The 121,896-nt window shown below is 46.2% G+C and overlaps 1 protein-coding gene across 3 annotated transcripts; it reads right to left on the bottom strand.

Annotated features, from left to right (window-relative positions):
* Nucleotides 1–664: 664 nt before the first annotated feature.
* On the bottom strand, nt 665–60,049 carry LOC141165557 (E3 ubiquitin-protein ligase RNF14-like). 3 transcript variants are annotated; one of them, XM_073651253.1, is made up of 8 exons: nt 59,829–60,043; nt 54,059–54,219; nt 48,637–48,788; nt 47,282–47,785; nt 34,254–34,482; nt 27,864–28,030; nt 18,806–18,933; nt 665–7,730 (listed from the first exon to the last, which is right to left on the bottom strand). In XM_073651253.1, coding segments are annotated over exons 2-8 (1,335 nt in total). In that variant the 5' UTR covers nt 54,213–54,219; nt 59,829–60,043; the 3' UTR covers nt 665–7,729. The 3 variants fall into 3 exon arrangements, with proteins under 3 accessions (XP_073507354.1, XP_073507355.1, XP_073507353.1); XM_073651254.1 differs by lacking the exon at nt 665–7,730 and adding an exon at nt 18,442–18,686 and having other exon boundaries at nt 34,347–34,482; nt 59,829–60,049; XM_073651252.1 differs by lacking the exon at nt 665–7,730 and adding an exon at nt 18,442–18,686 and having other exon boundaries at nt 59,829–60,042.
* Between the last annotated feature and the right edge of the window lie 61,847 nt (nt 60,050–121,896).

Raw genomic sequence — 121,896 nt, 5'->3', positions numbered from 1 at the left:
TGCGGTCTCCCGCTGTGTAAAGGTGGCGCCGTGCGGCCTCCCGCTGTGTATAGGTGGCGTCGTGCGGCCTCCTGCTGTGTATAGATGGCACCGTGCGGCCTCCCGCTGTGTATAGGTGGCGCCGTGCGGCCTCCTGCTGTGTATAGATGGCGCCGTGCGGCCTCCTGCTGTGTATAGATAGTGCCGTGCGGCCTCCTGCTGTGTATAGGTGGCGCCGTGCGGCCTCCCGCTGTGTCTAAGTGGCGCCGTGCGGCCTCCCACTGTGTATAGGTGGCGCCGTGCGGCCTCCTGCTGTGTATAGATGGCGCCATGCAGCCTTCCGCTGTGTATAGGTGGCGCCATGCGGCCTCCTGCTGTGTATAGATGGCGCCGTGCGGCCTCCTGCTGTGTATAGATGGCGCCGTGCGGGCTCCTGTTGTGTATAGATGGCATCGTGCGGTCTCCCGCTGTGTAAAGGTGGCGCCGTGCGGCCTCCCGCTGTGTATAGGTGGCGTCGTGCGGCCTCCTGCTGTGTATAGATGGCACCGTGCGGCCTCCCGCTGTGTATAAGTGGCACCGTGCGGCCTCCCGCATTTTTTTAGCGACCACATCATATTTGAAGTGACTTTATATGTCAGAAAATACCAAAAAGTGACACCATTCTCAAAACTGCACCCCTCAAAACCACATTCAAGAAATTTATTAACCCTTCAGATGCTTCACAGGAGTTAATGTAATGTGGAAGGAAAAAATTAACATTTTACTTTTTTTCACAAAAATTTTAGTTTAGCCAGATTTTTTTTTATTTTCACAAGGGTAACAGGAGAAAATGGACCATAACATTTGCTGTGCAATTTCTCCTGAGTATGCCAATACCCCATATGTGGGAGAAAACTACTGTTTGGACGCATGACACAGCTTGGAAGGGAAGGAGCACCGTTTGACTTTTTCAACTCAAAAATAGCTGGAATCAAGAGTGGACGCCATGTCGTGTTTTGGAGAGCCCATGATGTGCTAAAACAGTGAAAAACCCCCACAAATAACCCTATTTTGGAAATGTATCTAGATGTTTAGTGAGCACCATGAACCCCCAGGTGCTTCACGTGAAAATAAAAAATCACATTTTTCCCACAAAAATTTTCTTTTAGCCCCAAATATTGCATTTTCACAAGGGTAACAGGAGAAAATTACTGTACAATTTGTTGTGCAATTTCTCCTGAATACACCGATACCCTATATGTTCCACGTGTTGTAAAATTGATAACGGAGCTTTATTCTTTGGGTCAGTATAATTACAGTGATACCACATTTATAGAATTTTTTTTATGATTTGATGATTTTACACAATAAAAACTATTTTATAGTAAAAATAATTATTTTTGCATGGCTTTATTCTGAGAGCTATAACTTTAGTTTTCCTCTGATGGAGCTGTATGGTGGCTTGTTTTTTGTGAGACAAGATGTCATTTTCAGTGATACCATGTTTACTTACATTTGTCTTCTTAATTGTGTTTTATTACTTTTTGTCCTGTTTTTTTTTTCTGGTGTTCACTGAAGGGGCTAACTAACGTGACAGTTTTATGGGGTTGTTCCAGATGCCTCGATACAAAATATGTGTACATATTTTTTTTTCATAAAAATATTTATTTATGGGTACTATATATTTTTATTATTTTGTGATTTTTTTTAAAAAAAAAACAAAACATTTTACAATTTATTTATTTATTTTTTACTTTTGTTTACTTAGTCCCACTATGGGACTATCAGAGGCCAGCAGCTGACCTCTGCGCATGTCAGTGACGTCATACGCCGCTGCGCTGGGACGCAGATATCATCTGCAGGCCTCTGATAGGCCGGCGGCTGACACGGGTATTGCTGTGCAGAGAGCCGGTCTCTGCCCGGCAATACACTGCACTACAACGCTGATGTCGGCGGCTGCTGGAGAGAGCTGCGATCATTACGGGGTCTGTGCCTGCGGGCCGCAAGAAGCAGCCGGAGGAGCCGCATGCGGCCCGCGCTCCGCGTGTTTGAGACCCCTCGTCTAGGGTCAACTCAGAGCCATATTACACAGGAGGGCCAAGATTACAGTCTGAGGAGGGAGAGATTGGGTCAGGTCTTACTCCGGGCCAAGTTATGCTAGAGGACCAAGATTACAATCTGGCAAGGAGGTACTGAATACATTGGCATTGAATGCATTTACTACAATTACATCAATATTTTCTTAAAATGAAGTCCATCTGCTTCGGGTTTAATGCTGGACTGTCAAAATGGACTCAAGGAGTGCTAACAATCCATGGGTTATGGGTAACAAAGTACTTGATTTTCCCCAGGCACTGGCAATCCACATTATGCCACTGTATGGCTCCCAAGAATCCTAGACAAATAAACAACTGTGTGCCTATATATGAAATCAAAAGCAGGTAGAGGTACAATAGAGAACACATGCTCTTCTATGAGTGCCCTATTATGGCTCAGTATAAAACAATCATAATATGGCTGCGTGCTAATGTAATGCCCCAAAGTTATTGTGTACGTGCCTTTAAGATGCAGCAGAGCTGGTAGATACCTCATTATGTTTGCACTATGTTAATATTATCCTCAGATAATGTACCGTATATTCCGGCGTATAAGACGACCTGGTGTATAAGACGACCCCCCTACTTTCCTGTTAAAATATAGAGTTTAGGATATATTCACCGTATAAGACTACTCCTTTTCCAACGCATACCAAACACCGGTAAAAATTTAAAAAAAACAGATTTGAATTTAACATGGTCCTTTTTTAATTTAAATTCTTATGACATGCAGGTATATAGCAGGAAAACTGTCACTCATAAACATAAGGCATATAACAACAACATTACTATCATCCATTTTCATCAGCGGCATACACCGGTACCCGACAATTTACAACAGAAAGAATAGAGCTTCACACATAGATTAGATAGATAGAAATATGTCAGTCACATATATATGAAGTACAGTGACATTGTTGCTTACTGTACTTGTCATTTAGTGTAAAGGATTTATTAAAAAATATAATAGTGTTTTCGTGCACCGTCTCTTTAAAAAAGCCGGCCGGCAATTCAGCATCTGTACCCGACAATTTAGAATAGAAGGAATAGAGAATCATACATAGATTAGATTGACATGTTTCTATCTGTCACATATATATGAAGTACAGTGACAGTGTTGCTTACTGTACTTCTCATTTAGTGTAAAGGATTTATTTAAAAAAATAATAGTGTTTTCATGCACCGTCTCTTTAAAAAAGCCGGCCGGCAATTCAGCATCTGTACCCGACAATTTAGAATAGAGAATCATACATAGATTAGATAGATAGAAACATGTCAGTCACATATATATGAAGTACAGTGACAGTGTTGATTACTGTACTTGTCATTTAGTGTTAAAATAAAGGATTTATTTTACAAAAAATTGGCGTGGGGTTCCCCTTAATTTTAGTCTCTAGCGGAGGTTAAGCAGACAGCTGGGGCAGATGTTTGAAGCCTGGGAAGGGGGTAATACCCACGGAGCTTCCCAGACTACTAATATCAGCCCCCAGCTGAATACCTAGCCTTTACTAGCTATTAAAATGGGGGACCCCCCCCAAAAAAATGACGTGGGGTCCCCCCTATTTTAATAGCTAGCAAAGGCTAGGCAGACAGCTGGGGGCTGATATTAATAGCCCAGGAAGGGTGCCATGAATATTGGCCCCCTCCCAGGCTAGAAACACCAGCCGTCAGCCGCCCCAGAAATGGCGCATCCATAGGATGCGCCAATTCTGGCACTTAGCCTCGCTCTTCCACGCTGCCCTGGTGCGGTGGCAGGGGGTAATAGGGCTGGGGTTCATGTCAGCGCCAGCTGCCATGAAGCCCAGGTTAGTAATGATGGGCGTCTATAAGACACCCCCATTACTAACCTACAAAGTGTTAAAAAGAAAAAACACACACTACACCAAGAAAAAAATAATTTATTTGAAATAAAACACACCATTTTATTTAATTCTTAGTTTACAAAAAAAAAAATAGTTACCTGTCCACGTTCCTGCGCTGATCTCCCATGCACAGCTGTCACATCTGGAGATGGTGACAGCTGTGCATGGCTGCTGTAAGCTCACGCTGCCGGGAACACGTCCTATCCCGGCAGCGGGAGCCACTGACTGAGGTCACCGGAGTGCATTCAGTCAGCGCAGCTCCGGAGACCTCGTTTACGGCACTGCTGTACCGTGGGAATTTCTCACGATACAGCAGGGCCGTAAAGCAGCTAACCGGAGCAGCGCTGCCTGAACTCCGGCGAACCCGCTTATGCAATGACGGGGCTGCTTTACGGCCCCGTCACTCTAGCGGCGGCAGCGGTTCAGAGCAGTCACATTCTATGTGGCTGCTCTGAACTGGAGATCTTCGTGGGACACTCGTGGACTACTACGGAGGGGTAAGGATAAGGTTGTGGTTTATTATTTTATATTTTATTACAGGAGATCGATGGCTTCGGGGAATTAGGTGTCTAGGTGAGTATAGGTGTAGTTTTTTATTTTTTACTTTATTTTAGGTGGCAATCGGCGGTGACAGGTAATGTATGAACTAATTTATTGTAGGTAACCACTGGCCACCAATGACATGTATTTAACATTTATTGGGGACACAGTAGGGCAATTTATATCGCAGGATCAGGCTGATGGGAACTACTGCTCCCATCGAGCTGATCCTGCTGGCAGGAGTGGACGGGGGACAGACATAGGCCGATGGGAGTAGTAGTGTCACATCGGCCTATGTCTGCCTGCACGCACACACCCGCACACATCGCACAGACACCGCGCACACCCGCAGACATCGCACAGACACCGCACACATCGCACAGACACCGCACACACCCCCAGACATCGCACAGACACCGCGCACACCCGCACACACTCGCAGACATCGCACAGACACATCGCACAGACACCGCGCACACCCGCACACACTCGCAGACATCTCACAGACACCGCACACACCCGCAGACATCGCACAGACACCCCACACACACTCGCAGACACACGCACAGACACCCGCACACACCAATCATGACGGGTCTGGGAGGTGAGGCTGACCTGTGAGACCGTGGGAAAGTTCATGTGAGTTCATGCAATGCAGTCAAGCATGAACTCACATAAACCCTCTGAGGGCACCGCGGCGACTTCAAATGAACAGCTGATCTGCATCACCTGATACCTCAGCTGTTCATTTGAAATAACCGGCGGGAAAGCGCAGCACAGAACGGGAAAGCCGGCGGTGAAGTCTTTTCACTGCCGGCTTCCCCGCCCGGGTCCTTCGCTCCCCGCTCCTTTGTGCTGCACTCCCCGCCCGGTCCTAACTTACGATCGGGATGGGAGGTGGCGAGGGGAGCGGAGGATCGGGGTGGGAGGCTGCGGGGAAGCAGTATGGGGCTGTGTGATTGTTTAAAAACCGGCGGCTTTTTACCGCCCGCCGGCTTTTAAACAATCAGGAGAATTCTCCCACGCTGGGATGGCATTCTGATGACAGGCTGGATCTCAGCTGAGCTCTGCCATCCAGCTTGTCATCCTTCAGAGACACTGCAGAGCGCAGGCATTATGGGAACTTCCGATTCCGGTATTCGATATTGTAAAAGTATCGGAATTAAGTATCGGAATTCCGATACCGCGAATATCGGCCGATACCCGATATTACAGTATCGGAATGCTCAACACTACTTGTCACAGAAGCGATGCGAACTTCCCAGCTCCGGACACAGCGCAGCGCTTCTGTGACAAGTGAAAGCTGTCGGCACAGAAGCCCTGCGCTGTGTCCGGAGCTGGGAAGACACTGCGATGTGTCAGAAAAGTTCGCTAGGTTCTGTCTGTCTCCGCTGCTGGGAATACGCTGCGCTGTGTCCCAGGCCTGAGAAGACACAGCGCAGCGATGTGTCAGTTTCAGCACAGAAGCGCTGACTGTCTGGACCTACCGCCGCCGTATTGTAACTCCCTCCACCTTATATTAACTCCCACATGGCAGGGATACGGCCACGGCAGCTTATTAACACCCCCAGAGTATCCCCGCATGTAAATTTCTGAAAGTTCAAAAACATTACCGGCGTATAAGACGACCCCAGACTAGACAGAAGATTTTTCAGTCTTCAAAAGTCGTCTTATACGCCGGAATATACGGTACATGAAAATTCAGTACATAGAAGAGGTTTATATATGAACAAAGTGATGTACTTATGTTCTGCCATTAGGAAGTTGTACAGAGTTAACAAAGCAGCCCTGCTTTACATATATGGCCATAAGGTCACATGGTTAAAACACATGATCAGGTCTTAAGCTTAGCAGTGAAGGAGAAGGAAACATTTTCTGGACTTGACATTGGCCTAGGGAAGCTGAAGGAGCAGGTAAGGGAACAGCCATGGCTCCTGTATATGAGAAGCCACAGCCTCTGCTTCAGACAGTTGTTTGATCAGGACTATGCATATAAGCAGAGGTTGTAGCTCGGAAGTCTGCACCATTTATATGTCTGCATTACTATACTGGAAAGTAACTGTGATTGCTGCATAGGAATCGAATCTCTGTTCAATCATCGTTAGTCTGGATGTACCTGTGTATTCGTGAAACAAGTAAAAGTAATCAACAGCCCCTCTGGCATCCCTGTGTTCTGGACTGTTTGGAGTACACCACATTACATCACACTACCAGGAAGCAGAGGTTAATTAAGTGCACCCTAGAATCAAAAACTTTATTTTCTTTTATTTTTGTCACTGCCATAGTGAAGTGGTAACGTCCGCACACCACATGGTGTGTCACCCATGGCATTACATTGCACATTTTTGGCATCCACTAACAGGATCCTACTAAATTAAAGGTGCGCTTGGAGCCCCAGCCTATTGTAACTGCAGAGCTTGATTATTGAACTGTATATGTGTTTATTGCCACAGTGAAGACAAGCGCAGCACCAGAAGGAAGCCCTGCCCTCTTCTTCATGCCTCAGTCAATTGCAGCACAGCATGCCAAGGAAGAGGAAGTCCCGCCTCCTATGTAGCCCCTCGAAAAACAGAACTACGCATAGCAAGTACCACTGTTATCCACAGCTACAGGATTGCAGTGTTAGAGTCAGTGATTCCTGCAGCAGAAGAGAACCGTGTTACGGATCCGGGTGGTGGAACCTCTGTGCTGCGGTGCAAGGAGCGACCAGAGGGGTGTAACTAAGTATCAACTCAGACCAACCAAGGTCGTACGGCGGCTCAATCGACTCCGTGACCAGCGAAGGACCGAGCAGAGGGACCAGGTGCTACTCTGGGGACCAACCTTGTATGAGAGCAGGTGACTCCCATGGGTCAGAAGGCAGGGACTGACCGGTACAGCAGAGGAGCACGGCAGGCAGGCTGACAGGTGATCCGGGCAGACAGACAGGCAGGCACGGCAGGTAACAAGCAGGAGCCTCCAGGTAGGCTGGCTGGTAGGCACGACAGGTAACAAGCAGGAACCTCCAGGTAGACTGGCTAGTAGGCATGGCAGGTAACAGGCAGATGCTTCCAGGTAAGCAGGCAGGTTGGGCCCATAGACAGACTGGCGGACTGGACCGTAGGCAGACTGTCGGGCTGGAGAGTAGACAAGCTGGTGGACAGGACTGGTAGTCTGGCTGGCGGACAGGACTGGTAGTCAAGCTGGCGGACAGGACTGGTAGTCAAGCTGGCGGACAGGACTGGTAGTCAGGCTGGCGGGCAGGCAGGACTTGTAGTCAGGCTAGCAGCGGGACCTGAGGATTGAAGCAGAGTTTAACATACAAAGCTACAACCTTGCACGGGCACCTCCATATTGGAGGATGTGCCTTTTATAGGGGAAGTCCTCCGGCCATTGGCCGGGGACTTTTTAGGATGGCGCTCGCAGCCCCTTTAAGAGGGAGGGAGCGCGTGGGCGCCCTAAGCACAGAGCCGGGGAAGCAGCGTGCACCAGCAGCAGCTGCAGGGAGGCCAGAAGACGCCGGAGCAGGACCGCGGCGGTAAGGGGGACGGCGTCTCTGCTGGGCAGGAGGCAGAGACGCCGATGCTACAAACCGGATCGTAGCCACAATTAAAGGAACAGCACCCCATAAGATGGTAAGCAAACTGTACCAGCACCTGATTATAACAGACTGTATGAAATGTCTGAGGATAAAGAGTGTGATCTGCCCAGCAGTAGTGGATAGTGTTGAGCATTCCGATACTGAAATATCGGGTATCGACCGATATTCGCAGTATCGGAGTTCCGATACTGAGTTACGATACTTTTAGAATATTAAATACCGGAATCGGAAGTTCCCATAATGCCTGCGCTCTGCAGTGTCTCTGAAGGATGACAAGCTGGATGGCAGCGCTCAGCTTACTGTACTTGTCATTTAGTGTTAAAGGATTTATTTAAAAAAATAATAGTGTTTTCATGCACCGTCTCTTTTAAAAAGCCAGCCGGCAATTCAGCAGCGGCATACACCGGTACCCGACAATTTACAGCAGAAAGAATAGAGCATCACACATAGATTAGATAGATAGAAACATGTCAGTCACATATATAAGAAGTACAGTGACAGTGTTGCTTACTGTACTTGTCATTTAGTGTAAAGGATTTATTAAAAAAAATAATAATGTTTTCATGCACCGTCTCTTTAAAAAAGCCGGCCGGCAATTCAGCATCGGTACCTGACAATTTAGAATAGAAAGAATAGAGCATCACACATAGATTAGATAGATAGAAACATGTCAGTCACATATATAAGAAGTACAGTGATAGTGTTGATTACTGTACTTGTCATTTAGTGTTAAAATAAAGGATTTATTAAAAAAAAAATTGGCGTGGGGTTCCCCATAATTTTAGGCTCTAGCGGAGGTTAAGCAGACGGCTGGGGCAGATGTTTGAAGCCTGGGAAGGGGGTAATACCCACGGAGCTTCCCAGGCTACTAATATCAGCCCCCAGCTGAATACCTAGCCTTTACTAGCTATTAAAATGGGGGACCCCCTATTTTAATAGCTAGCAAAGGCTAGGCAGACAGCTGGGGGCTGGTATTAATAGCCCAGGAAGGGTGCCATGAATATTGGCCCCCTCCCAGGCTAGAAACACCAGCCTCCCCAGAAATGGCGCATCCAATTCTGGCACTTAGCCTCGCTCTTCCCACTGCCCTGTAGTGGTGGCAGTGGGGTAAGAGGGCTGGGGTTGATGTCAGCTTATAATGCCAGCTGACATCAAGCCCAGGTTAGTAATGGAGAGGCGTCTATAAGACACCCCCATTACTAACCCCATAGTCAAAGTTAAAAAAAAAACACAAACACCCAGAATAAAGTCCTTTAATTGAAATAAAGACACAATTCTTTATTGTTCTAAATTAAACCATACTTACCATCACGCCCATTCCAGCTGAAGCCAATGTCTTCTGCAATAAAAGTAAAATAATAAAGCAACATCATCCTTACCTTTCCATGGTTCCCACGACAGCTTCAGCTCTGCTACATTGACATGACAGGCTTTAAGATGCAGCAGAGCTGGCAGTTATCTTATTATGTTTTCACTATGTTAATATTATCCTTTGCATATAATTTACATGAGAATTCAGTGCATAGAAGTGGTTTATATATGCACAAAGCTATTATGCCATTAGGAGGTTGTACAGAGTCAACAAAACAGCACTGCTTTCCATAAATGACCATAATCCCACATGGTTAAACTACATGAGCAGGTTTTGGGATTAGTAGTAAAGGAGAAGGAGACAATTTGTGGACTTGTTGTCAGCCTAGGGAAGCTGAAGGAGCAGGTAAGGGAGCAGCCATAGCTCCAGTCCATCCTCAATGCTGCAGCCAGGGTCATCTATCTGGCTAATCGTTACTCAGACGCTTCCGCTCTGTGCCAGTCATTGCACTGGCTGTCCATACATATATATTGTAGAGTTTTGGTACTCACTCAGCTGTGTTAGAGGTAGGCACAGGAAACGGTTTCTTTAAAAATGACCAAGGCAGGTTTATTGTACCTTCATAAACCGCACTTTTAGAAGTAATTAAAAGACAGCCTTGTCTGGCACAAAGTAACAAAAACCGAAAATAAACAGTCCATACAATATGGCGGATTTGCCCTCTCACGGTCAGTGTCCTTTAGCACAAAACACTCTGGAGGTCTCCACACCTCCAGCCACAGACCCTGAATGAGACACTCTGTCTCCATTTTATTTACACGCCCTGGGGTGGGGATATGTGAGCAGTCAATCCCTCCCAACTCTTATGACTGCTCATAAAAACCGGCCCAGATATGCCCAATTAACCCTCTCAGCACTACGTGTGCTTGAGCATGCTTTTCTGGGTTTACGTCACCGAAGCTACCAACCTCGGTGATACATATCTACCCTCAAGGACCTGTCCGGCATCCATCTTACATACCCCCCCCCTCTGCCCAAAGCCGGGAGACCTGGCACGTTCCGCTAACAAACAGTGGACTCTTGACAATGCGTCAGCATTGCCATGCAGTTTCCCCGGCCTATGCTCTACATGGAAGCTAAAATGTTGAAGGGCTAGGAACCACCTGGTTACTTGGAATTGTTCCCCTTCTTCTTGCTCATCCACCTTAGTGGGGCATGGTCTGATGCCAGTCTGAACTTCCTGCCTAAGAGGTAGTATTTTAGAGTGTCGAAAGCCCACTTGATGGCCAAACATTCCTTCTTCACTATGGAGTAATTCTTTTCACAAGATATCAGCTTTTTGCTTAAATACATTATGGGATGCTCTTCCCCGTTCATCTCTTGTGATAGGACAGCACCCAACCCGGTATCTGACGCATCTGTTTGGACCACAAACTCTTTAGAGAAATCTGGTGCCACCAACACTGTCTGTTTATACAGGGCTTGCTTTAGTTCCTGGAACGCCGTCTCAGCTTCTGGAGACCACTTAGCCATAGCCGATTTTGTCCCTTTAAGGAGGTCTGTCAAAGGGTCGGCTATCATGGCGAAGTTAGGGATGAACCGGCGGTATTAGCCCATGATGCCCAGGAACGCTCTGACCTTCTTTTTTGAGAGAGGTTGTGGCCAACCCTGGATTGCTTGACTTTGTTTGGGGCTTTATCACACCTCTGCCTATGACATATCCCAAATATTTGGTTTCCTCCATGCCCATGCACATGGTCACCTTCTCCTTGACATCCTGAGACATGGGTATTTGCCAATATCCTTTTGTCAGGTCAAGGGAGTTAATGTACCTGGCCGGTCCTAACGTTTCAATCAGTTTGTCTACCCTGGGCATTTGGTAGGTGTCGAATCTCAAGACCTCATTGAGTTTCCTGTAGTCATTGCAGAACCGCCATTCTCCATCTGATTTTGGCACCAAGACTATGGGACTGGACCAGCCACTCTTGGACTCTTCAATGACTCCTAGACCCAGCATGTGCTTCACCTTTTTCGAGATTATCTCTCGGCGGGCTTCAGGAATCCAGTATGGCTTCAAGTTTTCTCGGACATGAGGCTCTGTAAGCACCTAATGCTCTATGATCTGAGTACACGCTGGTAGATCCGAGAACAGGTCCCTGTTCCACTGCAGCAACTTGTGGCAGTGTTGTTTTTGGGCACGTGACAGCGACTCTGCCACCTTAACCTCTCCCACATCGGCTTCCAACCTCGCCACCAAACACGGAGCTTCCACAGGCTCCCTATCTTGCCATAGCTTAATCAGGTTGATGTGGTACGCCTGGTAGGGCTTCCTTCTCCCTTGTTGGTGGACTTTACAGTTGACATCACAAACCTTTTCCACTACTTCATAGGGGTCCTGCCACTTAGCCAGGAATTTTCTCTCCATCGTAGGTACTAGCACCAGTTCCCGATCCCCAGGGTTGAAGTGTTTCACCCTCGCCGACAAATTGTACACCATCGACTGTGCCTCTTATGCTTTGAGGAGGTGTTCTTTCATAATGGGCATCACATCTGCAATCCACTCTTGCATCTGGGCCACATGTTCAATCACACTCCTGGAAGGTGTAGACTCCTTTGCTATGTCCAGGAGATCACAGGGGTGTCAGCCATATAACAGCTCAAATCCAGTAGATCCAGCTCAAATCCAGGGGAGAATTCAGTAGAGGCCTGTGGAACTTCTCTAATGGAGAACAAAGGTACGGCAGTAGACAGTCCCAGTCCCGGCCGTTTTTCCTATGACATTCTTTAACATGGCCTTCAAAGTTTTATTAAACCTCTCCACTAAGCCATCTGTCTGGGGGTGGTAGACTGAGGTCCTGAGTTGTGTGATCTGCAGGGTCCTGCACAACTCCCTCATCACCCTTGATATAAATGGAGTCCCTGGTCCGTTAGGATCTCGTTAGGCAACCCTGTTCTAGAGAGGATGTGGACCAACTCCCGGGCTATACATTTGGCAGAGGAGTTACGAAGTGGCACGGCCTCTGGATACCGTGTAGCATAATCCAGTACCACCAGGATATACTGATGTCCTCTGGTGGACTTGACCAGGGGTCCCACTAGATCCATGGCTATGCGATCAAATGGCACTTCAATGATCGGCAATGGCACTAAGGGGCTGCGGAAGTGAGCCACAGGGGAGGTCAGCTGGCAGGTGGGACATGACCTACAATAATTTACAATTTCTCGGGCCAATAGAGCCTCTTGGGGAGCCTTTCTTGGGTTTTCTCTACCCCCAGATGACCACCCAACACATGTGTATGGGCCATATCTAACACACTGCGCCTGTAGGGCCCTGGCACTGCTCGATTACCTCCCCTCTGAGCTTGGTGACCCGATATAGTGACTCCCCATTTACGGCAAAGTACGGATATCGGGTGTCAGCCCCCAGATCTTGAGCAACACCATTAAGAACAGTTACATTATCAAACGCCCCTTTTAGAGATAAGTCCCTGAGCTGGATGGTTCCAAAGTTACCTCCGGACACCTCTAGTTCAGGGATGTTGGCTTCCGGGGATGCTGCCTCATCCTCATGCCCAACTAAAACACCCAACTAACACACAAAAGGGAAACCCATCGGCTGCGGCCTGCAATGAGGTTTCTTTTGGTGCGAACTGGTTGTTGTCCAGACAACCCGGCTTCTTCCAATTCTCCCACAAGTCCTAAAACAAGGCAAAGTCGTGCCCTATTATGACAGGGTGCAACAGGTCCTTGACTACGCCCACCTCATGGGATTCGGCACCACAGTTGGTGTCTATGACTACTCGGGCCACAGGGTAGTCCTTAGCGTCACCATGAATACAACGGACGCCGACTTTTTTCCCAGGAACCAGCCGATGAAGAATTGTGGCCCTTACTAGGGTTACCAAACTTCCCGAGTCTAACCGAGCAGTTACTTGCACTCCATTCACTGACACAAGGCATGCCTGTGGTCCCTCGCCTGGTTGAGAGACAGCACTGCAGGCAGGATATGCAAAGTATGAACAGATATGCCCAATTAACTCTCTCAGCACTACGTGTGCTGGAGCATGCTTTTCCCCGGTTTACATCACCGAAGCTACCAACCTTGGTGATAGATATCTCCCCTCAAGGACCTGTCCGGCGGCCATCTTACAATATACAAAGGATCCAATTTAAATTGCTTGTTCTCACCCACAAAGCTCTCCACAGCGTGACACCCCCCTACATCTCCTCCCTCATTTCTGTTTATTGGCCTACCCGTTCTCTACTCTCCGCAAGTGACTTTTGACTAACATCTGCATTAATCTGTACCTCTCACTCCCGGCTCCATGGCTTCTCCCAAGTTGCACTTATTCTTTGAAATGCTCTACCCCAAGAAATTAGGACTAATCACAACTTACACAGTTTTAGGCGCTCCCTAAAAACATGTCTGTTTACAGTGGTCTATCACGTTCCCTTTATATATATATATATATATATATATAGCCCATTCACTATTTCTCTGAACATAATTCTCCATCAAACCCCCAAAGCACTACAAATATTGGCTGGTGACTAGCTCATGCAGCCTTTATCTATCCCCCATTCCCTCAAGATGGCTGGACTGTCATTGTAAAAAAGCACCTGTACTTTGTGTCACCCCCACCTTACTGTAGATTGTAAGCTTTTGCAAGCAGGGTCATCATTATTTTTCCTTTAATTATTGTATTATCTTTAACCCCTTACCGACATGTGCTGTACATGTATGGCACATGTCTTGTCTCTCCCTTTGGCGCGAGCTCCGGCGATGAGCCTGCACCTTTGCTGGGATATGACAGCTGATCTGATCTGCTGTCGTGTGACCCTAACATCCGCGGGTGGAATCACGATCCACCCGTGGCTGCTAACTAGTTAAATGCCGCTGTCAATCTCTGACAGCAGCATTTAACATGACCGTGGTGGAAGGACGTCATAGGTCCCACCTATCAGCGACCGTGTCACATGACCAAGGGTTGCCGATGGGTTGGCATGACAACCCGGGGTCTGCAGGAGACCCCTGCAGTTGTCACTGCCAGGATGCTATGAGCTCCGCCCAGCGGTCGGCGATCATGGCAAGTGAGCAATTCTGCTATACACAGGCGGTCTGATGATCGCCTGTGTGTAGCACAAATTATCAGATGATCGCAGCTTCTAGTCTCCCATGGAGACTATTGAGGCATGTAAAAAGTAAAAAAAAAAATGTTTAAAAAATATTAAAAAAATATAAAACTTTAAATTACCCCCCTTTCACCCCATTTAAAATAAAACAATAAAAAAATCAAATATACACATATTTGGGATCGCCGCATTCAGAAGCGATCCCATTAATTAAGAATTGATTAAGAATTAATCTGATCGGTAAACGGCGTAACGAGAAAAAAAATCTAAGTGCCAGAATTACGTTTTTTTGGTTGCCGCAACATTGCAATAAAATGCAATAACGAGCGATCAAAACATCGTATCTACTCCAATATGGTATCAATAAAAAACGTCAGATCGGCGCACAAAGAATAAGCCCTCACCCTGCCCCCGATTCCAAAAAATGGAGAGGCTATGGGTCTCAGAAAATGGCAACTTTTTTTCTTTTAAGAAAATTTGGATTTTTTTTTACCACTTAAATAAAAAAGAACCTATACATGTTTGGTATCTACAAACTTGTAATGACCTGGAGAATCATACTGCCAGGTTAGTTTTAGCATTTAGTGAACATGGTAAAAAAAACAAAATAAACAACTGTGGAATTGCACTTTTTTGCGATTTCACCGCACTTGGAATTTTTTTTCCCGTTTTCCAATACATGATATGGTAAAACCAATGGTGTTGTTTAAAAGTACAACTTGCCCTGCAAAAAACAAAGCCTTAACATGGCCATATTGACTGAAAAATAAAAAAGTTATGAATCTGGGAAGAAAGGGAGCAAAAAACAAAAGCGCAAAAATGGAAAATGGCCCTGGGTAAAGGGGTTAACTATGTTACTTATGACTGTTGTATATGAACCTCTGACTTGTAAAACCCTGCGGAATATGTTGGCGCTATATAAATAAAGATTATTATTATTATTGTCATTAGCTCCTGTATATGAGAAACCACAGCCTCCGCTTCAGACAGCTGTGCGATCGGGACTGTGCATATAAGCAGAAGTTGAAGCTCAGAAGTCTCTGCACTATCTAATATGTATAATCATCTTATCCCGTCTGTCTGTCTGTCTTTCTGTCCAGGAAATCCTGCCTCGCTGATTGGTCCGGCCGCGGCCAATCAGCGACGCGGGATTTCAGAAAAAGATGGTGGCCGTTAGCGGCTCATCTGCCGCACGGAGGTCAGCGCCCATGCAGCCGGGAGATGACCCCCGGCTGCTCGCAGCAGAAGTACCCTGACCGGCGGCGCCGCTGATCTCCATGCGGCTACCGTCGGGAGATCAACGGCTAGGGCTGCTGATCTCCCGACGGCAAGTGTGAAGGGAGGACCGGGGAGCGGCGCCGCCGGTCGAGATACTTCTGCTGCGAGCAGCCGGTCATCTCCCAGCTGCTCACAGCGGAAGTACCCGCACAGGCAGCGCCGCTCCCTGGTCCTCACTAACACTATTCGCTGATTGGTCGCGGCCACCGGCCGCGACCAATCAACGATTTTGGCGCCAAATTTAAACACGCTCTCAGGTCTTCAGTAACAGGGTTCGCTGATTGGTCGCGGCCACCGGCCGCGCCTAATCAGCAATATTGGCGCCAAATTTAAACACCACTCTGCACAGAGGTCAGCGGCGATGCAGCCGGGAGATGACCGGTGCTAGCCGGTCATCTCCCGGCTGCTTGCAGCAGAAATACCCAGACCGGCGGCGCCGCTGATCTCCATGCGGCTACCGTCGGGAGATCAGCGGCTAGGGCCGCTGATCTCCCGACGGCAAGTGTGAAGGGAGGACCGGGGAGCGGCGCCGCCAGTCGGGATACTTCTGCTGCGAGCAGCCGGGAGATGACTGCACAGGCTGCGCCGCTCCCCGGTCCTCACTAATACGATTCGCTGATTGGTCGTGGCCGCCGGCCGCGACCTATCAGCGATTTTGATGCCAAATTTAAACACCGCTCTGCTGATTGCGCCCGGTCGGCCGCATACATATTCTAGAATACCCGATGTGTTAGAATCGGGCCATCATCTAGTTTATATACAGTACAGACCAAAAGTTTGGACACACCTTCTCATTTAAAGATTTTTCTGTATTTTCATGACTATGAAAATTGTACATTCACATTGAAGGCAACAAAACTATGAATTAACACATGTGGAATTATATACTTAACAAAAAAGTGTGAAACAACTGAAAATATGTCTTATATTCTAGGTTCTTCAAAGTAGCCACCTTTTGCTTTCATGACTGCTATGCACACTCTTGGCATTCTCTTGATGAGCTTCAAGAGGTAGTCACCAGAAATGGTTTTCACTTCACAGGTGTGCCCTGTCAGGTTTAATAAGTGGGATTTCTTGCCTTATAAATTGGGTTGGGACCATCAGTTGTGTTGTGCAGAAGTCTGGTGGATTCACAGCTGATGGTCCTACTGAATAGACTGTTAGAATTTGGTAAGAAAAAAGCAGCTAAGTAAAGAAAAACAAGTGGCCATCATTACTTTAAGAAATGAAGGTCAGTCAGTGCGAAAAATTGGGAAAACTTTGAAAGTGTCCCCAAGTGCAGTTGCAAAAACCATCAAGTGCTACAAAGAAACTGGCTCACATGAGGACCGCCCCAGGAAAGGAAGACCAAGAGTCACCTCTGCTTCTGAGGATAAGTTTATCCGAGTCACCAGCCTCAGAAATCGCAGGTTAACAGCAGATCAGATTAGAGACCAGGTCAATGCCACACAGAGTTCTAGCAGCAGACCCATCTCTTCAACAACTGTTAAGAGGAGACTTTGTGCAGCAGGCCTTCATGGTAAAATAGCTGCTAGGAAACCACTGCTAAGGACAGGCAACAAGCAGAAGAGACTTGTTTGGGCTAAAGAACACACGGAATAGACATTAGACCAGTGGAAATCTTTGCTTTGGTCTGATGAGTCCAAATTTGAGATCTTTGGTTTCAACCACCGTGTCTTTGTGCGACGCAGAAAAGGTGAACAGATGGACTCTACATGCCTGGTTCCCGCCGTGAAGCATGGAGGAGGAGGTGTGATGGTGTGGGGATGCTTTGCTGGTGACACTGTTGGGGATTTATTCAAAATTGAAGGCATACTGAACCAGCATGGCTACCACAGCATCTTGCAGCGGCATGCTATTCCATCCGGTTTGCATTTAGTTGGACCGTCATTTATTTTTCAACAGGACAATGACCCCAAACACACCTCCAGGCTGTGTAAGGGCTATTTGACCAAGAGGAAGAGTGATGGGGTGCTACGCCAGATGACCTGGCCTCCACAGTCACCAGACCTGAACCCAATCGAGATGGTTTGGGGTGAGAGAGACCATAGAGTGAAGGCAAAAGGGCCAACAAGTGCTAAGCATCTCTGGGAACTCCTTCAAGATTGTTGGAAGACCACTTCCGGTGACTACCTCTTGAAGCTCATTAAGAGAATGCCAAGAGTGTGCAAAGCAGTCATCAAAGCAAAAGGTGGCTATTTTGAAGAACATAGAATATAAGACATATTTTCAGTTGTTTCACACTTTTTTGTTAAGTATATAATTCCACATGTGTTAATTCATAGTTTTGATGCCTTCAGTGTGAATGTACAATTTTCATAGTCATGAAAATACAGAAAAATCATTAAATGAGAAGGTGTGTCCAAACTTTTGGTCTGTACTGTATATCTGCCTTATTATACTGGAATGTAACTGTGTTTGCTGCATAGGAATTGAATCTCTGTTGAATCATCATCTGTCTGGATACACCTGTGTATTCGTGCAACAAGCCCCTCTGGCATCCTTGTTTTCTGGACTATTTGGAGTGCACCACATTAAATCACACTACCATGATGCAGAGGTTAATTAAGTGCACCCTGGCGTCACAAACTTTATTTTCTTTTCTTTTTGTCACTGTCATAGCAGTATCGTCCGCAAAACACATGGTGCATGACCTATGGCATTACATTACACTAGATCCCACAAAGTAGATGACATTTTATTTATCTTACAAGGCTTTCATTTGAATGGCTTTTATTCATAATTGATACTTCCAGTTGACTTTAATGATATGTTGATATATGCATAATATAGTATGCTTTGCCATGGTAAAAATTATTCTAATGGTATGGTTCCATTTAAAAATAATTTTACATCTTCCACCAGGTATATCATATTTTCGTAAACTTGGTAAACATTATAGCAAAAACTGTGGTTTCCTTCATCTACTGCAAATGATAAAAAGAAAGAAAATTATTTACAGACGTTAGTATGGCTGATTATATAATGATTATAAGCGCTGAAGAACTTGACATTCCATTTCTTTAAAACTATACTGGATACTTACTAAACACGGCATCGTGTATTGCCATTAAAATGATCATATGGGTTATCTTGACTCAGTATGCTCAAACAGGTCCAGCAGAAGTTTTGCTTACACCCGGAACAGGTCATTCTGTTACAGCCATCAATTTTCTGTTAAAAACAAAAAGAACAATACATCCTCAATTGATCTTCTAAAAGGTAAAATATATGGTTTAGAAGATAACATTATTTCAGTTCAAAACTCAAATTGCAATAGATTTCCTGAATTAAGGGGCCCCAGTAGACCTTATGTCCACTAAACCTATTGTATTCAGCATCACACAGAGATTATAGTCCAGCAGGTCCGGACAACATTGTGTGTACTCGTGTTTCACGGACATCTGAATTTGGCCTTAGACTGGCAGTGCTTATCAATCACATTTTATATTTCTTTTTTTTCCGTTGAAGGGGATTTCCGGGCAGGGCTAGTCATTGTCCTGCATTGTAGCATGTGGATCCTAAGGCTACATTCAGATGTCTATTTTTCACGTATGTGTTCTATCTGTGATTATCATGGATATAACACATGCCTATTTTAGTCTATGGGAATTTTCCCAAGTCTGTGTTATTTTGCAATTGTACACAAAAAATAACGAAAATATGTCTGTTTTTGATCCAAGTCAAGGATCAAACTTGCCAATGCAAGTTTATGGGTCCATGAAAAACATGGACAGCACACGGATGCCATCCATGTGTCAGCCAAGTGCTGTCCCTTTTTGTTTACTGTTTAATGGTTAAAAGAAGTGTAACATACCTGGCGGCGTCCTTGCATAGTGGTCCATCTCCCACTGTGCAAGAGCGCACACTTGATCTCCAGTCCAGAATGTCTCTCTGGCTTCCCTCCATGCTGTCTGTTTGTGTCTGTTGCTGCTGCTTAAGGGCGGCGCCCGATCACTTCCTGCTTTTTGTACCTGCTGTGGGTCACACCCCTTGTGCGTCCTCAGCCTATTGCTGTCTGTCACCTGGTATTTAACCCAGCTGCCTCAATCAATCCCTGCCTGAGCATTGTGTTTCATTCAGTGTGTGCTTTCACTCTGAAGGTGCCAGGTCCCGTTCTGTGTTCTCTTGTCTGCCTATCCTGGAGGCTGTATTTCCAGGCCTGTCTGAACACGCTCCCGCCTTCTAGGGGCCGATTACCTAGACCCGCTCCTGTATCTTGTCTGTCCTGTCTGAACACGCTCCTAGCCTGTTCCTCCCGCCTTTTAGGGGCCGATTACCTAGACCCGCTCCTGTATCTTGTCTGTCCTGTCTGAACACGCTCCTTGCCTGTTCGTCCCGCCTCTCTGGGGGCCGTATTCCCAGACCCGCTCCTGTATCCCGCTGCAGTGTCGGTCTCCTCCGTACACTCAGTTCCAGTCTGTACTCTCTCCTATCTTTTACCTGTTTTTTCTCTATGTCCGTTCCTTTCCTTTTTCTGCAGAGTCTGAACTCGTACCTAACTCCTGCTTGTTGTCTCTGTACTCCCGTTTGTGAGTTTGTGGTCCACTCGCTACTTCACTGCAAGTACCCTGTGGGTATCTGGCTCTGCCTTTCCCTTCCTGTCTGTTCCGTGTGAACAGAGCCCTGTCCGTCCTGCTCTGACTCCTTGCTCACTGCTCCGGCAGCCTTGCTCCGCTCTGACCCTTTTGCTCACTGCTCCGGCAGCATTGCTCCGCTCTGACCCTTTTGCTCACTGCTCCGGCAGCCTTGCTCCGCTCTGACCCTTTTGCTCACTGCTCCGGCAGTCTCGCTCTGCTCTTATCCCTTTTCTCACTGCTCCGGCAGTCTTGCTCTACTCTTGCTCACTGCTCCAGACGGCCTCGTCCTGCTCTGACTCCTTGCTCACTGCTCTGGCAGTCTCGCTCAGCTCTGACCCTTTGCTCACCGCTCCTGGCGGTCTCGTCCTGCTCTGCCCTTGCTCACCACTCCAGGCGATCTCGTCCTGCTCTGCCCTTGCTCACCGCTGCAGGCGGTCTCGTCCTGCTCTGCCCTTGCTCACCGCTCCAGGCGGTCTTGTCCTGCTCTGCTCTTGTTCACCGCTCCAGGTGGTCTCGTCTTGCTCTGCTCTTGCTCACCGCTCCAGGCGGTCTCGTCCTGCTCTGCTCTTGCTCACCGCTCCAGGCGGTCTCGTCTTGCTCTGCTCTTGCTCACCGCTCCAGGCGGTCTCGTCCTGCTCTGCTCTTGCTCACCGCTCCAGGCGGTCTCGTCCTGCTCTGCTCTTGCTCACCGCTCCAGGCGGTCTCGTCCTGCTCTGCTCTTGCTCACCGCTCCAGGCGGTCTCGTCCTGCTCTGCTCTTGCTCACCGCTCCAGGCGGTCTCGTCCTGCCCTGCTCTTGCTCACTGCTCCAGGCGGTCTCGTCCTGCCCTGCTCTTGCTCACCGCTCCAGGCGGTCTCGTCCTGCCCTGCTCTTGCTCACCGCTCCGGGCGGTCTCGTCCTGCCCTGCTCTTGCTCACCGCTCCGGGCGGTCTCGTCCTGCCCTGCTCTCGCTCACCTCTCTGGGCGGCCTCACTCTGCTGTGTTTGTCCGCCACATCTGTGGTTCTGTTCCAGAGTCCCAGTGTGTACTAGGTCTTATCCCGCCTGTGTTCCTACCTGCTAGTGCCTTCCTGTCTGCACTCTAGCCGTGCTTGCCTGTACCCCCCTGCCTGCATACCCGCCTGCCTGCATACCAGTCGTGCCTGCCTATTCCCACCAGTCTGTGTGCCAGCCTAACCAGTCTGTTCCTGTATTCCCCTGTGTGGGTCAACAGCCGTGTCCGGGGTCTGTCCTGGAGTAGCACCTGGTCCCTCTGCTCGGTTCCTCCTTGGTGCACTGGCGTCGTATGCCGTCGTGCGACCCTGGTCGGATCGGGTGAATACCTAGTTACGCCCCTCCAGGCATTCACTCTCCGGCACGGTCCAGTGGAATCACACACACACGCCGCTCAGCCCGGGCGTGTGCATTACAGCATGCTCAGGCCATGGTTCCCGTTGAGCCCCACGGCCTTCGCTCTCTGAGATGTTTTCCAGCGAATACGTGCATTTAAAATAAATAAATACATTTTTTTTTCCTTAGCTGAGTTCCAGGCGAATTACGCACCCGTCCAGATGGATCTATCAGCTCTCGTTCCTGCGGATCCGCCACGTTACTATGGGGATCCAAGACAGAGTCGTTTATTTGTGGAGCAATGCATGCTACACTTCAAGTTCTACCCTCTATGTTTTCCCACAGATCGGGTTAAGGTGGGATTCATGATGTCTTACCTAGCGGGTGATGTCTTGAATTGGATCATTCCCCTATGGGACGCACAGGATCCTATCGTCCTAGACATAATGGCCTTCCTGGTGGCCTTTCTAATGGTCTTCGATGATCCTAACCCGGAGGCTCCTGCTGAAGCTTCACTTCCCAGTATCCCAGAGCAGCCCCGATGGGTAATGTGTGTGGGTAGCGCAATAGTCCTCAAGCCCAATGAGACTACTGCCCACCCAGAATCCTCACAGGGTGACTACACTCTCCGGAATACTTCTCCCAACCTCAAGAGGCAGTCCAGACGTGCTAGACGTAGAGGCAAGCCGTCACGCCAGGGTCTGTCCTCCCTGAGACCTCCTGACCCCAACCTTGAAGTCCCTACTGAAGCTTCATCTCCCTGTATCCCGGAGAAGCCCCAACGGATAATGTGCATGGGTAGTGCACCAGTTCTCCTGCCCGAAGAGACTGCTGCCCACCCAGAATTCACACCGGAGGACCCCCTGTTGCCTCCTGAATCCCCCGGGATACCACTTGAGGACAATTGGAGAGAGACTTCCCTATACCCTGCACCTGATACTTCGCCCGCTTCGTCTAGTGAGTCCGACCTAGTGTTCTCCGAAGCAGAGGTTACCCCTGAGTCTCTACACCCCTCCGATCAGGCGGAGGATCTCCAGTTGTCTCCTGAACCCTTCGGGGTGCTACCTGGTAGCGAATGGACAGAGACTTTCCTATACTCGGTACCTGATACCTCGGCTGCTTCATCCAGTGAGTCCGACCTAGTGTACTCTGAAGCAGAGGTTACCCATGAGTCTCTTCACCCCTCCGACCTGGCGGAGGACCTCCAGTTGTCTCCTGAGCCCTTCGGGGTGCTACCTGGTAGCGAAAGGACAGAGACGCTCCTATACTCTGTACCTGATACCTTGCTCGCTTCGTCCAGTGAGTCCCACCTGGTGTACTCTGAAGCAGAGGTTACTCCCGAGCCTCTACACCCCTCCGACCAGGCGGAGGACCTCCAGTTGTCTCCAAAAACCTTCGGGGTGCCACCTGGTGGTGAATGGACAGAGACTTTCCAATACTTGGTACCCGATACCTCGCCTGCTTCATCCAGTGAGTCCGACCTAGTGTACTCTGAAGCAGATGTTTTCCCCGAGCCTCTGCACTCTTCTGACCCGGCAGAGGACCTCCAGTTGTTTCCTGACTCCTCCGGGGTACCACCAGATAACAAAGAGACAGTGACTTTTTCTCACCCTGTACCTGATAACCCATCTATTTCTTCCTGTGAATTTGACAAGATGTACCTCGAAGCAGAGATTACCCCCAAGTCTCTGCTCCCCTCCAACCCGGTGGAGAACTTCCAGTTGTCTCCTGTACCCTCTGGGGTGCCACCTGAAAATATGTGGAGAGAGACTTCCTTGTGTGCTGTTCCTGGTACTCCACCCGTTTCGTCTGTTGCTGAGGATGGCTGGATAGGAGGTAGCATCCTAGCTAACCAGATGAGACCAGTTTTTCCTGTGGACAGTGGAAGTGATCTCCTTGAAGTGAAGGATTGGCCCTCGAATTCCCTGCGGAAGATTCTGGCAGGCCTGAAGAAGAGGGGGCGTAAGGGGGGGGGGGGGTACTGTAACATACCTGGCGGCGTCCTTGCATAGTGGTCCATCTCCCACTGTGCAAGAGCGTGCACTTGATCTCCAGTCCAGAATGTCTCTCTGGCTTCCCTCCATGCTGTCTGTTTGTGTCTGTTTCTGCTGCTTAAGGGCGGCGCCCGATCACTTCCTGCTTTTTGTACCTGCTGTGGGTCACACCCCTTGTGCGTCCTCAGCCTATTGCTGTCTGTCACCTGGTATTTAACCCAGCTGCCCCAATCAATCCCTGCCTGTGCATTGTGTTTCATTCAGTGTGTGCTTTCACTCTGAAGGTGCCAGGTCCCGTTCTGTGTTCTCTTGTCTGCCTATCCTGGAGGCTGTATTTCCAGGCCTGTCTGAACACGCTCCTAGCCTGTTCCTCCCGCCTTCTAGGGGCCGATTACCTAGACCCGCTCCTGTATCTTGTCTGTCCTGTCTGAACACGCTCCTAGCCTGTTCCTCCCGCCTTCTAGGGGCCGATTACCTAGACCCGCTCCTGTATCTTGTCTGTCCTGTCTGAACACGCTCCTTGCCTGTTCGTCCCGCCTCTCTGGGGGCCGTATTCCCAGACCCGCTCCTGTATCCCGCTGCAGTGTCGGTCTCCTCCGTACACTCAGTTCCAGTCTGTACTCTCTCCTATCTTTTACCTGTTTTTTCTCTATGTCCGTTCCTTTCCTTTTTCTGCAGAGTCTGAACTCGTACCTAACTCCTGCTTGTTGTCTCTGTACTCCCGTTTGTGAGTTTGTGGTCCACTCGCTACTTCACTGCAAGTACCCTGTGGGTATCTGGCTCTGCCTTTCCCTTCCTGTCTGTTCCGTGTGAACAGAGCCCTGTCCGTCCTGCTCTGACTCCTTGCTCACTGCTCCGGCAGCCTTGCTCTACTCTTGCTCACTGCTCCAGGCGGCCTCATCCTGCTCTGACTCCTTGCTCACTGCTCCGGCAGTCTCGCTCAGCTCTGACCCTTTGCTCACCGCTCCTGGCGGTCTCGTCCTGCTCTGCTCTTGCTCACTGCTCCAGGCGGTCTCGTCCTGCTCTGCCCTTGCTCACCGCTGCAGGCGGTCTCGTCCTGCTCTGCCCTTGCTCACCGCTCCAGGCGGTCTCGTCCTGCTCTGCTCTTGCTCACCGCTCCAGGAGGTCTCGTCCTGCTCTGCTCTTGCTCACCGCTCCAGGCGGTCTCGTCCTGCTCTGCTCTTGCTCACCGCTCCAGGCGGTCTCGTCCTGCTCTGCTCTTGCTCACCGCTCCAGGCGGTCTCGTCCTGCTCTGCTCTTGCTCACCGCTCCAGGCGGTCTCGTCCTGCTCTGCTCTTGCTCACCACTCCAGGCGGTCTCGTCCTGCCCTGCTCTTGCTCACCGCTCCAGGCGGTCTCGTCCTGCCCTGCTCTTGCTCACCGCTCCAGGCGGTCTCGTCCTGCCCTGCTCTTGCTCACCGCTCCAGGCGGTCTCGTCCTGCCCTGCTCTTGCTCACCGCTCCAGGCGGTCTCGTCCTGCCCTGCTCTTGCTCACCGCTCTGGGCGGTCTCGTCCTGCCCTGCTCTCGCTCACCTCTCTGGGCGGCCTCACTCTGCTGTGTTTGTCCGCCACATCTGTGGTTCTGTTCCAGAGTCCCAGTGTGCACTGGGTCCTATCCCGCCTGTGTTCCTACCTGCTAGTGCCTTCCTGTCTGCACTCTAGCCGTGCTTGCCTGTACCCCCCTGCCTGCATACCCGCCTGCCTGCATACCAGTCGTGCCTGCCTATTCCCACCAGTCTGTGTGCCAGCCTAACCAGTCTGTTCCTGTATTCCCCTGTGTGGGTCAACAGCCGTGTCCGGGGTCTGTCCTGGAGTAGCACCTGGTCCCTCTGCTCGGTTCCTCCTTGGTGCACTGGCGTCGTATGCCGTCGTGCGACCCTGGTCGGATTGGGTGAATACCTAGTTACGCCCCTCCAGGCATTCACTCTCTGGCACGGTCCAGTGGAATCACACGCACACGCCGCTCAGCCCGGGCGTGTGCATTACAAGAAGGTTGGAAAAATTTTTTTCAAAGAGACAAATGGTTGCCACATTGATGGTAAAAACTGACACACATACTAAATCGGTATGTTTTCTTTTCACGTATGAGAAAAAAAATGTCTGAATGATGCCAAACAGTGTGTAATATACACAGTTACAATTCTGGTCTGATTGCCAGTTTAAGTGGCCATCACATGACTTCTTATATCCTATTTGTATACTTGCTGTCACTTGCCAACTAGCTTATTTTCCTGATTGTTTCAGTGTTCAATGAGAGAAGCAGGAAAAGAAGCTCATAGAAAAATGACCTCAAGTATACAAATCTCATGAAAGCTCAAACCAGCAAACAGAGCAAAATCCTACCAGTTTGTGTAGGATTTGGCATGGTACACAAAAGTAACCCTTATCTGGAACAAATCCTTTAAGTACTGTAGATGGAAAGTGCATGTTACAAGGCACATGCAATTTTAACAGAAATTGCAGTGGTTTTCTGATGTTTCTTTGCGAATGCAGTTTTTCAGGTGAAATGTGTGACGCTGAGTCACTTCTCGCGGACAAGCTAAGAGTCAGGGTAGCCAAGGCGTCCGAGGTGAAAAGCTAGCAGGGTAGGTCATAAACAAAGGGAAGAGACAAAGGAGTAGTCAGATAACAGTCTGAGGTCAGAATACTAGGAGGAAAGCAGATCAGAGCACAGGGAGCAGGCAAAAAGGATGGTCAGAACAAGGTCCAAGATCAGGCAGCAAAAGGATCCAAAAGCAGAACACAAGGCACAGAGAGACAAACCGCACAGAGCTGAATGTACATCTTGCAGAGATCTAGGGATGACAGCCCAGCTAAGTAGCTGGGCAATCACCTGGGACAGGGAACACCTGAATTCAGCCCAAAACATTGCAGTCTCAGATTGGCCAGCCCAACTGTCAATCAAAATACCGACAGCTTAGCATGCCCCTGCACCAGATGGTACAGCTGAACTATCAAAGTACTGACAGCTTTAGCACGCTCCTGCACCAGATTGTACAGCCGAACTATCAAAGTACTGACAGCTTTAGCACGCTCCTGCACCAGATTGTACAGCCGAACTATCAAAGTACTGACAGCTTTAGCACGCTCCTGCACAAGATTGGACGACTGAGCTGTCAGTAACTGCATCCCAGACACATTGAGGGGTGGAACTGTGACAAAATGCTTTCCAAAAATACATCAGGCCCACTGAAATCTTTGCAATGACTCCACAAATATCTTAAAATGGCTCTAGTCTCCACAGTATGTAACAATTATTGACATTTGTTAAAAAAGCCCCAAGCCTTGTTCACACTTCATTTATGCAGTGTGTTTGGGGGTTCTGTCTGTTTCCGATAAACCCAACCCAAAAGAGATATAGAGTGCTGTAACACAAACAGAGCTCAAATGAACTCAGTTTGCACTTTTTTTTCTGAAAGCATCCATTATTTCAGATTCTGTCTTTATAAAAGGACCCAGAACAAAAGTCTGCTACGTTTTTGTGCCTGTCTGAAAAATCAGACACTTTCAGAAAAAAGCACAAACCTAGACTATGGCTCTACTGGGGGTTCATTTGAATTCTCATTTTTAGGGATACTGAGACAGAAGCCCCAAACACATTACAAAATGGCACTGTGAGCAAATCCTTAGTAAGATCTCAAAACACCTTCAAATAGCATGTACAGCAATGTTACATTAATGATTCACAGAATCATAACTGGAAGTTGCATTCCTGCAGCATGGTGTGGCTTAGCTAAGGGGCATGGCTTATTGATCTTTGTGTCTTACTGCACATTGTCACATTCCTCTGCCCTGGTCCCTAGGCAGTGCCATACTAATACAGCGGTTACTGCTGGTCAATGGCAGCATGTGGCTGTTTAGCTTTTTATTGGCCATGCAAACTGTATAGCCAAATTCTAAAAAGAAGAGCTAAAGCAATTATTTTGATTTATTTATTTTTATACATTTTGTGTATCTAAATGTTTCCCCTTGAATATAATGTGCTAGAAGTGTCTGACTTCTGCTAATCTGCCTCTCACTGTTGAAATGCAGTCTCAGCTGAACCAAGTCTGCATTCTTTTTAAGGCATGGCGTGGATAGTTGCCAAAACACAAGATGACACAAACAATTTCTGAAAGTAACTTAAATAGCGTTTCTCTAAGATTTGCCTGAGAAATGACAGAGGAAAATGTCAGCTCTATCCTGCTGTTTCTCATACTTTACCTGAATGGGAGCTTTACAAGAAGGGCACGGCTTGGAGTTCTCTCCTATCCACTCCACATTCTTTAAATGTTCAACAACCTTTTTAAGTTGTTCAAATCTCTGCTCTAGTAATCTCTTTCCTTTCTTATCAGCAGCCTGATGCTCTTTAATTAATTCAGCGAGTTTTTCTGAGAGTAATCAAGAAAACATAACATATCTTTATTATAGGGCATTTTTTTTCTCTGAAATTTTTGGCTTATTCACAGCAACCATATGCCATAAATATCTGATAGATGCACTAATTTCATGAATTGCTATTGAGAAAAGAGAGATGGTTGCACATGTACTGTATGCCTTTATTTACTCCTATGGGAGTTTTGAAAAGAGGCAAGCAAGCATTTCAAGTGGATCTATTCTTGAGATGGGTATGAATCACACATATCCTGTGAATATGGTATAAATGCCCAAGATGGGAATAAAACTTCAAGTAAAAAGCAGTAAATTTAGCACAGAAAGGCATGTCAAAATTATGTCCATAGCAAGCAGTATTGGTATGGCTTTTATGCATTGTATTGTTAATGTGTTCCTTGAGAGAAAAATGGATGAGTCTCTGGATTCCTTCTAAACTGGAACTTCAACAGGTCATGTGGTTTCATTTGCATTCTTTTTGGCTGGTGGAGGATGTGTTTGAAAAGGAAATTGTAGTTAAACTAAGTGTTATGTGTGATCCAAGCATCTATACAGTGTGGTAGATCAGCTCAGTTGGTTGCACATAGATGTAGACACAGAAACACTGTGTAAGTCTTCCACTGGGTTTATTAAGAGTGCTGCATAAACCACGGTAATGTTAGAAAAAACAAACACGGCCTTCCCGGCCTAATAGGAAAAAAAAACATAACTTATGGCCCAATCCTTGTTGCTACTGGTAACAGTCCGCTTCAGGAACAAACAACCCAAGGTTTATCTTTCCTTCACATGACAAAACAGTTCCAGAGCTTCTGCCTCCAGACCCACCCCACACCAAATGCTGTAAAAGGTTAGTATTTTATCCTTTGACCGCTTCCCTTTCTACAGGTGTTTGATCATCCTAGTACTAAAGATGGCTGATTAACACCTTATTCCTTTGTGTGCTGGAACCTTTTTCCTATATTTAATTACTGGAGCGAACAATCTCAGTGCTACACATCCCCCCTCCAGTACTTTGCCAGTGACTTTATCACAACAGCTAGTGCTCAAGACCTGTCAGAAGCATCACTGCAGGACTACTATTGTATTGCAGGGTTTCCTCAGTTTTTCACCATAAATAAAATATAGTTTTGCTACAAATTATCAAAATTCTCAATTCACAGGTAAAATCTGTATTCAGTGAAGACAGATTTTTACATTACTGAGATAGATGGCACGCAAGCCGCACACCAGGGTCGGCGTCAGCACCCGGCGCACCCGGGCAAATGCCGGGGCCCTGAGCAGGCAGGGGGGGGCCCCTCACCGTCAGCGCCCGCTCCCCCCCCGCTTGCTCATGGCCCCGGCACCCGGCACAATACTTACCCCTCCCCGTGCCCCCGCAGCAGCTCCAGCATCCTCCGCGGCTGCTGCACTGTGACGTCTCGGGTCAGAGAGCGCGGTGATGTCTTTACACCGCGCTCTCTCCTGAGCAGTCACAGCGCAGAGCGGGATGAGGCCGGCGACGCTGGAGTCTGGAGCAGCGGCAGCAGGTGAGATGTGAGGTGAGTATTTGATTATTTTTTTTTATTATATGGAGGCCTGTGGCAATATAAGGGAGGGGGGTGAGGTGGGGGTGTGTGACATCCTGCATGGGGCATTATAAGGGGGGGGGTGACATACTGCATGGGGTATTATAAGGGGGGGTGGCGTGACATCCTGCATGGGGCATTATAAGGGAGGGGGGGTGACATCCTGCATGGGGCATTATAAGGGAGAGGGTGTGTGTGACATCCTGCATGGGGCATTATAAGGGAGGGGGGGTGTGACATCCTGCATGGGGCATTATAAGGAAGGTGGGGTTGTCATCCTGCATGGGGCATTATAAGGTGGGGTGACATCCTACATGGGGCATTATATGGGGGGGAACAGCCTGCATGGGGCATTATCTGGGGGGAACAGCCTGCGTGGGGCATTATGTGGGGGGAACAGCCTGCATGGGGCATTATGTGGGGGGGAACAGCCTGCATGGGGCATTATCTGGGGGGAACAGCCTGCATGGAGCGTTATATGGGGGCCAGTATTCTGTATGGAGCATTATATGGGGGCCAGTATTCTGTATGGAGCGTTATATGTTGGCCAGTATTCTGTATGGAGCATTATATGGGGGCCAGTATCCTGCATGGAGCGTTATATGGGGGCCAGTATCCTGCATGGAGCGTTATATGGGGGCCAGTATCCTGTATGGAGTGTTATATGGGGGCCAGTATTCCGTATGGAGCGTTATATGGGGGCCAGTATTCTGTATGGAGCATTTTATGGGGGCCAGTATTCTGTATGGAGCATTATATGGGGGCCAGCATCCTGTATGGAGCGTTATATGTGGGCCAGTATTCTGTATGGAGCGTTATATGGGGGCCAGTATTCTGTATGGAGCATTATATGGGGGCCAGTATTCTGTATGGAGCGTTATATGGGGGCCAGTATCCTGTATAGAGCGTTATATGGGGACCAGTATCCTGTATGGGGCATTTTATGGCGGCCAGTATACCGTGTGGAGCGATTCGCCGGTTTCTGAGCTATTGTGGAATTTACAATAGATATCACTCATGTAATGTAAGAAGTGAAATCTTTGCATTGTACTATATATATATTTCTCTTCGGTATCTGTGAGCATGGTTGCCCCCCCTCTGGTTTTGATCCTGGGTACGCCCATGATTTTATGTGATGTGGAAAGAAGAGGAGGAGGAGCTGCAGCCAAAGCTCCTTCCTTCTCCTGTCCCCTCCCATCTGTATAGAATCTTACTAATATTAATAACACAATAATGTAAAAATCTGTCTTCTGTCCGGAAGGCGGTAAGGCGAGCTATGCAAAAGATGACCCCAGGTGATGATGTTGAGGCATTTTTGTCTGTGTTTGGAAAGGGTAGCAGAGCGAAAAAAGCTACCGCCGGAGCAGTGGGCGGAGGTGCTGGCCCCCTATTTAACATGTGAACCCCAAAAGGCTTATTATGACCTGGCCCTACAGGATGCACAGGAATATGCCAAGTTAAAGACTAAGATATTGGCACGCTCTGGAGTGACTATGTTTGTTAGAGCTCAAAGGGTCCACCACTGGGCGTATTCTGGTGACAAACCCCCTTGCTCACAGATGTTTGACTTGTTACATCTAGTCCAAAAATGGTTGCAGCCAGAGTCTTCCACTCCTGGCCAGATGCTTGAGCGTGTGGTGATGGACAGATTCATTCATTCCCTTCCCAGGCCGGTGCAGACCTGGGTTGCTCAGGGCAACCCTCGGAACGCAGACAACCTCATTGGCCTTGTAGAGAGGAATCAAGTGGTCAAGAAATCCCTCGGGAAACCGGGCATAGTCACTTCCCCATTCTGGAATACCCAGAGGGGAGCGGGTTCACTACAGAGGTGGTTTAGTGCCACAACTGGGGGGCGTCCCAATCCCACTGAGGGTCCCGCAAAGGCTGTTAAGGATGTCGTCTGTAGGTGGTGTCATAATCCTGGACACCTAGCCGCCCAGTGTCATATGTCCCCTGAGCCAATGGACTGCAGCCTAAGCAGACGTTGTTATTACGCTTATCCGGTCTGCAGTGCAGACTGTCAACCCAGCGAGGGGTGACAGGCATGTGCTGTGTCCGTTAATGGAGTAAGGGTGCTTGGACTGTTGGACTCTGGGAGTCTGGTGACCCTAATAAGTGCCACCCTTCCCCACCAGGGATCAGCCAAAACTGTGAGCGTTTACTGCATACATGGGGAGGCCGTGGTCATGCCCCACCAGAGCATCATCAAACATGTTGCCCAGTTGCAAGAGAGAATGACGAAAGTGATACCTATCGTGAAGGAACATTTCCTCCAGCCACAGGAAGCACAGGCAAGGGTGTATAACCAATCACCGAGGCTGAGGCAGTTCCAGCCTGGGGATCGCATTCTGGTGCTTATTCCCGACGTCAAGAGCAAGTTCCTAGCCAAGTGGCAAGGCTCGTATGAGGTGGTGGAGAAACTCAGCAAAGTGAACTACAAAGTCCACCAGCCTGGCCGAAGAAAGCCGCATAAAGTATATCATGTGAACTTGCTCATGCCGTGGTGAGATCGGGAAATGCTGAGGGCTTCTTGTTTGGGAGCCAGTCCCAAAGCCAGAGTGGAGGACGTAACAATAGCAGAGACTCTATTGCTGGCCCAGAAGCAACAGTGTAGAGAGCTGCTGCAACGGAACTGTGACCTGTTCTCAGAGTTGCCAGGGCGTACGCCGGTGGTCGAACATGACATGCTGACAGAAGCGCATGTTAGGGTAAACCTTAAGCTCTATAGGATTCCTGAAGCCTGCCATGAGGTAATCTCTACCTAGGTGAAGAGGATGCTGGACCTCGGTGTGATAGAGGAATCAAAGAGCAGATAGTCAAGTCCCATCGTTTTCGTGCCAAAGCCCGCCAGAGAGTGGAGATTTTGTAGTGACTATCACCGGCTGAATGAGGTATCCAAGTGTGACGCATACCCGATGCCCCGAACTCATCGAGAGGCTTGGACCTGCGAGGTATATCACCACCCTCAACCTGACGAAGGGCTACTGGCAGATCCCCATGTCCCAGAGGGCCAAGGAGAAGACTGCTTTCTCAAACCTTGATGGGTGTTTCCAATACACATGAATGCCTTTCGGACTGCAGAGGGCCCCAGCCACCTTCCAGAGGGCCATGAATCGGATCCTCGCCCCACATAAGAAGAATGCCGCAGCCTACCTTGATGACATTGTCGTCTTTAGCCCAGACTGGACTACTCATATACCAAAGGTACAAGATTCTGGATGCTCTGAGGTTTAGTATAAATCAAAAAAAAGTGCCATTGGGAAGGAAGAGGTTAAGTACTTAGGCTATGTCGTCGGGAGAGGCGAAATCAAGCCGCAAGTCAATAAGATCGAGGCAATCCAGAACTGGCCGTAACTGCTCTCCAATAAGCAGGTGAGAGCGTTTCTTGGAATTGTGGGATATTACTGAAGGTTTATCCCAAATTTTGACATAATTGCCGCACCACTGACGGATCTTCTGAAAGGCACCAAATCAGCGATGGTGAAATGGACGCGTGAAACGGAGATGGCGTTCGAACAGGTGAAGATGGCACTGTGTAAGCAGCTGGTCCTGGTCGCACCAGACTTTAATAAAGAATTTGTGGTACAAACAGACGCTTCAGCTGTTGGCCTAGGAGCTGTGCTGTCCCAAGAGATAAATGGTGAAGAGCATCCCATCCTGTATCTGAGCAGAAAGCTGTCTTCCTGCGAGAAAAACGACGCTATAGTAGAGAAAGAGTGCATAGCCATAAAATGGGCCATAGATATGCTAAGATATTACCTACTAGGCCGGAAGTTTAAACTGTTGTCAGACCATGCCCCTTTGAGATGGTTGAGGGAAAAGAAGGGTAAGAATGCCCAGGTGACCAGGTGGTTTTTAGGTCTCCAAGACTTTAATTTTCCTGTGGAGCATAGACCCGGGAAGTTACACGGTAACACTGATGTCCTCTCCAGAATTCCCTGTTTGGTGTTTGAAGGTGCCCTAACCCTCAGCTTTGGACAGAGGGGGGAAATATGTGACAGAGTCACTGGTGATATATGTGAGGGGAGATATGTTTCACTGTGGCTACTAGCTTCAGTGAGCTAAACCTACAAGTTCTCCAGCATGTTATGTGTTGGGGGTTAAACCACCATTTTAAAAGGGAGTGTTTTATTGTGAATGACATTGAGAAGGGTGTGAAGTCATTCGCCATATCTCCACCTCAAGGGTGTGGCTGGGGAAGTTAAATGCTCAGTCACTGTTTTTTTCTCTCTGTTGTGAGTTTGTAGAAGGAAGTCTCCTGACTGTGGAACTTCGGCTCAGGAGGAACTGAAGTGTGCTGCAACTTAAGCAGGCGAATCCCGCATATATATGGACTGTGCGGTCGTTTATCTTTTGGTTTTGCTGTTCTGCCAGCAAGGCTGTGTTTATTTTGTGGAACCTGCAGTGCTTTTTGCCAATCTAAATAAACCTGCAGATGAAAACGTTACTGTGTATTCTTCTGGAAGCAGCCAAGTGAGTCGTCTTACCACAATATATGAAAGAAAAATTAAAATGATGGTTACTTTTTAAACATAAAATGACAAGAAAACTATATATAGTTTACTGCAAACTGCATACAGATCAGTTAACATTAAAGACTACAAAATATATATACCATTGGCCATGTTAGTACAGACACATGAGATACTGAACATACCTGAATTCACTGTGCAGCCTGTGATTCCATGAAAGGTCTTTTTGCAATAAACACAAAATGCATACTGACAGACTGTACAAATACCCATTTCACCTTCTGGCTCCAGCATGACTGGTGTCTGACAGCCTGGACGTGGGCAGAACAAAATATCAGCCATTAACTCCAATCCTGACTTCAGGAGGAGACGATCATAGCGGCAAAAAAGTTGCTCCCCTACCAGATCCTTTACCTGCAAGTACACATGGACATGAGCAATTTATTATTTATACTCAAATATGGAATCCAGACCAGCTGACTTCACACAATATTATGACCTGCAATCCTAGAATAACATTGGCATAATGTCCTGTTAAAGAAATATATGAACATTCAGCTCTTTTTGCTTACAATCAGTGAGGGAAAATTTATCAAACTAAATGCACCAGACGTCTGGGGCAATTTGCCCAACAAAACTGTCTTTCGTAATTTGCACCATAATTATAATGTGTTTCAGAGACTTTCAGCACTTTGTCCTACAAAAGGAAAGGCTTTCTGGAAAGGGGATGGCTTAAGATGAAACATTGTTTTGCTCATCAAAATTTTGATGGAAATGTCAGACACCAAATAAAATGGTGTAAATGTAGCCTAGACCAGGGGTCCCCAACCCAACTCGGGAGCCACATATGGCTCGCGGTCCCATGAACTGTGGCTCGCGGCTGTCTGCCAACTTGGTGTGTTAGCTCCAGATCTAGCAAACGGGTATGAAGAGCAGATCTCGAAATGGTAAATTTTGTGAGTAGCCCTGCACTCTGCAGCTCTGCTCTGGATGCACATATAGTGGTCTTAGGGATTTAGAGATAATTTATGCATGGTACGCTGGAGACAGGATGATGCTAACTGTGAAAGGAGGTGTTTGAAGCTGGATGTGATAGTGTGTTGGGAGTGCTTGATGGAAGAATACTGAATGGGGTACTGTGGGAACTCCTGGATCTTGGTATACTGCTTTGGGGTGATTTCTATAGAAAAGGTTTGGTTAACCGTATACCCGTGATAGGGCCTTAGTTGCCACTACTGTGAGGGGGGCAGGAGCTGGATGTGGCTCGCAATCCTCTCTCAGAGCTGAATGTGGCTCTCAAGGTCAGAAAGGTTGGGGACCACGTGTCTGGATAGTCTAAATATCTGCCAGATTTATCAAAGGGCATGAGTCACTATGATAAATCTTACTACTAGTGATGAGCGAGCATGCTCGCTACTGCTCGGTGCTTGCCCGAGCATCTCACTGCTCAAGATGCTCGGCGCTCGCAAAGTATTTCCGGGGTTGCTCGGCGGGAGCTCGGGTCCCCTTCCTGCATGTTTGGCGCTCTTTACAGAGCCAATGAACATGCAGGAATTGTCTGACACTCACTGTAATGCCGCAGCCATGTTGATTGTGGCATTACAGTGATCAGGTCTATATCAGACCTGGCACTGCCGTGCTCGTCACAGTCACTCCAGAATCAGACAGTGTAGGGAGAGGTGCTGCTGAGCTAGGGAGAGATTTTCTTGATTCTAGTTAGTGTAGGTTTGCCAAACTATATTAGACATATATCCATCTCAACAAACAGTCCTTCTGAGGACTAATCCATCTGCAGAGATATCAGGCAGGCAGTGTATATGGCAGACTGCAGTGCATATAGCACATGAGGCTCCATTCCAGTTTTGTCTGCTGCTGCTGTTAGATATTTCTAGAAATAGGCCCAGGTCTCAGGGGCCAGGAATAATTTTTTTGGATCTTAATCCTCATTATTTGCTTAATCCAGACAACACCGTTTTTCTGCGCCATTTGCTTGTTGGCACTGCAGAATACAGCCAGGTCCTTTCCATAATACAGCGCTAAAAATCCAGCTATTTAAAACTGTGGTGTCTGTCACACGGATCACATATGATTGCGCTGAAAATACTGCCATTTCTGGCCTCCATTAAAAATTTGTTTCAGTGTGTCAGTGAAGCTATTGACACCAGTTTGATGTTCAAAATAGTTATCTACAGGCCAGGTATTTAAAACTGTGTTTTCTCCGTCACACGGATCACATATACATTTTCAGAAAATACTGCCATTTCTGGCCTCCATTAAAAATTTGTTTCAGTGTGTCAGTGAAGCTATTGACACCAGTTTGCTGTTCAAAATAGTTACCTACAGGCCAGATATTTAAAACTGTGGTTTGTCCGTCACACGGATCACATATAAGTTCACTCCAAATTCAGCCATTTGTAGTGAGCGTGAAAGATATTGTCCTCCATTTAAAATAGGCAAGGCAAGGGATGGGGAACTGGACGTGATGGTGATGGTGCATCGAGGCCGTGGGCAAGCTGGAATTGTGCCACAACAAACACCCACATCTTCTTGCTCGACCTTCCTGTCCCAATTAATAGGGGACCGCAGAACACCACTATTGAACACAGAGCAGTGTGAAAAGGTTATCGGTTGGATAGCAGATACTGCTTCCAGTCACTTAACCACCACCACCACCCTGGACAGCAGCACAAAGGGGGAGGGAGGCAGAGCACCCCAACAGGCAGGAAGAAGCAGTGTGGTGGCAGCAAACAGAAGGCAGGCAACCGTTACCCGTAACATCAACACGAAGGAAGTTGCCAGTACAACTGTTAGGTCTTCCCGAGTCTGGTTGTTTTTTAAAGACTCTGCCAATAACCACAAAAAGGCCATTTGCACCACCTACCAGGCCAGCATCAGCAGGGCTGGCAAAACTACCAGCCTGACCACCACCAGCATGATCAGGCACATGGCAGCAAAGCACCCGACTTTGTGGGCCGAACCCCAGGGTCCAGGAACAGTGTCTGCGGGTGGCACCACTGATTCTTCTACTGTTGTGCATGCAAGCCAATCCCCTGTCCATGGTGCATGCGAAGATGCCTCCTGCCCTGCACCTGTCATTGCACACTCTCAAGTAGCAGCATATCCACGTTCTTGTCCCAGCGCAGCGTTCAGTGTCCATACCCCAGTCCTTGGAACGCAAGCGTAAATACGCAGCCAATGCACCACAGGCCACACTACTAAATTCCCACATTTTGTGACTGCTTGCGCTCTAAATGTTGGTTTTTAGGCCGTGGAGACGGAAGCATTCCGCAACCTGATGGCGGCGGCCGTTCCTCGGTACTCGGTCCCCAGCCGCCACTATTTCTCCCGGTGTGCCGTCCCCGTATTACACAAGCACGTGTCCCAAAACATTAGCTCCTCCACCTCATCCTCCTCAGCCACCATCTCCTCTTCAGCCTCCATCTCCGAAATGATCACGTTAGTTACAAGCTGGAAGCACTGCAGCACAGCCTCGGCCAAGCAGCAACAGGCTGTGCTGAAGCTAATATGCTTAGGTGACAAACCGCACAATGCTGAAGAGTTGTGGACAGCTCTGAAAGAGCAGGCAGATCTGTGGCTCACACCGCTGAACCTACAGCCAGGCATGGTCGTGTGTGACAATGGCGGAACCTGGTGGCGGCTCTGAGGCAAGGCGAGCTCACACACGTACCATGCCTGGCCCATGTGCTTAACCTCGTGGTTCAGCGGTTTCTCAAATCCTACCCGGAGCTGCCGGATCTGCTTGTTAAAGTACGCCACCTGTGTGCCCATCTTAGAAAGTCACCTAGAGCTTCCACCGCCCTTGCCGTGTTTCAGCAGCGTTTGCAGCTTCCGGCTCACAGACTGGTGTGTGATATCCCCACACGTTGGAACTCTGCACTGCAGATGTTGGGAAGGATTTGTGAGCAGAAGAGGGCAGTTGTTGAGTACCAGCATCAACAAGGCCGTCGGTATTAGGTTCAGACTCCACACAAGACCTCAGGGTTGAACATGGATTTCAGACATATGTACCATCCTCCAAAACTTTGAGGACTCCACCAAGATGGTGAGCGGCGATGATGCCATAATTAGCATCACCATCCCGCTTCTCTGTCTTCTGAAACGCACTCTGCTCACAATCAAAGAGGATGCATTGCAGGAGGAGCACGATGAGATGGAGCAAGGAACCATACAGGGTGCTTACACACAGCCCAGCCTCATCTCATCCCAATGTAGATTGGGTGACAGTGAGGAAGAGAAGGAGGAGGAAGAACAGGAGCTAGTTTCATGCGCTATAGATGGTACTACCTGCACAACTGTCATACCGTCAGTTCAGCGTGGATGGCCTGAGGACAGAGAGGAGGAGGAGGAGAGCATGGTCACTCGTCCTCTTGGTGAGGACACGGAAGTCTTGCCTGTTAGCAGTCTGGCACACATGGCTGAGTTTATGTTACGCTGCCTTTTCCATGACCCTTGCGTTCTAAAAATTTTGGATGACAGTCATTACTGGTTGGTGACACTTCTAGACCCACACTACAAGGAGAACTTTATATCTTTTATTACTGAGGTGGACAGGTCTACAAAAATGGGGCAGTACCAGAAGACCCTTATTGCAGAACTATTAAAAAATTTCCCATCTGAAAACGCTGGCGGCAGAGGTCATAGTTCGTTGGACAACCTAGGACTACAGGCGAGAGAGACACAACTCTAATCCTGCAGAGGCATGGGAACACTGTCAAAGTTCTGGGAGAATTTTCTCAGCCCCTCCCATCGCACAAGCCCTGAGGCGCGGGGTACTCTCACAAGGAGTGCAACGTTTGGGAAGATGCTGAGGGAGTACCTTGCCGACCGTACCAACATCCTCTGTGATTCCTCTGTGCCTTATAATTATTGGGTATCCAAGGTGGATACGTGGAATGAACTGGCTCTCTACGCCTTGGAGGTCCTGGCCTGCCCTGCTGCCAGCATTTTATCAGAGCAGGTTTTTAGTGCCGCTGGTGGCTTGTCAACTGAAAATGCTGACAGGCTGACTCTTATAAAAATGAACAAGGGCTGGATTGGGCCAGACTTCTCAACACCACCGAATGATAGCCGCATAGCATAAACTCAAATCCAGTGTCTTTTTTTGGGAGGTGTATTCCCATGCATCTTTTCACACCCACACATGGGAATATGCCCTTCCTGATTTTGGCTATTTGCTCTTGTCCTCCTCCTTCTCCTCATCCTCCACCACCTTATCACCAGGGTGGCCGTGGCCCGTGATGCAACACCCACATCATTTTTTTAAAGAGTCTTTATGATGCCCGTAAAATTTTTTTTTTATACAGTATGTTCATGTATACCCACCAGGGGTAAATGTTTGTCAGCCCATACACTTAGTGCATATAATGCCCCATGCAGGATGTCACTTCTCCCCCCCATATAATGCCCCATGCAGGATGTCACTTCTCCCCCCAATATAATGCTCCATGCAGGATGTCACCTCTCCCCCCATATAGTGCCCCATGCAGGATATCACCCCCCCTACATATAATGCCTCGTGCAGGATATCACTTTTCCCCCCCATATAATGTCCTATGCAGGATGTCCCCCCCCATATAATGCCCCATGCAGGGTGTCCCTTCTCCTCCATATAATGCCCCATGCAGGATGTCACCCCTCATATAATGCCCCATGCAGGATGTCACTCTTCCCCCATATAATGCCCCATGCAGGATATTACTTCTTCCCCCCATGTAATGCTCCATGCAGGATGTCACTCCTCCCCCCCATATAATGCCCCATGCAGGATGTCACATCTCCCCCCCATATAATGCCCCATGCAGGATGTCACTCCCCCCCCCATATAATGCCCCATGCAGGATGTCACCTCCCCCCCATATAATGCCCCATTCAGGATGTCACTTCTCCCCCCCTCATATAATGCTCCATGCAGGATGTCGTCCCCCCCTTATAATGCCCCATGCAGGATGTCCCTTTCCCCCCATATAATCCCCCATGCAGGATGTCACTCCCCCCCCATATAATGCCCCATGCAGGATGTCCCTCCCCCCCTTTATAATGCCCCATGCAGGATGCCACCCCCCCATTTAATGCCCCATGCAGGATGTCACCCCCCTCTTTATAATGCTCCATGCAGGATGTCACCCCCCCATATAATGCCCCATGCAGGATGTCATCCCCCCTCTTTATAATGCTCCATGCAGGATGTCACCCACCCAATATAATGCCCCATGCAGGATGTCACTACCCCCCCATATAATGCCCCATGCCTCCATATGTTAAAAAAAAAATCAAATACTCACCTCACTCCTCCTCACCTGCTGCTGCTGCTCAGGTCCGGACTCCAGCGTCACCGGCGTCTTTCCGCTCTGCGCTGCCTGTGACGGCTCAGGCGAGGGAGCGGTGGAAAGACGTCACCGTACCCTCTGACCTGAGACGTCACAGGGAGCGCACAGAAGGGAGACAGCGGATCTGCGGAGGCATGGGGAGAGGTAAGTATCCGGCTGCTGGGGCCCTGAGCAAGTGGGGGAGAAGGGCGGTCGCTGGCACTGCTCTCCTCCGCCCATAGCCCGGCGGGGTGCCCGACCGCGAGTGGGCCTCCCGCCTGCTCAGGGCCCCGGCACTTGCCCACGTGTGCTGGGTGCTGATGCTGGCCCTGCCCACTTCCTAATAATGGGAACATTTTTTCATGAGGCCCTTTACGTCTCTTCCAAGGGGCATTGGAGTGCCTCCCAATTTTTGGCAGCTTTTGCATTCACTGCATAGGAAAACACTATGGGAGACCCACTTCCTAATAATGAGAAAATAGTTTATAGGATGCTCTCCGACCTCTACGTCTCTTCCAAGGGGAATTGGAGTTCCTCCAAATTTTTGGCAGCCGTTGCTTCACTGCAATGGGAAACAGTATGGGAGACCCTCTCCTTTCTAATGGGAATTTGTTGTTACTGTGGCCCTGCTCTATGTGTCTTTAAATTGTTAGTGGGGTTTTTCCTAAATTTTGTCAGCCGTTGGACTCACTGCATACCCTGTAACTGTATAGCACACCCGCTCCTTTGTAATGGAAACATGTCATTACTGTGGCCCTGCGCTATGTGTCTTTAAATTGTTAGTGGGGTTTTTCCCAAATTTTGACAGCCCTTGCAGTCACAGCATGGGCATTACCACTATAGGAGACCTGCTCCTTTATAATGGGAACATTTTTTCATGAGGCCCTTTACGTCTCTTCCAAGGGACATTGGAGTGCCTCCCAATTTTTGGCAGCTTTTGCATTCACTGCATAGGAAAACACTATGAGAGACCCACTTCCTAATAATGAGAAAATAGTTTATAGGACGCTCTCCGACCTCTACGTCTCTTCCAAGGGGAATTGGAGTTCCTCCAAATTTTTGGCAGCCATTGCTTCACTGCAATGGGAAACAGTATGGGAGACCCTCTCCTTTCTAATGGGAATTTGTTGTTACTGTGGCCCTGCTCTATGTGTCTTTAAATTGTTAGTGGGATTTTTCCTAAATTTTGTCAGCCGTTGGACTCACTGCATACCCTGTAACTGTATAGCACACCCGCTCCTTTGTAATGGAAACATGTCATTACTGTGGCCCTGCGCTATGTGTCTTTAAATTGTTAGTGGGGTTTTTCCCAAATTTTGGCAGCCCTTGCAGTCACAGCATGGGCATTACCACTATAGGAGACCCGCTCCTTTATAATGGGAACATTTTTTTTACTGAGACCCTCCTCTATGTCTTTTCAAAGAGGTATTGGGTTGCGTCCGAATTTTTGGCAGCCCTTGCAGTCACTGCATATGCAATAACAGTATAGGAGACCCACTCGTTAATAATGGCAACAACAAAGCATAGCCGGCTGATGGCTCTCTAACAATAGCAAGGGCCGACTGCTGACCCTTTAAGAATAGTAAGGGCCGCCTGATGGCCCTATAAAAATAGGCTTTGTGACTTTCAGAGTCCCTCCATCATAAATGAAACAGGATGTGTCTGATGATGTGTCACATACCACATGTCCAGATAAGGTTATAAAATGTTAAAATAACATTTCCCGGGGAATGCATTTGTCTTAAAAAATAATGTAAAAAACCCAAAAAAACAGTAGGATCTTTCTTTAGTATAAAAAACAGAGTCGCCAATGTAACCTCAGTGTAATCAGCTCCTACACCTCCTCCTCTATCTCCGAAATGACCACATCAGTCACAAGCTGAAAGCACTGCTGCACTGCCTTGGCCAAGCAGCAACAGGCTGTGCTGAAGATAACATGCTTAATGCTTAGGTGACAAACTGCCCACCGCTGCAGAGTTGTTGAAAGCTGTAACACAGCAGCCTGATCTGTGGCTCTCACCGCTGAACATACAGCCAGGCATGGTCATGTGTGACAATGGGCGGATCCTGGTGATGGAGAAATGACAGCCGGAGTAGATACGGTTTCCCTCTATGCCAGTCCTTTCACCGAGCTAAAGAATATGGTTGTGGTGAAATACAACTCCCACTGAGACGCTGTTTCAGCTTGTAAAACATTGGGCCCACCAAAGGATTTGATTCTGAGGGCTCACCTTTCTCCCCCACTCAAGAGCCCCATAACAGCTGCAAAGTTTGCGCTATCATGAACTCTCCTAATGTAGAAGCCAGGGCACACCAGAGGATTCTCTGGTGAGACAGTACAACCCTGCCGAGAAGCAGTCCTGGCTAAGAAAAGTGTGTGGGAAGGTTCCCGTACACGCTATGCTGCTTTTTTACTGAGGTGGAAGTCCACGCAAACACGGGGAGAACATACAAAATCCTTGCAGATGTTGTCCTTGCTGGGATTTGAACCCAGGATCCCAGCGCTGCAAGGCTTCAGTGCTAACCACTGATCCAATGTGCTGCCGTTCACCCTCTGATATCTAACAAGCTGGAGAAACTTGCACCTACTGCCACTCTATCTTCAGCTCCTTTGTGAGAAAATAATTAATTTGGGCAGCCACTCAGTCTACCCAATAAAATTCCTGAGAAGGAAATTGGGGATGGCTTGGCTACTGGTACTGGGGGCAGTGCTAATACCTTTGCGTCGTACCATAGTTTACTAGAAATATTCCAGGCTGGTAGGAGACAAGCAGATTCCCACAGAAAAGTACCAGCAGTAATGTTCAGGGACCCGCGCTTGTAGAAGGCGAAGACAATAACGGGAGAAATAGTGGCGACTGGGGACCGAGTATGGACACCCGGCCGCCGCTGCCATGAGGTTGTGGACATCTTCCACCTCCACAAGCTTAAAAAGCCACATTTCAAGTGCAAGCAGCTGCCCAGAAATCTGGCAGTTTAGTATTGCGGCCTGTATGGCTGGCTGCATACTTGCTCTTGCATTCCAAGTAACAGAAAACTAAGCAGATGGTGGCCTCTTTCATCATCATGGCCTCACCTCGGCACTATGAACTCTCCTGAAGGAGAAGGCAACGGCCACCGGAGGAGTCTCCGGTTCTCTGGTGGGCCCGTCCAACTCTGCCGAGAAGCAGCCCTGGCTAAGAAAAGTGTGTGGAAAGGTTCCCGGACACTCTACGGCTGCTTTTTTAATGTGGATTGGACGTGCTTGATGCTTGTGTGTCCACCAGTGCGAGCTGATGTTGGACAGGCTGCCATTGCTTCTGCAACAAGCTGCATTAGAGGACTTCCTGGGAGAAATGACACCCAGAGTAGATACAGTTTCCCTCTATGCCAGTCCTTTCACCAAGCTAAAGAATATGGCTGTGGTGAAATACAACTCTCACTGAGAAGCAGTGCGAGACTGAAAAACATTGGGCCCACCAGAGGATTTGATTCTGAGGGCCCACCTTTCTCCCCCGCTCAAAAGCCCCATAGCAGCTGCAAAGTTTGCGCCTATCATGAACTCTCCTGATGGAGAAGCCAGGGCCCACCCGTGGATTCTCTGGTGGGCTCGTCCAACCCTGCTGAGAAGCATCTCTGGCTAAGAGAAGTGTGGGAAGGTTCCCGGACACTCTATGGCTGCATTTTTAATGTGAACTGGCTCCGTACCATCCTTGGCCACAGTCACCTGTCCACGTGTTTGTGGTTAGGTGGTCCTTCCCAGTAAGTACACTGGGGAGGGCACGGGTAATGTTGTGGGACCCACGCTTGTGGAAGGCGGAGACAACATCTGGAGAAATAGTGAAGGCTGGGGACAGAGTATGGACACCCGACCGCCTCCGGCATGAGGTTGTGAAAAGCTCCACGAGCCAAAAAGGCCACATTTCAAGTGCAAGCAGCTTTAGAGGACTTCCTGGGAGAAATTACAGCTGGAGTAGATACGGTTTCCCAAGTCCTTTCACCAAGTTAAAGAATATGGCTGGTGAAATACAACTCACTGACAAGCTGTGGACTGGCTCCATACAATCCCTGGCCACATTCACCTGACCACGTGTTTGTGGGTAGGCGGTCCTTCCCAGTAAGTTCACTGGGGAGGGCACGGGTAATGTTGTGGGACCCGTGCTTGTAGAAGGCGGAGACGATACCGGGAGAAATAGTGGTTGCTGGGGACCGAGTATGGATATTCGGTCGCCGCCACCATAAGATTGTGGACAGCTTCTGCCTCCACGAGCCTAAAAGGCCACATTTCAAGTGCAAGCAGCTGTCAAAAATTCGGCAGTATAGTATTGCAGCCTGTGGGTTGGTGGGTGGCTGGCTGCATACTTGCGCTTGCTTTCCAAGGAATGGGGTAGGGACAACTTAAATCTGCACTGGGACAAGGACGTGGACGGTGATTGTTGCAAGTCTGCAATGACAGGTGCATGGCGGGAGACATCTTTGCATGCGCCAAGGATCACTTATGATGGGCACACTTTTAGGTAGTGACCTGGGAGTCAGAGATGCTTCCAGGGTCTTCCCCATGTTGTTCCCATGTCTTTTCAGCACTGTATGCATGTGTCTGATGATGTGTCACACACCACATGGCCTGATAAGGTTGTAAATTGTTAAAATGACATTTCCCAGTGAATGCATTTGTCTTGGTTGAAAGCAAGGCAAAAGTGCAAAAACGCATCAATAACACTACGTGTGAACATAACCCAAGGTGTGGGGAGCATTTTTGTATATTTATTTTGCCTTATATACAAGTCATTACCCTGGAAAGGATGTTCCTTGACATATTTCCCAGGAAAATGCAATTTGGTTTAGTTTTTGTATGTTTGTATGTTTTATTGTGAGTCTGTAAAAGTGGCGTAATACCGCTGACAACGTTGTTCACAGCAGTGACCTGGGAGTCAGAAATGCTTCTAGGGGTCTTCCCCATGCTGTTCCCATGTCATTTGAGTACTGTTCCCATAGATTTGGGCAATTTTTAGGCCCTCTGCAGACCGTCGGGTGGAGCCGTCTGAAAAATGCTCGAGTTTCCCATAGACTTACATTGGGCTCGTTGCTCAGGTCAAGCACCCAAGTATTCCAATGTGCTCGACCCGAGCATCGAGCACCCGAGCATTTTACTGCTCACTTATCACTACTTACTACATAAGGAGCTTAATGTTGAGGTGAGTCCGAGAAAAACATCAGCTGACGTTGGAGCAATGACTCTGTTGTTGTAGATGACGACGATGAAAGGGAACATTTTCCTATTGAATTTTTAAATAGCTTAACCCCATCAGCCATGCCAAGTCATTGCCTTAGACTTAAGGTGGGCAGCATTATTATGTTGTTGGGAAATTTGAATACAAAACGAGGACTTTTCAATGGTACACGATTAGTGTAGCGTCGGCGTCCCTGCCTCCTGCTAGGCAGGGACGCCGTTCCCCTCACCTCTCCGCTCCGTGTCCGGCGTCTTCCTCCCGCTCTGCTGGCAGCGCGCGCTGCTTCCCGGCTACTGTGCTTAGAGCGCGCGCGCGCTCCCCCTCTCTAAAAGGGGCCGCGCGCGCCGTCCTAAGGAGTCCCCGGCCAATGGCCGGAGGATCTCACCATATATAAGGCACCTCCTCCAAAATGGAGGTGCCCGAGCAATGTTGTTGCAAAGCCTATCAACTCTGCTTCAGCCCTCAGGTCCCGTTACCAGATACCTGCCAGTTACCTGCCAGATTCCTGCTTGATACCTGCCTGTGATCTGTCTTTCTGCTTGCATTCCTGCGGTCCAACAGTCTGCCTACCAGCACCTGCCAGTCTGTCTAAGGATCAGTCTGCCCGCTCACCTGGGAGCGCCCACCTGCTACCTGCCTGCTAGCCTACCTGGAGGCTTAGCCGTCACTTGCTGTGACCACCTGCCTGTCCACAGACTCTTGCCCGCTCACCTGGGAACGCCCACCTGCTACCTGCCTGCTAGCCTACCTGGAGGCTTAGCCGTCACTTGCTGTGACCACCTGCCTCTCCAGAGACTCTTGCCCGCTCACCTGGGAGCGCCCACCTGCTACCTGCCTGCTAGCCTACCTGGAGGCTCTGCCGTCACTTGCTGTGACCACCTGCCGGTCCAGAGACTCTTGCCCGCTCACCTGGGAGCGCTCACCTGTTACCTGCCTGCTAGCCTACCTGGAGGCTCTGCTGTCACTTGCCGTGACCACCCGCTTGTCAAGAGACTGTTCCCGTCACTTGCCGTGTCCGTTCTGCCCTTCTACCCTGAGACTGTTCTTGTCACCTGCCGTGTCTACCCTTCCGCCTTCCCTGGGAGCCACCTGCCTCCTACAAAGACTGCCCCTTTGTATAATAGCTCAGAGGTTCCACCTCCCAGACCCATTACAATTAGTTGTAACATCATTGAATAGAAATGTTCTTGAGGCAGAGATTTTAACAGGATCAGCTGAAGGTGATAAAGCATACAGAGAGATTTCCACGCGATCTGCCCTGGGCAATTCACTTTTTGAATTGGCGAACGTCTCTGTAATCTTATATATTTTATTTTTGTTTTCCGTAATGCCATTTACTAATTTATTGATTATGACAACTTTGTTGTTTATCGTGTAAAAAGGCTGAAAGTAAATAGACATGGGTAATTTGAGTTAGTTTTTATTATGTACAGCACACTTTCCTAGCTTACAAAACGTATTTGTTTCGGAACTCGGGCTGCTAGTCTGGCACATTTTAAGACTGTCTAGTATAGGTTTGCACTGTATAACAAATACACAGCATTGATAAATCTACCCCACTATGTGTAAAAGGGCCCATAAAAGTCTTTTCTCTGCAATAGAAAATGTTTTCTTATATATAATTGTGAATAGAAATAATTTAGCTACACTCAAAACCTTCACAGAGCTCTCACTTACCTGAGCTGGTGTTGCAACAGATTTGCACTCTGGTTCAGGGCAGTTTAGTGCATGAACTTGTCCGTCTTTAATCTGGATTTCAAAGTAGTCTTTGAGACAGCTGTTACAGTACACATGCTGGCAGTCCTTAAAGTGGGTGCACTCACTGCCCAGCTTCTCCATAAAACAGATATCGCACAAGAACTGTTTACTATCAAAAACCTTCTTCTCCTGAGCTTCACTGAAGACCAAGATGTATTTGACCAGGGCAGACACTGACTGCACGTCCTGTATGGCCCGTTTGTCAAATGATCCCCTTTCCAATAAGACCCCATCAGCAGGGGTCTTTTCAGGGGGTTGCATCCAGTTCTGTAGACCATTGCTAGACAGCTCAATTTCATATGGGGATTTTATATTCAAGAAATCAAGTGTCTTCTCCTTTACAAACTGAATCCATGAGAACAAGACAACACATCCCCTTTTCTGCTCCCATAGCTCATCTAGACGCTGACATAACAGAGTGAGCTGAAATAATAATAAATAAATAAATAACATGAGTCTACTGTTAGGGTAAGAATATATACAGTCATATTGTCCAAATCAACCTGAATATTTACATGGGTATATAAATGTAGTATTTAAAAATAATGGGATTTACCTTGAGACTTATATGTTTTAAAAACTGTCCTTTACCACCACCTCATTTCTGTTTTTTTCCTCTTAATTTAATTTTTTTTAATTCCTAATAATACACTTTCAATATGCACATTTTTTCTCTTTTACGTCACACAAAATATTTTTTCTATTGAAACTATTTTTAAAAAATTGCTTGAAAAAATTGCTGAAACATAAGGGTAAGGCCAGATGATACAATCTGTTAGCAGTTAAGATATAATAGGGGTTCAAAAACTACAGCTGCTACCCGATTACATTGTCTGTCCTTGTCCTACTTGTTGTGGCATCCTTTGATGTTGTTTTGATTTTTTCTCAGAACATCCATGACCACAGCTAATGACTGTGTCTATCTCCACAGTATAGGACACAAAAGTGGATGATCTGCGAAGGATTTAAAAAAATGTCTGGAGGCACCGTAACTAGTAGTTAACAGCAGTATCTACACACAGGAGCATTTTTTAAAAAAATAATCTAATTTAAAAATTAAAATGTTTGTGTGATGAACCAGAAAAATGTCATATTTCATCATGGGACAGCGCTTTAAAGGTTCATCATGGAACGCTCCAACGGATGCTTTATACTGTATATTCTCCTATAGACACTGCTTTTAGGAGGTCTGAGACACAATGAAGAAACCCTCCCCCCAATTATATAAACAGCTTGTGTAAGGAATCCTGTTAGTATAATAAATGAAAAGTAACCTGTGCTGGTGAAAGCCACTTGCAGCTTAGTGTGAAGTTCGGGGGTGCAGCGGATGGGTAATCTGCGGGAAGTTCAAAGTTCAGCACAATTGGTGGCAGAAAGGACACAGTGTTCTCAAAGTCGTCTGCAAAAGAGTTTGTCGCACTGTTACCTTGTGGGGAAAAAAAGAACAAAACCAATTTTAGCATTTGAATTACTGAATAAATGACAGCAACAGATTTACTTCATGTTCCGAAATGTAAGGTTTGTGTTTTATGCAGCATAAGGATTTGAACTATACTTGGCTTTATGCCGTCTTTCCGTACACAGCACTATTGTGCATTAATGAATTACTATACTTCAGTATACATTTCAGTTTGAACATGTCATTTGGATCGCACCTGGAATGACATCAGTGGGTGTCTGAGATCTAGGACCCATACCAATTACACCACTCGTTTTAGGCACCAGGGGCTTGTGAATTTTGCTTTCAAATGTGTTTGTGTACTTAGCACATGGTTACAATTGAAAACTAGCAGGGAAAGAGCCATGACCATTGGACCGATTGTTTCTGAGTAAATGACATCAGATTCTGCATCTGACATGTGGAAGTCAAATCCACACTTCAAACATCGAGAAGCTTGTCTGCAGGAGGCAAGCACAGAATAGGTTTTCTAGAGGAGACACATTGTAACATAGTTTTTAATGTTGAAGGAAGACTAAGTCCATCTAGTTCAACCCATTGCCTAACATGTTGATCCAGAGGAAGATAAAAAAAAACCCATGTGGCAAACACTAAGCTCCACATTGGGGAAAAAATCCCTTCCTGACTCCATACGACAATCAGACTAGTTCCCTGGATCAATGCACTATCAAGGAATCTAGTATATATAACCTGTAATATTATACTTTTCAAGAAAGGCATCCATGCCCTTCTTAAATTTTAGTAGTGAATCACTCATTACAACATCATGCGGCAGAGAGTTCCATAGTCTCACTGCTCTTACAGTAAAGGATCCACGTCTTATGATTAACCCTTCTTTCCTCCAGACGTAGAAGATGCCCCCTTGTCCCCGTCTCTGGCCTCAGAGTAAAAATATCAGTAGACAGGTCTTTGTACTGTCCCCTCATATACTTGTACATAGTAATAAGATCACCCCTAAGCCTTCATTTTTCCACAGTAAATAACCCCAAGTGCAATAACCTGTCTTGGTATTGCAGACCCCCCAGTCCTCTAATAACCTTGGTCGCTCTTCTCTGCACCCTCTCTAGTTCAGCTATGTCTTCCTAATACACCGGAGACCAGAACTGTACACAGTATTCTAAGTGTGGTCGCACTAGTGACTTGTATAGATGTAAAATTATGTTCTCCTTATGAGCATCTATGCCTCTTTTAATGCATCCCATTATTTTATTTGCCTTTGCAGCAGCTGCCTGACACTGGCCACTAAACGTGAGCTTGTCGTCCACCAATACACCCAGGTCTTTTTCAGTTACAGTTTTGCCCAGTGTTTTACAATTAAGCATATAATTATACATTTTATTTCCTCTGCCCAAGTGCATTACCTTACATTTATCCCCATTAAAGCTCATTTGCCATTTATCAGCCCAAGCGTCTAGTTTACATAGATCCTCCTGTAATATAAAATTGTCCTCCTCTGTATTGATTACCCTGCAGAGTTTAGTGTCATCTGCAAATATTGAAATATTACTCTGTATGAGCCCTACAAGGTCATTAATAAATATGTTAAAAAGAAACGGTCCCAATACTGACCCCTGTGGTACCCCACTGTTAACTGAGACACAGTCTGAGTGTTTTCCATTAAAAACCACCCTTTGTTTCCTATCACTGAGCCAATTTTTAACCCACATACATATATTTTCCCCTATCCCCATTGTTCTCATTTTATGCATCAACCTTTTGTGTGGAACCGTATCAAAAGCTTTTGAAAAGTCCATATACACAACATCCACTGCATTTCCTTGGTCCATTCCGGAACTTGCCTCCTCATAAAAACTGATCAGATTAGCTTGACAGGAACGGTCCCTCGTAAACCCATGTTGATATTGGGTCATGAGGTTATTCTTCTTCAGATACTCTAGTATAGCATCTCTTAGGAAACCCTCCAGGATTTTACCCACAGTAGAGGTTAAGCTTACTGGCCTATAATTTCCAAGTTCGGTTTTTGTCCCCTTTTTGAATATTGGCACCACATTTGCTATTCGCCAGTCTTGTGGTACAGACCCTGTTATTATGGAATCTTTAAAGATTAAAAATAATGATCTATCTATGACGTTACTTAATCCCTGCAGTACTCGCGGGTGTATCCCATCCGGGCCCGGGGATTTGTCAACTTTAGTGATTTTTAGACGCCGCCGTACTTCCTGCTGGGTTAAGCAAGTGACATTTAATGGAGAATTTTTGTCATCACTAATCATGTTTTCTGTCATGCGATTTTCTTGTGTAAATACAGTTGAAAAAAAATCATTTAGCATATTGGCTTTTTCCTCATCCTCATCCACCATTTCCCCCTAGACTATTTTTAAGGGGGCCAACACTATCATTTTTTAGTTTTTTACTATTTATGTAGTTAAAGAATATTTTGGGATTATTTTTACTTTCTCTGGCAATGATTCTCTCTGTCTCAATCTTTGCTGCCTTGATTTGGTTTTTACAGAATTTATTTAATTTTCTATATTTATTTAATGCCTCATCACTACCTACTTGCTTTAGTTCTCTTGTGGCCTGCATGTGGCTTTGTATTATGGGGGACATTGTGGCAGTCATGGGCACAATTTGCGGCTTTCATGGGAGTATAAATAATGTGTAAAAGCAAGAAGCCTGGGATAGTAAACTTTGCAGAGCTGTTTCATAGCTGGAAAGAAATCTTCGTGATTGGGTGGGCTAAATGGAAAAAATAGAAAAGTAAATGTCTTTAATGAGACAACCTGCAAGTCTTTGGATTTAAATGTTCTCTATTCTTTGACTTTTTCTGACCTGTCCTTTAGTAATCTAGTTTATAGTGGTAATAATTGTTCATGCTGCGAAAGTAATACATTTGGTATATACTATACAGTTATATGAAAAAGTTTGGGCACCCCTATTAATCTTATGCTTAATGTTTTATAGAAATTGGTGTTTTTGCAACAGCTATTTCAGTTTGATATATGTAATACCTGTTGGACACAGTAATGTTTCTGCCTTGAAATGAGGTTTATTGTACTAACAGAAAATGTGCAATCTGCATTCAAACAAAATTTGACAGGTGCATAAGTATGGGCACCTCACCAGAAAAGTGACATTAATATTTAGTAGATCCTCCTTTTGCAAAAATAACAGCCTCTAGTCGCTTCCTGTAGCTTTTAATGAGTTCCTGGATCCTGGATGAAGGTATTTTTGACCATTCCTCTTTACAAAACAATTCCAGTTCACTTAAGTTTGATGGTCGCCGAGAATGGACAGCCCTATTCAAATGATCCCACAGATGTTCAATGATATTCAGGTCTGGGGACTGGGATGGCCATTCCAGAACATTGTAATTGTTCCTCTGCATGAATGCCTGAGTAGATTTGGAGCGGTGTTTTGGATCATTGTCTTGCTGAAAGATCCATCCCCTGCGTAACTTCAACTTTGTCACTGATTCTAGAACTTTATTGTCAAGAATCTGCTGATACTGAGTGGAATCCATGCGTCCCTCAACTCTAACAAGATTCCCGGTGCCGGCATTGGCCACACAGCCCCAAAGCATGATGGAACCTCCACCAAATTTTACTGTGGGTAGCAAGTGTTTTTCTTGGAATGCTGTGTTTTTTTGCCGCCATGCATAACGCCTTTTTGTATGACCAAACAACTCAATCTTGGTTTCATCAGTCCACAGGACCTTCTTCCAAAAAGAAATTGGCTTCTCCAAATATGCTTTTGCATACCTCAGCCGACTCTGTTTGTGGCGTGCTTGCAGAAACGGCTTCTTTCGCATCACTCTCCCATACAGCTTCTCCTTGTGCAAAGTGCGTTGTATAGTTCACCAATGCACAGTGACACCATCTGCAGCAAGTTGATGCTGCAGCTCTCTGGAGGTGGTCTGAGTATTGTCCTTGACTGATCTCACCATTCTTCTTCTCTGCCTTTCTGATGTTTTTCTTGGCCTGCCACTTCTGGCCTTAACAAGAACTATCCCTGTGTTCTTCCATTTCCTTACTATGTTCCTCACAGTGGAAACTGACAGGTTAAATCTCTGAGACAGCTTTTTGTATCCTTCCCCTGAACAACTATGTTGAATAATCTTTGTTTTCAGATCATTTGACAGTTGTTTTGAGGCGCCCATGATGTCACTCTTCAGAGGAGATTCAAACAGGAGAACAACTTGCAAGTGGCCACTTTAAGTAGCTTTTCTCATGATTGCATACACCGGGCTATGAAGTTCAAAGCTCAATGAGGTTACAAAACGAAAAAAAGTGCTTTAGTAAGTCAGTAAAAAGTAGGTAGGAGTATTTAAAACAAGAAAATGATAAGGGTGCCCATACTTATGCACCTGTCAAATTTTGTTTGAATGCAGATTGCACATTTTCTGTTAGTACAATAAACCTCATTTCAAGGCAGAAACATTACTGTGTCCAACAGTTATTACATATATCAAACTGAAATAGCTGTTGCAAAAACACCAATTTTTATAAAACATTAAGCTTAAGATTAATAGGGGTGCCCAAACTTTTTCATATAACTGTATATAATATATTACAGATTTGCTGGAGAAAATGCCTGCAAGTATGTTCAAGTATCTATAGTAAAGTCCATAGCGGTTGAGAAAATAGAAAAAAGAACAGGCTTCCTAATAAGGCTTTCATGGTGGTCTCGGTGTATACTGGACCACTGTGATGCACGGAGACCAGCAGGAAAGCCCTGCTATGCTAAGTCCTGCGATCCATTTGCACCAACAGAGGTCCATACCAGCGCTGTGTGTTTCACACAAATCTGTTTTCACTCTGCGAAGAGCTGACAAATCTCCAGTGGAAGTATCTTTTTTATTTATGTTTTAGCTTTTCTTTTTTAATTATTCACTTGTGAATTTTGTGGATCTAAAAGAAACTCAACTGATTTTTACTGGAGATGTAAAACCTCATAAATGTATATGGGGAAATCCTCAATAAAAAAAAGCAACTCAGGTGTTAATGACATGAAAATAAAAGCCTAGTGTAGATGAAATTCTGATTGCTCTCCTTTCTCTTAGTGGTAATTGTTGGTATGGTTGGGGAAGGTTCACATCAGATCAGATTTTCTGGAAATCATCAAACGCGAAACTCTTCCTTGCTGATCAGATTCACTGCTGCATACTGATTTGCGAATCTGATTATTTCTAACTGCTGACAATGCCAGAATAGCTACACTCCCACGTTTCAATATACATCTATATTGTTGTTAACTATTAACAATTTTGTACTCACTTTTTATAGATATTACAAAAGCTGAAGGTAACTGTAAACACAAGTGAATTTCCCCTCCTTTAGTAGCATCTTGCCTTTTAAATTCCTCCTTTGAAAAGATATTTCCAAGGGCTAAAAGTTCGTCCTCTTGTGCCTCTTGATCTTCTCTTGACATTGGTTACCTGTGACAGTCAAAAAGACAGAAGGTATAAAAAAATATATCTACTGTAAGATTCAATTTAACCATTTGGCATCACAGCCATTACCTTCATGACACGGCAATTTTTTTTCATATTATGCATATAATGTGTTACGGATCCGGGTGGTGGAACCTCTGTACTGTGATACAAGGAGGGACCAGAGGGGCGTAATTAAGTGCCTACCCGGACCGACCCTGGCCACACCGCGGCTTAGTCAACTCCCTGAACCAAGGAGGGACCGGGAAGGTAAACCAGGTGGCACTTTGGGACCGACCTTGTGTGAGAGAAGGCGACTCCCATGGGACTGATGGCCGAAGCTGACAGGCACAGCAGATTAGCACGGCTGGTAGGCAGGCAGGAGATGCGGGTAGACAAACAGGTGGGCACGGCAGATAGACAGGCAAGCGTGCAAGCGTGCACGGCTGATAGACAGGCAGACGGGCACGGCTGCTAGACAGGCAGGTGGACACAGCTGATAGATAGGCAGGTGGGCACGGCTGATAGACAGGCAGGCGGGCACAGCTAATAGGCAGGCGGGCACAGGAACCTAAGGGCTGGAGAGAGTGTTAGCACACAAACAACAACCTGGCACAGGTACCTCCATTTTGGAGGAGATGCCTTATATAAGGACAGTCCTCCGGCCATTGGCGGGGGACTCTTAAAGGACAGCGCACGCGGCCTCTTTAAGAGGGAGGGAGCGCGCGCCTTAAGTACAGTGCCCGGAGAACTGCGCGTGTTGCGCGCACCCCGGGCAGATGCAGCAGGAGAGCCGGAGGATGCCAGACCTGGACCGCGGCGGTGAGGGGATCGGCGTCTCTGGCCGGCAGAAGGCAGAGACACCGACTCTACACAATGTTTTTTTTTTTTTTTTTTAGCAATATGCTTGATATGTACAATGAACTTACCTGTTACTGTCCTGTTGCAGTGCTGGCAGCACAGGGGCAGTGCTCCTTCCCATGCTGGCCACCAACCTGTGAACAGGACTTTGGAAGGGAAGTACAGTACTCTTTCCTCCTGCATGGCGATATGTTCACCACCCAGCCAATACATTGTACAGTTACAACTCATCCTGCTGGTCGGTGCGTCACTGGGGCCAGCTAGCAGACCAGAGGCAGGATGGGTTTAGCGGTCAATGGGGTAGCATGATGCTCTATTTATATACTCATATAATTGCCCTTCCAGTACCAGTTATGGTGTTGCCATACCACCATGGTCCACTTATTAACCATCTTTGCACCTTATTATTCTTGTAATGCCCTTCTAGATTTAATCCTTGGGTTACTTAAAGGGGTTTTCCCACGAATAAAAGTTATTTTTAATCAATAGATCTTGAAGTGATAATAATTTCCACAATTTAATGTATTTAAATAAAATGTTCCTGTGCTGAGATAATCTTATAAATGTGCCCCTGCTATGTGCTGTGTAATGGTTGTGTCTGACCATACAGGAACATGGTCTGATCATACTGTACCACATATCCTAGGCAGGGGGGGTAGTGAAAAAGTATACAGACATTATAGTATGGGATCACAGCTGATTCTTTCTTTGAAGTAAAACATTGTTTAAAAACCGCCAGGGAAATGTTTTACCTCACAGAAAGAATCAGTTGTGATCCCCTGCTGTAATGTCTGTATACTTTTTTTGCTTCCTCCCCTGCCCAGGAGATGTGGTATGATCAGACCATGTTCCTGTACAGTCAGACACAGCCATTACACAGCACACAGCAGGGGCACATTTATAAGATTATCTCAGCACAGGAACATTTTATTTAAATACATTAAATTGTGGAAATTATTATTATTCCAAGATCTATTGATTAAAATTAACTTTCTTTCTTGGGAAAACCCCTTTAATACACTAATCACAAAAAAACATATTAGGCATAGCCCTTCCAATCAAAGTCAATAGACACTACCTGAAACATTGAGTTTCAGGTTAAGAAGGTAAACATGCATATTAATTAAACTATAAATTCTTTATTAGAAGTTCATATAAGATATTATTCCTCGGGTGAGTGCGATACCAGATTTATATTGCTTTTTTATGTTTGGTACTATCACACACTAAAAAACGCTATTTTGAGAGCTATTATTTTTGTGTATTTCTGCCAACTGAGTCATGTGAGGGCTTTTTTTTTTCAGGACAAGTTGATGCTTTTATTGGTACTATTTTCGGGCACATAACATTTTTTGATCGCTTTCCATTCCAATTTTTGGGAGGCAGAATGAAAAAAATCCAGCAATTCAGGAATTTTTTTTTTTTCACGCCATCCAAGCGATAAAGCAGCTTTATTCTTAGGGTCAGTACGATGACAGCGATGACAGCGATACCACATTGATATATGTTTTTTTTTATGTTTTACCGCTTTTAGGCTATGTGCCCACGATGCAGAAATGCTCAGGATTTTTTCCTGAGCGTTTCTGCATCTCCCCGGCAGAAAAAAACGCATGCGGATTGTACATGCGGATTGTACATGCGGATTGTACATGAGGATTGTACATGCGGATCGTACATGCGTTTTCCTGCCAGGGACATGCAGAAGTGAAGCGTTCTTCACATGCATTTCCGCATGCGGATTAACAAGCGCTTTCCAAGCGATTTTAGCATCACTTGGAAAGTGCTTGACAACTCGGTCACACTATATAAATCCATGCAAACGGCATGGATTTATATAGTGTGACCCGAGAGAATGTCAAAAAATAAAAAAATAAACCTAATACTTACCTTCCGATGGCCCCTGCAGCCTTGCTGCGCTCCTGTGCTGGCTGCCGGCAGATCGCGGTACGCTGTACTGAAGGACCTCCCGTCACATGACTGTGACGTCACCGCTGGTCCTTCAGTCCTGCGCGATCTGTCGGCAGCCAGCACAGGGAAGGAGTCCGGGGGCCGTCGGAAGGTAAATATAATCTTTATTTTTAATTTTATTCTTTTTTTTACAGCTTTTAGGGCACCTGGGTGCGGAGGAGAGTCTCCTGTCCTCCACACCCGGGTACCATCCGCACATTAGAACGCGCCAATTACGCAAGTACAGATGCAGTCTGGCGGAATTGGCGCGTTCTAATGCAAGTCAATGGCGGCGAAAACGCAGCACTTCCACAAAATAATTGGTAGTGCTGTGTTTTTTTCCGCAATGATAATCCGCAGCGTAAATTTCCGCAGCATGTGCCCAGCACATGCGGATTATCATTGGGGGGACATGGCAGGCTTTCTACCATGCGTTTTTGCAGCGTTTTTGCTGCTGCGGAAACGCTTAAAAAATGCATCGTGGGCACACAGCCTTACACAATGAAAACAATTTTACGGAAAAAAGAATCGTTTTTGCATCGCTATATGCTGAGTGCTATAACTTTTTTACTTCTCTGTTGTATGGTGGCTTGCTTTTTTGCGGGACAATATGGGATTTTCAGCTATACCATTTTTCTTTCCATTCGACTTATGATCACATTTTATTCCACTTTTTGTTCGGCGGTATGATGAAAAAACATAGTATTTTTTATAGTACTTTCTTAATTTAATTTTTTAAGGGGTTCACTTAAGGAGTTAATTAGTGTGACAGTTTTATAGGTCGGGTCATTACAGACGCGGCGATACCAAATATGTGTACTTTTTTTGTTATTTTTTTTTGTAAATTTGTGAATTTATGGTAGAATTTTTTTATCCTTTTTTGTGTTCTTTATTTTGTGATTTTTTAAAAATATTTTTACAGTGCATTATACCTTTCAGTGCTGCACTAACAGAAGCCTCTTAGGTCATGCTCCCGGCATGGTCTAACGAGCTTGCCATAGCTGGCTAACCCAGAGGTTGTCGTGATGACGTCGCAAGGGCGCCAATCAGAAGGGAGAGGGAGCCTCCTCCCTCTACCAGATTTCTAAATGTTGTGATTGATATTGATTGTGGCATTTAGAGGGCTAAATGGCTCGGGGCTGTGCGGGCACCGCTCCTGGCAGTGAGAGTCGGGTGTCAGCTATAACTTAAGCCGAGCTCCCGGTGGCAATCGTGTGGGCTCGTCATGACGTAGGTCTGGAATCTCTATTCGAACATGAGTATGGGTACGTCAAAGGTTGTGAAGGGGTTAAATGGGTGGTACAAAACTAAAATGTATTTTAATCCTAAATCTCTATCTATTTAATGTCATAATCTCATCTTTTTTTCTAATATGCTTTAATTAAAAATTCCCTATCACTCCCTTACTACTCTATCTAACCGCTTTATTTTTTTTTTACTACTTCCTGTGTGATGGTGCTTTGTTTGAGAATCCCAGTACATATTGGGATACCCAAACGAGTCATCAGGGGCAAAGGCTACAATCACTAGCGCAGCCTCTGCCCCACCCTGAAACAAAGCGTCATCAGTGACGTCTGTTTTAGGGACTGGATTCAGTGATTGGGCTAGTCTCTGCTCTCCTGAACTAGCGTGAGTTGTCAATGCTCACGAAGTGACGTCACTTACTGGGGCGGCACTGGTTTCTCCTTGCTTGTTCTCTCCTTACAATGTACACTGACAGATTGCTCTCTTGGCGGCTCATCACAACTTCTCATCAGAGCCGGCAAGAGAGTGTATTGTCACCGTGCACTGAGAAGAAAAGTGCACAGTGACAATAACCTACTGAGCATCCATCGGAATTGACAACCAATGCATGCTCAGTAGATCTGAGACTAGCCCAGCCTCTGAAACGGACATCACTGATGATGCTTTGTTTCAGTGACCACAGCCTCTGCCCCCTGATGGCGACTTGTTTGAGTATCCCAGCTTGCACTGGGATTCTCAAACAAAGGGTCATCATGCAGGACATAGTAAAAGAATAATAATAAAACAGTTAAAGTAGTAGAGGAACGCTAGGGAATTTTTCATTTAAGTATATTAGGAAAAAAAGATTATATTATGACGTTAAAAGAGATTTAGGATTAAAATAAATTTTAGTTTCAGACCACTTGTTTATGTGAGAGTAATGTGAAACAATGTTGAAAAGTTCACGGGGTATGAATACTTTTTCAAGGCACTGTATAAACAGGTACACTTGTAACAAAAGGCACACAGCCCAGTGACGCAGCATTTTCTTCCACTGAAGCTGGCAGTGAATAGTAATGGACTTGGAATATGCCACCGGGGATTTCCAGACTTACGTAACTATAGATGAATCATTCTGTGATGGAAACTTCTGTAAAACGTTCTCATACATTTTTACGTCACAAAAAATTCAATTTCGTGCAGCGTGCAAATTATATATGGTGCATTTCACAACTTGACAAATTTGCGCTATGTCACGGCTTCTGTATGTGTACGTCTGCCAGTAACTTACAGGAAATAATAAACATCCCAAACAGTCATGCTCCTTTAACACCTTATTTATTTTATGTAGGAAAAGTCTTTTAAAAATATGGTGAATTATATGAAACCTAAGTAATGTAGGTAAAGATAAACAGCAGGAGTCTCTCACGTCCTGATAGTTTGTTATGAATTATCTATTAATGTTTAAGATCCTGAATATGGTGAGGAATCTAAATACAATGTACTGCACATAAAAAGTCCATAACCTTTTCATCAATGACGTCCAGAGACCCCCATAAACATTGCAATTTCCAGGTACTTACGTTCTTTATTGATGCCCACGTAGATGTCGGATTGTGCTGTAACCTCTCACACAATGTCTTAAAGTGTATGTGTGTCTGACTAGGGAAGCAGACTCTGGGTCTGTGATGTACTTGGAAGAAGAGAAGGCTTTAAGATGGAGAATACTGAGCTGTGCACTCCCTGCCCAACTAAAGCATGTGACCGAAGGCTGTCTCAGGCTTAAAGTGCTATGTAATACAATATAACCCATGAGCTCATCTGCACACACCTCACTGGCTGCTTTGCCTGTTTACTCCGGCATTTCAGGAAGACATAATACAGTGTAGACAGTTGGCAGGGAGGGGCAGAGTCACCTGTCACAGAGTACCTGTATGCTCCTAGATAGAGCCATATTAACTACGGGAGAATGTTCTGTTCAGAATGTCATATTTGATTTTCAGTGTTTGTCTTTCTGTATGTTCATTCATTTATAAGGAAGTATTCTTATATTAAACATGGGATCTAAGAGGTAAGTATTCTGTGGAGAGTGGCATGTCACTCTCCACATGGAGAAAACTAACCCCTTAGATCCCAGTCTTAGCCTCTCACTCCAGCCAAATCATATCTCTTACTTTTCACTGACGAGGGGCAATACCCCGAAACACCGTATCTGCAAACTGAGGTTCTGGTTTGGCTTTTATCCTAAGTCCAGAGGCGTACCACTGTCGTGACAATCCCTCTCCCATCATACCTCCTCTGCGTCTGACGCAGTGGCGCGATGACATCACTTCATCGCGCCACGCTGTGTCAGACAGTGGAGCTGGCAGTTGCTGAGGTGATGAGAAGAGATGAGCTGCAGAGACTAAAGCAGTGAGGAAAGAGGAGCGGTAAGTATGTATTTTTTTTTTTTTTTAAATCAGTGAGTACTGATAATACTGGAGGACTGGGGGCTGCATTTTACCCTATGGGGGAGCTGCATTTTACCCTATGGAGGGCTGCATTTTACCATATGGGGGCTGCATTTCACTGTGTGGAGGACCATGGGGAGTGCACTATGCTGTGTGGAGGACCATGGGGAATGCATTATACTCTGCGGAGGACCATGGGGAGTGCATTATACTGTTTGCAGGACCATGGGGAGTGCATTATACTCTGTTGAGGACTATGGGGAGTGCATTATACTCTGTGGAGCAGTGTTCCCCAACGCCAGTCCTCAAGGCCCACCAACAGGCCATGTTTTCAGGATTTCTTTAGTATTGCCCAGGTGATAATTGCATCACCTGCACAATGATTCCACCACCTGTGTAATAGTAAGCAAATCCTGAAAACATGACCTGTTGGTGGGTCTTGAGGACTGGAGTTGGGGAACACTGCTGTGGAGGACCATGGGGAGTGCATTATACTGTGTGGGGACCATGGAGAGTGCACTATACTCTGTGGAGGGCCATGGGGAGTGTCTTATACTGTGTGGAGGACCATTGGGAGTGCATTAAACTCTGTGGAGGACCATGGAGAATGTCTTATACTGTGTGGAGGACCATTGGGAGTGCATTAAACTCTGTGTAGGACCATGGAGAATGTCTTATACTGTGTGGAGGACCATTGGGAGTGCATTATACTCTGTAGAGGACCATGGGGAGTGTCTTATACTGTGTGGAGGACCATGGGAAGTGCATTATACTGTGTGGAGGACCATGGGGAGTGTCTTATACTGTGTGGAGGACCATGGGGAGTGTCTTACACTGTGTGGAGAACCATGGGGAGTGTCTTATACTGTGTGGAAGACCATGGGGAGTGCATTATTTTAACATCCCTGGCGGCATGCTTGCATAGTGCACCACCTCCAACTATGCAAGATCGCAATCTTACCTGTCAGTCCAGCCTACAAACATTGCTCCAGTTCATGCTGTGTGCATGTCTCTTGACTGACTGCTTAGGGCGGCGGCCCGGTTACTTCCTGATTCTTATAGCTGCTGTGGGTGCACGCCTAAAGCGTCTCCAGCCTATTGCTGTGAGTCACTGGATATTTAAACCCCCTCCACCCAGAAGGAGGTGCCTGAGCAACACCTTCACTCAGTTAGTCTTTGCTACTGAATTGCCAGGTCCTGTCCTGTTTCTAGTCTGTTTCTGCCACTCTGGGGGCTGCATACCCAGACCTGTTATCTCTGACTTCTAGTCTGTTTCCGCCACTCTGGGGGTTGTATACCCAGGCCTGCTACCTGTGACTTCTAGTCTGTTTCCACCACTCTGGGGGCTGTATACCCAGGCTCGTTCTTGTATCTCATTGCAGTAGCAGTTCCTGTCTGAACTGTATCCTAGCCTGTTTCCTGTTTGTCTCTATGTCCGTACCTTCCCTTTTCCTGCAGTATCTGAACCTGCACCTAACTCGTTGTCTCTGTACTTCTGTTTGTGAGTTTTGTGTCCACTTGCTACTTCATAGGAAGTACCTTGTGTGTATCTGGTTCTGCTTGTCCCTTTTCCCTTCCTCCGTATCTTCCTCCTGTGTTCTAGCCATCTTCCTGTATTTTCCAGTCTGTTCCATGTGAACAGAGCCCTGTCCTCTCTGCCTTGTCCACCGCACCTGCAGTTTTGCTCCGCTCTGACTTGCCCACCACTCCGGCGGCTTCCCTCTGCTCTGCCTTACCCACCGCTGCAGCGGCTTCACTCTGCTCTGACTTGCCCACCGCTCCGGTGGCTTTTCTCTGCTCTGCCTTGCCCACCTCTCCGGCGGTTCCGCTCTGCACTGCCTTGTCCACCGCACCTGTGGTTTCTCTCTGGTCTGCCTTGTCCACCGCTCCGGCGGTTCTGCCTTGCCCACCGCACATGCGGTTTTCGCTTTGCTCTGCTTGCTCACCACACCAGCAGTTCCTCGCTGCTCTGCCTTGTCCTCGGCACCTGCGGTTTTTGCTTCGCTCTGCTTGCTCACCGCACCAGCAGTTCCTCTCTGCTCTGCCTTGTCCTCCGCTCCGGCGGTTTCACTTTATTCTGCTTGTCTACCGCATCTGCGGCTCTGTACCTGTCTCCCAGTCTGTACTGGACCCTATCCAGCCTGCGCTCCAACCTGCTAGTACCTCCCTGTCTGCACTCCAGCCGTGCTTGCCAGTATCTCCCTGTCTGCATACCAGCCATGCTCAGCCATGCTGGCCAGTATCTTCCTGTCTGCATACCAGCCATGCTTGCCAGTGCCCACCTGTCTGCATACCAGCCGTGCTTGCCAGTGCCCACCTGTCTGCATACCAGCCGTACTTGCCAGTACCCACCTGTCTGCATACCAGCCGTACTTGCCAATACCCACCTCCTGTATGCCAGTCTAACCTGCCTGTTCCTGCATTCCCCGGTGTGGGTCAACAACTGTGAACGGGCTCTGACCTGGAGTCGCACATGGTCCCTCTGCTCGGTTCCTCCTTGGTCCATGGAGTCAACTAAGCCGCAGTGCGACCTTGGTCGGATTGGGTTGATACTTAGTTACGCCCCTCCAGGCACTCCTCGGTTCATGGTACAGTGGGATCACTAATCACGATCACGCCAGTCAGTCTGGGTGCGAGCGTAACAGTTTGCTCAGGCCATGGTTCCCGTTGAGCCCCACGGCCTTTCGCTCTCAGAGACATTTTGAATTCTTGTCTGGCGAATACGTGCACCAAGAAAAATTTTTTTCTCAAGCTATGGCCCAGGCGATTTACGCACCAGCCCAAATTGATCTATCAGCACTCGTTCCTGCAGTACTATGGGGATCCAAAACGAAGCCGTGCATTTGTGGAGCAATGCATGCTGCATTTCAAGTTCAATGCTCACTATTTTCCTACCGATCGGGTTAAAGTGGCATTTATGATGTCCTACCAAGCGGGTGACGCCTTGAAATGGATCACCCCCCTATGGGAAGCATGGGATCCTATCGTCTTTGACCTGCAGGCCTTACTGGTGGCCTTTCTAATGGTCTTCGATGTCCCTAATCCTGAAGCTTCTGCTAAAGCTTCCCTTCCCAATATCCCGGAGCAGCCCCGATGGGTAATGTGTGTAGGTAGCCTACCAGTCCTCCAGCCCGAATAGACTGCTGCCCACCCAGAATCCACACAGGATGACTATGCTCCACAGAATACTTCTCTTCCCAACCTCAAGAGGCAGTCCAGATGTGCTAGGCGTAGAGGTAAACCGTCACGCCAGGTTCTGTCCTCCCAAAGACCTCCTGTTCCCTAGCCTGTAGAGACAGCTTTCTGCACAGAATCCATGAAGGATGACTATGTTCGTCAGGCAAAGCAGAAGCCAGAACTCAGTCACAAAATCGGATTGCGGTCCCGCTGCGGTGGTCTTGGACCCCCTGACGGTCTTTGTCCAGCGAAGGTTGGAGAATCCCAAGACATTAGGCCTGTAGGAGAGGCTGCCCTTGGCGTTAGTGTTTCCTCTCTACAGATGACCATAACTGTCTCCGTGGCAAGTGAAGGCCTCGGATTAACTGGAAGTTTCGGGCTTAAAGCCTTGAAGAGTCGGTGTCTGATTCCCGTCCAACAACTCCAGAAGCCGGTTTGGGCATTGTCAGCAGAAGGACGAGCCCTAATCAGAAACAGTCAAAATATGTCTGTATAAATTAAGCTCCAGATTGGAGCTTTACACATGAAGACGTTCACATTCCAGGTGCTGACTGGCTTACCCACAGGTCATCCAGAGCCGAGAGATCTAGTGCCCGCTCAGGTCTGGAGATCCTGCATGGTGTATCCTGGGGGACTGCTAAGGTACAAGGGGTGTCCAGTCCCCACATCTTCAGGACAGTCAGCAGTTTATTCTTCTTCACCAGATCTGCTAGTCGCTGACTCGCTGTGTGCTGAAGTCTCTGAAGGAAGGGAAGAGGAGGCGATGTCCCCACACAGTCTCGACGATTGTACCAATGATCTGGCTTCAGGTACCATCCCGCCTTACAGACATGTCATCTCTGAAACCAGTCTGAAGATGGTCCTAAGTTGTTAGCCTCTGCTGCTTCCAGAATTTGAAGATTGAATGGTCTGGAGCTGCGCTGGATGTTGCTTGGCTATAAGAGAAAAAGAAAACACAAGAAGGTGATTACATAAGAACAGTATATAGTAAAGTTCAGGAAAGCTAGAGGCTCTCTACATATGTCAACCAATGATTGGCAGATTTTGTCACTATCTGCTGATCATTTAACATGTAGGGGGCTTACAATCTCTCCACTGACAAATTTGACATCTGAAAGGAAACATTAGTGGTATAAGCCTCATCCGAGCAGTAGTGCGGCTCAGATCAGCGACTTTCACTGTTATTAGTAATCTGACGGATTTGGAAAAAGAGATTAAAGCAATGGAAACTATTCATAAATGAGTCTGTATAAAACATCTCCTCTAATACTTACTGGCACAGGAACATGTGGGGGACACATTCTAAGGGATTCCACCGAGTTCCAGTCAATACGCTGGAAAAACCTATGGGCTCTGATGTTACCATGGACCCCGAGGCGCCTGGCAGGATCTTCCCGGAGGAGCTACAAAAGAAAAAAAAAAATATTTATATTTATATAACAGCTTCATAAATAAAATGTAACTAAAAAAATAAATATTATATATATATTTAAAAAAAAAGCCTAATATTAGTGTTTTTATTCTGACATCTTCAGTAATACATGACAGGTAATATATACCATCACGTCATCCCTGCAAGTGTTTACGTGTTATATTGAACACGTAAACACTTGACCTAACATGAGATTCCACTCCCTTCCACCAACGGAGCTGAATATAATAGTAAATTGCCGCTAACATCATGTACTGACCTTTTTAATGATGTTCTTCGCCTCCTTGTTGAAAGCGTTGAATAGTCCTCGATGGTATTTGGACCTGCTGGTAATCATGATGTTCAAAATGATGCCAAATGCATACCAGTCTACCCCAGCATTGTACTCCTCCACAGCCAGCATCTCAGGAGCCATGAAGCCTGGTGTCCCAGCGTATTCGGTGGCTGTCCGGTCTCCATAGATGTTCTCAAGTGCCAGACCGAAGTCGGCAATCTTTATATGGCCCGTCGCAGCCACCAAGATGTTAGAAGGCTTGAGATCTCTGTGAAGAAGACAAATGGATTCTTATCAGTGTCCGCTGTATAATTATCAGTAATGCTGTGTGTAGTTATTGGCATCACTGGTGGAGGAGGATTAGATGTATTTCTAGTTACCGGTGGATGATGCCCTTAGAATGCAGGTGTTGAATTCCACACAGAAGTTCTGCGGCGTAGAATCTGGCCGAAAGAAAAGAGGAGAGAATAGTATTTAGTGACTGAGAAACTCAGAAATATATATTGCCCAAAAGACTAGACAGGCAGGACTTTTCAGGATTTTATATTTCTGGTTATTATATACAGATATTTATATTAGTATAATGGTCTAGAAGGGCAGTCGCACATATCGCACTGATTATAAGGCACCTGGACCTGCTCATCCTAAGTATAGGACATCAATGTTAAAGTAGTGGATAACCTCTTTAAGTTCCTTCTTGCCTATAGGGATACACAATTACTACTATTACAATGTATATTCATATGGTGTTAAAGGATTATCCAGGATCAGACAAACATGGTGTCTTTCTTTAAAAAATAACGCCACATGACTAATGTGACTGAGGATGAGCTGCGATGCCTCACACAACCTGTGGACAGGTGCGGTGCAATTTTTGGAAATAAAAATTAGAGCTGTATTTTTCTAAGTGTTTCCCTAATAACATCCCTGTGAATGGAAGATATGAATTTACGTGAACGTTGGGGCTAACAATCTAATCAATCTAGTCAGTCTCATTTAGAAAATACATAGCTGTATGGCTGAGACTGTGAATACTGTACCGTGCACTGGGGATGTCAAGACACCCCTTCCTCATCAGGAGATGGTTGAATTCGCCACAGGTGACATACTCCATCCCAAGAAGCACAAGCTCCTGTCAGAGAAGACGTAGAAATCAGTCGTATGATAAAGTCATTGTAGCCGTCCTACATTTGCTAACACTCAATAATCAGTGATTTCTTCTGCGATTTCTTCTGTGATCGATCTCTGTTCCACTTACTCCTGAAGATATAGTTACATAATAATAGCAATAATGATACTTTCTTCTTTTACTATGTGTTTATTAGTTATTCTAACTATACACATATAGAAGATATATCTACATATGTAGAATGTGATGGGCTAAATGTACAGCATTACTTTTCACTGTAATGTTGCCTTCTGCATTTCTCACCATTGTGAAGTACTCATTAAGAATGACATCCATAGGGGTGGACAAATGACTTCAGATATTGGGAGCCAGTTGGCCCACTCCAAGATTTTCCATAGACTTCAATAGAGAAACCCCAGAAGTTAACCGTCAGCATCATATTTCTAGGCACATTGCCTGGTTCCCAGGGTTTGTCCAGTGTTCCCACAGTAAGTGACAGCTACACATACAAGGAGCAGGACATGAAAATGTTTCCAATGCTGAAATGTTAACAAACACCATATATAAATGTGGACATATCCTGTGCATATAGATGAGTGCACTTTATTCTTTATCCAATATTAATGAACAGGTCACAATGTTACCTTGGTCTGAAAGGCGAATGTGCCATGAAGAAGGAAGGGGCTACCAGATGCAAGTTGTAACACACTCCGCTCCACCAACGCGCGCTCCTCTCCTTCAGCTAGCAGGTTCCTCTTTGTGATGACTTTTACAGCAAATTGCTGGCGGGTATATCTATCTTCCGCCAGCACCACCTAGAAAACAATGGTCATTAGTTGGTGATCTTCATTAAAGGGGTTGTCTGGCCTTGGGGTACAAGTCTGCAGACACTTTATGTGAGTGTAGACTCGTGAGGATTCTCCAGTGTTTGTAGCGGATGGTCATTTATCCGGCCTCACTCAATTCCCTTGTATTGAGCGAGTCCGGGGAAGGGGGTTTTGACTGGACCGTCACCTTCATACCCCTGAAGACACCAATCGTGTTGTATTGTAGTGTAAACTACGTCCTGCAGTTTTCAGTATATATGGTGTAATTACATAGTTACAGTATGTGATATTATGTGAATTGCAATATATTGTAATATAGAGTGTGATATGGTCATAAGTATAATGTATAGTGTACAGCATAGAATTGCGCAAGATAAGACATAGTTTAGGACTTAGGAGTTGACATAGGTAGGATGAGAATAGTGTAAGAAAGTGTTAATGTTTGGGACTAGCTCATAGTCGGAGGGAAATGTGCCAGTTAAAGGAGACTGCTTCCTGTTTGTAGAGCATTTGTGAGTGATATAAGATCAAATTCAAGGGCAGTTAGGGCTGATATCAAGAGTGAGTACATATTGTTCTGGGTGGTATGAGGCCTTACAAAAATTCCCTGCAGACATTCCTGCAATGTCCGGAGATCAAGGCTCGATTCAGGTGCCATGGCAAGCACCTCACCCCTTTACATACAGAGGAAGATGGACGTGCAATTGCGTATGGGAAATGTAACAGATCTCGGGTGTATTGTGGAACTCAATTAGGAATTCCTGGGGCTGATAGGATCAGTGAAGGTAGGGATAGTCCAGTTAGAACGTAAATAAATGCTGAAAATGTACTGTACTATGGAAATAAGAAATGGAGAATGTTGTGCCCGATACTGTGTATTACAATCTGATGCAATTGAACTGTCGAGTAAACTTCTGTGTGTTGAAACAAACTGAGTGTTCCCTAATCTATGTGCGGCAGCTCCTTAAGTTGAAGACCTGGAGAAAGCTGGGTCCTGTGGCCTACAAGTGAGTGTAACGCACCTTACACGCAACGACACATTTGAACTGGCACACGATTTTTCTGTAAAGTGCCAGGGCGACATGGACAGCTGCACATGTCTCGCCGGCACATGACCACATGTATGCAAATTGCATACCTGCAGTTATGCTCCTGCCCATTCCTGGCACCAGCACTGGAGAATCTTAACAGCACACGCACTGCACACTGTGAGGATTCACAAGTCTGTAGTCACATAGTTACTGCAGACTTGTACCCTAAGGCCGAACAACTCATTGAAATAAGTGTGGAGGGGAGCAGGAAAGTGACACCATTGCTATTTCTTTTATTATAATTTTATATTTCTACAGTTTCTTACTAGCTTACATACAGGAGATCTAATAGATATAAACACGGGCACTGAGAAATAACCGCACTAGAATTACCCATTAAAGCTAGGAGGTTAAAGGATTATTTCAGTCTTAGCCATGCATGATTGAGACAGGAATAACTACAACTCCAGAGCTGGTCGGCATTATTCCTGTGTCAGCCATGAAAAGCTGAGATGAGAATCAATATAAACAGACTGTGTTGGGGTGCAGAGCTCAGCTGTACATAGATGCTGGCATCAAAGACCATGGTGCAAATGTATGCCCATCTATACTAGGGTTATTTTGTGCAGCATATATAGTTTATCACATTTGGCGTCTATTACACTTTATATGTGTGTAGGATTTATTTCCACCCAACATACCTTTTTCTAATAGCCTATTGTGTATACATTACTTAATATTGCTGCATATTCTTTTGTTACGCACCATGGGGTTTGCCTGTGTTTTTAGCCTTATCTGATTTTCTCTTTTTTTATCTGATTTTATCATGTGTCTAATTGTACTAATAAAATCTATACCTTTTATGCTACCTTGGCTATTGCTCATAGTTTTTTGTATAGGTTATTTCAAGATCGATAAAGATTTAAGCAAAACAAAAGATCATTTTACCCTATGAAAGACCACTTTGCTTGTTTGTCAGGCGAACGTCAGCCTGTTTGCACTGGTTTCCGATAACTGCGCAGTGTGAATGCACCTTAATCTGCAGCACAGACCTGAGACTACATTTGCAGACACTTTGCCCTGATCCTAAACTCCTTTTCACTCCACAGCACCACTGGTGTCAGGTTTTATGTTGCAGTGATGCCAGGAGTTATAAGAATTGCAGAAAACACGAGAGGTGAATATATTGTGAAGAGTATGCTTTGGGATATTTGCTGGCTTCTCTGGTAATCAAGGAGCTCTCTCCTTTTTACAGGAATGGCCTAAAAATTCTGAGAGTTGGAAGTAATAGTATTAAGAGGCTTGTCCTCAATTCCATTTTTGTCCTAACTTCCTAACTACTGTATGATTAAAAAAATAAAACAATACTACCCTGATAAATCCTTTGCTATTCCAGAGCCCGGCACAGTAGTCCAAACCTGTACTTGTTTACCTTGCTGCAGACAATCACTGGTCTCATTGAGGATGTCTCTATTTATTGGACAAAACCATTGAGACGAGTCATTGGTTAGCAATCAGGAGAATGTATGAGATGTCACCACTGCTGACACGGAATTTTTTGAATTATTACTTTTTAACTGTGGACAATATCTTTAATAAATGTCATTCTCAGTACACACACATATATTTACTCATACTTATGTACCTATGTACATGCAGATGTACAATATAGTGCCTTGAAAAAGTATTCACATCCTGTGAACTTTTACTCATTTTTTCAAGTTACATGCAAAAAATTAAATGTATTTTATTGGGATTTTATGTGATATACCAACACAGAGTACAAGTATTTGTGAAGTGTAAAGGAAGTGATACATGTTTTTCTAAATATTTTAAAAATATAAACCTGAAAATTGTGACGTGCATTTGTATTCAGCCCCTCTGAGTCAACACTTTGTAGGACCACCTTTTGCTGCAATTACTGCTGCAAGGTATTTTTCTACCAGCTTTGCACTATAGGTTGACATTTTTGCCCACTCTTCTTTGCAAACTAGCTGTAGCTCAGTGAGATTGGATAGAGAGCGTTTGTGAACAACAATTTTTAAGTCTTGCCACAAATTCTCAATGAGATTTATGTCTGGACTTTAACTGGGTTATATAAACACATGAGTATGTTTTTATTTAAACCATCTTATTGTAGCTCTGGAAGTATGTTTACAGTCGTTGTCCTGCTGGAAGGTGAACCTTCATCCCTGTCTCAAGTTTTTCCAGCCTCTAACAGGTTTTTCCTACAAGATTATCTTGTATTTATCTCCATCCATCTTCTAATCAACTCTGGCGAGCATCCCTGTTGAAGAAAAGCATCCCACAGCATGATGCTTCCACCACCATGTTTGATGGTGGGGATGGTGTTTTCAGGGTGGTCTGCAGTATTAGTTTTCCTCCACACTTAGTGTTTTTCATTTAGCAAAAAAATGTCAATTTTTGGTCTCAGCTGACCAGAGCACATTCTTCCACATTGTATGTGGGTGACACAGCTAGCATGGATAAAGGTGGATGATTGTGCTCTGGTCATATATTTACATGTAGAGTTTCTACGGTAGCCGTCACTTCTGCATGATGTTGTCTAAACAAGTGTCTGGCCCACACTTGCACAGCCAACAGGATCGTGCACCTGTATTGAAAAATAGATGTTGTTATCTGCTGGCCATCCAAGTTTCCAAGGTGCAGGCATGTGGGGAAAACAGCAGCACCTGCAACTTCCTAGTGCAGAAGTTAGAGGCACCAGAAAAACACTTTAACCCACTGTAGACTATCAGAAAACACTATTACACTTATATAGGTAGCAACACATTTGGAAACCGCCCTGCATCGGCCTTTGTCAGAAGCACCTGCATTTGGGGATCTAAGATGGTTATTAACAGTGTTATTCTCTACTTCATTCATAATCTTATATTGTATAGCAAACAATATACAATCTGGGCTCGTAATGTTATAGGTTCTTACTTTTCCAAAACTCCCCCCGGCCAAGCACTTGATGAAAATCTAATCTCTTGATGTTGTCAGAGATTGTGCTGCCGGGGAGAGATGGCTCCACACCACTGTCTCCTAAAATGGCAAACAGAAATAAGACAAGAAATTAGAAAAAGAATTTACTGTCCATGTATAATGTGTTGGTTATTTTGTAATCTTAGCAGAGAATTCAGTTTTGGTCAGCATTGGAGTATTCATCTTTGTAAACATCTTGCTTTATGCTGTTAATTGAAAAACAGACTATAATTTACTATTCAGTTTAGCACAAAGGGTTAATTATGTTATTACAAAATGGAGAATCAGTATCATTTATGTGCAGAATAATACTGGTAGCACAGTGATTGTCCTATATTAAGTGTACTGCCTGAGAAAACAATTACAGCTCAACGCTAATATTGTCCTGCAAGAGTCTTAAAGGGCCCCTGCCCCTGGAACTGAGAAGTGGGTGTACGTTTCGCATGTATAGGCACTCTACCTGAAGCCGTCCATTTGCTCCCCGATGCCTCCTCTGCTGGGATAGGCGTTCCTTTCCTCCTGCTTCCAAGATGACGGCCATAGCAGCATGGAGTACACTGGTAAATCTAAACCTCACCTCTCCTGCCTTTCCTTTCCCATCCCACAGCACAGAAAAGACAGGGAAGATGTGGTTTAGACTTACCAAACTGGTGGCCATCTTGGAGGTAGGAGGAACAGAACACAGATCTAAGCAATAGAGGTAGCGGGAGGCAAAAGAAGGATGACTGTATATTTACAAAGTGTAGTAACTTTTCAGTCTCAGGGTATAAGGTTGCTTTAATATACATTTTTTTCTATACTCAGTCACTAAGTAGCGAAGAGGGGAATTTATTAAATATACATAAAAAACAAATACATTTTAATCAGATTGATTCTTCCTTGTTCCTCCACATTTTTGCCATTCTGCTAAAACAACTCAACACCGGTATGACATTCACTTCTATATAGTCCACCATCTTATGTGATATATTTAATGCCAAATATTTCAAACTGTTGCTGTGGCGCCCCTGAGGGTTCAGTCGCCACAGGGGTACTGCACCTCAGAACGAGGTGTGGTATCTCCTCTCCCAGGTAAGGATGGAGTACTACACAGGACCCCAACCACACACTCAACACTACACCACTCCAGTTCTGAACGGGGCCTAAAGCATCATAGTGCTGCCCCGGGCCTGAATGGAGGAGTTGGGGGGAAGCAAAGTTAGGGGGAACCACGTAGTGAGTGAGGGTGGAGGAAGCATTTACCTAAGCACTTTATTAGAATTCTATATAACTGGAGGCCATTTTAATAACAAGGTCTTTGGTCGTGGGTCTTTGGGACGGCAAGTCAGCACAAACCTGCAGCCGGCTGAGGGTCCATGGTCCCCGGTCTCAGGCCTCGAGACGGGGGGTCGGGGCCGAGTTATAACCGGCTCTGTCCCCGGTCAGGATCCAAGCAAGAAGGCCCAGGAGGGGAGCAGAGGAGATAGGTTCCACAGGCGAAAGGATCTCAGGGGGTGCGGACGCAGCAGAGTCGCCACCTGCATACCTTATTCTGGCCCTGCCAGAGAGACCCTGCCGCAAGAGGGGGTACCGGTCCCCAATTATCTGACTTTGCACTTTACGTCTCTGTTGGAAAAATCCGGAGGCTTATGTGGATCCCAGGGGGATACGGACGGAGCGGAGTCGCCACCTGTATGCCCTAATCTGAGTTTATCCAGAGGGACCCGGCCTTACACCACGTTCTCACCACAAGTCACCAAGAAGGGCACCCAGTCAGTCTGGGAACTACACGTTACCCACAAGGGACATCACAGTACCTGTACGGGACTCAGTGGGGGACACAAGGTGGGAGAAGTTGAACAAGAGAGGAACACACTAGAGCGGGGGTCCTGTCAAGTGCTCCTGAACTATCTGGAGAGTGCTGAACCCCACCCTGGCGGCCGCAGCTTGCCGTGTGACAGCAGAGAGAAGCTCTGAGCTGAGTAAACACCAAAGTGAATAAAGACTTGGATGACTTCAACTACTGCCTCTGTCTGTTCTTTCCTCCGCTGCTCTGCACCCGCCAGCGCTCTACTCTACACCCTCTCTACACTGCCCTGAGGCCCCGCTCCACCTGTGGGGAGTCGTACCAACTAAGCTGCCTGAAAACCGGCCTCAGAGGACTGTTGCAGCGCTGGTGATTGTCACCAGACACCACGGGTGGCGTCACGAACATTCCCTATCCCATATAACTTCCCCCCTTCTTTTAAGAGTGACCCCAGGGTACGGGCCTGGGAGCCGGCCACCGCGACATCCCCCAAGATCAGGCAACAACAAGGCCCGGGCGCTGAGTCGTCCCCATCCCCTGGGCGCGTCATCTTTTCCTGGCATCACGAACAGGATTTCGTGCCCGCGGCAATGGCAGAAATTTATACCCATTGCCACCGGGTACTGTGCGCCTTTTTCCTAAAGACTGTATTTCCATATTCAATGTGGCGCCCACCCAAGAAGAACGAGCGCCATTATGTACAAGGAAGAGAACAACTTAAGACCTCCCATCATGGGCCAGGTTCTCCAATGGCGCCAAAAACACAGACCGCCCCTTGCAACAGAGACTGTCAGCATAGTTGTGTCAGTCAAGACAGATGGGACGTCCCAAGGAGTGACCATCTACGAGCAGTCACTGAACCGCCCCCGAAAGAGGAGGAGAAAGAGAGGGAGACAAGGTGTGGTCTGGGGAAGTCTAGACAGACCACACCTGGCAGCCGCGATGGAAGGAGAACAGGATGTGCTCTCCATCGCTGGCCCGCCAGCAGCCACCTCCCTCACCCTGGAAGGATATAGCATCCATCTAACAGCGGAGGAGGCCGAGTTTCTCTGCAGCGAGACGCAGGACCTGACCCGCCGAGTTGAGGAGGCCCAGCGGAAAGCGGTCGCGGAATGGAGAGAGGACCTGCTGGGGAAGCTTGCGGCCCGACGCCAAGATACGTCATGCCCCACCAGCGATGCCCCAGCCCAGGCGGAAAAGGAGGAAAACCAGGAGGCCGCGTGTCGCCCAGGAGCGGGTAAGACAGAAACCCCTGTCCCGGGCGCTGAGTGTGCCGACCTGCCCCTGGACCTCCTACCGTCGCCTCCATCCCCGGGCGCCACCGTTTGGGAGCAGTTACTGGCTCCCGGAACCGTCAGCACCTGCCCTCGCCTGGGTGTACACGCACCAAAACCCGAACTGGTCAGCGAAGGTGGAGGACCAACAGCGGCCCCCGTTAATGCCGTTGCCAGAACCCTCGGTTGCCTGCCCAGGAAGGGAGGAATTTAGATGGGACAACCAGGGGGGGATCTAATGGGGTTTCCCTGGGAGACCCAAGCTGTAGCTCGACAGCGGGAGGAGTTTTGTAAACGTGAGCTCCTCCAGCTAGAGAGGGAACGACGTGCCCGGAGGGTTCGCTGTGAACAACTGGAGGTGCAGTCAAAAGCCACCAAGGCACAAGTCAGACAGGCGGAGGCCTCCCGTCCCAGCCCCCGGGAGTAAGGACTTATTGTCCGGTTCCACCAGGAAGCGGGATGGGGCTTCATCCGCAGCCCCGAGTTCAACCGTGATGTCTTTGTTAATCGGCGGGACTTTGAGCCCCAGTTGGAGCAAGGCCACCCCGACTGCAATCTTTACCCTGGAGACTTGGTCTCATACACCCGCCACCATGGAGTACATGGGTGGTACGTCCTAGAGGTGCACTGGGTGTTTAAGGAAGATGCCCCCCTGCGCACTGCCACGGGTGACCGGTCTGGATCTGTGGAAAAGCACGAGCGGTACCCCCGGTGGGGATACCATCACTAGTGCTGCACCGGAGGCTGGACTTCCTTACCTCCCAGTTATTTGTATGTTTTACTAAGACATTGTTCCTGCGGACAGTGAGCAGCCAAAAAACTCATTTGTATATAGTTTGCACCTATTAAGGTGCCCCCTATTGGTTTTATACGCACAACACCAGACCTCAGAACAAAAACCTGTCTGGCGTGGCAGAATTTGGGGTCCAACTCAGGATCACCACGCCCTACAGCCACCCCAGGGCCTACGTTGAAGGTTTGCTTTGGACAGGTCCCTCATGCTGCTGAACTTGCACTTATACAATATTTTCTACTGTTTTCTATATATACAATGCCTTTATATTTATCACATATAACCTGCAACGTTAAGAAAAGTGCCTCCCATAAAGGGAAGATTGCTATTGTATAAAAAGCATTTAAATTTTTGAATGTCTGAAATATACCATGTCTTCGCTCTATTGCAGCCTGCGGACGTGCTGTGTTTCACCAGGGGGAATGTGGCGCCCCTGAGGGTTCAGTCGCCACAGGGGTACTGCACCTCAGAACGAGGTGTGGTATCTCCTTTCCCAGGAAAGGATGGATTACTACACAGAACCCCAACCACACACTCAACACTACACCACTCCAGTTCTGAAGGGGGGATAAAGCACCATAGTGCTGCCCGGGCCTGAATGGAGGAGTTGGGGGGAAGCAAAGTTAGGGGGGACCACATAGTGAGTGAGGGTGGAGGAAGCATTTACCTAAGCACTTTATTAGAATTCTATATAGCTGGAGGCCATTTTAATAACAAGGTCTTTGGTCGTGGGTCTTTGGGATGGCAAGTCAGCACAAACCTGCAGCCGGCTGAGGGTCCATGGTCCTCGGTCTCAGGCCTCGAGACGGGGAGTCGGGGCAGAGTTATAACCGGCTCTGTCCCCAGTCAGGGTCCAAGCAAGAAGGCTCAGGAGGGGAGCAGAGGAGATAGGTTCCACAGACGAAAGGATCTCAGGGGGTGCGGACGCAGCAGAGTCGCCACCTGCATACCTTATTCTGGTCCTGCCAGAGAGACCCTGCCGCAAGAGGGGGTATCGGTCCCCGATTATCTGACTTTGCACTTTACGTCTCTGTCGGAAAAGTCCGGAGGCTTATGTGGATCCCAGGGGGATATGGTCGGAGCGGAGTCGCCACCTGTATGCCCTAATCTGAGTTTATCCAGAGGGACCCGGCCATATGCCATGTTCTCACAACAAGTCACCACGAAGGGCACCCAGTCGGTCCGGGAACTACACGTTACCCACAAGGGACATCGCAGTACCTGTACGGGACTCAGTGGGGGACACAAGGCGGGATAAGTTGAACAATAGAGGAACACACTAGAGCCGGGGTCCTGTCAAGTGCTCCTGAACTATCTGGAGAGTGCTGAATAGAGATGAGCGGTGTTCGACTAGAACTGTTCGCCAATCTCAAATTCGAGCTGTTTTGGGCGGTGTTCGAGTTGTTCGACGAACCCGAACGATTTACAAAAAATTCGGCTGTTCGAGGTTATGTTCGATAACTGTTCGTGCACCAAAAGCGTGTCCTGCATGTCTGGCGCTATTTAGAGCACCAATCATGCAGGGATTGTCTGCCACTCACTGTAATGCCACAGCCATGGTGGTTGTGGCATTACAGTGATTGCCCAAATCGATGGGAACAGTGCTCACAGTGAAACACAAAAAGCCGGCAATTCAGCAGCGGCATACACCTGTACCCGACAATTTAGAACCGAAAGAATAGAGCTTCACACATAGATTAGATAGATAGAAACATGTCAGTCACATATATAAGAAGTACAGTGACTGTGTTGATTACTGTACTTGTCATTTAGTGTAAAGGATTTATTAAAAGAAATATTGGTGTTTTCATGCACCGTCTCTTTAAAAAAGCCGGACGGCAATTCAGCAGCAGTACCCGACAATTTGTAAGACAGAATAGAGCTTCACACATAGATTAGATAGATAGAAACATGTCAGTCACATATATAAGAAGTACAGTGACAGTGTTGATTACTGTACTTGTCATTTAGTGTAAAGGATTTATTAAAAAAAATATTAGTGTTTTCATGCACCGTCTCTTTAAAAAAGCAGCGGTACCCGACAATTTAGAATAGAAGGAATAGAGAATCACACATAGATTAGATAGATAGAAACATGTCAGTCACATATATATGAAGTACAGTGACAGTGTTGATTACTGTACTTGTCATTTAGTGTTAAAATAAAGGATTTATTTAAAAAAAAATTGGCGTGGGGTTCCCCTTAATTTTAGGCTCTAGCAGAGGTTAAGCAGACAGCTGGGGCAGATGTTTGAAGCCTGGGAAGGGGGTAATACCCACGGAGCTTCCCAGACTACTAATATCAGCCCCCAGCTGAATACCTAGCCTTTACTAGCTATTAAAATGGGGGACCCCCCAAAAAATTGATGTAGGGTCCCCCCTATTTTAATAGCTAGCAAAGGCTAGGCAGACAGCTGGGGGCTGATATTAATAGCCCAGGAAGGGTGCCATGAATATTAGCCCCCTCCCAGGCTAGAAACACCAGCCGTCAGCCGCCCCAGAAATGGCGCATCCATAGGATGCGCCAATTCTGGCACTTAGCCTTGCTCTTCCCACTACCCTGTAGTGGTGGCAGTGGGGTAATAGGGCTGGGGTTGATGTCAGCTTATCATGCCAGCTGACATCAAGCCCAGGTTAGTAATGGAGAGGCGTCTATAAGACACCCCCATTACTAACACCATAGTCAAAGTTAAAAAAAAACACAAACACCCAGAATAAAGTCCTTTAATTGAAATAAAGACACAATTCTTTATTGTTCTAAATTAAACCATACTTACAATCACCCCCATTCCAGCTGTCATCTCGATGTAGCAGAGCTGAAGCTGTCATGGTCTTTTTTCTGGGTGTTTGTGTTTTTTTTAAATACTTTACTAGAAATTCATGGCGGTCATGTCTAATATTGGCGTGACTCCATGAATTTCGGGCTTAGGGCCAGCTGATAATGCCAAGCTGGCCCTAACCCCTTTATTACCCAGTGAGCCAGGGCCCTGGATGAGTTGGGTACAGCGCCAGAAGATGGCGCTTCTATGAACGCGCCATTTTCCGGGGTGGCTGCGGACTGCAATTTGCAGCGGGGGTGGCCCAGAAAGCTTGGGCCTCCCTGCGCTGCGGATTCCAGCCCCCAGCTGCCTAGTTGTACCTGGCTGGACACATAAACAGGGCGAAGCCCCACGTCAATTTTCTTTAAATTATTTCATGAAATAATAAAAAAAAAAAAAAGGGCTTCCCTATATTGTTGTGTCCGGCCAGGTACAAATAGGCAGCTGGTGGTTGGGGGCAGCCCGTTCCTGCCTGCTGTACCTGACTGGACACAAATATAGTGCGAAGCCCCACGTCAAATTTTTTTAATTATTTCATGAATTTCCTGAAATAATTTAAAAAAATTGAAGTGGGGCTTCGCACTATATTTGTGTCCAGCCAGGGACAGCAGGCAAGAACGGGCTGCCCCCAACCACCAGCTGCCTATTTGTACCTGGCCGGACACAACAATATAGGGAAGGCCTTTTTTTCTTAATTAGTTCATGAATTTCATGAAATAATTAAAAAAAAAATATGTGAGGCTTCGCCCTATTTTTGTGTCCAGCCAGGTACAACTAGGCAGCTGGGGGCTGGAATCTGCATCGCAGGGAGGCCCAAGCTTTCTGGGCCCCCCCCCGCTGCAAATTGCAGTCCGCAGTCACCCCGGAAAATGGCGCGTTCATAGAAGCGCCATCTTCTGGCGCTGTACCCAACTCATCCATGGCCCTGGTGCGGTGGCTCACTGGGTAATAAAGGGGTTAGGGCCAGCTTGGTATTATCAGCTGGCCCTAAGCCCGAAATTCATGGGGTCACGCCAATATTAGACATGACCGCCATGAATTTCTAGTAAAGTATTTAAAAAAAACACAACACCCAGAATAAAGTCCTTTAATTGAAATAAACACACAATTCTTTATTGTTCTAAATTAAACCATACTTACCATCACGCCCATTCCAGCTGAAGCCAACGATCTCCTGCAATAAAAGAAAAATAATAAAGCAACATCATCCTTACCTTTCCATGGTTCCCACGACAGCTTCAGCTCTGCTACATCGAGATGACAGGCTGGACCGCAGCAGAACGCTGCCATCCAGCCTGTCATCCCGCAGACACTGAGAAGCGCAGGCATGCTTGCGCTCCTCAGTGTCTCGCTGTGACGGCATCCAGATGAGCCGAGGTCATGTCCAATGAACTCGGCTCACCTCATGCACGTCACTGACAGCGTGGGAAAATTCTCCTGCACTCAGCGCTTCAGCGTGAGAATTCTCCCACGCTGTCAGTGACGTACATGAGGTGAGCTGAGTTCATTGGACATGAGCTCACCTCATGCACGTCACTGACAGCGTGGGAGAATTCTCACGCTGAAGCGCTGAGTGCAGGAGAATTTTCCCACGCTGTCAGTGACGTGCATGAGGTGAGCTGAGTTCATTGGACATGAACTCACCTCATGCACGTCACTGACAGCGTGGAAAAATTCTCACGCTGAAGCGCTGAGTGCAGGAGAATTTTCCCACGCTGTCAGTGACGTGCATGAGGTGAGCCGAGTTCATTGGACATGACCTTGGCTCATCTGGATGCCGTCACAGCCTGACACTGAGGAGCGCAAGCATGCCTGCGCTTCTCAGTGTCTGCGGGATGACAGGCTGGATGGCAGCGTTCTGCTGCAGTCCAGCCTGTCATCTCGATGTAGCAGAGCTGGAGCCGTCCTGAGAACCATCGAAAGGTAAGGATTAGGTTGGTTTATTATTTTACTTTTATTGCAGGAGATCGTTGGCTTCAGCTGGAATGGGCGTGACGGTAAGTATGGTTTAATTTAGAACAATAAAGAATTGTGTGTTTATTTCAATTAAAGGACTTTATTCTGGGTGTTTGTGTTTTTTTTAACTTTCACTATGGGGTTAGTAATGGGGGTGTCTTATAGACGCCTCTCCATTACTAACCTGGGCTTGATGTCAGCTGGCATTATAAGCTGACATCAACCCCAGCCCTATTACCCCACTGCCACCGCTACAGGGCAGTGTGGAAGAGCGAGGCTAAGTGCCAGAATTGGCGCATCCTATGGATGCGCCATTTCTGGGGCGGCTGACGGCTGGTGTTTCTAGCCTGGGAGGGGGCCAATATTCATGGCACCCTTCCTGAGCTATTAATATCAGCGCCCAGCTGTCTGCCTAGCCTTTGCTAGCTATTAAAATAGGGGGGACCCCACGTCATTTTTTTGAGGGGGTCCCCCATTTTAATAGCTAGTAAAGGCTAGGTATTCAGCTGGGGGCTGATATTAGTAGCCTGGGAAGCTCCGTGGGTATTACCCCCTTCCCAGGCTTCAAACATCTGCCCCAGCCGTCTGCTTAACCTCTGCTAGAGCCTAAAATTATGGGGAACCCCACGCCAATTTTTTTTTAAATAAATCCTTTATTTTAACACTAAATGACAAGTACAGTAACCAACACTATCACTGTACTTCTTATATATGTGACTGACATGTTTCTATCTATCTAATCTATGTGTGATGCTCTATCTTTCTGTTCTAAATTGTCGGGTACAGATGCTGAATTGCCGGCCGGCTTCTTTAAAGAGACGGTGCATGAAAACACTATTATTTTTTTAAATAAATCCTTTACACTAAATGACAAGTACAGTAAGCAACACTGTCACTGTACTTATATATGTGACTGACATGTTTCTATTTATCTAATCTATGTGTGATGCTCTATTCTATCTGTTATAAATTGTCGGGTACCGCTGCTGAATTGCCGGCCGGCTTTTTTAAAGAGACGGTGCATGAAAACACTAATATTTTTTTTAATAAATCCTTTACACTAAATGACAAGTACAGTAACCAACACTGTCACTGTGCTTCTTATATGTGTGACTGACATGTTTCTATCTATCTAATCTATGTGTGATGCTCTATTCCTTCTTGTTTAAATTGTCGGGTACCGGTGTATGCCGCTGCTGAATTTGCTGGCCGGCTTTGTTAAAGAGACTGTCTTCTGAGCAGTTTGTCAGCTTTTGGACACCTTTGAAGGTGTTTTCTATGTGTTTCTATGTGTTTTTGTTTGCCTGCCATTGATTTTAACGGTGTTCGATGGTGTTCTAAGGTGTTCGACGAACAGTTCGACGAACAGTTCCTCGAACATCTTGGTGTTCGACGAACTGAACCGAACCCGAACACTATGGGGGTGGCTCAACACTAGTGCTGAACCCCACCTGGCAGCCGCAGCTCGCCGTGTGACAGCAGAAAGAAGCTTTGAGCTGAGTAAACACCAAAGTGAGTAAAGACTTGGATGACTTCAACTACTGCCTCTGTCTGTTCTTTCCTCCACGGCTCTGCACCCACCAACGCTCTACTCTACACCCTCTCTACACTGCCCTGAGGCCCCGCTCCACCTGTGGGGAGTCGTACCAACTAACCTGCCTGAACACCGGCCTCAGAGGGCTTGAAACAGATTGAAACAGATTGAACCGGATTGAACCGGCTTGAACCAGATTGAACCAGCTTGAGCCGGCTTGAACCGGCTTGAACCAGATTGAACCGGCTTGAACCAGATTGAACCAGATTGAACCGGCTTGACCCGGCTTGAAACAGATTGAACCAGATTGAACCGGCTTGAACCGGCTTGAACCAGATTGATCTACATTGAACCAGATTGAATCGGCTTGAACCGGATTGAACCGGCTTGAAACAGATTGAACCGGCTTGAACCAGATTCAACCAGATTGAACCAGATTAAACCAGATTGAGCCGTCTTGAACCAGATTGATCTAGATTTAACCAGATTGAACCGGCTTGAACCAGATTGAACCGGATTGAAGCAGATTGAACCACATTGAACCATATTGAACTGGCTTGAAACAGATTGAACTGGTTTGAAACAGATTGAAAGATTGAACCAGATTGAACCGGCTTGAACCAGATTGAAGCAGATTGAACCAGATTGAACCGGCTTTAACCAGATTGAACCGGCTTGAACCGGCTTTAACCAGATTGATCTACATTGAACCAGATTGAACTGGCTTGAACCGGATTGAACCGGCTTGAACCAGATTGAAACGGCTTGAACCAGATTGAACCGGCTTGAACCAGATTGAACTAGATTGAACTGTCTTGAAACAGATTGAACCAGATTGAACCCGATTGAACTGGCTAGAAGCGGCATGGACTAGATTGAACCGGCTTGAACCAGATTGAACCAGATTGAACCGGTTTGAACCAGATTGAAACAGATTGAACCAGATTGAACCGGCTTGAACTGGCTTGAACCAGATAGAACCAGATTGAACTGGCTTGAACCAGATTGAACTGGCTTGAACCAGATTGAATCTGATTGAATCGGCTTGAACAGGCTTTAAACAGATTGAACCAGATTGAACCAGATTGAACCGGCTTGAACCGGCTTGAAGCAGATTGAACCGGCTTGAACCAGATTGAACCGGTTTGAACCAGATTGAACAAGATTGAACCAGATTAAACCAGCTTGAACCAGATTGAACCAGACTGAACTGACTTGAACCAGATTGAACCAGATTGAACAAGATTGAACCGGCTTGAAATTGATTGAACCAGATTGAACCGGCTTGAACCAGATTGAACCAGATTGAACCGGCTTGACCCTGCTTGAACCGGATTGAACCGGCTTGAAACAGATTGAACTGGCTTGAACCAGATTGAACCGGCTTGAACCAGATGGAACCAGATTTAACCAGCTTGAACCACATTAAACCAGATTGAACCAGATTGAACCAGATTGAACTGGCTTGAAACAGATTGAAAGAGATTGAACCAGCTTGAAACGGCTTGAACCACATTGAGCCAGATTGAACCAGATTGAACCAGATTGAACCAGAATAAACTGGCTTCAACCAGATTGAACCAGATTGAACCGGCTTGAAACAGACTGAACCAGATTGAACTGGCTTCAACCGGCTTGTACTAGATTGAACCGGCTTGAACCAGATTGAACCAGATTGAACTGGCATGAACCAGATTGAACCGGCTTGAACCAGATTGAGTCAGATTGAACCGGCTTGAACCATATTGAACTGTCTTGAAACAGATTGAACCGGTTTGAAACAGATTGAAAGATTGAACCAGATTGAACCGGCTTGAACCAGATTGAACCAGATTGAACCAGATTGAACCGGCTTGAACCAGAATGAACCGGCTTGAACCAGATTGAACCAGATTGAACCGGCTTGAACCAGATTGAATGGGCTTGAACTGGTTTTAACCGGATTGAACCAGATTGAACCAGATTGAACCGGCTTGAACCAGATTGAACCAGATTGAACCAGAATGAACCAGATTGAACCAGCTTGAAACGGCTTGAGAAAGGGCGAGAAAGGGTGAGAAAGGGCGTTGTAGGGGGAGAAAGGGCATTGTAGGGCGAGAAAGGGCGTTGTAGGGCGAGAAAGGGCGTTGTAGGGTGAGAAAGAGCGAGAAAGGGCGTTGTAGGGCGAGAAAGGGAGAGAAAGGGCGAGAAAGGGCATTGTAGGGCGAGAAATGGCGTTGTAGGGCGAGAAAGGGCGTTGAAGGGCGAGAAAAGGCGTTGTGGGGCGAGAAAGGGCGTTGTAGGGCGAGAAAGGGCGTTGTAGGGCGAGAAAGGACGTTGTAGGGCGAGAAAGGGCGTTTAGGGCGTTGAAGGGTGAGAAAGGGCGTTGAAGGGCATAGTAGGCCGAGAAGGGTCGAGAAAGGGCGATGTAGGGCGAGAAAGGGTGAGAAAGGGCGTTGTAAGGTGAGAAAGGGCAAGAAAGGGTGAGAAAGATCCTTCTAGGGCGAGAAAGGGCGTTGTAGGGCATGGTAGGGCGTTGTAGGGCGAGAAAGGGCATTGTAGGGCGACAAAGGGTGAGAAAGGGCGTTGAAGGGCGAGAAACAGCGTTGTAGGGCGAGAAAGGGCGAGAAAGGGCGTTGTAGGGCGTTGTAGGGCAAGAAAGGGCGTTGTAGGGCGAGAAAGGGCATTGTAGGGCGAGAAAGGGCGTTGTAGGGCGAGAAAGGGCGTTGTAGGGCGAGAAACGGCGAGAAAGAGCGAGAAAGGGCGAGAAAGAGTGTTGTAGGGCATAAAAGGGCGTTGTAGGGCGTTGTAGGGCGAGAAAGGGCGTTGTAGGGTGAGAAAGGGAGAGAAAGGGCGAGAAAGGGCATTGTCAGATTGAACCAGTTTGAACCGGCTTGAATCAGATTGAACCAGCTTGAACCAGATTGAATCAGACTGAACCGGCTTGAACCAGATTGAACCAGATTGTACAAGATTGAACAAGATTGAACCGGCTCGAAACTGGTGAACCAGATTGAACCAGATTGAACTGGTTTGAACCGGCTTGAACTGGCTTGAACCAGATTGAACCGGCTTGAACCAGATTGAGCCAGATTGAACCTGATTGAACTGCCTTGAACCAGATTGAACCGGCTTGAAACAGATTGAAAGATTGAATCAGATTGAACCAGATTGAAGCAGATTGAACCAGATTGAACTGGACTGAACCGGATTGAACCGGATTGAACCAGATTGAACCAGATTGAACCAGCTTGAACCGGCTTGAACCGTCTTGTACCAGATTGAACCAGATTGTATCGGCTTGAAACAGATTGAACCAGCTTGAACCTGATTGAACCGGCTTGAATCAGATTGAACCGGATTCAACCAGATTGAACCGGTTTGAACCAGATTGAACAAGATTGAACCAGATTGAACCGGCTTGAACTGGCTTGAACCAGATTGAACAAGATTGAACCAGATTGAACAAGATTGAACAAGATTGAACTAGCTTGAAATTGATTGAACCAGATTGAACCAGATTGAACCGGCTTGAACCAGATTGAACCAGATTGAACCAGATTGAACAGGCTTGGACCGTCTTGAACCAGATTGAACCGCCTTGAAGCAGATTGAACCAGATTGAACCGGCTTGACCCGGCTTGAACCGGATTGAACCGGCTTGAAACAGATTGAACTGGCTTGAACCAGATTGAACCGGATTGAACCAGATTGAACCAGATTTAACCAGCTTGAACCACATTAAACCATATTGAACCGGCTTGAACCAGATTGAACCAGATTGAACCGGCTTGAACCAGATTGAACCAGATTGAACTGGCTTGAAACAGATTGAAAGAGATTGAACCGGCTTGAAACGGCTTGAACCACATTGAACCAGATTGAACCAGATTGAACCAGATTGAAACAGATTGAAACAGAGATTGAATCAGATTGAACCAAAATGAACGGGCTTCAACCAGAGTGAACCGGATTGAACCAGATTGAACCAGATTGAACCGGCTTGAAACAGATTGAACTGGCTTGAACCGGCTTGGACTAGATTGAACCGGCTTGAACCAGATTGAACCAGATTGAACCGGCTTGAACCAGATTGAACCGGCTTGAACCAGATTGAAAGATTGAACCAGATTGAACCAGATTGAACTGGCTTGAACCAGATTGAGCTGGCTTGAAGCGGCTTGAACCAGATTGAACCAGATTGAACCGGCTTGTACCAGAATGAACCGGCTTGAACCAGATTGAACTGGCATGAACCAGATTGAATGGGTTTGAACCAGTTTGAACCGGATTGAACCAGATTGAACCAGATTGAACCGGCTTGAACCAGATTGAACCAACCGGTTTGAACCGGGTTGAAACAGATTGAACCAGATTGAACCAGAATGAACCAGATTGAACCAGATTGAACCAGATTGAACCGGCTTGAACCAGATTGAACCAGCTTGAACCAGATTGAATCAGACTGAACCGGCTTGAACCAGATTGACTCAGATTGTACAAGATTGAACAAGATTGAACCGGCTTGAAACTGATTGAACCAGATTGAAACAGATTGAACCGGATTGAACCGGCTTGAACTGTCTTGAACCAGATTGAACCGGCTTGAAACAGATTGAAAGATTGAATCAGATTGAACCAGATTGAAGCAGATTGAACCAGATTGAACTGGTTTGAACCGGATTGAACCAGATTGAACCAGCTTGAACCGGCTTAAACCTGATTGAATCGGCTTGAACAGGCTTTAAACAGATTGAACCAGATTGAACCGGTTTGAACCAGATTGAACCGGTTTGAAACAGATTGAACCAGATTGAACCAGAATGAACCAGATTGAACTGGCTTGAACCAGATTGAACCAGATTGAACCAGCTTGAACCGGCTTGAACCAGATTGAACCAGACTGAACCGGCTTGAACCAGATTGAACCAGATTGAACAAGATTGAACACGATTGAACCGGCTTAACACTGATTGAACCAGATTGAACCAGCTAGAAACAGATTGAAACAGATTGAACCGGATTGAACTGGCTTGAACCAGATTGAACAGCTTGAAACTGCTTGAACTGGCTTAAACCAGATTGAACCAGATTGAACCAGATTGAACTGGATTGAAGCAGATTGAACCACATTGAACCATATTGAACTGGCTTGAAACAGATTGAACCGGTTTGAAACAGATTGAAAGATTGAACCAGATTGAACCAGATTAAACCAGATTGAACCGGCTTGAACCAGATTGATCTAGATTGAACCAGATTGAACCGGCTTTAACCAGATTGAACCGGATTGAAGCAGATTGAACCACATTGAACCATACATATTGAACTGTCTTGAAACAGATTGAACTGGTTTGAAACAGATTGAAAGATTGAACCAGATTGAACTGGCTTGAACCAGATTGAAGCAGATTGAAGCAGATTGAACCGGCTTGAACCAGATTGAACCGGCTTGAACCGGCTTGACCCGGCTTGAACCGGCTTGAACCAGATTGATCTAGATTAAACCAGATTGAACTGGCTTGAACCGGATTGAACCGGCTTGAAACAGATTGAAACGGCTTGAACCAGATTGAACCGGCTTGAACCAGATTGAACCAGATTGAACTGTCTTGAAACAGATTGAACCAGATTGAACTGGCTAGAAGCTGCATGGACTAGATTGAACCGGCTAGAAACAGATTGAAACAGATTGAACCAGATTGAACCGGCTTGAACCAGATTGAACGGCTTGAAACTGATTGAACTGGCTTGAACCAGATTGAACCGGATTGAAGCAGATTGAACCAGATTGAACTGGCTTGAACCAGATTGAACCGGCTTGAACCAGATTGAACCAGATTGAAAAGGCTTGAACCATATTGAACTGGCTTGAAACAGATTGAACCGGTTTGAAACAGATTGAAAGATTGAACCAGATTGAACCGGCTTGAACCAGATTGAACCAGATTGAACCGGCTTGAACCAGAATGAACCGGCTTGAACCAGATTGAACCGGCTTGAACCAGATTGAATGGGCTTGAACTGGTTTGAACCGGATTGAACCAGATTGAACCAGATTGAACCGGCTTGAACCAGATTGAACCAGATTGAACCAGAATGAACCAGATTGAACCAGTTTGAAACGGCTTGAGAAAGGGCGAGAAAGGGTGAGAAAGGGCGAGAAAGGGCCAGAAATGGCGTTGTAGGGCGAGAAAGGGTGTTGAAGGGCGAGAAAAGGCGAGAAAGGGCGTTGTAGAGCGTTGTAGGGCGAGAAAGGGCGAGAAAGGGCATTGCAGGGCGTTGTAGGGTGAGAAAGGGCGAGAAAGGGCGTTGTAGGGCGAGAAAGGGTGAGAAAGGGCGAGAAAGAGCGTTGTAGGGCGAGAAAGGGCGAGAAAGGGCGTTGTAGGGCGAGAAAGGGCGAGAAAGGGCGTTGTAGGGCGAGAAAGGGCGAGAAATGTCGTTGTAGGGCGAGAAAGGGCGTTGTAGGGCGAGAAAAGGCGAGAAAGGGTGAGAAAGGGCTAGAAAGAGCGTTGTAGGGTGAGAAAGGGCGTTGTAGGGCGAGAAAGGGTGAGAAAGGGCGAGAAAGAGCGTTGTAGGGTGAGAAAGGGCGTTGTAGGGCGAGAAAGGGTGAGAAAGGGCGAGAAAGAGCGTTGTAGGGCGAGAAAGGGCATTGTAGGGCGAGAAAGGGCGAGAAAGGGCGTTGTAGGGCGAGAAAGGGAGAGAAAGGGCGAGAAAGGGCGTTGTAGGGCGAGAAAGAGCGAGAAAGGGCGTTGTAGGGCGAGAAAGGGAGAGAAAGGGCGAGAAAGGGCGTTGTAGGGCGAGAAAGGGCGAGAAATGGCGTTGTAGGGTGAGAAAGGGCGTTGTAGGGCGAGAAAAGGCGAGAAAGGTCGAGAAAGGGCGTTGTAGAGCGTTGTAGGGCGAGAAAGGGCGAGAAAGGGCATTGTAGGTGAGAAAGGGCGAGAAAGGGCGTCGTAGGGTGAGAAAGGGCGTTGTAGGGCGAGAAAGGGTGAGAAAGGGCGAGAAAGAGCGTTGTAGGGCGAGAAAGGGCGTTGTAGGGCGAGAAAGGGCGAGAAAGGGCGTTGTAGGGCGAGAAAGGGAGAGAAAGGGCGAGAAAGGGCGTTGTAGGGTGAGAAAGGGCGAGAAAGGGCATTGTAGGGCGAGAAAGGGCGTTGTAGGGCGAGAAAAGGTGAGAAAGGGCGAGAAAGGGCGTTGTAGAGCGTTGTAGGGCGAGAAAGGGAGAGAAAGGGCGTTGTAGGGCGTTGTAAGGTGAGAAAGGGCGAGAAAGGGCATTGTAGGGCGAGAAAGGGCATTGTAGGGCGTTGTAGGGCGTTGTAGGGCGAGAAACGGTGAGAAAGGGCGAGAAAGAGCGTTGTAGGGTGAGAAAGGGCGTTGTAGGGCGTTGTAGGGCATTGTAGGGCGAGAAAGAGCGTTGTAGGGCGATAAAGGGCGTTGTAGGGCGAGAAAGGGCGAGAAAGGGCGTTGTAGGGCGAGAAAGGGCGTTGTGGGGCGAGAAAGGGCGAGAAAGGGCGTTGTAGGGCGAGAAAGGGAGAGAAAGGGCGTTGTAGGGCGAAAAAGGGCGAGAAAGGGCGTTGTAGGGCGAGAAAAGGCGTTTAGGGTGTTGAAGGGCGAGAAAGGGCGTTGTAGGGCATAGTAGGCCGAGAAAGGTCAAGAAAGGGCGATGTAGGGCGAGAAAGGGTGAGAAAGGGCGTTGTAGGGTGAGAAAGGGCAAGAAAGGGCGAGAAAGATCCTTCTAGGGCGAGAAAGGGTGTTGTAGGGCATGGTAGGGCGTTGTAGGGCGAGAAAGGGCATTGTAGGGCGACAAAGGGCGAGAAAAGGCGTTGTAGGGCGAGAAAGGGCTTTTTAGGGCGAGAAAGGGCGTTGTAGGGCGTTGAAGGGCGAGAAACGGCGTTGTAGGGCGAGAAAGGCGAGAAATGGCATTGTAGGGTGAGAAAGGGCGAGAAATGGCGTTGTAGGGCGAGAAAGGGCGAGAAAGGGCGTTGTAGGACGAGAAAGGGCATTGTAGGGCGAGAAAGGGCGTTGTAGGGCGAGAAAGGGCGAGAAAGGGCGTTGTAGGGCGAGAAAGGGCGTTGTAGGGCGAGAAACAGCGAGAAAGAGCGAGAAAGGGCGAGAAAGAGCGATGTAGGGCGTAAAAGGGCGTTGTAGGGCGTTGTAGGGCGAGAAAGGGCGTTGTAGGGTGAGAAAGGGAGAGAAAGGGCGAGAAAGGGCATTGTCAGATTGAACCAGCTTGAACCGACTTGAATCAGATTGAACCAGCTTGAACCAGATTGAATCAGACTGAACCGGCTTGAACCAGATTGAACCAGATTGTACAAGATTGAACAAGATTGAACCGGCTCGAAACTGATTGAACCAGATTGAACTGGTTTGAACCGGCTTGAACTGGCTTGAACCAGATTGAACCGGCTTGAACCAGATTGAACCAGATTGAACCGGCATGAACTAGATTGAACCGTCTTGAACCAGATTGAACCAGATTGAACTGGCTAGAAGCTGCATGGACTAGATTGAACCGGCTAGAAACAGATTGAAACATTGAACCGGATTGAACCGGCTTGAACCAGATTGAACGGCTTGAAACTGCTTGAACTGGCTTGAAACAGATTGAACCGGATTGAAGCAGATTGAAAGATTGAACCACATTGAACCGGGTTGAACCAGATTGAACCAGATTAAACCAGATTGAACTGGCTTGAACCAGATTGAACAAGATTGAACAAGATTGAAACAGATTGAACCGGCTTGAACCGGTTGGCTTGAACTGGCTTGAACCGGTTTGAACTGGATTGAACCAGATTGAACCGGATTGAACCGGCTTGAACCAGATTGAACCAGCTTGAACCGGCTTGAACCAGATTGAACAAGATTGAACAAGATCAAACCGGCTTAAAACTGATTGAACCAGATTGAACCGGTTTGAACCAGATTGAACCAGCTTGGACCGGCTTGAACTAGATTGAGCCGGCTTTAACCAGATTGAACCGGCTTGAACCAGATTGAATCATATTGAATCGGCTTGAACAGTCTTTAAACAGATTGAACCAGTTTGAACCAGATTGAACCGGCTTGAACCGGCTTGAACAAGCTTGAAACAGATTGAACCGGCTTTAACCAGATTGAATCAGATTGAACCGGCTTGAACCGGATTGAACCGTCTTGAAACAGATTGAACCAGAATGAACCAGATTGAACTGATTTGAACCGGCTTGAACCAGATTGAGCTGGCTTGAACCAGATTGAACCAGATTGAACAAGATTGAACAAGATCAAACCGGCTTAAAACTGATTGAACCAGATTGAACCGTCTTGAACCAGATTGAACCGGCTTGAAACAGATTGAACCAGATTGAACCGGCTTGAAACAGATTGAACCAGCTTGAAACAGATTGAACCGGCGTGGATCGGCTTGAAACAGATTGAACCAGATTGTACCGGCTTGAACCAGATTGAACCGGCTTGAACCAGATTGAACCAGATTGTACCGTCTTGAACCTGCTTGAACCAGATTGAACCAGATTGAACCGGCTTGAACCAACTTGAACCAGATTGAACCGGCTTGAACCGGCTTGGAACGGCTTGAACTAGATCGAACCAGATTGACCAGATTGAACCAGATTGAACCTTCTTGAAACAGATTGAAACAGATTGAACCAGATTGAACCGGCTTGGAACAGATTGAACCAGATTGAACCGGCTTGAACCAGATTGAACCGGCTTGAAACAGATTGAACCAGATTGACCAGATTGAACCAGATTGAACCGGCTTGAAACAGACTGAACCAGATTGAACCAGATTGAAGTGGCTTGAACCAGCTTGGACTAGATTGAACCGACTTGGACCAGATTGAACCAGATTGAACGATAATGAAGTGGCTTGAACCAGATTGAACTGGATTGAACCAGTTTGACCTGGATTGAATCGGATTGAACCAGACTGAACTGGATTGAACCGGCTTGAACCAGATTGAACCAGATTGAACTGGCTTCAAACAGATTGAACCAGATTGAACCGGCTTGAACCAGATTGAACCGGCTTGAACCAGATGGAACCAGATTGAACCGGCTTGAAGCGACTTGAACCAGAATGACCAGATTGAACCAGATTGAATCGTCTTGAACCAGATTGAACCAGATTGAAGTGGCTTGAACCGGCTTGAACCAGATTGAATCAGATTGAACCGGCTTGAACCGGATTGAACCTGCTTGAAACAGATTGAACCAGATTGAACTGATTTGAACCGGCTTGAACCAGCTTGAACCAGATTGAACAAGATTGAACAAGATCAAACCGGCTTAAAACTGATTGAACCAGATTGAACCGGTTTGAAACAGATTGAACCAGATTGAACCAGATTGAACCAGCTTGGACCGGCTTGAACTAGATTGAGCCGGCTTGAACCAGATTGAACCGGCTTGAACCAGATTGAATCATATTGAATCAGCTTGAACAGTCTTTAAACAGATTGAACCAGTTTGAACCAGATTGAACCGGCTTGAACCGGCTTGAACAAGCTTGAAACAGATTGAACCGGCTTTAACCAGATTGAATCAGATTGAACCGGCTTGAACCGGATTGAACCGTCTTGAAACAGATTGAACCAGATTGAACCGATTTGAACCGGCTTGAACCAGATTGAACTGGCTTGAACCAGATTGAACCAGATTGAACAAGATTGAACAAGATCAAACCGGCTTAAAACTGATTGAACCAGATTGAACCGTCTTGAACCAGATTGAACCGGCTTGAAACAGATTGAACCGGCTTGAAACAGATTGAACCAGCTTGAAACAGATTGAACCGGCGTGGATCGGCTTGAAACAGATTGAACCAGATTGTACCGGCTTGAACCAGATTGAACCGGCTTGAACCAGATTGAACCAGATTGTACCGTCTTGAACCTTCTTGAAACAGATTGAACCGGCTTGAACCGGCTTGAAACGGCTTGAACCAGATTGACCAGATTGAACCAGATTAAACCTTCTTCAAACAGATTGAACAAGATTGAACCGTCTTTAAACTGATTGAACCAGATTGAACTGGCTAGAAACAGATTGAAACAGAGTGAACCAGATTGAACCGGCTTGAACCAGATTGAACGGCTTGAAACTGCGTGAACAGGCTTGAACCGGATTGAAGCAGATTGAACCACATTGAACCATATTGAACTGACTTGAAACAGATTGAACCGGTTTGAAACAGATTGAAAGATTGAAACAGATTGAACCAGATTGAACAGGCTTCAACCAGATTGAACCAGATTGAAGCAGATTGAACCAGATTGAACCAGATTGAACCAGATTGAACCGGCTTGAACCAGATTGAACCAGATTGAATCAGCTTGAACCAGATTGAACCGGCTTGAACCAGATTGAACCAGATTGAACCGGCTTGAAACAGATTGAACCAGATTGACCAGATTGAACCAGATTGAACCGGCTTGAAACAGACTGAACCAGATTGAACCAGATTGAAGTGGCTTGAACCAGCTTGGATTAGATTGAACCGACTTGGGCCAGATTGAACCAGATTGAACGAGAATGAAGTGGCTTGAACCAGATTGAACTAGCTTGAACCAGTTTGACCTGGATTAAATCGGATTGAACCAGATTGAACCGGATTGAACTGGCTTGAACCGGCTTGAACCAGATTGAACCAGATTGAACTGGCTTGAAACAGATTGAACCAGATTGAACGGGCTTGAACCGGCTTGAACCAGATTGAACCGGCTTGAACCAGATTGAACCAGATTGATCTGGCTTGAAACGACTTGAACCAGAATGACCAGATTGAACCAGATTGAATCGGCTTGAACCAGATTGAACCAGATTGAACCGGCTTGAACCAGATTGAACTGGCTTGAACCGTTTTGAACTGGATTGAATCGGATTGAACCAGATTGAACCAGATTGAACCAGATTGAACCGGCTTGAACCAGATTGAACCAGATTGAACTGGCTTGAAACAGATTGAACCAGATTGAACCAGCTTGGACTGTCTTGAACCAGATTGAACTGGCTTGAACCAGATTGAACCAGATTGAAACGGCTTGAAACAGATTGAACCAGCTTGAACCAGATTGAACTGGCTTGGACCGGCTTGAAACAGATTGAACCAGATTGTACCGGCATGAACCAGATTGAACCAGCTTGAATCAGATTGAACCAGATTGTACCGGCTTTAACCTGTTTGAACCAGATTGAACCAGATTGAACCAGATTGAACCATCTTGAACCAGCTAGAACCTGATTGAACCGGCTTGAAACGGCTTGATCCAGATTGAACCAGATTGACCAGATTGAACCAGATTGAACCTTCTTGAAACAGATTGAACCGGCTTGAACCGGCTTGAAATGGCTTGAACCAGATTGAACCAGATTGACCAGATTGAACCAGATTAAACCTTCTTGAAACAGATTGAACCAGATTGAACCAGATTGAACAAGATTGAACCGGCTTTAAACTGATTGAACCAGATTGAACCGGCTAGAAACAGATTGAAACAGATTGAACCGGATTGAACTGGCTTGAACCAGATTGAACGGCTTGAAACTGCTTGAACTGGCTTGAACCGAATTGAAGCAGATTGAACCACATTGAACCATATTGAACTGACTTGAAACAGATTGAACCGGTTTGAAACAGATTGAAAGATTGAAACAGATTGAACCAGATTGAACTGGCTTCAACCAGAGTGAACCAGATTGAAGCAAATTGAACCAGATTGAACCGGCTTGAACCGGCTTGACCCGGCTTGAACCAGATTGAACCGGCTTTCACCAGCTTGAACCAGATTGATCTAGATTGAATCAGATTGAACCAGATTGAACCGGATTGAACCAGCTTGAACCAGCTTGAAACAGATAGAACCGGCTTGAACCAGATTGAACAAGATTGAAGAAGATCGAACCGGCTTTAAACTGATTGAACCAGATTGAACCAGATTGAACCAGCTTGAAACAGATTGAAACAGTTTGAACCGGATTGAACCGGCTTGAACCAGATTGAACTGGCTTGAACCGGGTTGACCCGGCTTGAACCAGATTGAACCAGCTTGAACCAGATTGTTCTAGATTGAACCAGATTGAACCGGCTTGAACCGGATTGAACCGGCTTGAACCAGATTGAACTGGCTTGAACCAGATTGAACCAGATTGAACCGGCTTGAACCAGATTGAACTGCCTTGAACCAGATTGAATCGGCTTGAAACAGATTGAAAGATTGAATCAGATTGAAGCAGATTGAACCAGATTGAACCAGATTGAACCAGATTGAACTGGTTTGAACTGGATTGAACCAGATTGAACCAGATTGAACCAGCTTTAACTGGCTTGAACCGTCTTGTACCAGATTGAACCAGATTGTACCGGCTTGAAACAGATTAAACCAGCTTGAACCAGATTGAACCGGCTTGAACCAGATTGAACCGGCTTGAACCAGATTGAACCGGCTTGAACCTGATTGAATTGGCTTGAACAGGAGTCCAAATTTCAGAATATAAATTGTTTGTGCTAACAGAGTGCTACATAAGAGAGGCATAATTTTAGTATATAAATATTTTGTGCTACTACTTTTGCTTCAGTCAGGAGTCTGCATTCCTGAATCAGATTTTTATGTGCTAATAGCGTCCTACAGAAAGCAAGACACGTTTCTGCTTATAAATATTTTGTGCTACTAGCTTTGCTTTAGCCAGGGGTCCATATTTTTTAATCTAAATTTTTTGGGTTAATAGCATGCAACAGAAATCAGGCCACTAGGGATGTGCGAACGTGCTCGCCACTGCTCGGTACTCACCTGAGCATCACGGTGCTCGACAAGCACGGGTTGCTCAGATGGGAACTCGGGTCCCCACCCTGCATGTTTGGCACTCTTTAGAGAGCCAATGAACATGCAGGGATTGCTTGCCACGCACTGTAATGCCGTAGCTATGTTGGTTGTGGGCATTACAGTGATTGGCTGGCCGCATAACGTCATCAGGTCTATATAAGACCTGGTGCCGCTATGCTCGTCACAGTCTACCCCGGAACCTGGCAGAGTAGGGAGAGCTGCTGCTGAGTAAGGGAGAGATTTGCTTGTTTATAGTTACTAAAAGTATTCTACGGCATATCTATATATCCATCTGAACATCTGAACTAACAGTCCTTCTGAGGACTAATCCAGCTGCATATATTCAGTGGTGATAGCAGGAGTTAGACAGACAGGCAGTGTATGTGGCAGACTGCAGTGCATATAATGCAAGAGGGTCCATAGCACGTTCCTGCTGCTGATGTTCTTACAGACATTTGTAGACATAGCCCCAGGTATCAGGGGCCAGGGCAAATTTTTTTACCTTAATCCTGGTTATTTGCTTAAAAACCAAGGCAGGCAGGGTGTGTGAAAGACTGCACTGCATGATACAACACAGGAGGGTCCATTGCATGTTCAACTTCTGAGTGATCCTGCTGTGATAAATATTTGTAGACATAGCCCCAGGTATCAGAGGCCAGGGAAAAGTATTTTTAATCTTAATCCTGGTTATTTGCTTAAAAAGCAATCCAGAGTACACCATTTTTCTGCTCCATTTGCTTGTTAGCACTGCAGAATACAGCCAGATCTGTTCCATATTTCAGCGATAAAAATCCAGAAATTTGAACTGAACCTGGAAAATATTGGCCTCCTTTTCCATTCTGTTGCAGTGTGTTGGTCAAGCTATTCACACTAGGTCTCTGTGTAGAATAATATTAGTAAATTACAGGCCTGCTATTTAAAACCATGGTTCTCAGTCAGACATATCACATATAACAGTGTTCCAAAATCAGCCATTTCTGCCTTCCATTTCATTGCAGTGTGTCGGTCAAGCTATTCACACTAGGTCTCTGAAGAATAGAATTAGTAAACTACAGGCCTGTTATTTAAAAACGTGATTCTCTGTCAGACGTATCACATATAACTGCAGCTCAAATCCAGTCATTTGTAGTGAACGTGGAAAATATTGTCCTCCATTTATAGATTGTAGCAGTGTGTCAGTGTAGACCATTTTACAGCTCCATTTGCTTGTTCGCAGAATACAGCCAGATTTTTTTAGTTTTATTCATATTACTATATTGTGGAAGCAGAGGACGCATGTGATCCATATGACTGCCATAATAATACAGAAATTTTGTGGAGTGTGGCAAATATTCCACTCCATTTAAAGTCAGCCACCTCTGTTTTGTTGAACCAATTGACACTTGGTCGCTGACAAATACCATACTATTAGGCGACTGCCTGAAACCGTGGCCATCAGACGTTATCCCATATAACTGCCCTAATAATCCAGCAATTATTGTGAGCATGTCAAATATTACACTCCATTTAAAGTATTGCAGTTGTGGGTTCAAACCTATTCTCAGTTGGCTGCTGAATAATAGCATATCTGTGAACAATGTTGTCAGAGTATAATGCCACTTTTGCGGACTTACAAAAAAAAACCTACAAAAAACAAGCTAAAATGGAAAAAATGTTAAGAGACATTCGTTCCAGTGTAATGACCTGTATATAAGGCCAAAGAAATAAAAAAAAATAAAGTTATGGACTGTGGAAGACATTTATGCGACCAGAATGAACACTCATCTGTAGCTGGTGATGATAACACCTAGCAGCACCTGTCCCTATTGTAAATGCATCTAACAGCGTTATCGATAGGGAATAGAATAGATTTTAAAAAATTTTAGGCAACACCAGCAGCACACAGTATAAGGCAATAAAACCTAGCTGGATAGGCGTAATACGCTATCCATCCTGCGATAACTCACCCGTAAAAGTTAATATTCTAGAATATAGAATCTATTTGAATTGTCCTTCCCATTAATAAGGAGCATGTCTCCTCTACTGTTATTGCATATGCAACAATTTTAAGGGCTGCCAAAAATTCGGACGCACTCCAATACACATTTGAAGAGACGTAAAAAAAAAAATAAATAAAAATTAAAAACACAGTAGGATCTTTCTATAGTATGAAAACCAGACTCACCAATGTAACCTCTATGTAATCACATTGTTCAGCTCCTGCACCTCCTCCTCCAGTTCGGCTTCCATATCTGAAATGACCACATCAGTCACAAGCTGGAAGCACTGCAGCACTGACTTTGCCAAGCGGCAGCAGGCTGCGCTGGAGATAATATGCTTAATACTTAGATGACAAACCGCCCATCGTTGCAGAGTTGTTGAAAGCTGTAACACAGCAGCCTGATCTGTTGCTCTCACCGCTGAACATACAGCCAGGCATGGTCGTGTGTGACAATGGGCGGAACCTGGTGACGGAGAAATGACAGCCAGAGTAGATATGGTTTCCCTCTATGCCAGTCCTTTCACCGAGCTAGAGAATATGGCTGTGGTGAAATACAACTCTCACCAAAAAGCAGTATCAAACTGGAAAACATTGGGCCCACCAAAGGATTTGATTCTGAGGGCCCACCTTTCTCCCCCGCTCAAGAGCCCCATAGCAGCTGCAAAGTTTATGCAATCATGAACTCTCCTAATGGAGAAGCCCGAGGATTCCCTGGTGGACCCGTCCAACCCTGCAGAGAAGCAGCCCTGGCTAAAAAAAGTGTGTGGGAAGGTTGCCTGGACACTCTATGGCTGCTTTTTTACTGAGGAGAAAACCCATGCAAACATGGGGAGAGCATACAAAATCCTTGCAGATGTTGTCCTTGGTGGGATTTGACCCCAGGACCCCAGCGCTGCAAGGCTTCAGTGCTAACCACTGAGCCACTGTGCTGCTCTCTCTGTTTTCCCCCTGATATCTAACATGCTGGAGAAACTTGCACCTACTGCCACTCAGTATCTTCAGCTCCTTTTTGAGAAACGAATGTGTTTGGGCAGAAGAAAAGGAAATTGTGGATGGCTTCGCTACTGGTACTGGGGGCACTGCTAATACCATGGCGTCGTGCCATAGTTCACTGGAAATATTCCAGCCTGGTTGGAGCCAAGCTGATTTCCAACGAAAAGTACCAGCAGCAAGCTAAGGAGATGGTGGCCTCTATCAACATCACAACCTCACCTCGGCACTATGAACTCTCCTGAAGGAGAAGCCAAGCAGGGTTGGACAGGCCCACCAGAGAACCAGAGACTCCTGGGCCGGAGGAGTCTCTGGTTCTCTGGTGGGCCCGTCCAACCCTGCCGAGAAGCAGCCATAGCTAAGAAAAGTCGGTAGGAAGGTTCCTGGACACTCTATGGCTGTTTTTTATTTTTACTGTAGACAGGCTCCAGCAATCTATAAGATTGCAATCTATGATCCCTTTATTGGCTCCCCATTGGCCAGAGACTTCAGTTCAAAACCGTAACCATGACATTCAAAGCCATCTACAACCTGTCTGCTCCATATATCTGTGACCCAGTCTCCCAGTACTTACCTGCACGCAAACTCCGATCCTCACAAGATCTCTTTCTCTACTCCTCTCTTATCTCCTCTTCCCACAATCGCATGCAAGATTTCTTCCGTGCATCCCCCCTTCTCTGTAACTCTCTACCCCACTATTTCTGACTCTCGCCTACTGTTGAAACCTTCAAAAAACATCTGAAGACCCACCTCTTGCGACATGCGTACAACCTGCATTAACTTTCACTCCACCATACCGCTGTACGACCAGCTCTATCCTCAACTACTGTATCCTTATCCATCCCTTGTAGACTGTAAGCCCTCGCAGTCAGGGTCCTCTCCTCTCCTGTAACAGTCGCTGTCACATTTTTGTTCAAGATTATTGTAATTGTTTTTGCGATGTATTCCTCTTTTTCACATGTAAGGCACCATGGAATAAATGGCGATAAAGTAATAATAATAATAATGTGGTCCAGACTGACATCTAGTGAGACTGGACCATGTGGAACACAGGGTGGTGGTGGTGGCAAACTGTCTTGAAACTTTATCTGCTATCCAACCAACAACCTTTTCACACTGCTCTGGCTTCAATAGTGGTGTTCTGCGGACCCCTAGAAATTGAGACAGGAAGTTCGACATGACGTGGATGTTTGTTGTGCTCCCTCAGCAGACAGTTTCATCTTGCCCATGGCCTCTGCGTGCACTATCACCATCACCATAACGTCCATTTCCCTGTCCCTTGACACAGACCTTGCCCATTTTAAATGGAGTTTAAGATTTGTCACGTTGCCAAAAATATCTGTATTATTACTGCATTAATATAGTATCACCTCTGATAAGATGACCACAGTTTTAGGCAGTGCCCTGGGAGTCAGAGAGGCTTCCAGGGGGTCTTCCCCATGCTGTTCCCATGTCATACGCCACATGTCCAGATAAGGTTGTAAAATGTTAAAATGACATTTCCTGGTGAATGCATTTTTCACAGTTGAAAGCAATGCAAAAGTGCAAAAAAGCATCAAAAACGCTACGTGTGAACATAGCCCAAGATGTGGAGGAGCATTTTTGGTTTTGGTTATTTATTTTGCCTTATATAAAAGTCATTACCCTGGAAAAGATGTTCCTTAGCATATTTCCCAGGAAAATCCATTTTGGTTTCGTTTTTGTATGTTCTATTGTGAGTACGTAAAAGTGGCGTAATACCTCTGACAACATTGTTGACAACAGTGACCTGGGAGAAATGCTTCCAAGGGTCTTCCCCATGCTGTTACCATGTCATTTGAGCACTGTTCCCATCGATTTGGACAATTTTTAGGCCCTCAGCAGACCGCCGGGGGGAAAGGTGGGCCGCCGGAAAAATACTCAAGTTTCGCATAGGCTTACATTGGGCTCGTTACTCAGACCGAGCACTCGAGCATTCCAATTTGCTCGACCCGAGCAATGAGTACCCGAGCATTTTAGTACTCACCCATCACTACAGGCCACATTTCTGCTTATACATTTTTTTGTGCTACTAGTTTTGCTTCAGCCAGGAGTCCACATTTCTGAATCTAAATTATTTGCGCTAATAGCATGGTCCTTATACCAGGCCACATTTCAGTTTTTAATTCTTTTGTGCTAATATAGAGCTCCATCCATGAGTTAAAATTTCAGAATCTAAATTGTTTGTGCGAATACCGTGGTCCTGAAACGAGGCAACATTACAGCATCTAAATCATTTGTGCTAATTGTATGGCCTGGCTAGCAGTGCACATTTTGGCATGGGATAGGGCTTGGATCAGCATTTCTAGCTTAAACATGGATCAGTAACAGGTGGATGAGTGACAGGTGTAGGCCTGGTGCTCTGAATACCCTGCTAAATTAAGGCAACTCACATGAAGTAGACCCAACTCGGAGTCCAAACATTTCCAAAAATTTGAGGCAGACACCACTAAAGTGGCATCAATTTTCCCAGAGTAGAAATAGTATAATGGGGCTCTGACACCCCTTCCACTACAGGCAACCAACCAGATGGAGACACAACTTGGAGTCTCCAAATTTAAAAAAATTGTTAGTAACATCAGCAGCAGTAGCAACAGCAGGTACAGAAGCCACAACAAAGGTGTCACAGACTGCAATAACGCAAGATCAATGCAGCACACTAAAAACTAGACCATCATCTAGTCTGCCCAGTCTGCGACTGGGGTGCAAAAGTCATTGGAGATCCATGACTTGTTCATCTAGATGAAAGTTAGGTGGTCTACACTTTCAGGGGACAGCTGGATGCACTTATCTGTCAGAACACCACCAACAGCCCTGAAGATACGTTCTGAGAGAACGCTGACTGCCGGGCATGACAAAACCTCCATGGCGTGACAGGTGAGCTCAGGCCACTCTTCTATTTTTGAAGACCAAAATTCAAATGGGTCCAAACACCCCCTGATGGCATTGATATTGAGCTCAAGATACTCCTGCACCATCTTCTCCAGTCGTTCACTGCATGTCAGACTTGTACTCTGTTCTGCTGGTGCACGGCCCGGTCTAAAAAAGCCAATCACAGAAATTGTTTTGTTTTTTATTTATTTTACTCGCTTATATAGCGCCCATTAGGAAATGAGCTCCATTATTGACAATGCTATCCAGTGTACATCTTGCCACATGTATGCAATCCTTGAACAGTCGGTCGTGGATGCATACTTCTGTGCGAGATTTGAGCACGTTGTGCGTTTGGAAGCCCAGGTACTGGTTCTAAATGAGCAGCTGGCAACACTGAGATCCATTGACAATATGGAAAGGAGTCTCCTGCTCTCTGAGCAGCTGCTCACTGGGGTAGATGTGGGGGAGGGTGGTAGTAGGGAGCTGAAGGACAGTGAGGCATCTAGCTGGGTGACAGTTAGAAGGGGGGGGTAGAGGGAAGAATGCCAGGGATGCTAGTCCTGATCTGGCACACCCCAATAAGTTTGCAAAGTTGGCAGATGAGGGGTAGCTCTGCTGCAGCAAGGCATGTCCTCTGAAAGCCGGAGAAGTGTCAGCTCCAGTAAGGGGGGAAATAGGAGAGCAGAGCAGGCCAGGCAGGTGCTGGTAGTGGGGGACTCAATTATTAGGGGAACAGATAGGGCAATCTGTCACAAAGACAGGGATCAACAAACAGTGTGCTGCTTACCTGGCGCTCGAGTCCAGCACATCGCTGAGCGGGTTGACAGATTACTGTGAGGGTCTGGTGAGGACCCAGCGGTTATAGTGCACATTGGCACAAATGACAAAGTTAGAGGTAGGTGGAAGGTCCTTAAAAATGATTTCAGGGAATTAGGCTGCAAGCTTAAAGCAAGAACCTCCAAGGTAGTATTCTCTGAAATACTATCTGTACCACGTGCCACACCAGAAAGGCAACGGGAGATTAGGGAGATAAATAAGTGGCTCACGAACTGGTGTAGGAAGGAGGGGTTTGGGTTCCTGGAGAACTGGGCCGACTTCTCAGTTGGCTACAGACGCTAGGGACGGGCTGCATCTCAATGGGGAGGGTGCAGCTGTGCTGGGGGAGAAAATGGCTAGGAGGTTATAGGAGTGTTTAAACTAGGGATTGGGGAGAAGGGTATTCATTTTATTGGTGGGGAAGACAGTACAGATAGTGACCGGGGCACAAATAAAGAAATTTGGGGTGGGGTTAGAACAGTCAATATAGTAAGAAGGAATAGAGGTACAGACAGATACATAAAATGCATGTACACTAATGCCAGTAGCCTCACCAACAAAATGGAGGAATTAGAATTAATTTTGTTGGAAAATAATTATGACATGGTGGGGATATCTGAGACATGGCTGGACGAGAGCCATGACTGGGCAATTAATTTACAGGGCTATAATCTGTTTAGAAATGACCATACAAACAAGCGAGGGGGGTGTGTGTTTATATGTAAAATCATCCTTAAAACCCATCTTGCGTGAGAATATATGTGAATCTAATGAGAATGTAGAGTCCCTGTGGGTGGAGATAAGGAGAGGGGGAAAAAATAATAAATTACTGATAGGGGTTTGTTATAAGTCTCCAAAAATAATGGAAGCAGAGGAGAATATCCTCATAAAGCAAATAGATGAAGCAGTGACTCAAGGAGAAGTCATTATTATGGGGGACTTCAACTACCCTGAAATACATTGGGGAGCAGAAACCTGTAGTTCAAGCAAAGGTAATAGGCTTTTGACAACTATGAGAGGCAATTACCTTTCACAACTCGTTCAGGACCCAACAAGAAGGGAGGCACTGCTAGACCTAATATTAACCAACAGGCCTGACCGCATATCAAATATATTAGTAGGGGGTCACTTGGGTAATAGTGATCACAAAATAATAAGTTTTCATGTATCCTTTAATAAGATGTGTAGTAGAGGGGTTACAAGGACACTAAACTTCAGGAAGGCAAATGTCCAACGGTTGAGAGATGATCTTAGTGCAATAAACTGGGACGATATTCTGAGACATAAAACTACACAAAGTCAATGGGAGACATTTATTAGCATCCTAAATAGGACCTGTGCACAATATATACCCTATGGGAATAAACATGCTAGAAATAGGAGGAAACCACTATGGCTAAATAGAGCTGTAAGGGGCGCAATAAGCGACAAAAAAAAGCATTTAGAGAACTAAAGCAAGTAGGTAGTGATGAGGCATTAAATAAATACAGAAAATTAAATAAATTCTGTAAAAACCAAATCAAGGCAGCAAAGATTGAGACAGAGAGACTCATTGCCAGAGAAAGTAAAAATAATCCCAAAATATTAATAGTAAAAAACTAAAATATGATAGTGTTGGCCCCTTTAAAATAGTCTGTGTGAAATGGTGGATGAGGATGAGGAAAAAAACAATATGCTAAATGATTTTTTTTAAACAGTATTTACACAAGAAAATTGCATGACAGAAAACATGATCAGTGATAACAAAAATTCTTCATTAAATGTCACTTGCTTAACCCAGCAGGAAGTACAGCAGCGTCTAAAAATCATTAAAGTTGACAAATTCCCGGGCCCGGATGGGATACACCCGCGAGTACTGCAGGAATTAAGTAACGTCATAGATAGATCATTATTTTTAATCTTTAAAGATTCCATAATAACAGGGTCTGTACCACAGGACTGGCGTATAGCAAATGTAGTGCCAATATTCAAAAAGGGGACAAAAACCGAACTTGGAAATTATAGGCCAATAAGCTTAACCTCTACTGTGGGTAAAATCCTGGAGAGTTTTCTAAGAGATACTATACTAGAGTATCTGAAGAAGAATAACCTCATGACCCAATATCAACATGCGTTTACGAGGGACCGTTCCTGTCAAACTAATCTGATCAACTTTTATGAGGAGGCAAGATCCGGAATGGACCAAGGAAATGCAGTGGATGTTGTGTATATGAACTTTTCAAAAGCTTTTGATACGGTTCCACACAAAAGGTTCATACATAAAATGAGAACAATGGGGATAGGGGAAAATATATGTAAGTGGGTTAAGAACTGGCTCAGTGATAGGAAACAAAGGGTGGTTATTAATGGAACACACTCAGACTGAGTCTCAGTTAACAGTGGGGTACCACAGGGGTCAGTATTGGGACCGTTTCTTTTTAACATATTTATTAATGACCTTGTAGGGGGCATACAGAGTAATATTTCAATATTTGCAGATGACACTAAACTCTGCAGGGTAATCAATACAGAGGAGGACAATTTTATATTACAGGAGGATCTATGTAAACTAGACGCTTGGGCTGATAAATGGCAAATGAGCTTTAATGGGGAGAAATGTAAGGTAATGCACTTGGGCAGAGAAAATAAAATGTATAATTATATGCTTAGTTGTAAAACACTGGGCAAAACTGTCACTGAAAAAGATCTGGGTGTATTGGTGGACAACAAGGTCACGTTTGGTGGCCAGTGTCAGGCATCTGCTGCAAAGGCAAATAAAATAATGGGATGCATTAAAAGAGGCATAGATGCTCATGAGGAGAACATAATTTTACCTCTATACAAGTCACTAGTGCGACCACACTTAGAATACTGTGTACAGTTCTGGTCTCCAGTGTATAAGAAAGACATAGCTGAACTAGAGCGGGTGTAGAGAAGAGCGAACAAGGTTATTAGAGGACTGGGGCGTCTGCAATACCAAGACAGGTTATTACACTTGGGGTTATTTACTTTGGAAAAACGAAGGCTTAGGGGTGATCTTATTACCATGTACAAGTATATGAGGGGACAGTACAAAGACCTTTCTACTGATCTTTTTACTCTGAGACCTGAGACGGGGACAAGTGGGCATCTTCTACGTCTGGAGGAAAGAAGGTTTAATCATAATCACAGACGCGGATTCTTTACTGTAAGAGCAGTGAGACTATAGAACTCTCTGCCACATGATGTTGTAATGAGTGATTCACTACTCAAATTTAAGAAGGGCATGGATGCCTTTCTTGAAAAGTATAATATTACAGGTTATATATACTAGATTCCTTGATAGGGCGTTGATCCAGGGAACTAGTCTGATTGTCGTATGGAGTCAGGAAGGAATTTTTTTCCCCATTGTGGAGCTTAGTGTTTGCCACATGTTTTTTTTGCCTTCCTCTGGATCAACATGTTAGGCTATGGATTGAACTAGATGGACTTAGTCTTCCTTCAACCTTAAAAACGATGTTACTATGTTACTATGTATTAATTCCACAGCAGCTTTACAGACATTCATAGACATTATTGGCACTGTCCCCATTGGGGCTCACAATCTAAATTTCCTATCAGAATGTCTTTGGAGTGTGGGAAGAAACCGAAGTACCTGGAGGAAACCCCGGCAAACAAACTCCTTGCAGATGTTGTCCTTGGTGGGATTTGAATCCAGGTCCCCAGTGCTGCAAAACTGCTAATGTTTTTGCGTTGACGACTCGACGTTCCGTGGGTTGGAAGTCTAGAACTGCAATCCAGATAGTGCAGCAGGAAGGCGCTCATGTGTCGGGCGCTTCCATTAGGTTCAAGTCCATGATATATTGGTGGAGGGGTAACACTCAAGCTTGCTTCCTCCGTCCCCTTCCGCTAACCATGGACAACAGAGAGGGGACCTCTTCATCTCCTGATTATTGCATGCCCATGATTTCTTCCTCCTCCTCGTCCTTCTCCATTTATTCCTAGGCTCCTGCACAAACAGTTTGTCTGGTACCATAAGCGCCCCTCGATTGCTGTAATCTACCCTCCCTTTGCACCTGCCTGTGAGATGACAGTCCAGAACTTAGAGATATTGTTATCCCTTCCGTATCCTCTTCTGCTTCCTCCTCTTCCTCTGGGACCACCATCTCCTCCCTCAATCTATTCAAAGTGTTCTCCAGCATGTAGATGACCGGAATAGTGATGCTGACAATTGTATTGTCAGTGCTAGCCATATTAGTAGCTATTTTGAAACTGTGCAGAAGTGTGCAGAGGTTCTTTATCTGTGCCCACTTCACAAGCGTGATATGCACCACGTCCAAACTGCATTGGCCAAGGCTATTCAAAATTACATACTGCACCAGGTCTCATCGCTGCTGCTACAGTCGCTACAATATGTGCAGAGTGGAATTCCCCCATGTCGGCACATCGCATATCAACCAGTTAACCGGTAGGCTAAAAGATCACTGTAGCAATGCAATTCGATGACTCGCGGGGTACGAACGGCGGAAGTGAGCACACAGTGACAGTGGATTCTGCAGCAGAGCATCCAGGCCGGGATAATGGCAGAGAAATAGTTGTACCACCAGGTTGAGGATGTGAGCCATGCAAGGTACATGTATGAGGTTGCCCCGGCACAGGGCCAACACCATTATCGCACATGGCCTACCTTGGCTCCAGGTTTAGTGGAGAAAGCCATTGCTCAAACCCAGCCTGGATAGCCTTCCACAACTCTTGAGCTGTGTGACTACGATCGCCAAGGCATATTAATTTAACCCCTTAAGCCCCGGAGCATTTTTCGTTTTTGCATTTTCGTTTTTGCTCCCCTTGTTCCCAGAGCCATAGCGTTTTTATTTTTTGGTCAATATGGCCATGTGAGGGCTTATTTTTTGCGGGACGAGTTGTACTTTTCAACGCCATTACTAGTTTTATCATATCCTGTACGGGAAAACAGGAAAAAAATTCCAAGTGCGGTAAAATTGCAAAAAAAGTGCAATACCCCAGTTGTTTTTTATTTTTTTTTTTTACCATGTTCACTGAATGCTAAAACTGACCCGCCCTTCTTATTCTACAGGTCATTACGAGTTCATAGACACCAAACATGTATAGGTTCTTTTATATTTAAGTGGTGAAAAAAAATTCCAAATTTGGTAAAAAAAAAAAAAAAAAAATAGCGCCATTTTCTAAGACCCGTAGCGTCTCCATTTTTCGTGATCTGGGGCTGGTTGATGGCTTATTTTTTGCGTGCCAGGCTGACGTTTTTATTGATAACATTTGGGGTAGATCCGATGTTTTGATCGCCCGTTATTGCATTTTATTGCAATTTTGCGGCGACCAAAAAACGTAATTCTGGCGTTTAGAATTTTTTTCTCGCTACGCCGTTTACCGATCGGAATAATTCTTTTTTTATTTTGATAGATCGGGCGATTCTGAACGCGGCGATACCAAATATGTGTATGTGGGTTTTTTTTTTATATATTTTATTTTGAATGGGGCGAAAGGGGGGTGATTTAAACTTTTATATTTTTTTATTTTTTTTTATATTTTTAAAAACTTTTTTTTTTTACTTTTTGCATGCTTCTATAGTCTCCATAGGAGACTAGAAGCAGCAACTGTCCGATCGCCTCTGCTACATACAGGGGACCAGCAGATCCCCTGCATGCAGCAGAAATGGTCCTGTGCTATGAGCGCCGACCACTAGGTGGCGCTCATAGCGACAAGATCATGACAACCACAGGCGTCTGCTGCAGACCCTGGGTTGTCATGCACGCCCATCGACGACCCGCGATCACGTGACGGGGTCGCCGGTGGGCGGGGCTTATGACGCGCTACCCGGAAGCGCGCGTTAAATGCTGCTGTCGGAGATTGACAGCAGCATTTAACTGGTTAACAGCCGCGGGTGGATCGCGATTCCACCCGCGGCTGTTGCGGGCACATGTCAGCTGTAAGAATCAGCTGACATGTGCTCGGTTCAGTGAGGGCTCAGCGCCGGAGCCCTCACTGAACCGGCGGTACGCAGATATGCGTACTAATACGTCCCCGGTAAGTAAGGGGTTAAACACTGCCTGATTGCAGTGAGCTCTGGCTGTGCAGTACGGAGGTGGGAGGATACTCTCGGCACTGTTGGAACGCTTGTCTCATTAATGGAGAGGTTGAGAGTGCAGGTGGAAGGTCTAAAGGATGTAGAAGAGGCAGAAGCAGTGGACAAAGTGTTAGATACATAGGTTTCTCCCACAAGCCTTGAGGATTCCAAGACTTGGCGTCTAGTAGTTTAGTTCTCCATCCCCTGGTGTGTAATGGTTTAGTTCTCCAACCCCAGTTGTCTATTAGTTTAGTTCTCCATCTTCTGTTGTGTAGTGATTTAGTTCTACATCCCTAGGTGTTTGGTAGTTTAGTTCTCCAACGTTTGTTGTCTAGTAGTTTCTAGTAGTTTAGTTCTCCATCTTCTGATGTGTAGTGATTTAGTTCTCCAACCCTAGGTGTTTAGTAGTCTAGTTCTCCAACCCTTGTTGTCTAGTAGTTTAGTTCTTCATCTTCTGGTGTGTAGTGGTTTTGTTCTCTAACCCTAGGTTTTTAGTAGTTTAATTCTCTAACCCCTGTTGTCTAGCAGTTTAGTAGCATAGTTGTCCAACCCCTGTTTTCTAGTAGTTTAGTTCTCCATCTTCTGGTGTGTAGTGGTTTATTTCTCCATCCCCAAGCGCCCTGCAAGCCCCTTCCTTGCCTGCTCCCACAGCCACCAGAGTCACCCAGTGCCCAGTCAGCGAGATGTAACGCCCCTGGCAATGCTTGCTCGTCCAGGTGTCAGTGGTGAAATGCATCCTGGCAGACATAGACTTTTTCAAGGAACAATTGATGTTGTCTGCGATATGCTAGTGTAACGCAGGTACAGATTTCTTAAAGAAGTAATGGCGACTGGTCATCTAGTACTGGGAGACTACGACTGCCATCAGGTTTCAGAAACCATCTGTTTCCACCAGACAGAAAGGCAGCATTTCCGTGGCGAACAGATTGTAGATGGTGAAGTTCAAGCTCTTAGCTTTGGCATATGTAGGAGGAAACAATCTTTTACGTGACTACAACTGTGGGACCGAGGGATGGGTGCTCTTCTGAGAGAGGGCAGAGTAGGGTGAACAACACAAACTGATGGTCTGTGAGTGAGGTGCAGGTGGGGATGTGCTGGTGGACTGAGAAAGATGTGGTGTTCTCGGTGAAACAAAAAGAGCAGGCATGTCCACTTCCATAACAGCTGACGTGCTCTCACTAACCCTGACTGTAGCGGGTAAACAAATGGAGGTTCTGCAGCTGTAGACCTGTGTGAGAACACTAGCTACAGTAATGGAGGAGGATGAAGCAGCAGATGCCATTGATGGGGAGGCCGGTGGTTGATGAGGCCCTCTAGTCCACATTTTAGCGCAGTGAGATTCCCAGGCTAACACATGTTGATCACGAATGTGGCGGTTCAAGCATCTACTTGTCAATTTTTAGGATATTTTGCCTCTAGTGAGTCATTTTTTACAAGGTTGGCAGAGAACATGATTTGAGTCATCCTTTGCGGCCTCAAAAAACCCGCTTGCCTCCTCTTTGAACTGTAGACCTGCGATCGCGACTGTTGCAGCGCTGGTGATCCTCACCAGACACCATGGGTGGCGTCACGAACATTCCCTATCCCATATAACTTCCCCCCTTCTTTTAAGAGTGGCCCCAGGGTATGGGCCTGGGAGCCGGCCACCGCGACATCCCCCAAGATCAGGCAACAACAAGGCCCGGGCGCGGAGTCATCCCCATCCCCTGGGCGCGTCATTGCCCTCTTGGATAATAAGTATATCACCCTCTATAATTTGTAAATTCTTGTCCAATAACGATATGTGATTTATTCCAATTAATCTTCAATCCAGAAAAAATACCAAATCCTTTCACCAATTTAATAACTGTCCTTAGATCTTCCTTTACATTGCCTTAAAATAATAACAAATCACCTGTGTACATCGCTAACATTTCCTCCTGAGTCCCAAACTGAGAACTCCTTATTCCTTTACAACCTTATATATTGTCAATAGGTAGGGCAAAGAGCAGTTTGGATTAGGAAATCCATGTCTTGTGCCCCTAAAAAGGACAAAAAGCTGGGACATAACCCCATGCACCTACTACTTTAGGAGGGCACCATCTAATAACTGGGATCTACCTGCAACATGTCATACAACATCATACAAATTTCGAAAAGAAAAGAAGACATGCACCTAAGCGGTGATCACCTGAAGAAATAATCACGGAATATTTGAATATAAATTACATCAATTTATCACAGTATCTCCTGACACATATATAAGAATACGGACAAAAAAAAAATATTTTAAAACACCATTAAAAATAGTGGAGGAATCCACTGCTTGAGGAACCCACTACTTTAGAGACTTTTCCATATTATAATGATAGAAAATACAATAAAGTGCAGTCAAATAGATGAACTCTAACAGGCCATATAGAATATCTATGATGGTCAATATTGCACAAGACCAAAGTATTCTATTTAAATAGAGAATACACAAAAAAACAATATGTATATAAAGTGCAACATCAGGTAACTGTGTGAAAATCAATATGGTGTCCCTGTATACAGGGTAATAGGTCTATAGAACAGTATAATTGTAAACTGGCGATTGCCAATAGACCCTTTCACCTCACACTGGAGATGACTACTCCATAACCACTCCATCACATACACTCAATTGTGGTAACCCGTGCTGCCCCAACAAAAAATAATAATAGAGCCAATTAAACAATATGATCATAGAAAGCAAATACTCAATCAAATCAGCCTGTAAATGGGAAGGTGCAGATGGGACCTCACTTTCACACCTTAAAATGCACTCAACAAAAAAATGCAAGTGTATTTCTGCAATTGTCACATCTTTAATGTAACGGCAGTTCACACATTCATTCCTAGTGCTGTATATTGGAATCTCTGACATTTCTACAGTATGTTATATTTTATCTTGATTATCAATATTTCTTGCACGGGGGCCCCATGGTGTCATATTACTGATTGTAATTTTTTTTTATGTGTAATAAATTATTATTAATAGGGGGATTTATATGTGCCTGTAATTATTTTTCTTCAATAAACATAAAGCTATAATTGCTGCAAAATGTGCCTGTGCCATATGCTAGTCTATAGAGTTTGAATACTCGTGCAAGAAGCATTTATCAGTTTTGAATTTTATGAGAAAGTTTGCAGATATATAATGAATATGTGTAAATCAATCTGTACCACTAGGTAAAAAAATCCTTACATCAAGGAGACCAAGTAGACAAATGTGAGCAATTCAAGTTAATGTGTATAAAAAACAAATTATTTTACTTAACAATATCATAGAAATTACCAAACACATACATAAAATAAAAACAGATGCCTCTTGTTTGAGGGATGCAAAGAAATGCCAACCCAGTATGCATGAATATTATTTCCTGGTGCACCCCACAAAATAGCATAGAGCAACCTAACAGAGATAGTCACTGCAGAGTAAACTATACCGTTACATAATCCAACGATTACAAGGATTGAAACTATCCAAAGTGCATGTGCATATCAATGAAGGAAATTGTTCATTAATTGGGGTGGTCCAGTGGTTAAACAAAAACAAAATAAACCCTGCTTCAAAGTCACCAATCAAGGCATAAATACATAATAAACCCTTAAAGTGCATGTGTATGGAGAATTATAATGCTCAGAATTATAATACACCAATGTCTGGAAATGACAGTGTGGCGCCCCTGAGGGTTCAGTCGCCACAGAGGTACTGCACCTCACCCAGAGGTGCCTCCTTTTCTCAGGTAAGGCGGGAGAGCTTCCCGGAACCCCAACACCCGCATTCAACACTACACTGCTCCAGGCCAGCTGGAAGGGCAAGATGCACTGTCTTCTGCTGAGCCCTGTCCCTGGATGGAGTGGGGGGAACCAAAAAGAGGGGGAACCAGTAGTGGGTTAGGGTGGAGGAAGTAAAATAGGGGTTGCACCATTATAGGAGGTATATAAAGGGAAGCCATCTTAGGGTGGAAGGAGAGGACAGTCAGTCAGTGAGTAATAAGGAGAGGAGGGGAGCAGAGTCTCTTCAGGAGCTCTGCTCCATGACTGGGGCCTAGTAAGAGAGGCTCAGGAGGGGAGCAGAGGAGAAAGGCTCCGGTAGCATAAGGGTACGGTGAGTCCAGGACAGCACCCGTACACCCGAATCTTCCAAGTGTCAGAGGGATCAGGCCTCAAGAAGGAACCGGTCCCTGGACCAGCCGTGTTACTCCAGGTCTCGGCTGGAAAACCGGAGGCTTCTACACTTCCATGGTGCAGTTGCCACAGTCTCACCCAAGTCACCGTGTTGAAGGGCATCAAGTAGGTCCGGGAACTCCAGGTTGCCCAGAGGGACTTCAGAGCCCCCGATCGGGACTGTGTGTGGGGAAGCGCAGGGCAGGAGGGAGAAGACCCGGCGCGAGAAGTCGGTCTAGTAAGGAACATAAAGAAAGTGGGGTTCCGTCAAGCGCTCCTTATAAACTTGAGAAAGTGCTGAACCCCTGCCTGGTAGATGCTGTGCGACGCGAGAGGCTGACACCCGTACAGTGTACCTGAGGAACTTGAACTGAACTGTGAGTAAACTCAGATGGCTGCACTCCACTGCCTCCGTCAGTTATTTCCGCTGCGCCATCTCTCCTGCACCACAAGACCCAGCACCACCATACCCATACTATACTGCCCTGGGGCCCACTCCACCTGTGGGGAGCCGTTCCAACCCAGCTGCCCTATCAACCGCCCCAGAGGTCTGCAGCAGCGCTGGTACCTATTACCAGAAACCACAGGTGGCGTCACGAATATTACCTAAGAACTACAAATCCCATATAAATATTTTTCCTTCCCCTTTTTGTTGACCGCCCTGGGCCACGGACCGGGCTGCCGCCACTGTGACATATCCCTTCCCCAGCATCTATAGGCCCGGCACCGAGTACCCCACGGCCCTGGGGGCGCGTCAACAGGGCTACTACAGAGCATGTATATAACTTAGTGTTCACAGAAGCAAAAGAGTAGAGGTGAAAAGCAGTTTATATGCTTGTTAGAAACTCACAACATGTATGGCTATACATGCAATACCGCATGCCTGGAAAACATGGACTGCCTCTGATGTACAATAACCCTGCTAGATGCAATCAAAAAAAGGTAAAATGTATTGCTAATAGCATTATGCCACTTACACGGTGGAGTGTGAGACTGGGTCTGTCCTGCATCCCTCTTGACCACACTTCCTCAGGGGAGTGTCAGAGGAGAGGGACGCTGTACCTTTTAAGTGATCACTGTACCAATGGTTGACAGTGGCTAGATATCACATGATTTAAACCTTCAGGGTTGTGAAGGATATGACGCGGCACGTCGTAGGATTTTTTACCTAGTAGATTGATTTACAGTTGTCCCTGTGACACTATATTTGTTTTCAATCATTTTTATTAATATTTTATAACAGTTCAAGGGGTAGGGATATGGTTAGGGAATAGAGGAATATATGGGGGACGGGAGAGGAATGGATAGGTGTGGGAAAATGGATAAGGGGAAGGAGAACTCAAAATTGAATAAACAGTAGAATATATAGTATTACAACAAGTAAATTAAGATGAAAATCAAAATATGGTTATAGAACAACTTAGTCGTAATATAATAAATATCCAATTAAACCTAATAAGTATATGTATTAATAATTTAAGTAACAATCAGGAATATATTTCAGGCCAATTTGTTCATTTTTTGAAGTATTTGTTAAGGTTATTATTAGAGTTTGCAAATCAGTATTCATATAATTTATGTAGAGCCATTTTTTCTTTAATATCTGAAAAGATAGGTACATCCGTTTTTTTCCTGTAAGATGCAATGGTATTTTAAACTACCGTATTTTTTCGGACTATAAGACGCACCGGACCATAAGACGCACCTAGGTTTTAAAGGAGGAAAATAGGAAAAAAAATTTAAGCAAAAAATGTGGTCCTGATGCCCTGTTATTGGGGAGGGGGTCTGCTGCTGACACTGGTATTGGGGTAATGTCCCTCAATTCTGTTAATATCCTCCATCCTGGTATGTATGGCCCCTCCTTCCTGGTATAAGTGGCCCCCATCACATGCTGGTATGCATGGCACTCCTTTATCGCCCATTCTGGTATGCATGGCACCCTCTGAGCCCCCATGCTGGTATGCATCTTGCCCTGCTTCAAGTGGACCGGGCGAGAGGCCCGAATCTATGAATGGAAAAGTGAACAGCTCTTCAGAGTGTCCATGTGTGAGATCAGTTGTCTCCGGGCACTCGGCATGGTGGGAGGAAGGAGGATCAGGGTGAGGAATATGCAGTCCAGACTCACAGATACTGAGACTTGACCGTGTGGAAGACTGGGTGGTGGTAGTGGCTAAGTGACTGGAAGCATTATCCGCTATCCAACCAACAACCTTTTGACACTGCTCTGGGTTCAATAGTGGTGTGCAGCGGTCCCCTAGGAACTGGGACAGGAAGGTCGGGCGAGAAGATGTGTGTGTTTGTTGTGGCAAAATTTCAGCTTGCCCACGGCCTTGTCCTCGGCCTCTTCATGCACCATCACCATCACGTCCAGTTCCCCGTCCCTTGCCCATTTTAAATGGAGGACAGTATCTTCCATGGATCACTACAAATGACTGAGTTTGGAGCGAACTTATATGTGATCCGTGTGACAGAGAAAACAGAGTTTTAAATACCTGCCTGTAGGTAAGCAGTTTGAACAGCAAACTGGTGTGAATTGCTTCACTAACACACTGAAAGAAATTTTTAATGGAGGCCAGAAATGGCAGTATTTTCTGACAACGTATATGTGATCCGTGTGATGGAGAAAACAGAGTTTTAAATACCTAGCCTGTAGGTAACTAGTTTGAACAGCAAACTGGTGTCAAAAATGTTGCTGACACAGTGAAAAAAAATTGGAATGGAGGCCAAAAATGGCAGTGTTTTCTGAAAACGTATATGTGATCCGTGTGACGGAGAAAACACAGTTTTAAATAGCTGGATTTCTAGCGCTGTAATATGGAAAGGACCTGGCTGTATTCTGCAGTGCCAACAAGCAAATGGCGCAGAAAAACGGTGTTCTATGGATTACTTTTTAAGCAAATAATGAGGATTAAGATCCAAAAAAAAGTAATCCTGGCCCCTGAGACCTGGGACTTTGTATAGAAATATCTAACAGCAGCAGAAGGCAGAATTGGAAAGGAGCCTCTTATGCTATATGCACTGCAGTCTGCTTTATACCCTTCCTGCCTATATACACTGCCTGCCTGATATCTCTGCAGATGGATTAGTTAGTCCTCAAAAGGACTGTTTCTTAAGATGGATATGTGTAATGTACGGTTTTTCTCCCTACACTACCTAATACACAAGCAAATCTCCCCCTGACGCAGCAGCACCTCTCCCTACTCTGCCTGATTCCGGAGTGACTGTGATGAGCACAGCGGCGCCAGGTCTGATATAGACCTGATGACGCTGTGCGGCCATCCAATCACTGTAATGCCACAACCACCAGGGCTGCCGCATTACAATGAGTGGCAGGTAATCCCTGCATATTGATTGGCACTCTAAAGAGCGCCAAACATGCAGGGAGGGGACCCGAGCTCCCGCCGAGCAACCCTGGAAATACTCGGCGAGCCCCGAGCATCTCGAGCAGTGAGATGCTAGGGCGAGCACCGTGCAGTAGCCAGCATGCTCGCTCATCACTATTCAAGATCCAAATAAACAATTTTTTCTTTAGATGTATTGCTAGTGAACGATAAGCTCTAATCATTTTGGTTTAACTCTTTCACAAAGGACTCTGCTTCGCTTGTTGTGCCCCTCCATATTATAATTAGATCATCGATATATCTGCGATAATATCGAATGTGATCCTTGTATTTTTTGGGGCTGTGAGTGGCGACAGGGACGCGAATCGCCCCATGAATAAATTTGCAAAACTGGGTGCGACCCGAGTCCCCATCACAGTCCCGAACTGCTGCAGGTACAGTGTGTTTTGGGACCAAAAAAGATTGTGTTCGAGTATAAGTCTCAGACTTTTGAGCAGAAATATTTTTTGTTCCATCAACACCGCTGCGTCGTTTGATAAATAATAATCTATAGATTCGATACCCAGGTCGTGATCTGTATTTGAATACAGCGCACAAATGTCAAGGGTCAAAGAAAGAACATTGGTCTCCCATTCTATACCTCTAGTTTCCAATATCAATTGTATGGAATCTTTAAGATTTGAGGGTAATTTTGATACATAACCCTGTAAGAATTAATCAACATAATGGGAAAGGGAGCTGGTTAAGGAACCAATTCTGGAAATGATGGGTCTTCCTGGGGGAGTTTTATTGTCTTTATGAATTTTGGGTAAATGGTAAAATATTGCCTAATTAGAATGATTATTGGTTTTTCTTTTTTGCTGAGTACTTTTGCTTGATACGCTTCATTTATCAGGATGTTGTATTCTTTTTCATAGGATTTGGTAGGATCTACTGTAACAATTTTGTAGTATTTATTATCAGACAGAATATTTAATGCTTCCTTGATATAATCATCTCGATCTTGTACAACTACCCCCCCTCCCTTGTCAGCTTGTCTTATGACAATTTTGGTGTTATTTTGTAGCCATTGTAAAGCCAAACTTTCCCCTTTTCATAAATTGTATATACTTGCTTTAGTTTTATTAATACTTTCGAACTCCACCATGACAAGGGGATAAAATAAAGTGTCTTCTATGATGCAGAGGATAAAATTGGGATTTTGGTGCAACTGGTTGATGTATACATCCATCTGACTCTAAGGCTATATGCCCACGATGCAGAAATGCTGCATATTTTTTACGCTTCTCCCTGGCAGGAAAAACGCAGGTGGTTTTTACATGCGCTTTTCCCGCCAGGTAGAAGCGTTTGTCAAGCGTTTTTGCATGCATTTCTGCATGCGGGTTATCAAGCGCTTTTCCAAGCGATTTTAGCATCACTTGGAAAAGTGCTTGACAACTTGTTCACACTATATAAATCCATGCAACATTTTGAGTGTCTCGCTGACTGTTCAGACACAAATATATCTGTTTAAAAGATTCTGGTGTAGGCCAGATAACTAGAACTGTGGTTTTCCTCTTCCACGGTTCAAATCTGGGTGTAATCCACCTTTTTGCATTAAAAAAAACATTTTGAGTGTCTCGCTGACTGTTCAGACACAAATATATCTGTTTAAAAGATTCTGGTGTAGGCCAGATAACTAGAACTGTGATTTTGCAGTTCCACAGTTCAAATCTCTGTATTATCCACTTTTTTGCCTTTTTTCCATAAAAAAAACCATTTTGAGTGTCTCGCTGACTGTTCAGACACAAATATATCTGTTTAAAAGATTCTGGTGTAGGCCAGATAAATAGAACTGTGGTTTTCCTCTTCCACGGTTCAAATCTGGGTGTAATCCACCTTTTTGCATAAAAAAAAAACATTATGAGTGTCTCGCTGACTGTTCAGACACAAATATATCTGTTTAAAAGAGTCTGGTGTAGGCCAGATAACTAGAACTGTGGTTTTCCTCTTCCACGGTTCAAATCTCTGTATTATCCACTTTTTTGCCTTTTTTCCATTAAAAAAAAACATTTTGAGTGTCTCGCTGACTGTTCAGACACAAATATATCTGTTTAAAAGATTCTGGTGTAGGCCAGATAAATAGAACTGTGGTTTTCCTCTTCCACGGTTCAAATCTGGGTGTAATCCACCTTTTTGCATAAAAAAAAACATTATGAGTGTCTCGCTGACTGTTCAGACACAAATATATCTGTTTAAAAGAGTCTGGTATAGGCCAGATAACTAGAACTGTGGTTTTCCTCTTCCACAGTTCAAATCTCTGTATTATCCACTTTTTTGCCTTTTTTCCATAAAAAAAACCATTTTGAGTGTCTCGCTGACTGTTCAGACACAAATATATCTGTTTAAAAGATTCTGGTGTAGGCCAGATAAATAGAACTGTGGTTTTCCTCTTCCACGGTTCAAATCTGGGTGTAATCCACCTTTTTGCATAAAAAAAAAACATTATGAGGGTCTCGCTGACTGTTCAGACACAAATATATCTGTTTAAAAGAGTCTGGTGTAGGCCAGATAACTAGAACTGTGGTTTTCCTCTTCCACGGTTCAAATCTCTGTATTATCCACTTTTTTGCCTTTTTTCAATAAAAAAAAAACATTTTGAGTGTCTCGCTGACTGTTCAGGCACAAATATATCTGTTTAAAAGATTCTGGTGTAGGCCAGATAACTAGAACTGTGGGTTTCCTCTTCCACGGTTCAAATCTGGGTGTAATCCAACTTTTTGCATGAAAAAAAACAGTTTCAGTGTCTTTCTAACTGTTCAGACACAAATATTTCTGTTTAAAAGATTCTGGTGTAGGCCAGAGAACTAGAACTGTGGTTTTCCTCTCCACGTTTCAAATCTCCTTTTTATTACCCTTTTGCCATTGATAGTGCGAGTGTAAGCTATTTTACTTAATTTACAATGGGCAAGGCGCGTGGCAAGGGACGTGGAACTGGACGATCTGGTGATGGTGCGTGCAGAGGACCGGGCCGTGGCCTAGGTGAAAATGTGCCACAACCAACAGCCACATCTTCTTGCTCCTAGTTCTTGACCGAATTACCAGGAAAGCACACAACAGCACCACTATTGCGAACTGATCAGTGTGAACAGGTTATTAATTGGATAGCAGATAATACTACCAGTTACCTGGGCACCACCACCTCCGGTCTGTCTTCGACACTGTCAAGTGTTAGTAGCCGTGAATCTCGACTGCATACTCCTCCTCACGCTGATGATCCTTCCTCCCATCATGCCGAGTGTCGTCAGACAGCAACTGATCCCACAGTTGGACACCCTGAAGAGCTGTTCACTGGTCCATTTCCATATTTGGGCCCCTCACCTGCTCCGCTTGAAGTGGTCGAAGAGGAGATCCCATGTAGCGATGGCCAAAGATTTGAACAGCCACGGCCACAGGAAGGCGACGCTGGCAATTTGTCACAAGAGGTGGACGATGACGAGACACAATTGCCACGAAGTGAGGAGAAGGACCGTGGTGTGGAAGTGAAAGAGGAGGAGGTGGTGGATGATCTAGTAACTGACCCATCGTGGCAGGAGGACACACATAGCGAGGCCAGCAACACACAGGGGGAGGGAGGCAGAGTACCCCAACAGGCAGGAAGAAGCAGTGTGGTGGCCACAGACAGAAGGCGGGCAACCGGTAGGTCTTCCAGAGTCTGGAATTTTTTTAAAGACTCTGCTGATAACCCCAAAAAGGCCATTTGTACCACCTGCCAGGCCAGCATCAGCAGGGGTGACAAAACTACCAGCCTGACCACCGCCAGCATAATCAGGCACATGTCAACAAAGCACCCGACTTTGTGGGGGAACCCCAGGGTCCACGACCAGTGTCAGCGGGTGTCACCACTGCTTGTGCATGTAAGAGAACCCCCAGTTGCGCATGCAAGACAATCCCCTGTCCATACTGCATGCAAAGATGCCCCCTCCTTTCAGTCTTCACTTGTTATGGCAGTTTCTCAAGAAACGGCATCAACATCCACGTCCACGTCCCACCGCAGCGTTCAATTGTCCATATCCCAGACCTTTGAATGAAAGCGCAAACTCGCAGTCAACGCCCCACAGGCCACAGTCCTAAATTCGCACATTTCACGACTGCTTGTATTGGAAATGCTGCCTTTTAGGCTGGTGGAGACGGAATCCTTCCACAACCTTATGGCGGTGGCCGTCCCTCGGTACTTGGTCCCCAGCCGACACTGTTTTGCCCGGTGTGCCATCCCCGCACTACATAAGCACGTGTCCCAAAACATCTGCCGTGCCCTCAACAACGCAGTTACTGGGAGAGTCCACCTGACAACGGACACGTGGACAAGTGCTTGTGGCCAGGGACGGTACATCTCCCTGACGGCACACTGGATAAACATAGTGGAAGTTGGGACCCAGTCGGACCTTGGGACAGAACACATCCTCCCCACACCGAGGATTGCAGGCTCTATGTCAGTCAGAGTTGCCCCCACAGTGTACATCTCCTGCGCATCATCCTCCTCCTCATGTTCAGCCTCCATCTCAAATATCACCACCTCAGTTACAAGCTGGAAGCACTGCAGTACTGCCTCAGCCAAGCGGCAACAGGCTGTGCTGAAACTCATAAGCTTAGGTGAAAAACCTCACACTGCTTGTGAGTTGTGGACAGCTGTGAAAGAGCAGGCAGATCTGTGGCTGAGACCGCTGAACCTGCATCCAGGCATGGTCGTGTGTGACAATGGCCGTAACCTGGTGGCGGCTCTGAGGCGAGGCGAGATCACACACGTACCATGTCTGGCTCACGTGCTTAACCTTGTGGTTCAGCGGTTTCTTAAATCGTACCCCGAGTTGCCAGATCTGCTCCTCAAAGTACGCCGCCTGTCAGCTTATTTTCGGAAGTCGGCTACAGCTTCCACCGCCCTTGCTGTGTTGCAGCAGCGTTTGCAGCTTCTGGCACATCGACTGGTGTGTGATGTCCCCACACATTGAAACTCTACCCTTCACATGTTGCAAGGGATTTGTAAGCAGAAGAGAGCAGTTGTGGAGTACCAGCTGCAACAAGGCCGTTGATATTCAGGTCAGAATCCACACATAAGACCTCAGGAGTGGACCTGGATGTCTGACATATGTACCATCCTGACAAACTTTGAGGAGTCAACCAAGATGGTGAGTGGCGAAGACGCCATCATTAGCGTCAGCATCCCACTTGTCTGTCTTTTGCAACGCTCTCTGCAGAGAATTAAAGAGGAGGCATTGCAGCCAGAGTATGATGAGATGGATCAAGGAGCCGTAGCGGTCGATTACACACAGCCCAGCCTCATCTCATCCCAACGTGCATTGGGGGACAATGAGGGAGAGGAGGAGGAGGAGGAGGAAGAACAGGAGCTGGTATCATGCCCTGTAGATGGTAGTACCTGTACAACTGTCATACCGTCGGTTCAGCATGGGTGGCCTGAGGACAGGGGGGAGGAGGAGGAGGAGGAGGAGAGCATGGTCAGTCGTCATCTTGGTGAGGACACGGAAGTCTTGCCCGTTACCAGTCTGGCACGCATGGCTGACTTTATGTTACGTTGCCTTAACCGTGACCCTCGCGTTGGCAAAATGTTGGGTGACAGTTATTACTGGTTGGTGACACTTTTAGACCCCCGCTACAAGGAGAACTTTCACTCTCTTATTCCTGAGGTGGAGATGTCTACAAAAATGGGGCAGTACCAGAAGGCCCTTGCTGCAGAGCTGTTAAAAAAATTCCCATCTGAACATGCTAGCGGCAGAGGTCACATTTCGTTGCCCAACCAAGGCGTACAGGCGAGAGAGACGCAACTCCAATCCAGTAGAGGCAGGGGAGCACTGTCAACGTTCTGGGACAGTTTTCTCAGACCCACCCAGCTTACAGGCCCTGAGGCGCAGGGTACTCTCACAAGGAGTGGAAAGTTTCAAAAGATGGTGAGGGAGTACCTTGCCGACCGTACCAGCATCCTCCGTGATTCCTCTGTGCCTTTTAATTATTGGGTATCCAAGCTGGACACTTGGAATGAACTCGCTCTGTACGCCTTGGAGGTCCTGGTCTGCCCTGCCTCTAGCGTGTTATCGGAGTGTGTTTTTAGTGCCGCTGGGGGAATTATAACT

This window comes from Phyllobates terribilis, unplaced genomic scaffold, assembly GCF_046119375.1.
Source record: "Phyllobates terribilis strain yellow unplaced genomic scaffold, ASM4611937v1 Scaffold_11__3_contigs__length_659146591, whole genome shotgun sequence".
Taxonomy (NCBI): domain Eukaryota; kingdom Metazoa; phylum Chordata; class Amphibia; order Anura; family Dendrobatidae; genus Phyllobates; species Phyllobates terribilis.
The sequence above is the reverse complement of the archived record's forward strand: the minus strand, read 5'-3'. Positions and strand labels throughout refer to the sequence as shown.

Bases quoted from the DNA above. Each gene is read 5' to 3' on its own strand.
- LOC141165557 (XM_073651252.1), bottom strand. From the start codon at position 54,212: ATGTCAAGAGAAGATCAAGAGGCACAAGAGGACGAACTTTTAGCCCTT. The intron at 34,483-47,281 runs GTAAGTGAGAGC...GTGTACTTGCAG, and splicing joins CTGTTGCAACACCAGCTCAG to GTAAAGGATCTGGTAGGGGA. The intron at 18,934-27,863 runs GTAAAGTATGAG...TGTTTTTAACAG, and splicing joins CTTGTAAAGCTCCCATTCAG to AAAATTGATGGCTGTAACAG.